The 137,171-nt window shown below is 38.1% G+C and overlaps 16 protein-coding genes and 1 long non-coding RNA gene across 54 annotated transcripts in view; 11 read left to right on the top strand and 6 right to left on the bottom strand.

The window, feature by feature from the left end:
• clip1a (CAP-GLY domain containing linker protein 1a) overlaps window positions 1-1,961 on the bottom strand; it is a 44,065-nt gene extending 42,104 nt beyond the window's left edge. For 8 of the 13 annotated variants that reach the window (XM_081713497.1, XM_081713512.1, XM_081713513.1 and 5 more), the window contains exon 1: window positions 1,706-1,855. The gene's annotated coding sequence lies outside the window, so the exon portion shown is untranslated. Of the gene's footprint in view, window positions 1-1,705 lie in introns of all 13 variants that reach the window. The other 5 variants (XR_014123421.1, XR_014123420.1, XM_081713499.1 and 2 more) reach the window with 3 other exon arrangements.
• A 1,925-nt stretch (window positions 1,962-3,886) lies between these two features.
• On the bottom strand, window positions 3,887-11,786 carry zcchc8 (zinc finger, CCHC domain containing 8). Of its 2 annotated transcripts, XM_081713522.1 has the most exons (14): window positions 11,604-11,786; window positions 10,409-10,449; window positions 10,227-10,301; window positions 10,017-10,122; window positions 9,183-9,260; window positions 8,960-9,063; window positions 8,765-8,830; window positions 8,476-8,536; window positions 8,231-8,358; window positions 7,777-7,919; window positions 7,505-7,620; window positions 6,023-6,109; window positions 5,813-5,927; window positions 3,887-5,323 (listed from the first exon to the last, which is right to left on the bottom strand). In XM_081713522.1, the coding sequence occupies exons 1-14, from the start codon at window positions 11,769-11,771 to the stop codon at window positions 4,452-4,454; spliced, it is 2,160 nt and encodes a 719-aa protein (XP_081569648.1). In that variant the 5' UTR covers window positions 11,772-11,786; the 3' UTR covers window positions 3,887-4,451. The 2 variants fall into 2 exon arrangements, with proteins under 2 accessions (XP_081569648.1, XP_081569650.1); XM_081713524.1 differs by lacking the exons at window positions 10,409-10,449; window positions 11,604-11,786 and adding an exon at window positions 11,101-11,587.
• Window positions 11,787-12,768: 982 nt separating this feature from the next.
• si:ch211-110p13.9 (uncharacterized) lies at window positions 12,769-17,402 on the top strand. Of its 2 annotated transcripts, none has more exons than XM_035525857.2 (5): window positions 12,769-12,857; window positions 13,284-13,486; window positions 13,585-13,714; window positions 13,840-13,973; window positions 15,104-17,402. In XM_035525857.2, exons 2-5 carry the CDS (start codon window positions 13,364-13,366, stop codon window positions 15,899-15,901), a joined length of 1,185 nt encoding a protein of 394 aa, XP_035381750.1. In that variant the 5' UTR covers window positions 12,769-12,857; window positions 13,284-13,363; the 3' UTR covers window positions 15,902-17,402. The 2 variants fall into 2 exon arrangements, with proteins under 2 accessions (XP_035381750.1, XP_081569680.1); XM_081713554.1 differs by lacking the exon at window positions 12,769-12,857 and adding an exon at window positions 12,864-13,145.
• Window positions 17,403-17,833: 431 nt separating this feature from the next.
• Window positions 17,834-26,362, bottom strand: rsrc2 (arginine/serine-rich coiled-coil 2). Of its 6 annotated transcripts, none has more exons than XM_035526535.2 (10): window positions 26,212-26,362; window positions 23,308-23,452; window positions 22,659-22,699; window positions 21,425-21,600; window positions 20,537-20,728; window positions 19,875-19,991; window positions 19,489-19,616; window positions 19,113-19,378; window positions 18,812-18,901; window positions 17,834-18,520 (listed from the first exon to the last, which is right to left on the bottom strand). In XM_035526535.2, the coding sequence occupies exons 2-10, from the start codon at window positions 23,390-23,392 to the stop codon at window positions 18,338-18,340; spliced, it is 1,278 nt and encodes a 425-aa protein (XP_035382428.1). In that variant the 5' UTR covers window positions 23,393-23,452; window positions 26,212-26,362; the 3' UTR covers window positions 17,834-18,337. The 6 variants fall into 6 exon arrangements, with proteins under 6 accessions (XP_035382428.1, XP_035382430.1, XP_035382431.1 ...); XM_035526537.2 differs by having other exon boundaries at window positions 20,537-20,725; window positions 26,212-26,361; XM_035526538.2 differs by lacking the exon at window positions 26,212-26,362 and adding an exon at window positions 22,224-22,302 and having other exon boundaries at window positions 23,308-23,422.
• A 3,661-nt stretch (window positions 26,363-30,023) lies between these two features.
• Window positions 30,024-48,217, bottom strand: LOC113576924 (leucine-rich repeat-containing protein 43). 6 transcript variants are annotated; one of them, XM_081713575.1, is made up of 13 exons: window positions 48,011-48,217; window positions 47,559-47,801; window positions 46,014-46,124; window positions 42,052-42,191; window positions 41,075-41,313; window positions 38,787-38,944; window positions 38,467-38,554; window positions 37,748-37,902; window positions 37,464-37,568; window positions 36,551-36,748; window positions 33,543-33,639; window positions 31,069-31,118; window positions 30,750-30,880 (listed from the first exon to the last, which is right to left on the bottom strand). In XM_081713575.1, exons 1-12 carry the CDS (start codon window positions 48,128-48,130, stop codon window positions 31,081-31,083), a joined length of 1,692 nt encoding a protein of 563 aa, XP_081569701.1. In that variant the 5' UTR covers window positions 48,131-48,217; the 3' UTR covers window positions 30,750-30,880; window positions 31,069-31,080. The 6 variants fall into 6 exon arrangements, with proteins under 6 accessions (XP_081569685.1, XP_081569710.1, XP_081569690.1 ...); XM_081713559.1 differs by lacking the exon at window positions 31,069-31,118 and having other exon boundaries at window positions 30,024-30,880; XM_081713564.1 differs by lacking the exon at window positions 31,069-31,118 and having other exon boundaries at window positions 30,025-30,880; window positions 47,559-47,798.
• Window positions 48,218-52,736: 4,519 nt separating this feature from the next.
• vps33a (VPS33A core subunit of CORVET and HOPS complexes) lies at window positions 52,737-61,610 on the top strand. Of its 2 annotated transcripts, XM_027009336.3 has the most exons (13): window positions 52,737-52,860; window positions 53,374-53,439; window positions 54,135-54,262; window positions 54,626-54,812; window positions 55,325-55,441; window positions 55,932-56,106; window positions 56,726-56,919; window positions 57,240-57,366; window positions 57,522-57,589; window positions 57,978-58,115; window positions 58,304-58,441; window positions 59,060-59,228; window positions 60,845-61,610. In XM_027009336.3, exons 1-13 carry the CDS (start codon window positions 52,759-52,761, stop codon window positions 61,036-61,038), a joined length of 1,803 nt encoding a protein of 600 aa, XP_026865137.1. In that variant the 5' UTR covers window positions 52,737-52,758; the 3' UTR covers window positions 61,039-61,610. The 2 variants fall into 2 exon arrangements, with proteins under 2 accessions (XP_026865137.1, XP_081569724.1); XM_081713598.1 differs by lacking the exons at window positions 52,737-52,860; window positions 53,374-53,439 and adding an exon at window positions 53,493-53,991.
• An 899-nt stretch (window positions 61,611-62,509) lies between these two features.
• Window positions 62,510-65,308, top strand: LOC145660314 (uncharacterized). The gene is made up of 2 exons (XR_014126572.1): window positions 62,510-62,597; window positions 63,277-65,308. It is a non-coding gene; the product is annotated as an uncharacterized LOC145660314 (long non-coding RNA).
• Window positions 65,309-69,919: 4,611 nt separating this feature from the next.
• Window positions 69,920-73,742, top strand: LOC113576919 (transmembrane emp24 domain-containing protein 2-like). 2 transcript variants are annotated; one of them, XM_027009281.3, is made up of 5 exons: window positions 69,920-70,237; window positions 70,910-71,102; window positions 71,465-71,485; window positions 72,130-72,237; window positions 72,442-73,742. In XM_027009281.3, exons 1-5 carry the CDS (start codon window positions 70,058-70,060, stop codon window positions 72,564-72,566), a joined length of 627 nt encoding a protein of 208 aa, XP_026865082.1. In that variant the 5' UTR covers window positions 69,920-70,057; the 3' UTR covers window positions 72,567-73,742. The 2 variants fall into 2 exon arrangements, with proteins under 2 accessions (XP_026865082.1, XP_026865083.1); XM_027009282.3 differs by lacking the exon at window positions 71,465-71,485 and having other exon boundaries at window positions 69,922-70,237.
• Window positions 73,743-74,045: 303 nt separating this feature from the next.
• eif2b1 (eukaryotic translation initiation factor 2B, subunit 1 alpha) lies at window positions 74,046-79,925 on the bottom strand. Of its 4 annotated transcripts, none has more exons than XM_081713649.1 (10): window positions 79,908-79,925; window positions 77,601-77,629; window positions 77,215-77,316; window positions 76,816-76,952; window positions 76,463-76,579; window positions 75,972-76,084; window positions 75,526-75,594; window positions 75,184-75,259; window positions 74,963-75,088; window positions 74,046-74,537 (listed from the first exon to the last, which is right to left on the bottom strand). In XM_081713649.1, exons 2-10 carry the CDS (start codon window positions 77,611-77,613, stop codon window positions 74,382-74,384), a joined length of 909 nt encoding a protein of 302 aa, XP_081569775.1. In that variant the 5' UTR covers window positions 77,614-77,629; window positions 79,908-79,925; the 3' UTR covers window positions 74,046-74,381. The 4 variants fall into 4 exon arrangements, with proteins under 4 accessions (XP_081569775.1, XP_026865080.2, XP_026865081.2 ...); XM_027009279.3 differs by lacking the exon at window positions 79,908-79,925 and adding an exon at window positions 77,874-77,982; XM_027009280.3 differs by lacking the exon at window positions 79,908-79,925 and adding an exon at window positions 77,874-77,959 and having other exon boundaries at window positions 77,601-77,794.
• Window positions 77,923-81,592, top strand: gtf2h3 (general transcription factor IIH, polypeptide 3). Of its 3 annotated transcripts, none has more exons than XM_027009276.3 (13): window positions 77,923-78,022; window positions 78,323-78,402; window positions 78,609-78,715; window positions 78,842-79,035; window positions 79,307-79,369; window positions 79,474-79,503; window positions 79,813-79,841; window positions 79,929-80,003; window positions 80,094-80,147; window positions 80,378-80,446; window positions 80,656-80,791; window positions 81,102-81,138; window positions 81,279-81,592. In XM_027009276.3, the coding sequence occupies exons 1-13, from the start codon at window positions 78,013-78,015 to the stop codon at window positions 81,346-81,348; spliced, it is 954 nt and encodes a 317-aa protein (XP_026865077.2). In that variant the 5' UTR covers window positions 77,923-78,012; the 3' UTR covers window positions 81,349-81,592. The 3 variants fall into 3 exon arrangements, with proteins under 3 accessions (XP_026865077.2, XP_026865078.2, XP_026865079.2); XM_027009277.3 differs by having other exon boundaries at window positions 78,890-79,035; XM_027009278.3 differs by lacking the exon at window positions 80,094-80,147.
• A 108-nt stretch (window positions 81,593-81,700) lies between these two features.
• Window positions 81,701-89,571, top strand: LOC113576939 (rab5 GDP/GTP exchange factor-like). Of its 2 annotated transcripts, none has more exons than XM_081713615.1 (9): window positions 81,701-82,059; window positions 84,845-85,034; window positions 85,334-85,422; window positions 85,751-85,902; window positions 86,050-86,119; window positions 86,300-86,435; window positions 86,763-86,854; window positions 87,018-87,274; window positions 87,693-89,571. In XM_081713615.1, the coding sequence occupies exons 1-9, from the start codon at window positions 81,912-81,914 to the stop codon at window positions 88,083-88,085; spliced, it is 1,527 nt and encodes a 508-aa protein (XP_081569741.1). In that variant the 5' UTR covers window positions 81,701-81,911; the 3' UTR covers window positions 88,086-89,571. The 2 variants fall into 2 exon arrangements, with proteins under 2 accessions (XP_081569741.1, XP_026865118.1); XM_027009317.3 differs by having other exon boundaries at window positions 81,947-82,063.
• A 1,426-nt stretch (window positions 89,572-90,997) lies between these two features.
• Window positions 90,998-97,197, top strand: psmd9 (proteasome 26S subunit, non-ATPase 9). The gene is made up of 6 exons (XM_027009322.3): window positions 90,998-91,269; window positions 91,887-91,989; window positions 93,253-93,446; window positions 95,175-95,276; window positions 95,413-95,501; window positions 95,988-97,197. Exons 1-6 carry the CDS (start codon window positions 91,144-91,146, stop codon window positions 96,013-96,015), a joined length of 642 nt encoding a protein of 213 aa, XP_026865123.1. The 5' UTR covers window positions 90,998-91,143; the 3' UTR covers window positions 96,016-97,197.
• A 321-nt stretch (window positions 97,198-97,518) lies between these two features.
• Window positions 97,519-108,089, top strand: cfap251 (cilia and flagella associated protein 251). Of its 3 annotated transcripts, none has more exons than XM_081713604.1 (20): window positions 97,519-98,078; window positions 98,345-98,485; window positions 98,769-98,878; window positions 99,011-99,119; window positions 99,212-99,292; window positions 99,426-99,503; window positions 99,629-99,673; window positions 100,232-100,434; window positions 100,720-100,908; window positions 101,310-101,560; window positions 102,097-102,248; window positions 102,714-102,887; window positions 103,569-103,753; window positions 104,339-104,453; window positions 104,622-104,785; window positions 105,180-105,270; window positions 105,579-105,722; window positions 106,080-106,308; window positions 107,055-107,156; window positions 107,545-108,089. In XM_081713604.1, the coding sequence occupies exons 1-20, from the start codon at window positions 97,818-97,820 to the stop codon at window positions 107,745-107,747; spliced, it is 3,027 nt and encodes a 1,008-aa protein (XP_081569730.1). In that variant the 5' UTR covers window positions 97,519-97,817; the 3' UTR covers window positions 107,748-108,089. The 3 variants fall into 3 exon arrangements, with proteins under 3 accessions (XP_081569730.1, XP_035382412.1, XP_081569740.1); XM_035526519.2 differs by having other exon boundaries at window positions 97,522-98,078; window positions 107,587-108,089; XM_081713614.1 differs by having other exon boundaries at window positions 97,938-98,078; window positions 98,804-98,878.
• A 62-nt stretch (window positions 108,090-108,151) lies between these two features.
• On the top strand, window positions 108,152-112,663 carry bcl7a (BAF chromatin remodeling complex subunit BCL7A). Of its 2 annotated transcripts, none has more exons than XM_035526476.2 (6): window positions 108,152-108,367; window positions 110,073-110,154; window positions 110,329-110,425; window positions 110,872-111,045; window positions 111,129-111,226; window positions 111,623-112,663. In XM_035526476.2, exons 1-6 carry the CDS (start codon window positions 108,276-108,278, stop codon window positions 111,686-111,688), a joined length of 609 nt encoding a protein of 202 aa, XP_035382369.2. In that variant the 5' UTR covers window positions 108,152-108,275; the 3' UTR covers window positions 111,689-112,663. The 2 variants fall into 2 exon arrangements, with proteins under 2 accessions (XP_035382369.2, XP_081569825.1); XM_081713699.1 differs by having other exon boundaries at window positions 108,174-108,356.
• Window positions 112,664-113,122: 459 nt separating this feature from the next.
• On the bottom strand, window positions 113,123-114,514 carry alkbh2 (alkB homolog 2, alpha-ketoglutarate dependent dioxygenase). The gene is made up of 4 exons (XM_081713674.1): window positions 114,493-114,514; window positions 114,126-114,389; window positions 113,787-113,985; window positions 113,123-113,675 (listed from the first exon to the last, which is right to left on the bottom strand). The coding sequence occupies exons 2-4, from the start codon at window positions 114,379-114,381 to the stop codon at window positions 113,351-113,353; spliced, it is 780 nt and encodes a 259-aa protein (XP_081569800.1). The 5' UTR covers window positions 114,382-114,389; window positions 114,493-114,514; the 3' UTR covers window positions 113,123-113,350.
• A 119-nt stretch (window positions 114,515-114,633) lies between these two features.
• unga (uracil DNA glycosylase a) lies at window positions 114,634-118,023 on the top strand. 2 transcript variants are annotated; one of them, XM_027009302.3, is made up of 7 exons: window positions 114,634-114,867; window positions 115,580-115,771; window positions 115,851-115,946; window positions 116,118-116,215; window positions 116,573-116,661; window positions 116,784-116,962; window positions 117,100-118,023. In XM_027009302.3, the coding sequence occupies exons 1-7, from the start codon at window positions 114,775-114,777 to the stop codon at window positions 117,238-117,240; spliced, it is 888 nt and encodes a 295-aa protein (XP_026865103.1). In that variant the 5' UTR covers window positions 114,634-114,774; the 3' UTR covers window positions 117,241-118,023. The 2 variants fall into 2 exon arrangements, with proteins under 2 accessions (XP_026865103.1, XP_026865102.2); XM_027009301.3 differs by lacking the exon at window positions 114,634-114,867 and having other exon boundaries at window positions 115,078-115,771.
• A 661-nt stretch (window positions 118,024-118,684) lies between these two features.
• The window catches only part of mlxip (MLX interacting protein), a 19,081-nt gene continuing 594 nt past the window's right edge, over window positions 118,685-137,171 (top strand). The window contains exons 1-17 of one of the 2 annotated variants that reach the window (XM_027009284.3): window positions 118,685-119,227; window positions 122,536-122,642; window positions 122,741-122,826; window positions 123,018-123,107; window positions 123,387-123,428; window positions 124,596-124,842; window positions 125,055-125,144; window positions 125,898-125,992; window positions 126,462-126,987; window positions 127,803-127,909; window positions 128,000-128,090; window positions 128,367-128,479; window positions 132,256-132,363; window positions 134,195-134,322; window positions 134,726-134,849; window positions 135,533-135,662; window positions 136,709-137,171. The exon at window positions 136,709-137,171 is cut by the window's right edge and continues 594 nt beyond it. In XM_027009284.3, coding sequence (XP_026865085.2) covers window positions 118,914-119,227; window positions 122,536-122,642; window positions 122,741-122,826; window positions 123,018-123,107; window positions 123,387-123,428; window positions 124,596-124,842; window positions 125,055-125,144; window positions 125,898-125,992; window positions 126,462-126,987; window positions 127,803-127,909; window positions 128,000-128,090; window positions 128,367-128,479; window positions 132,256-132,363; window positions 134,195-134,322; window positions 134,726-134,849; window positions 135,533-135,662; window positions 136,709-136,830 — 2,520 coding nt within the window. In that variant the 5' untranslated portion in view covers window positions 118,685-118,913 and the 3' untranslated portion in view covers window positions 136,831-137,171. The remainder of the gene's footprint in view (window positions 119,228-122,535; window positions 122,643-122,740; window positions 122,827-123,017; window positions 123,108-123,386; window positions 123,429-124,595; window positions 124,843-125,054; window positions 125,145-125,897; window positions 125,993-126,461; window positions 126,988-127,802; window positions 127,910-127,999; window positions 128,091-128,366; window positions 128,480-132,255; window positions 132,364-134,194; window positions 134,323-134,725; window positions 134,850-135,532; window positions 135,663-136,708) is intronic. The other variant, XM_027009285.3, reaches the window with a different exon arrangement.

A 137,171-nucleotide genomic window follows, 5' to 3' on the forward strand; every position in this document is an offset into this window, starting at 1 on the left:
AAATTATTTTTTTTTCCTTCAATGTTCATTCTGGTCCCCTGAAATAAATCCAATTAATAACCGATGGACTGGGTTGAAGAGAAACGCCCACAAATAAGGGCAAAAGACAAGGGATGCTTTCAGATACTGTAGGATTTCTCAGTTAGCTCAATAACCTAAAGTTTAAACTAATCCTTTACAAAAAGTAACAGACAGAAGACACCTACTGGGAAAAAGGTAAGTCTCTGTTTTAAATTCTGTTTTGTCTTAAATAATCCCACTTTCAGTAAAAGCATTTTAATTACTCCCTATATATAGGGATATATAGAGGGATAGTCCAAAACTCCTTGCTCTATTCTTCACCACCAAACACAGGAGATTACTCTGTGCAAATCTGTAGTCATTGCAGTCTGTACAATGGAAGTGCTAAGACTTTTTTTCCAAAGCATGATAGTGCAGTAATACTTAATCAGAGAAACTGATGAACCCAGAGATGAATAAAGGAAGCATTACTGTTTGTTTTACTTCATATTAGCTAAAGGTACAAATTATTTGAACAGAGTGGTAAAATTGTTTTCCCATTAAATTTTCATACAGCCAAATTCTTCATCTTATTACCAGGAAACCTCATTATTGAGACTGCTAGCTACCAGTCTCAATCCTCCTGCCAGTGGGGTGAGACTACAGTCCTGGAATCCATCACTACTGCAGAACCTTCAGTTTCCCTGAGTGATCTTGTCAGATAATTATCAAAAGCACTATGATTTTTACTCCAGGAAAAGCAGAAAATTGCGGCCCTCCAGGACTAGAGTTTAATATCCTCGCCTCTATGCTAACAAGCTAGTTATATAGCAGGGTTCTTATGCTGCGATCTTGGAGCGCTCTGTAGCCTCGTGTTTCCGCTGTTGTAATGGTACTGTTTCACCATCAACAGAATAAGTGTTAAAGTATGAAACTATCTAGTCAGCCAAATGCAAAAGTTTAGTGTGTAGCCGATTACCGACTGCACGCAGGTAATCTTTAAACGTAACCTACCAGCAAAGTATAGTTAGCCAGCCAGCTAGCTAGCAAAGTTAGTAGCAGCAGGTAAATGGCGAGAAGTAGCTAAGCTATGATTTACACTGTAAGCTACTCTGCATGGCTAGCTTGCTAGGATAGCTTGACTCTTACCTGACCTATGTTGTAGATACAATTGAACGGCCTATTGGACATAAAAGCGGCTATTTAAGTTAACTACAAACATAATATGGACCTCTATTTACGGATCGCTCAAAAGTTCAGAAGATAACAACAGTCCAACTCTAAACGTGCTGGCATGCCACAGGTCTCGGGAATGTCATCGCTGAGAAGCGTTAGATGGTTAGCTGTTAGCTAGCTATAGGGACAGCCATAAACCCGGAGTGCTAATAACCGTGGTATAAGCCTACTAACAATATTAGAATGTGTAAATTCGTTTTTCGAAACGGAGAAACACAACCAGATGTACTGTTAAAGCGCAGAATATAACTTGCAAGAGGAGACAGCAATATCAACTAGAAAACGTTTCCTTGCTACGTTATGCTATCTTAACTAGCAAAAATTCTCCAGGATATTTCTGTAACATTACTTTAGCTGCTACGTATCTGTTCCGCTTTCCTTTCGAGGGTAAAAAAAATAGTGTGTATCTTTCAACCGTCTTTAGAAATGTCAGACCTGACTATATACGGTGATGAGACTAGCTATTTACCTGCAGTATCCAGAAGTCCAGTAGATTTGCATAGAAGAACAGAAGTAATCCCACTTCTAAACCTTGCGAGGGTTTAACCGGGCAGATTCTTTTCCAGTCATAGGTGGCGTACTGACGTAGCTTGAAAGGCTTCAGGAATCGAATCACAAAACTAGTTCGTGCAACCTAGCACATTGATAAGGAGATTTCATTGTTGTTGACGTTTTTTTTTTTTAATGTTGCTTATTTTGGGCCATTTTAAGCTTTTGGAAATATAACAAGGAGACGTTCTTTTAACGCGAAGCAACACCATGACACCGCCACCTTGTGGAGAATTTCCTGCTTGCTAAACGCGAGTGAGTAACCAGTTGCATGAAGTGCATCGCATCTAAAAGATGTCATCCAAATGAGTAGACTCAAAAAGAGACCAACATCCCAAAACATGTAATGGTTCTGGAATTTTTACATTGCTTCCAAGTAATCTAGCATTATACTAACCTAAGACCTTTTTGTCTATAAATGTAGGTACACACAATATTCAGTTTGTGCATTTTAATCAAAATAGAAATGAACATCCATTATGGTGATGTGCAATCTTGAAAAAAATCAGAATAAAGAAAGATAAACAATTAAACATCTAAACACTATAGCATAGGTATACTGCATGGTATAGGTTGCATGTTTAACAACCCTAACCAGCTGATCTCTTAGTTGATCTTGAATTTGTTTATGAAGGTGGCAAGAGGAAATTATGTAAGTGTCTTTCAGTGGTACAGATCATAGGCATAGGTCTATAAAGATGTGAAAAAGTAATATGGTCAGATAAGTTATCCTTCACAATTTTCTTGACAAGTGGGCAAGGGGCATGTGTGGTGTACACCAAGAGAGCAGAACAGGTTTGACTGCTTGATCATTTAAAAATGAATGACTGCACAGGTTAGAATTGCAAGGCCTTTGAGTCTTTCCCTACTGCTTTGGAAGCAAACGTCTTGAGTGTATAACAAGTCGTGAATGGCTAAGATGTTAGTATTCTCCCTCCCATTTATTGTTGCAGCACCACTTATGACATTCTGTAGCCTTCAGTTCTAGCTGATGCACCATTCAGAACAAATGACTATGCATACGATCAGCACCCATTCAAACATACCAGCACGTGCTATATGTCGGCCTATTTATCTTGCTAAGGAACATTTTTCATATAATTGAGGTCAGTTTTTCTCCTGTTTACTCTCACTGGCACAAACACTCAAACACTGTACAAAGTACTGGCTGCTTTCTGATTATATGAAATTTTTATAAATTTATACAATTAAGTTTCTTTCTATATTTGATTTGATGTAATATACTCATGCTCACTAAAGCCATTCTTTTGGGTGACTGGTACTAATCTTATTAAATCGGATTGGTTGGTTGCATCATTCTACAGAATCTGCAGTTACAAACATGGCTGAACACTTGCTGATGAAACTTATGGTATCCAGACTACAAGCTGGTGGAAATGACCAACAGAATCCTATCAGACAACTTCCTTTTCTTGTGCACACAGGCTCAGTTAAAGTGGGGCTTCATGGATCTGGTTCAGACTGGCCAATTTAGAATCAAGCCCGATTGCATATCTAAAATCATTTCCACAAGGTGTGTCACACAGTGCACACAACCTGCCCAAACAGTAAAAGCTGTCTCAATACACTACACCTCTGGAGAGATCAGGTTTAAATGTCAGCTACCTGCTGCTTATGGCAGCAAAAACTGTGATGGCTTAGACTATTTGATTTTTAAAATGACAATTGATAACTTCATAACGAAAAGCTGGTGGAACTTCAGGGAGGAACTCTTAATTGCACAGCTTCCCGCAGCTTGAGACTAGAACGATATAAAACACATAACTAAGGGCTCCAGTGGAGGAGTGTCAGTGAACAGTTATGATTTTAGTAATGTCCATCCCATTTCATGACCATGTGTTATAACTGATACGCCAGTACAAAAAGTGTTTAGAAACACCTAGCAGGAAGCAACATACACCATTAACACCGTTGCTGCCATCAATGGGTAGAGCAATATATTTGTCATTTAAATAAATAATTATTTCCAGTAAAAGTTACTTAGAGGCTAGCCTACTACACAACTGCTATGTGATGAGGTCTTTAAAATGTGTAGTGCCTCAGTGTCCAAGGGAAGAGAGAAAACTGTTGAAATCGTTCATTCTGAAGGTCAAAAAGACATTTTATTTCCATAATTCTCTGGACATCTGGACTCTAAACATCCAGCCATTAAAACTAAAAGCCAGAACAGGATGGAAGCCATAAAATATCATCTTTAAAAAAATAATTTAGAGCTAAAAATAACTTCCAAGTTCATCAGCAAGGACAGGAAATGAACAGACAGGAAAACATTGGCTGTGCATTATAAGTGAAGACAGTACAACTGAAAACCAGAATGTTAGAGTCTTGAGTAAAAGAAACAAACAAAAAGATTGATTATAAAACTGTACATACATAAAATACTTAGTATAAAGTCTAAACCACTGATACAAAAATTGATGTCTGATTAATTATAAAAGCACAAACCAAATTAGCCAACCTGTGTTTGTTGGAGACCTTTGTAAAGGGGAACTAAAAATTCTTAGTCCTGTGTGAAAAAAGATGGGGAAAATTTGAACACCAAATTGTTCGGCTGTGGTTTCACGTTTTCTCTGGAGCACCCATAAAATAGAAAACAAGTGAATGCCCAGACATACAGACCCATTTCATCATAGAGAGATCACAATCTACTTCTTGTTTTTTAACTGATTTCGAGGGGATCCTTTTAGCAAGTCACGGATTCTAAGGTAAACCCCCGTTGCCTCAGCGACCTCTGTGAACTCTGGAGTATCTTCAAAAGGAATTATTCCTTCTGCGAACTTGCTTCGGTGGGGAACAGCCATTACTTTGGGTGTGGTGGGTTCTTCATTTTCCTCTTGGCTATCCCTCTCTAAAACCTGTGTACTCATTCCTTCAGTGACCTCACTTAATCCATGTTTTTCTGCATCATAATCATTTTTCTGAGAAATCTCATCCAGAACAATGAGCTCATCATAAGACTCTGCTCCCATATTGCTCAAGTCTTCAACAAGAGCATCCTTTACATTGTCATCACTGATTTCATCTTCGTAAACTTCAGTTACCTGTTCTTTAACAGGTGAGGTGGGCGTGCTAGGAACCTCACTATTAAGGCTCGAGATCTGCTCCATCTTCACCGCTTCCATGTCTTCGTCCATCTCGGTATCAGGCCTAGCTGATGGAGACATGGGGGGTGAGCCTCGACCAGGTGTACCTGAGGCGCCCGTCTCAGAGTCACTGTTGGCATTGTCAGCGCTCTCAAGAGCTGCCCAGAGCAGTCGCTGCTGTTCCTCCAGCTCCTCTAAGGTCAACCCATCTTCGGACTCCTCGCCCCCAGCCCCACATTTGCTTTGCGGGATTGGAGAGGAATTCGTGGGGGGTGTCAGAGGAGGAGTGCCTTTTGGAAGTGGAGGTGGGGTGGGTGTAACAGGAGGTGTTCCCAGGGGTAAAGGTGGGGGTGTACTAATGAGAGGAGAACCAGGGGGAAGAGGTGGCTGAAAGCGGAACCCTTCAGATCTTGCTCGCCCAGCAGCATCCTGATCTATTGATGCACACAAACACGAGTTACTTTTTAAGACAGAAATTTAATCTAAAGCAAGCCCCCCCACCCCACCCCCAAGTTGAATATACTATAGAGCTTAAATCTCCTATAAAATAAAATATAGCATTAAAATACCCATGCTAGATATTCAACATGAATATCTACATGAATTCTAGAAATTCACTATGAGAATGCAAATTCTAGAAAGCACAAACTACTTCCAACAGTGTGATAGGGTGATGGAAAGAAACTGTCACTAATGTTAGTAAGTTCTTAGTCAGAACAATGTCAGCTAGAGACACTGTAATTAGACCAGTAGTCAACTATGAAAAGGTTCTGCAGTATAAGAATAACCAAAACCTTAGCAAACAGCAGTAGTTACTCTGGGCAGTAACTAAAAAACAATAAAACAAGGTTGAAGATTGCTGTTTCTGGCTTAAAGGAATGTGTAAATGGCTTTTTAGTTTACAAAGGGACTAAGGCCTCTACCTGAATCTGTATCCATGTCTGAGCTTCCATAAACATCAGAATTAGGCCGCTGTTTCTTTGTCTGCTGTGGGGTCGATTCAGACTCATGACATCTTTTATTTATTTTGGACACGGGCTGTTGACAAATAGGGAGTCACGATTCACACATGGACGCATATAAAATTGCATGAGAAGGAAATGCAGAAAGTAAAAATGAGAGGATGCATTTACCGCCGGATACATGTTAGACAACTGAGTAGCGAATGTATGCTTCCAGTGCTGGGGTTGCATTGGGATGGAACCGAAAGCCCTGTAATCCTGTTACAGAATTTTTAAAAAAAAGAAAAGAAGAAAAGAATAGAAAAACAGGAGTAGAGTTTTTGAAGTTTCAGTGGCATGTGTGACTATATTATAATTCTGCTAAAACCATGTGTGTAGTCATGACTAAAAGGGCAGTTTTTTTAAATCAGAATGAGAAAGATTTAGATATTGACAATGGTTTACATGTATATAAGATGTGTTCTGATTGGCATAATGGCACCTTTTTAAGATGATTGAAAAAGCAGTAACAGATCCCTGCATAGAACATCTGGCATCGACTTGGAACAATATCAATAAGTAATCTAGTGCCATTGGTGATATCTACCAACATCTTAAATCAGTTCATGCTGTTTAACATGTAATGTAGAAACAGTTGTATCACATTTAGAGAAGAAAGCAGAAATGGGTCATTGTTTGATGCACTAACAACTCAAGAGAGATGGTTACTATGTAAAAGTTGATATTACACAGTATACAGTCATATGCAAAAGTTTAGGCCAGGAATGGAGAAGTCCTGTCTTAGAGTGCTAGAATCCAGCAGAATCTCACGAGTTTTCTGGTTTACTAGGAGCAGATGATCCTGGGAGTCCAGCCCTCCAGGGGCACTGTTCAGAGTCTGGCCCCTGCTTCAGTCAACTACAGTCCTTGTGTTTCAGCATTCTACAAACTCAAATGTGATGCATCTTAATGAATTTTAAAGCTCAGTTTGATGACCAATTACAATTGATTTACTTTTAAATATTGAAAATAATGAAGAGAATATATTGCATGTGCAAACAAGCTCGCAAAAGTTTCAAAACTAGAAAAATGTCATGTTTACACAGGTTGTGTCAAAGTGAATGTTCAATAAAACATATAGGTTAACTAAGTGCCAAACCTTTTGCTTAGGTCTGTATGCTGTGGGAAATTGTAGGGCATGTGTAGCTTCTACAACAGACTCATGCATTCTACTCATTTGCTGGTCAAAGATTGGAGCAAAAATGTCTCCAGGAAGTCTCCAACTCTGGAATTACTTGATACAAAACGGCTAAGGCGAGATTAGCGAGTGTTTCCTTGCCATTTGTTTAGGTAATGTTTTGAAGAAAAGTCAAGACTCAAAGCAATTTACCAGAAATTTAAAAGAAAAAAAAAAAAACTTAGCATTTACCACTGTAGCATGAAATGAGAAAGGTTTCAAACGCCTCCAAAGTTTCACCACTGTACCTCTGCTGTTTTGTGCCTAGAAAAAGCAGCACCGCTTCTGAGACTCTTGAAAGAGTTTTCACCTGTACCCTACGACAACACTCCAATATTGGCTAAACACATTAACTTAAGAAATGACGAAGGAAAAAAAACAAACAAACAAAAACAAACAAACAGACAATTTCTAGTCCAAAGCCACTATACACTTACATCCCTAATGTTGGAAGGTGCAGAAACATTGAAACCGGGGAAATCCACTAGCTTTGAGACATCATAGGATATATTTTGGTTACGGCCATTCATGTCTTCCTCGTCATCGCCTGATGCTTTGAAAAGAAAAGTTTTGCAAAGCTTTCATAATGCTCATTAGGTTGCATTCTGAACACTATAGTCAACAAAAATGCTCAGCATTTTAAGTAGATGAGGAAAAATGATACAGCTCTCTTTTAAAGCACTGCTCATTTTTAAACAGTAGAACTTACGTTTACCGTCGTAAAGCATCAGGCCTGAGTTCTCCATTTCTGCCTCCTTTAGCCAGCCAGGTGGATAGCCCAGTTCCCTCATGCGATAAATGAATGGTGGAAGTGTGTTAGCAACGACCCCAAGGGCATCCAGGAGTTCCTTACTGGAAAAAGCAACATGAAAATTAGGGAAGTGAGGGTATACATCATGAGTCATCACACTGGTGGTATACAAAACATACAAAAACACTTCTAAAAACAGATCGCTTTAAAATGTTGATTAAATTTAAATTTACTGTATTAACCAATTTACAACTGAATACAGATTTTCTGGTCTCAAAGATTTTCCTAAAAAATTTTTTTTCTGAATTTGTTAACAATTCTTACTCAGTCCTCTCAAAGAACACTGCCAACACTGGCACATCATGTACTGGCAAAGTGTATGAAGTAAGTGCTTATTAATAATACATCTGACCTCACAATTCCTGGCTTGTACTTAGCAAACCGCTCCTCTACCTCCTCGGCATGGTAGCGCTGGTTACACTGATTGCTGCCCTGTGTAAACTGTTTTCGCTTCTCACTAATGCGTGCCATGTCTTTAGGCTGTGGGGTGATTGCAAGATTAAATCATTACATCATTTAATAAGATATGTTATATCTGCTCATATTCAGTTAAATCAATTTTTGGTAAATGTGAGTTTTGCCTCAAAAAGAAATTACCTTTGGGCAGTCTCTCAATTGATGGTCCTCAGCCTCACAATTAAAACAGCATGGCTTAGGTCTGTAAGGGATATCACAAATAAAACACCTTATGTATGAGTTGAAGTAGACCTTGTTCTTTCAAAAACTGAACTTAAGGCATTACTGAAAAGAACACTGACAATTGAGCTGAAAAGTAATGAACGCAGCTAACATCATGAGCACAGGTCAGAGATCCATGGGAATTCAGTGTATTGCATCTAAATTAACTTGCCACAAACAAAGCTTCTTAGCAAACATCATTCCACACCTTTTCTCCTTGATCTGCATCTCTTGGCCCTCTAAAGCGATTACTTGCCCAAAAACTTGTGGATACCTTTACAGTCATGATTTAGGAAGTCTAAGTAACTTGGGAAATGCATATATGAACATCTGAAATGTATAAATAGTAAACTACAATATATACCACAGAACAAAAACAGAACAAATATGATCTTTAGGATACTTTGGGACCTCCCATCCCTCGGTCAGCTGGGGGTTGTCATTGAGAAGCGGCTGGCCAAGTTTATCGAGACAGAAGCTGGTGAAATACAACACACTTCCCACAATCTGCAAAATAAGAACATACATCTTAAGTCTGAGGACTGACAGTCAGCAATAGTGTTCATGTCTCTCTCGGGGGAACAGGAATACAAATGTGTGTGATGGAATTTGTAAGAAATACCTACACTAAATGCATCTTTGATCTGTTTTGCAGTTGAACAATCATTTGTTTTGTGGTTCTCCTCCATGACAAAACTTGAATTCTGTGATATGGCAATAGAAAGCATGAGGCACCTCAGTCTGTACACAGTCACAATTGGAGCATGTTCTATTCCATTGACTGTAAGGCACAAACTATATCAACTAAGATCAAAACTTCAAACCTATACACACACATATTTATATATATATATATACACACACACACACATATATACATACATACATACATACATACACACACACACACACACATACATAGTATGTTCACAAAGATTTGATCCTCGTTCAGGCTTGCTTACTTTCTATATGCAGATCTAGTGAGAAACACTTAGAAATCCAAAGAAAGCAAGGTACTAAAATGTTCAATTTATATGATGAAATTACATTATAATTTAGTCCAGGACTAGACTTAAACCATGTCCAGGAAACCACTCCGTGGAGCTCATCTCCGCTTACATAGCCGCTACTACAGCATTTGGCTCCATCCACTTACACTGGCCTGTTTCAGAGTGAGATTTGAATGAGGCACGATCAGAACAGATCTTATATAGGTCTTAAAGTTGCAATAACAAATTGCTTGTTGAATTTTAAGGGATAAAGAGAGGTTGGAAAATAATGAATTTTGACTATTTTTGGAACAAAGCCATATAGATCTAAGTGGACAAGGAAAAATTCAAAATAATAGAAAAATTTAGGAAATAAGCTCTTTAAATAAGTAAGTAGCTTTAAAATACAGGGCAAAGTGTATCTACAGGGCACAAGACACAAAATGAAGACGCGTCATGAAATTACTCTACCTGTGGGCTAACGTGTAAAGCAGAGCCTTCTTTGTCATTGTTTTGTTGATGCTGGTGTTTCTGAATGAGCCCATAGATGAAGTCTTCAATTTCTTGACGATACTCTCTGAATACATGTGAAAACAGAAATTTGGCTGCTGAATGATTTTTAAAACAAATAACCAGAAAACCAACACATTCAGATTAACAACTAAGACTACAGATACTTACTTTGAGATTCTGTTGTTTCCAAAAAGAATCTGACAGAGTGGTCCATCAATTTTTGAATTTACAACATTTACACCTCTGAAATAAAGTCAGCAAGGGTACTTTAAATCATATCACACATTCATGTTAGCAGACCACAAACCATTTTGCCTATTAAAACATTACTCCAAAGCATGCTAACTTACGTAGGTCGACTCAAGAAATTTAACTTTCTCCTCAGTTCCTCATGTGAATTATTTGTTAAGGGCCATAAAGAATCATTTGTGTACCACATGTACTGGAGTCAAAGGGACAGTTCTGAAATATTCTGATAATTAAGTTCTGATAATTCTGTAAAGAATTTTCATTTGCATCCCAAGTATTTACAAAGAAAAAAAATGTAAGTAATACAACAATATAATGAGAGAGGAGGTTAGTACATGTACTACATGTACTTTGTTAAGATTAAATCACATTGTGCATATAACGTATTGTAATTCATTTTCAATACCTCAATGATAAATATCATCATTAGTGAACCAATGAAATCATGTCAATAAAAGTATCGTTCGTCATAGTAACGTGGGACATGACTTATTTTTTCAAATCACACAGCAGTCCATAAACAGCATGTATAATCCGCTTTTAAACGTGTACCTCTCTAAACAGTCAACACAACTATGACTATGGCGCAAACGTAGATCATGTCTACCAAGACTTTGGTGTTGATTTGATTGGTTTTCGGTTTAGTTTTAAAGTTGGAAAAACAAACGGGTTCTATAAATAACGGATTAGGATGCGAAATATTTGCACTACTTCCAAAATTGACAAAACATTAGGCATCAATTTAATGTGTACATAAAGTGACGAAATGAACAAGGAAAAGAGCTATAGCTACCTTCAAGGTCTGAACGACAGTGAAAGTGAAAGAAAGCTAAGCTAATTCAAAAGTAATTTGGCTAGGTAGCTAGCAAGCAAGCACTGTTGGGCAGAACGAAATACGTTTCATTGTGCAACACATTAAATTCGGAAGATGTTGCAAACAAATAGAGATAACGACTAGAACTAGACTGAAGAGAATATTGTAATTTCAGCCTAGTAGCTAGCTAACGCTAGATAAACTGGCTGAGACTACTGCTGGGCTGTCTATGTAACATTAGCAAGCTAGCTAATGTTAGTTAAGATCATTCATGACCGAAAAGAAATCCAGCACATTGTGCTACGATGCAAGAAACCAGTAAACACATATTCCAAACATTAAACAGCGCAGTCCAGTTTGAGTTTCCTCCAAGCAAGAAACATCGAGCTCTGAACTGAAAGCTACCGAGGTTAGATACTACAGAGAGTACGCTAGCTAGCTAGTTAGCTTGCTAGGACATCTTAATGCAATGGATAAAGGATATTCTCTGCTTTCAGTTGGCCTATTGTCTCATCACACTCCTCTAATTTTTCCCGGAGCTCACGATCATCTGGAGCTTCTTCATCATCCGTAAACCTAATATGTTTTGCAACCGGAGTGTCTTCTTCGAGCTGTTCGAACAGTTCTCTGTCCCCGAACTCAACCTCCATGTTAGTTCGTGTTTGGTAACTATAGTTCAAAGGGGAATACGAAGGCACGCGAGGACGCTGATTGGCTGTGAGACTACGGACAGGAGCAGGCACGAGCCATACAACACCACGAGGGTGAAAAGGTACTTGGACACTGACACGTTAACATGCATATAGCGACTAAATAAAATGTTAAAGACTTTTACCTCAGAGTACTTGTTTAGTTGTATACAACAGGTCGAATTTCATACACATATTTGGGTTATACCATGTTTAACAATATATATAACTGAACTAATTGTTCAAATGTCTCACAGTAAGTTTACAATTGAACGCTTTCTCAGCACCAAACACTGCTATCTATTATGTCATTTTTGATTATGTTCGGCTTGACATATCTTTATTTTCAAGTAACGCTTGGCCCAATGCAAAGTACTTCTCCCCTCTGTAGAGCAAACAGAACATAATCCATAAAAACTATACTTCCTATAGCCCTACTGTTTACTACTATCATATTTTAGCATTCACTTTTTACTTGTTACATTTTTACTAACGGGTGGCAAAGATCTGTGACTAATACAAGTAACCTAGCTCACCAACAAAATAAATCTCTTGTCCATTGTCACAAGCATTTAGCTGATGCTATTATCCAAAGCGACTTACAATTCTGACTGAACACAGCCTTATACATGGGGATAGGTTACTCTCTTGCTGCAGTGTGCCCAAAACCTGAACGGCAGTGGAATTTAATCCAATTCCGGACTCCAAATCTAATTAGAAGTCCTGGATTTTGTAATCACTGGTAGCCTAGTTAAATTGGTCAGTTGATTTAACTGATTGCCTTCTTTCCTTTCCCTCTAGGAGAACCTAGCCTTTGAGTTGTGATTTGAATGTGCTATGATGTAAATTAATTAGTGATTCCAAAATCCAAGTTCAGATTTTGAAGCCCGAAGGTGAATACCCCTGCTCCAACTGCAACATTAGCTGTACAATGCTGCTTTCACCTGTGAATGGCAACACGCACCTTCCGCTTCTGCTCTGAGTTTAAAGCGGTCAAAGAAGAAGAATTTGCGCATGCGCCGTTTGAGTAGTCTGCATATCGGAGAGGTAACGTATGGAGTTTGGTTGTTTTAAGTTCTCTTAACGATGGTTTTTTTTTTTCTTTGAGTCACACGAAACGGTCTTTATTGCCCTTATTTTCTGTAATGAATAACAAAGGTGGCGTGTGCGACAGCATAAAGGCTCTTTGTTGTTTTGCTTGTTAGCCAGTTTGTTTAGCTTCGCTTAGCTTAACCTAAGATAGGTAAATTAATAAGAACCTGAAACAAAGTCTCACCCACAGGCAAATTCAAGAGTCGTTTTATGACTACCAGGTTCATGGAAACTTCATACATCGTAATTGGCCTTGCAATCAAATAGAATTAGACCTTTTAAATTCTAAATTCTATTTATCTTTGTTTCTTTAAAGAAAGGACGAGTTGTTTGCATATATAGAATAATCACACGAACTGTCACTTTATCCGAATCTTACAGGGTGTAAAAAGCCAAGATAAAAGGTTCACTAAATATCCAGGAAGTCCTGTAGACTTTAGAATAAACTGGAGAACTAAATCATGTCGACAGAGAGCATCTCCGTCATCAGTTTGCCATCCTGGGAAAGTGGTAAAAGGAGGATTCGATTCTTGTATCTAGCTGGCAAAAATTCATTTAAAGTTACCAGTCAAAGTACAGATGAGGTAAATGTATACCTTTTCATAAATGCCCAGCTACCTTGTAAATATCTGAAAAAAAGTAAAATGGATAAAATCAATGACTTGGTTCCTTAATTTTTAAGGGGCAGATGATTCCGCTCTTTCTTGGAGCTGATCTCTTTACTGACACAGATGTCCGCACTGAAAACCATCCCAGATATCATGCAAAATTTGCAAAAAGGGGACTGGCAACTAAACTAATTTTCTCCTCAGGTATTAAGCAAGATTTTCATCTCTGAACAATTTTTCTTTCTGTTGAATACATAAATTTTATGATACGGTTGGAAAAGTACATGGACACCACTCTACTGAATATTTTGTCTGTTTTATGATTACAGACATCAGGCTCCAAGGTATACGAGTTCCTTGTTCCAGAAATAGTTTGTGGTTCTACTGTATTCATGGAGTGTTTCGAGTGGCTTTTGAGCTTTACAGTAAACAAGATCAGCTTTCAGTATTGGAATCATTTCAGGTACTTTATAGTTTTAACTACCTTAAATTTGAATTATTCTCTCACTTAGTTATTTTACAGTAACACAACACTTGTAATGATAAGTGCCTAGTCTTGATCTCTGCTGTCATGAGCTCTGCACAGTTCTATGAAATTTGTACTGTGGAATTGAATGGTTCGAGTCTGTTTTACTTACATATTATGGCATATAATGTATGTGAAGGAAGAAGGCAGTTAATCGTGGCCCATCATATCTTGGGGGTTGTGCCTCACCAGTATATAACTGATTTATTTTAATAGCATGACACTTCCCCAGTTTCCATTGCAGGGCTGCTGTTTGTTTAGTGACCCTACAATCATCAGAAGATTCAGGGCACAAAGAAGGACATGGTATAAATACAAAAATAAGGTTACAAAAAATATTAGAATAATTTGGAATTGGGACAGGGTCAAAATGGGACCTGGTGCCTGTCAGTATTCCTCAACACAAAACTAAACAAAAATAAATTCTGTTTATTTTAACTACACTAGGACTGTTTAATGCCATGTCACTAAGGCAAGGGCAATTTTTATTTGCATGGCACATTTTCATACTTGAAGCTAATTCAAAATGCTTTGCATAGGAAAATGAAAAGATAATGAATTAATGATATGAACTAAGAGGTTAATAACACTAATAAAATAAAAACCAACTAAATGTGAAATACTAAGATAAAGTGCTGCAGAAATAAAGGCTTACAGTACCACACTATGTATAAGCAGCATACATTTTACAGGTCTGTAAGAGATCCCTGAAATATGGATATGCATAGTAGAACAAGGAAGAGTACAGCAAAAACAGAGCACACAGATCCTTAGTATGGCTAATAGGAAGACTGCTGTGTATCGCCATCCTCAATAGATGAAATCTGACCAATATAGCTAACCTAAGTTAATTAAAATTATTTTCAAATAATGACAGTAATGTGTTCCATTTTTATTCAAGATTTGTAACCCCAGAAACTTGGAACACCACAGTGACCAATCCAAAAAGTTCAGAAAAACACTTACCAATCCATAAAAGAAGACTAAAAACAGCCATGTCTCATAGCATACTGTAAGTATATTGTAACCTTTAATTAAAATGTTTGTATGAATGTGTTACTTTTCAGGAGCTCTGGAAGTCTCGGATCAATGATGACCTATTAGATATGGCCTATAATCTTGATATCCAGTTAGACTTGCAACTACCAAGAGATCTAAATCATGCAATAACAAGTAGTAATATTCCAAATAATATCTCTGCATGTAGTCATGCCTATTCAAAAGGTCAAGAAATACCAGAAGACTATGTGACCTCCCAGCCATTGCATGGTCTCCCAAATGATTCACTGTCTGCTGACCATGACTACTGCTCCATATCAGAACAAGGTGAGTCTCAGCAGTCAAATGTACTAACTGAGAGACTCAGTAGAATAGCAGACAAGGTTAAATTCATGACAGCCATGGAAGTGAACCAAAGGACCTTCTTGAAACTTCTGGATTATGCTGAATATTGGATTGGTGGACAACTAGATGAGGAAAGGCTAACAGAGACTGTAATGACATTACTTCAGACCCATTCGCAAGGCTTCTCCGTCTACTCCAGTCCCCTGCTACAGGCTCTCGGGGGTTGGCTGGGTCAGCAGTTTCATGCAGCCAACAGCAGCGTAAGCCACCAGGTTGAAGGTTTCAAGATGCGACACATCGAGCACATTAAGGACTTGCCACCTGCAGAGGAACTGGCAACTGAGCTTTTCCCTGAAGCGATGCGGAACCTGCTGATGCACTGGATGGGTCTCAGTGAAGAAGCAGCAACATGGAAAAGACTAAGTGAATATCCTATTGTACTGCTTGTCCTGGAATTTGTCAACCATAACCTCATCACCGGAGTGGCCCATGTACTGTATTCTAGTCTCATATGCCGATAGATTGATATATTACAAGTGGTAGTGTGCTTACAATGCTACTGTATTTTTGACACCAAATAAATCCCAGTTAATTTTATAACAGTCAGATGATGTAGTAAATTTAATTAGTAAATAGTAGTAGTAAATTAGTAGTAAGTTGTTGAAGTTGGCTTGTTTAAGGAACTATCTGGAAGATTTTAGAGATTAGGCAGGAATTTTTGCTGGCAGACAAGTGATTGGAACTGTTGCAGCTGTACAGTACATAGGCCCAGAATCTAGTGTTGGATCCAAGCTTGGTAGTTTATATCAAATCTAATGTAAAACATTACTCAGATGTATAATCAGGCTTGGATCTACTGTGCTAGAAACATCTTGCATATAGTTCAGTTTAAAATGTTATCAATGTCCCTAAAGGGTTTTTTTAAATGGAATTTCCAGTTATCGTGGGGATTTTTATGCACGGAACTGCCAACAGATCTCAACCACGTTGAAACAGTGCACTTCATCATAAAAAGATGCATTGACTTGTATTGTCTTGATGATGAATGAATAGACATTCTGATTTAATTGAAAATGTGGTTGTGAACTGTGCGTCTTCTCTGAAGTGCTCATCAGTACTGGTTTACAGATACAAATTCTACCCAAAGTGCATGACCGTCGTATGCCATTGGCAACCCAATGTACTCAAAAGAATGAAAGGATCCCCCCTGGGTTTCATTTTGACTTGCATTTAACAATAAATATAGACAGCATTATTATATACACAAATTATCATTTGTACTGTACATGATACAGTAGACTACTTACTGCAGAGGGGCAAAATATTGTGTTCATGATTATAAAATATGTTCCAACAAAGTTTTACTGCTACTGTGAGGCTAGGTTTGTGAACCCTTTAGAAGTTTCTATATATTTCTGCATGATGACCTAATTGGATTGTTTTATCATGTCTTAAGTAGATAAAGGACTAATATTATATAATTAATATATTTTTAATATAAATAATCCAATATGTGAGTGGCAAGTAAACATTTCTGTAATTGTTAATTAGTCTTGCTCATTGGCTTGGAGAAACTTTAACCCATTCTTCTATACACCACAGCTTCATCTGAAGTAGTTTCTTTCCTCTCATGCTTGCTTTAGGACCTTATACAACATTCTATTGGATTACGGTCCGTATTTTGATTATGAACAACTTGTGTGCTTAGGCTCGTTGTCTTGCTGAATGAACCACATTCTCTTGAGTGCACATACAGATGGCCTGAAATTTTCCTTTATAATTTGCTGGTATAATTTGGAATTCATTGTTCCATCACTGTCAGCAAGCCATCCTGAATACAGATGCTGCAAAACGGGCCTAAACCTTGATACTACCACCACATTTCACAGAAGGAATGAGGTTTTTATGCTGAACTGTAGCATTTTCCTTTCCCTAAATATAACACTTATCCCCTTGACATCTGACTACTACATACCTGGAAGTGGCAAAAGTATCATTTTCCTCAATAAATGAGTAATTTCTTATTTGGTTCTACTTTTTTTTAAATGTATGCATAAATCTAGAAATGTCTCTCGAGTTCACAAAGCTTCCAGCATCACTGTGTTTTTTGTCTTCTTTGAAAGTAAATAGCAGCATGGTGATCATAACCATTCCTCATGCTTACAAGAAAACTTCTCTCAGCCAGAGATGATTAGACTGAAATCCATCAACAAATTCATTGCTTAAAAAGTATCTATGTATTTAGTGAATTATTCAGTGTGCATATTGACCACTTTGTGATTTGTTGATTTACCAGTATATAACTATAGTACAATTTAAGTCTTAGAAATCACAACCAAATTGATTTAAAAGGACATGTACCATTTGAAAAAATTATTCTTCTGTTCTAGAATTTATTTAGGGTTATTTTTCAAAAACTGTTAGTTACTTAATAAAAACTGACCACAGCAACATTTTTCATGAGAACTAACAAAAATTTAATCAGGCTGTCATAAGCAGTTACAATAGCTTGGCACACCTGTTGTGGTACTATGCCAGTGTCTTACAATGCAGTCAGGTGTTACTCATAGCAAGATTCTAAGCAACAATGATGCTCTACTCACCTGGACAACCTTGAATTATAGTAAGAAAATAAAAACATAATAGGGGGGAAAAAAGGTTACAATACCATTAGCCTAATTCTAATATTCTGAATCCCTCTTAAAGCTCTGCAATACCATATTGCACCTTTGCATAATTTTCCAGAGAGATTCGCAGTACTAGCCTAACAAAGATGTAAGACCAATCACTTAGGTGTATTTACATGTGGATCCTTTCTAGACAAAACTGGTGATGTTTGAATAAATTACAGATCTGATGCAACCAACATCCATGCGATTTAAAGTTTCAGCTTTCTATACACACATAAAAACCCAGTTGAACTTCTGGAGACATTGATGGAAGAGTATAAACAGCACTCAGATGGCATCCATTCCTCGTGAAGAAAAAGACGAAGAGAAGCCAAGGCCCATTCCTCTCTGCGTGTGTGTCTGTGAGCGGGCCATCTCATACTGGACGTCCAAATTGCGAAACATTTCTTCCTGCTGCTGCAGTGTCTTTAGGCCTTCTTCATTGAGCATACCAGAAGCTCCATCATCAGCCTGTGAAGAAGATATGCCACAACCAATGGTTAAGACAGGGCAGTACTTATTCAGGCTTATGAATGCTGACCTGAGCAATTACTAAATCCATAAATGCTTTATGAGGAGCAGTCACAGTATAAACACAAAGTACATATTCAAGCATAAAAAGGACTACATTTATTATTTATCAGCTTGAAAATGAACTAAATACCCTCAGAAAGATTGTCTTTGTTAAAACAATTTTTTTTAACTTCTCTCCATTAAATATTGATACCCAACAATAGTTTGTTTGCTAAAATCTGAACTTACTTTGATGCCCATTAATTTGCGGAACTTGACGTTTTGGTCCTTATTGCCAAAATTTAGCTTCTCCCACAGTTCAGCTGTTTGTGACTTGTCCTTCAATACAAAAGCACATGTTTCTGAAATTAATTTCACATTACATAGAAATAAAATCATGTACACTTTCACTCAACATGCAACCAAATTCTCTGATAATTGGTATAAGAAACGCTTTAGTGATGGCTTGCCGTGGGGACCAGTTTTACATCAGTGGGTTAAAACTGTGCCTAACAGTAGTTATTAGTTTCACTGAACTGCAGTGTCTTACCCCATCCTTCTTTCCCTGCCACAACAACTTCCTTTTCTTCTCTTGCTCAGCAAACTTCATGGGGTTGACAGCTGAGGGATTATAGTAGCTTGGTACAGCAATGCCCGTCTCGGCTAACGTTTTGGCCTGTAGGGCAGCCATCTGTGCTGCCATAGCGATCTGTGGTGTGACCTGCGTTCCTGAAGCCAATAGTGCTGCCACATTGAGGACAGGGCTGGCTGCCGCAGCCGGGACATTTTCACAGAGCAGCGGCGTCGCTACGGCTGCTGCAGGAAGAAAGATCACCGACCCCATCAATCCAACGCCTTAAGAGCCTTTCCCACACTGAGGTGGATGAAGACAGTGACTGGCAGGTGCTGCCAGAGAAGACTCTTACCTGCTGCCATCTCCTGTTGCTGCTGCTGTTGTTGCTGCTCTTGTTGTTGCTGTTGCTGCTGCTGTTGTTGCTGTTGCTCCAGCATCTCTTTCTCTTTCTGTTCTTGGAGTTTTTTAGCTCTCTCCAACCTAGCAGTGTGGCATGGTAGAAGTAATGATGTAAAAGTACATTTTTTTAGCATAGAGAAACCCATTTCAGATATTTTACACATCAGATTTGAGCGGAATTGTATACAATCGTGATATACATTGTAAACCTTTGTAACTAAAAACTTTTCCTACATGGTTGAGGAATGCATAGTTTCGAAAAGAAAAATCCTAATTTATACATTTACCCTCAAATATACATTAAAATCTCCCAAGACAACACTTAAAGTACTATGCTACCTCCTGGCCAAAGCCTCTTGGGCATCCATGGCTGTGTTTCTGCCCCTGAAAGCCACAGGACTGGGTGACTGGCTATGAGTCTTCCTCTTCGGTTTTTCACTCCTCTTTTTCTTCTCCCTGATGCAACAGTAATAGATTCAACAAATAGTTGATGCCATCACAATTCTTAATGTGAAAAATTCAGAACATTTTCATATTTGAAGCACTGCTGCTTGAAGACAGTACCCTTTTAGCCATACTGCGGAGCAACACATGACTAACATTGAATGTAATTCTTAAAATGGCTATTTCTCTCTCAGTACTAGGCAGGGTGTTCAGAGTGATCCATGATTGCACAGTAATGATACAGCAGGAATATTTAACTTCATCACTACTATAATAGTATAACAGTATTAGCTATGTCAAGTGGAAACATTTTTTCATACCTAAGCTGTTAATGAAATTCTGTAAATTCATCAACATTCAAAATGCTAAATGAACTTACACCTCTGGCTAGCACCAATCACTCAACATTCTCCTCTCCAAATGTGTGTGCACTTGTCACATCTTCAGAGCAGATTAATAAATAAAAGTTATTGTTCTATATCCAGGTGTGACCAAGGTAGCCATACCACCTCAACGGCATTAAGGCCAGAATGTCCAAATTCCCCCAGGTGCCTCACCTGCTCTTACTGCGGCTTCTGCTGCGCTGTCGGTGTTTGCTTCTGCTGCGCTGTCGGTGTTTGCTTCTGGAGAGGGAACGGGACCGGGACCGGGACCTAGCCCGCCTCTTCCTGTCACGGCTTCTTGATCGTCTTTCACGGCTGCGGGACAGAGACCGTCGCTTGTCCCGACTTCGACTGTGATGTCGTCTGCTACCACACAAATACATGTACAAGCCACACAGCCACAGTGAGCTCCAAACATATATTTTAATACTTTCTTTTTTAAAATAATCAAAACTGGCACCTTGAATTTGGTGAAAGTGCAGGCATCTGCTTCAAATACATGCACACAAAGCTGCATAGACTCCTAAATATTCATGCTATCCGTTATGCTCCGTGTCATTCACAGTAGCAGACCAAGACATTTTTTGTTTCTGGAACCATTTGTAAAAAGTTAAGTTGTACCTCTCCTCATTCTGTTAGACGGTACATGTGTCTATAGACTAAACTAAAGGTGCTGGGCGGTCTACATCTAGGACATCTACGTTCAAGGTAAAAGAGCAGCACATAAATCATAAAATTATTTGAACTGTTTTCATCTAACTGAATATCCAATGAACGATATCTTGAGCAATTAGTCTGCCTAACCAAGTAAACGCTCATTAAAACCACAGAACAAGGGTGTAAAAAAGTATTTGCATAAAAATGATGGAAAAACAGCAGTGTATTCTCTCAATGCAGAATATAGACAGTGAATTATCAGAAATGTGTCCAAGAACAGTGTGTAATGAAATTAGATATACAATTTAACCATTAGGAAATGCAGAAACACTTGGGTAGAACATATTATTGAACTAGTTTTTGGGCATCATGTAGACAGACACGTTGGATTGTCCTATATCTCACCTTTCCCGTGAGCGTGATCTAGATTGACTTCTTCCTCTAGAGGATTTCCTCTCCTTTCTTCGATGTCGGTCCTCTGTGCTGTCTTCAGAAAGTCTCTCTCGGTCCTTATCGGAATTCTGCATGTCCTCTGATCGGCTGTGCGATTTCAGCGACTTCTCAGAGTCTCTCCGCCGCGCCTGTTTTAAGAAGAAGTGGTCTCTTTCAGGAAAATAGTGTGACAAAAAAAGTTAGTATTTTGGTCTGAGAACAAGTAATTCTGAAGAACCATAACATGTACAGTCCTGACTACCCCCTCCCCCAAACAGCTCGCCCTCATAACCTCCAGATTATCTACACTCAAATCTCTGGGCACACATGAATGACGCCTACAAAAAAAATATATATATATAAAAAAATAAATAAAACAGGGAGTGAAGTGCAAAGTTATTCTGTCCTACCCTAATGTGAAAAGATGCATGGCTTATGAAGTCATCAATACATTTTAAGCCTGGTTTATTCCGTTTCCCTTTTGATACATGCACTTTGTTTTGTTCGTGGGTTTTTTTGTTACTGTTGGGTTGTTGTTTTTTTTGCTTTAACACTTGCAGTTTTTGAGAAAGCGTTCTTAGGCTCTGAAGCATGATTGATAAAGTGACATGTATTTCCGATGTGCATGCACATAGGTAAAAAGACAAAGGTCGCTGAAGACTGCAAATCTTACTCTACAGCAACTCATGTTGGGGGGGAAAAAGGGGCATTGATTTAGGTTGCTAGACAAACAATTTTTAAGCAAGTGTAAGATTGAATGGCTGATAGTTACCTGTCCAGTTGTAGGCATATAATTTTGCTATCTGTCAGCAGCGTCTTCAGTTCAGAGTGTCTCTTCGTGCATTAGCACGCTGAGTGTAATTTATTATAGAAATGTTATCATGTGAACTAAATACAGGCTTTTACCATAAAAATCCCACACAATCTGTAAGCTATTTCAGTGGTCTCTAATTTCACACACTGACATGTGAGAGAGCGAGAACCGAAAATAATAAAAAAATAAAAAAATAAAAAACCAAAAACAATTACCCCTCAAGGTCTGAATCCATAACTAACTGACAAAAACTTAAAACTGGCATTTGTCATATGTAAACCTTCATACTTACCACTGGCCTAAAACTAGAAATGCCAGCTGATAAATTTACATTAATGATGCGACCAAATCAACTTACGTCTACGTGACTGAAATGGACTTTAATTTAGTTACCTCTTTGCTTCTGCTCCGGGATCTTCTGTGTTTCTTGTCACCTGAAATTGGGAAGAATACATTTAATTGCAGAGCAAACAATAGGCCCATTTGTTTGTGCCAATCTTATGCCACCTGAGACAGACACCATTTTGTTAAATGTGAAAATCTCCATAAAATAAACATCATTCTATTACAATGTTGCACATTATAAAGTGTTGTTAAACAAAATGCATTTTCCTATAACAGTAGTAGTTTTGCACTGAAAATGTAATGACAACAGAACAGGGCTGGGATGCATGAGGCTACAACTGCATCTTAAGATGCAGTTTCTGTTCCTGCACGTTTAATTGAATTTCCACATATACTAGTTGGCTCGGTTAAACCTTCTCATCACATACTTGTTTTGTCTTGTACTAAAAACCATAATTTCACTATAGAGCACTACACTAGAACTTCATCACAATCCTAATAATGAACTGCACTTTGAGGCTCTGATTTGCAGTGGTTCAAACACCTGTGCCCCAGAAAACAGTACTTTGCTGAATATGGTTAAGACAGGAACATCCAGTGTCTCTTATAGCTCTATTCATGAGCTTTATTTTTGACTAGTTTTAACATGAAATCCACTAAAAACTTGTCTTTCTTTGTATGCTAAAAAAAGGATTACCTGATTTGCGTTTTCGGTCTCTTGAACGTGATCTGGACCGTGAGTGATGTTTCGTACTCCTGGGAGATTTAGAAGAAGTTTCCATGCTGAATCTGTCTCTCCACGTCAAAGGCTGAGCTTCTAAATTGTTTAGGGCGTCATTTGCCTAAATGAGAATTAAAAAAGGGGTCTTTTTTGCATCTGTTGCTGTTTTTTTTTAATCATTCAAGGCAGCAAACTAGGGTACAATATCACCCTATATCACCCCTAAAAAAACAAACAAACAAAAACAACAACAACAACAAGATTTCCTTGGGGCTTCAAGTTCTGTCACTGAGTCAAAGTAAAGTCCCAAGTCTATGTTTTTGTGCATCAAGTGCTACAAGCAGGGGTAGTTAAATTTAACATTCTGCACAGGCCACTTGGGCCACCAAGTCAAAATTTAAGGATGTAGCCAGAATTTTAGAAATGTGTTTATCATACATGTTGTATTTACAATTTGATGCAAATATTGATTTGAAAACTTCACATTAAGAAAACTTAGTGTAAAACTAACAGATAGCCAAGCTTGTGAAGCCAAGCTTCTCTAGTTATTTTACCTTATCTCTAAACCACAGCAAAAGAATTACTTCTTCTGACTGCCTTTTAATTTACTCTTAAAAGGCCCAAAGAAACTAAATCTTTTAAAAAATTTATTTCTAATTAGATGAACCTTGCTTTTCTGGGCTTAAAATGTACATAAACAATGTGTGTCCTACGAATACCATTCCAAAATCCAGTTAAAAAAAATATATATTTCAGCAAATTTCTCCCTTTCCCATGTAAACTTGACACCATTATACTGTGTATAACATGTAATCTCCGTCAGAAAGCTGATTAATATTTCATTTATATTTCTGTCTGTTAATTTGATAATATATAAATTTAACAGTCCAATTTAGAACCATGCAATCATTTTAAGTGTTCCCTGGTTTCTTAAAGCTGCTGTAATTGATTTTGAAGTTCATGCTAACTTCCACCTGACTTGGCCACCCCTTTCGTTTAATGCCATGCTTTCCACCCAAACCTTTCTACAAAGCTTCTCCCTTCAAAGCCATGCACACCCATTACATAGACTAACCCTCAGAATAACCACTTTAGTGATACCAGTGACAATGTAACAGAGCTTAGCCAATAGGTTCTAAAAATAAATCCTTTATATCAGCTTTAAGTAATGCTAGTTGCACCTATTTAATGTAATGCAAGCATTTGTTCAGACTATCTGCAGCCTAGCAGACATGTCTGAGTCCATATAGAGATTTTAAGTAGACTTGTCAGTGTCCATGCATGGAAATGTAAGCATACCTTTTACTCTGTATACCACTCTGGGTTAGTCCATATTCAGACACAATCACTCCCATCTGTTACACTCATAGGGAGTGTTCATACTTGTAGTTTGGTTCCCTTGGTCCGGACCAAACAAGAAAATGACACACTGCTACATTTTAGCCTTGGTTTGCTTAGCGATCACACACAAATCTACAAGCAAACCAAATCAAGTTAAAAAGTGATGCATGATAAAGTCTATGAGCTTAATCTAGTTATCGAGGTTGTGTACATCTAGTGGTATTTTAGAGGTGGATAAAGGAGTCAGAACTGCGCCAGAAATTCCTCCGCTGCACATACCAAAGAAGGTACGCTGCAAAGAGAAGACGACGTACCTTTCCGATACCTGTACATTTTTGTGTTCAATGCACCCTGTTCTGTGGCGGCGCATTTAGTATCGCGTCCTGTGCTTGATTCGTTTAGATGCCTTTGCTTTCGTATTGAGTTCACACTTCATACGTTCACCCACCTGCTCAGGCGGTCTCCGTCCGCATGTTTGGTGCAGAATAGAATTCGAAAGGAAGCGTTCACACTAAAACTGCACCAACAGCAATCGCACCAGGGTTTAATTGAGCCAGTAGTCTGCAGAAAGACCCTGCTACGTTCAGGTAGCGCTGTCTTGTTTCCCTTTGAAACATTAGAAGCTTGACGGGTCTACCACTAGAGGGCCAGTCTAAACATGCTAACTGACACCCCGATTACTTCTCTCACTGAGAATAAGATATAAATTAACTTAAGAAAAACGTACTGATAAAAACGCTCTGGCACACAGATTTTAAAGTCAGTAATTATCAAGTCCAAATCGAGTCACAAGTATTTCTGATTTTGGACTAAAGTCCAAAAACCTGTTAGACATCATACTCAAATCTAACATTTATGGACATGACTGCATAAACACACGTAACAAATGGTTAGGGTTAACCTAGTCCTACGCAATACAATATATACATCGATTTAAGATCTTTGTTCTTACTCCGTTAACCAACGTAAACGCATCATTTGACATCCCTCTAAACTACTTCTGGCTTATTACACATCTTTGAAAACATTTGCCTTTTCGAAGCTATATTAAAAGTGTAATTTTCTTTTCTAATATTGTGCTGTTATTTTTTCCTTGTTAGGCTTAATGTAGAAATTTTCATTTTGTTTTTGTTAAATTTGCTTCCATTGTTCTACAAAGCTACGATAGTAGCGTTAGCCAACTAACCTAACGCTAGTATAACTAGCCAGCCAAGTGGCGTTGTTGCAAAGAATTACGCAACTTTAGGTATGGTTAACGCTATCTGAATCGCATTTTCAACTGTTGCAAATGTTTGCTAGATACTAAAGCGGACATTTCACGCGGTCAAAAAAAAATTGAGCTAGCCACCCAGCCAGACGGTCGTTTTGTTTCCTACGAGTTTGTAAGGCCGCATGGCTAGCGTTAGCTTGGCTAGCGTCACCATCCGGCTGGTTGAACTTAGCATGGTCGAAGATAAAAGACCAATCCCTGAAAATGTACCGTTTAAACATCCTCATTCAACCAATATAGTTCGTAAGCAACGTTAAGCCGACACTTACCACCTTTTGAAACTTCAGAGACCTCAAATCTGTTTATTTTAACCGTATTACTACCTTGGAAGCTCGGTTTCGAGTGTCACTGTGGTAGTTGGCTAAAACAATACCTGATAACCCGGATGTCTTCCGTTTTCCTCTTCCTCTAGTTTTTTAAGACTTCTTAAGCTTTTTCAATGTATACGTGACACGTGTAGATTTAATGATATCAATAAATACCGTATAGCAAATGTTAGAATATAAGACGACACCTTTTATTGGGGTATGTTAACAAGCCCTTATGTTATTTATCCACTGCGAGGATGTTAGCAGGCCTGCTAACTACATATAAGTCATACGTTGGCCATTCAACTATTTGCAGTATTTCATGATTAATGAGCTGTACATTTTCATTTTCCATGATGTGTGTGACTACAGTTAATTATATTTGTTAGAGTGTGAAACTGTGGTATGTCCCATGTTAATGCAATACATGTATAATATTTAATTTTTTTAATATAAATTATTATAATTTTAATTATAATTTAAATAACTCTGGATCATTTGAACTGAAACACATTTTAAGACAGTAATCCCCCAACAGTATACATACACAAAACTGGTGGGGAAAATGGGGCTACTCATGAATCAAAGAATACCACCTACATGATGGAGGTTGTCATAGCTTTAGCCATCTGTGAAGTTTTTGCTGCTGTTGATGTCACTGCCATCATTACAGCCATCATTTGAATTCAGGGAACAGAAACATATTAACTACATTAATATGTCCAAATGCCTCAATATTCACTAAGTGTAATGTAGAAACTGAAATTAGTTAAGGTCAAGGAGAACTGGGTTGAACAGCTCATAAAACTAAACAGAGATACAAACCTACTAAATGTAAGGTTAACTGCAAAGAAAATCAGTAGGAAAAGATTAATGGTTGCAGTCTGTGGTTTGATGAGTCACTCAGCCTTTTCCTTAAAGTGCAATATTATTAGGCAAGAGAGTATTTTGACAATATCATCATTTTATGCATATTTTCTAACTCCAGGCTGTATAAACTTGAATGCTTATTGGATTTAAGCATATCAGGTGAGGGAGGATGTGGCCTAAGGAGATCAACACGCTATATCAAGGTGTGCATAATTATGAGGCAGCTTCTTTTCTCAGGCAAAATGGGCCAAAAAAGAGATTTAACTGACTCTGATCCTGCACTCTTAAAATAACTAAGATATTGGGGTGTGACCACAGAACCATCAAATGCAAATAGTCAACAGGGTCACAAGAAACATGCTGAGCAAAAAAAAAAAAAAGATGCAAATTAACTGCCAAAGATCTGAGTAGAATCAAACGTGAAGTGACCAGGAGCCCGTTATCCTCCAGTGCTGTCATATTCCAGAACTGCAACCTACCTGGAACGCCCAGAAGTACTCAGAGGCATGGCCAAGGTAAGGTTGGCTGAAACCCGACCATCACTGAACAAGACACATAAGGTGAAATGTCAAGACTGGGCCAAGAAATATCTAAAGACAGATTTTTCAAAGATTTTATGGACTAATGAGACCAGAGTCACTTGATGGACCAGATGGATGGGCCCATGGCTGGGTCAGTATCAAGGAACAGAGCTCCATGTCGATTCAGACACCAGCAACGTGGAGGTGGGGTACGGCTATGGGCTGGAATTATTAAAGATGAGCTAGTTGGACCTTTTGGGGTTGAAGTTGGACTCAAAATCAACTCCCAAACCCATTGCTAGTTTTTAGACGACACTTTATTCAAGCAGTGTTACAGCAAAGTATGCATATTTCAAGAAGACCATGATCTTTATGCTCCATGGCATGCATTAAAGTAGTCCAATGTGTTGCTAGCCAGTAAAGGCCTTAAAGATGAAAGAATAATGACATGGTCTCCTTCCTCACCTGACCTAAACCATATTGAGAACTTGTGAGCACTTCTTAAACAGGAGATTTACAGTGAATGAAAATAGTACATGATCTCTGAACAGTGTATGGGAGGCTGTGGTTGCTGCTGCACAAAAAGCTGATTGGCAACAGATCAAGAAACTGAGAGACTCCATGAATGGAAGAAGAGGGGCCATATTGGTCACCTATAATGTGCTATATAATGTCAGAAATGTTTATTTGTAAATTTTGAGTTTGTTTATTATTCTCACTTTAACAGATGAAAATAAACAAATGAGATGGGAGAAAATTTAGATTTTCCATTTAGTTGCATAATAATTCTGCACACTAACGGTTGTTAAGTAATTATGCACACATATATATACTCCTAACAAAACCAAAATCTCACTTTTTCTTCTTGAGGTTTATTAACAGTTTGGATTGACAGAGAGCACTGTAGATGTTCAATAATAAAATGAATCCTCAAATACAACTTGCCTAAGACCTGTATGTGCTAATATTCCACACTGAAAATGATGTTCCTAACCTCGGCTTAGCTGTATTTGTACCCACTTTTTGACTCCAAAAAGTGTATCCAATTATTGTTTCACCTCATTTGAGTTGGCTTATCTTTTTTACACTTATTCTGATTGCCTTTGTTTTAAATGTTTCTCTTGTATATTTAAAAAATAAAATCATTTTATAAATCTAGCATCTTAATTTACACACAATTTCCTCATAACATTGTTTTGACAATAACAGAGCACTCCTTTTGTTAGTCTACTATAAGGCTAACCTGTAATCAAGTAGGCCTAAAATAATAAATTAAAAAATAATTAGAAAGAAAGCCAAAAATGTTATCACTCCCAAGAGCTGGTGCATTGACCTCTACTAAACAGAAGTTGGTGCTATTACAACTACCAGTCTTGTTGGAACCAGTGAACCTCACCCCTCTGTTCCAAAGTGTAGCTGCTCTCTTCCCATTCAAAAATAAATAAATAGAATTTTTTGAAATTATTATATAGCTCTTTTTACAACAGATGTTTTCACAAAGCAGCAATCAGTCATATTTATCATTCTGTAAATATGAGAACACAGAAAGGCACTGGCACAAATTTCAGCACAGAATTTGTTCTAAATGCGACTTTATGAGGCTTTTGTGCTTTCGATGAAAATTTGCCTATTTATGTATATGAATGAGAGGTTTAGATTATTTATGCTATGACTGCAAATATTAACCTTCAGGTTATTGACCTCTGGTCACATCTAACAAGTTTACTTCAAAAAATTGAATGTGACCTCACCAATGAGTTTTACAGACTGTTCACAGAGGTAAGGCAGAAAGAGGCGTAGTCTCAACAAAATAGATATATGTATCTGACATTTACACTATATCATATATCATACACTATATCAAATATCATACTGTCTGAAATTAGTGTTTAATTCTGTCATTTTTATATTTCATCTCTTTTCCCAATATTTAAAAGCATCTCCAACAGATACTGTCCCTTAAATGGATCAAGTGTTATCAAGCTTTTTATATAACTATCTTTTAATAATAAGCAGCCTTAAATAGGTTTGCAATATTTTTTTAGATATTTATATATTAAGTATTGTGATGCTAATGATACCAAGACATGCATAACGCATGCATCAGATTAACACACTGGGAAACTACCCATGAAGACAAACACAAGCTCATTTTCAAATTATGTGGCAGAAAACTGACTGATGGCCTTATCCATACAGCTCTAAATACTGCTGTAAGAAATGTATACAAAAAGAAAAAATGAAGCATTTTCTTGTGTTTCACCATAACTGTACAATTACAGACTGCAGCCCATATATTGTCATGCATTATTTGTAACACTCTCTATCACATTCCTCACTGGTCACTTTCTGACTACCAGGCTACTGCTGACAAGATTATTCTTAACACAGCATTAACACTGGCATAGCACCGGCATGGTTGGGGCTATTGAACTGGAACACTGGCACTGGCCGACGTAATCCTGTATGCACCATGCATACATTTTTATGGTCTTGTTCATTAACATTCTATGTTGAAAATAAGATTGTGACAACATCAGATAATGTCCTTGGAGTCTTTTAATTTAATAATGTGCTTGAGAATGAGATGCATTTTTTTTTGGCTCTGTCCACTATTTCTACTTACATATGAAATAAATATATTATGATGTAAATATATTCCAAGGCTGATGATTGGTGTTAACATCACTGACTACAGGTCATTCCACGATCAACATTTCTTGAGCTTAATCGCAACTGGCAATGTTGATGTTTATCTTACCTTGTGTTAACAAGCAAATACATAGCCTAAAAAATGAGCAAAAGAAAACAACTGAATATTTTTCAGGCTTTTGAAAATAGAGAGCAAACTACAATAAGTAGTGCAGATTCTGCCATGAGCAGCACAAGTATCATTTCACTTAAAGTTCCAACAGAAGCTAGCTACACATCCATGCTCTTACCCCAGCACAGGAACAGGGGCGAAGAGTTTTAACACATATTTAAGAGCTCTTGTTAACACCGAGGAAAAGCACTGTATTTAATTGTTTATAAAAGATAATTGAAACATCACTGCAGTGCCGAGTGGAAAAGGACATTAAGTACAGAGCTTGACTATTTCTTTGACTTCAGGTATTGGTCAACAGAGGACCATTTCTCCAGTTCAATGCTGAACTCCACGATTAGATGCTCCATTTTGGAAGGGATATTTTCATGATCTGGGCCCTCAGTTGCACTGTCCTTCTGCCCTTTGCCTTTTTCTGGTAAAAGAAGCAACAAAAGACTTGATTGTATAATTTAACAACAATAAAATGTTTCCAAATCCCCTATTAATTTCCAGAACAAATCTGTTGGGATTATTCAGATTTTTGAAAGATATTTGAAGATACAATTTGGCACAATAATCACAGGTTTCACTACACAGTAATGTAAAAATGGATGCAAGCACCTGTAATGTTCATTATCTCTGAGGTAGAGCATCCAAATGCCTGAATGTAGCTGTTTTAAAAGGGCAAATAGACCAGATTTTACTCAAAGGTTAAAAACAATTATAAGGTCCAAAGGGAGGAAATAAAACATTTGGGTCCAAATGTTCCAGACCCACTCAGGTGAGTGTCATCAGTGTAAAACAAAACCAAACACACACACATATATATATATATATATATATATATGTGTGTGTGTGTGTGTGTGTGTGTGTGTGTGTGTGTGTGTGTGTGTGTGTGTGTGTGTGTGTGTGTGTGTGTTATATTGAACTGCATAAAATTTCTGTGTTTTCACCAATGTTTCCATAACCCCTGTTAAAGACATCTCAGTCTATAACATCAAACAATCTCTGAGCTCCTTAACTGCAGATAGCTTTGATGACTGGGCAAGACAATGGAAATATTTGTTAATGATGTTTCTAACAAATACATTTATGCAAAAGACATGGAGGCACTGAATATGAAATATTTGCAATTTGTGAAATTGTGTATGTATGACAGTCTAAAACCTATCCCAGAATGTGATGTACATATTTTAGTTCGGCATTTAATACTATACAGATACATTTTACCGATTGTTGTATCAAATAATGGACCTTTTATGGATCAAAGATTTTCTCATAGATTGCATATAAAGTGAAAATATAAATAAAGCAATCTTCAATGGGCTAGTTTTAAGTATTGGCATAATCAAGATGGTGTATTTTTCCTATATTGCTTTCTATTTACAATAATAACACTGGACAACAATGATTTTTCTTTCTGCAAAAACACTTTATGTATTTTTGCATGACTAATCCAAATATATTTTCTAAATTTTTGTCATTCGTATTATTTTTTTTTTTGTTCTAGTATACTTGTATTTCATTATGTATAGTATGTAAATGTGCTCCCAAGGAAAGTGTATACCTCCTATGTTGGCAGACTACAGTTGGACACTGAAGGGGGATGTTCCTGAGGCCAAATAAGGGTAGAAATCATGCATTGTTCATTTTGAAAGTTTATTTGTACATATGGTAAGTGTAATAACAGCCTTATTTATGAATACATAATATAAATAACTTGAATGAGAGAAAAATTCTAAAAAAGACATTCTACTTCAGATTAAAAAGTACAGTAACAACTTTTCTTTGTGTTGATAGTGACAATATATAGTCACAAACTCACATTTGGCCCCTCTTAGCGTCCTTATTGCCATGGTTACCCTGTCTCATGTATTTGTTTTGGTTCCGTGTTTCATTTTCTCAGCCCTTCATTTGTAGCACCTGTGTCTTGTTAAATTCTTATTAGTATGTGTATTTAAACCCTGTCTTGGTCCCTGTTTGCTTTGCTGGTCATTGTGTTAAATCTTAGCCTCTACCTGTGATTCAGAACCTTCTTTTTATCGCCATTGTTAGTTATCTTTATTATCGATGCTTGTATCTTTGTTGTAGCCTGCTTCCTCTTTTTTCATTGTGCTTTTTGTTTCTTTTTGATTATCATGTATTCCCAGTCTCTCCACATTGGTTTGATGACCCTTGACTGTTCCAATGATTACAGTTCTGGATTTGCCCCTAATAAATCTCACTATTCTCTGTACATGCGTCCGTCTCCTAACTGTTCAATGTTACGCAAGCGACTTTTTTTTGTTTGTGAAACAAAAAAGTTACAATTTTGTTGCCTAATGTAATTTTATCAGAAACACATTTTTATCTATTAAAATATGCAGATGTCTCTGCCTTTGATGTTTAGTAAGCAGGAAACGCTTAATGACATTCAGTATTTGAAACATGTCACTACCCATTAGAATTGTCAGCTGAACACCCTGGACATGAATATAGGAAGGAAGATCTTTATAAATAGAAGACATATGGCTCATCACTCACCACTTGCAGTGATGGAGACTGATGAAATAATGACTAGGACCACATTGTCACATTTCTACAAAGGTTCTTGAGTGTTGAGGATCGTGATTTTTATATATAAAAGAAACCTGCATTGGGAACACGTTTTCAGAGAGCTAGATACATTTAAGTTGACCAAACAGAGCTGGCATATAAGATCCTCACTGAATGTATCTTGTGCTGTAACATTACTGTTTGGCTCAGAAACCTGAGCAGTAAAGGCAAAGGTGAATTAATGAGAATGATGGACATGGGGAGAAAACAGGAGAACCTGAAACAACCCCACAGAGTTGTACTGCTAGCTTCACTGTGCATGTTGTCTCTCAAACAGGGTAAAACATGTATCAAAATAAATGTGTGAATGATCTATATTCTACTTGTCATTTAACCTAAGCTATTTCAGTATGATTGTGTGTAGCTTTAATGCTTCTGATGTTTGCTAGTGAAATGAAAGTAACTGGGACTTTTACATGATTATATCATATATTTGCTATCGGAAATTTAAGATACTTTAAGATACTAAGAGACACATGGAATCTATGCCAAGTTATCACCTTTTGAAGAAGCTCTGTTCCTTTGACCGCTTGTATCTCCACTTGACTTTTCTTTCTTGTCCTCTTTCATATCTTCTTTGGGTTTATTGGTATATTCCTATAGAACAAATTGTTATAGACAAGGTAAGATGTGACATGAATGTGAGAAGCAGAGGCTGTCATGACTGTTCAGGTTGTTGCCTCCTCATGCTGGTATTCCTGGAATTCTGATTACTTGTCACACACCGCTGTGCATTACTAAGTGTGTTTAAATCCCTCTCATCTGTGTTTCTGCATGAAGGCTTGAAAGCATTAGTACTGTAATTCTGAGCAGTGGTTAAATTCTTATCTGTTTTCAGTTTCTCTCATCACTTGCTTATCAGATTTTGAATTTGGTTTCCATTGGTTTGCGATCTTCTCTGTCTTACGACCCAAGTGGTGGAACAAACGTTCACTGACTGTCTGTACAGCTGATACACTGGCTGTCTTCTAATGAAGACTGAAGATGTACTGCTTTATCGAATCTCTGAGCATTTAAATATGCACAAAAAAGCCAGATATTGATGCTAACCTAAATATGCTAACATGAGGGAATCCTTTTGATAGAGAATACAAAGCACATTTGCAAGTCATTGTGGTTAATCCAGAAAGATACTGGCAACCATCTCATGGGATTAGTTCTGATTATGATACAAGGTTATATAACAACCCAGGAATATTAGACTGCTCTTGAGAGCGTCCCATATTCCAAGAGCATCATGTAAGCACACTATATACACTGCTTACAAAAAGTCACCGGCCTTCATGAACACAAGGTTGAGGTGAAATTCACTTCCTGGTTTTCCCAGTCAACATATATAAACACCACCACAGCTTTATGTGACAATTCTGTCGTTTTTAGCAGGCATTTTTGAGCCAGTTCTTGGTGAAGCCCAGCTAGTCCACATTATAGCTGAGCTTAATTTCATGTACCTGAGCCAGATAACCAGGGTTCTATATCACTTGAGTACCTGGCTGAGATGCTAAAGCAGGGCTTCTATGCAGAGAAGCCTCCAGAAATCAGTGTTTGTAAACTTTAGTGTTTAGTAAATATTATACAGAATTTCTGGTCATTTTCGCACATTAAATGTACAAACAGCTGTGAACTTACTGCTTTCAAAGATTCTATCTCTCTGCTTAGGCTAAACATTTCCATGGAATCATGCAGCACATTTTCAAGAGTCTATCAGAAAGCGGCAACATTAAAGATGTCCAACTACTGTTTGTTATTGTATAAAATATGTAAACATATTTTGTTTGAAAATCTGTGATGACAACATGGAGGAAGTGGGATGGGAGTGTGTAAACTGGAGTTTCTTTATTCTCCATAAAGAACAAACATGAGCCAAACCAATAACCTGGGGCAATGCAAAACATAAAGAAAAGCACCATGCACCGAGAGTAAAGGTCAAGGCATGTAGACGCAACAGATTTTTGGAGCAAAGTGATTTAACACAGGGCACCAGTTACACAGAGAGCAATAAGTTTGAGCAGCATTAGACGAGGGCTCCTGTGGACTTAGATCAGAGGTAGAACCCAAAGAGGCAAACAAGGCACAGATGCAAGTGATCAGCAGTCAGGTGATTGGAAGTGGGGCTGGTTTGTGCGGGTGTGTAGAGAGATACCGCCTCAGGCCTACAACATTTATTAAGAACACCTGCAAGGAGCTGGAGGGATCTCTGAAAAATGTTAAAAAGATGGGCCTTCCAGTAAACTTCACTGCGTGGCTTTACAAGCACAGGATTTTTTTTCAAGGATACCGTGGCCAGTGCTCCTCTGTGAGTTCCTGATCGCCACCATCTCAGATCTGAAAATGAGAGCTGCCTTCTTGAGGAGAAGGCTTGGTCTGCCAAGGAGCTTGAGCAACATTGCCCTCTATGGAAGCACCAGAAAACTGGGGCTTCCATTGGCTGAAATCCATCGAGGAGTTTGAGGTCTTGCATGCAAAGGTCATAATCCTGATGTCAGAAGCAACAAAGAGTGTTATCAGGATGGAGCTTACCCTGCCTTTCCTTTGAGCAGAAAGGGAAAAATATATATCAAGGCGACGCACAGCTCATCTTGAACAAGCCTAAAGACATCTTAGTTTGTAAAACCATTTAGCCTTATTTCCACCATCCTCGCATCTTTTCCTTGTTTCCTTAGAGTGAGGACCTAAGAGGGGGGAGGACTAAGTTTTTTACAGAAGCTGACCTCTCGTGGCCAGAGGAGGTATGGCCCAGAGCCAATGTGCCAGAGATACTCTTTCTGTATATGCACACCAGCTGTGATTAAAATCACGCAGCATTGTTCACCAGGAGACATGAGTCTATGCAGGTCAGAGTAGTGGGTGCAAAGGAGAGTGGGTGTGTCAAAAGGTGGGCGTGTTGACAGGAAACGTGTCCTGAGAGAAGATGGAACCACTCACGTAACTTGTGATTTCTGGAAATATCCCATCTGACATCATTCTTACAAAAGAACCATTGAAGGCCCAGTCCTCTGCCCAGTGTTGTGCTAGTATGCAGCTAATGAACAGTTTACTCAAAGCAGCTTCTTACAATGACATATGTAATGCTGTATTTGATTTAAACATTAATATTATGAGACTGTCCTACAATTAGTACTGTACCAGTTCACTCAGGGAGTATCCATATGTGGCATATCATTTAAAAACACATAAACTACTAATTATACTTACCTGGTACTACTACAATTGCTGACATTTTAGTACATGCACTTTCTTTTTTTATTGTTATTATTGAGGTTCTGTTATTATTGAGGTACATAAAAAAGGATATATCAAATAACACTGAAACCATTTCATATACTCTTTATATAGTTGAAATGGTATAGAAACGGTATAGAAAATATACGTAGCTAACTAATCCAAATAGCTTACCAACAAAACTGTATCATGATAAATGTAGTAAGATTTCTGCAGATAAAGGATTATGTAAAGGGGCTTTCTGTTTGAACAACTTCCAGTAGTCCTTGGGACTGGGTTGTCCTACCTTTTCTGCGGTTACTGCAGTCTTGATGGTCTGTTCACTGAACAGCACCCCTAAGTCACATTCCACTTGAATTTTGTCCTTTCCTCCTACCAGATCTTTGAGTTCCACATGAATCACACCAAGGGTTCGTTTGACAGGTGCTTCTTGTATCAAGTTGAGGATGGATTCCCTTTTCTTCTTATCTTTTAATTTTTGACCCTGGTACAGAGTGTAGAGAAAATCATAAAGATGCACTTTTAAATATCAAACAAGCTACACATATTTTCTGAAAGTACATGACTTGCACTGAATTTGCAGAGAACTGCTCTTTATGGGTAAAATGTTGCTGGTTAGACACATACTTAGCAATACATTTGGTTGTAATGTGCATATCATGCATTTAAATATCATCAAATATCTTATAATGTTTTTACTGCTTAGTGTTATTAGTATAATCTGTCAGCAGTCTCTAAAAGCAAGATGCACATCAATTAATTGATATTCAGAAATTGTTTCCTAATAGCATTGCCCCTTATAAATTATTCAGAACTTTATTTTTTAAGGCAAAGTTGCCAAAGGGTTTCTCTAGTTCAAGACAATGGCTTCAGAGATTCTGAGTTCCAACTTTATACATTAAGCACCTCAAAATATTTAAGAGAAGCAACACCCTCTCCTGGACAAAAATACAGTTGGAACTTCAAGTCAAGACTATCTTATTCTGGCAAGAGCTTAGGGGCATATTTACTTTAAAAAGATTAAAATCATAAAACAATCATAATTAGTGAGGCTGTGTTTGTGTGTTGTTTTCTCTTAGAGGTTGATTTCATATATTACATAAAAAATAGCTTCAAGGTTTGCTTTTATCTGAAGAATTATCTACAAATATTTGATGTTAACATTAATGAGGGTGCCACTACTGTAATAAGTGTCCAACCTCAAGGCCTAATGTATAGAAACCGTCCTCTACCTCTGTTCTTTTCTTATCTGTTGATGTTTTGGCTCCAGTACCTTCTGCAGAAGGTGCAGGCCATGATAGAATCTGTAGACAAAATAAGATACCTGATGTTGCCAAATAAAAGACACATAAATATAACCTTAGTTAAAGCTTTTCATCCTATTCTGAACTTACAATTTGAGACCCATTCCTGGCTCACAAACTGTACAAGCCTAATTTGTAAAGTAAAAATTGTACAAGCCTAATTTGTGTTGATATTATACCTTTTCCTCTTCCACAGTTAGCCAAAGACCTCTGAGAAAGAAGTTCTTGAGAGTGACAAGGTTGCTGATACGATGTGTACTGGAATAGTTAAACTCAATAACCTCAGCCCATCCTTGCTTTGGAGTACTGTTCATCACTAATGGAATGCCAAGGTCTTAGGGACAGAAAGAGAGAGAGAGAAACTAAATAAGAGTTTCTGTGTAACATCATAAATGTCAGTCGGGTGGTGGCCAGTGGCCAGGTGATGTGCACTTTGGGCATTTCTCAAAATCAGCACACCTAAAGTAAATACATTTTAATAAAAAATAAAAGAAAAAGAAAAAAACAAAGAGAGAAGGAAAACACTCAAAAGCTTTAGACCAAGTTATACAATTCTGCTGGTGTGTGCAAGGACACTCCATTTCTTTGCATGAATCAAGTATTTTCAATGCTTGATTCATGTCTGATTCATGTTCTAATTTTGATTCATACCCTCTTCTCCAACACATTTTGTTAAATATGTATTATAACATTAAAAGAATGGTGCTATATGTTTGTCATACTAGCGTGTTTTGACAAATATTAATGAAAGCTTAAGAAACAAACAGTAGTAAGCTGAGCTAATCATGCTTAATACTTGTGATGTATATTCATGTTATGCACAGACACCTGTTTTCCATATAACAAAGTGTGAGTTAAAAATGAGGGTGACATAAAGGTTTCCCATTCAGTAGTGAACCTTGATTTTGGTCTTCTCCACTTGTTTTGAAGAGATCCAGTTTTGGATTCTGAGGGATATTGGCCAAAGTATGACCCTCCATTTTAATCTGTAAGAAATGTGAGATGTGAAAAATGTGAGAAACACAATATACTTGTATGTGTAGTTATTTAGGCACACATTACCAGTTACTTGAATTTATAGTCAAGTCTCTGTAACTGAGTTAAGTTAAATGTGTCTGTTTGACTTGACAGCAAGTGTACTGAAGCTCACAAGCTTACAGCTGGTCAAAATAAGATGCCATTCTGACTGAAAACAATGTGAAAATACGTGTGACATACATTTTTTTGGTATTGAAGTCGATCAAGAAATTCATAGGAGACAGAATAGCTGTGACTGATGAGGGGGAATTCAGGTATGCCATCATTTAGCAGCAGAGCAGGAATGCCACGTATCTTTTTAACACTCACGATGACATCAGCGTCTGTACAAACCTTGCCTTCAAATGCAACAGAGTTTATTCAGCGGTAGTGCAGAAAACTAGTAAACAAACTTGTTGTACACAAAGTGTTCCAATAATAATTTGCACTAAATTTAACCATTATTTATTACAACTCTGTTAACAAGATACCTTTACTTATTTTTTTCGTTGGTTTTGTTTTCCAGATTTCTCCACAGCTTAAAGAGACAAAGACTAGCTTATTACAAGAGATAATGGGGAAAAACTACAATGACCAGAGTTGTCAGTAACAATATAGACAAGGGTTACAGTTGCGGTAATTATGAGCGACACTGAAAACTTTTGTGTTAGATTTTGTTTGAAAATATTTTAATGTCATTTGTGCTACGCTGCGATGATTACTAAACTTGTGATAACATTCGGGGATCACCCGACATCCATGATTCTGACTTTATTACTCACATTCCATACTTCTGGTAATTTTGACTTTTTTCTTAATCACTGCATAACGGAGATTTCTTTTTTCAGTTTTACAATTATTGGATGGTGTGGTTCCCAAGTAGCATAACCGATGTGAACGGAAGTGTTAGTGTAGTGTTTATTCATTTTAAAAATTATGAAAATAATAATTAAGAAAACACAAGGAACAATTTTTTTTGGAGAAACATGTCAGCATATAAATGTGCATAAGCATGCCTTTGAGTGTGCATAGTTAGATCCAAGTGTTTTATTTGTTTTGTTGTCTCTTTTACTTTGTGCTTGTATTAATGCCCTCATCACACTCTGTCTCAGTTACCTATATTTTTAAGTAGCTGTTTGTTGTTGTTGTTGTTGTTGTTGTTGTTGTTACTGCTGTTGTTTGTTACTGAAAGAGACAAGTGTTTGTCGTTTGGCCAGCGATTAATTAGTTCCAGAATCTTTAACAAAGATAGGCACAGAATGCAGAGCCTTCTGGTAAGGATGCACCGTCATCCAAGGAGATTGTGGATAAAGGCAGCTCTTTGACTGAGCCATCTTTTGAATTTGGGGAATTCACTGACCGAGAGTAAGGCACAGCTTTCCTCATAGCTGTAATTCTTGTAGATTATAATTATTTTAGGGAATTGTAGCCTGCCTTTGTTTTGTGGCGTAATCAGTCCCCATGAATTCCCTTCCTCTGTTGTTTTAATAATTGATTTAAAATTTGTGAGGGTTGGCACCAGGCCGAGGCCCCTCCGGCCACCAGAGGGAGGCCTCGAGTCAACCACGCCACTAATCAGGCTTAACAACCAACAGACCTTATATAAGCCCAGTGAACCAGCCAGTCAATGCTGGGTCTTTGCCAAAGTTATGAGCCAAGCGGCTAGCTGGTAGTTCAAGGTATCGAGGTCTGTGAGCTATCGTGCTACACCTCACTTCTGTGCTGTGAGGGTGTTCATGTTTTCACACGTCCCCTCCTCTCGAGTCTGTCTCTCTCCGGAGGCCTCCCTTAGCCATTCAAGTTCCTCCCTGTTTTCTGGTTTTGTTTGGGAAGTTTTAGTTTGAGTTTTCCCCAGTACATCGGGGTTGCCATTTCTTTCCCTGGCGTCGTTTGTTCTCCCTTTTTTCCACGCTCGGCGTGGTGTTTAGTTTTTCCTTTTTGTTTTACCTGACCCAAGCTCTAACTGTTCGGCACACGGGCCCACCATTGTTAGAGCGTGGTTGCTCACCCAGCTGACCTGGGTTTGAGACCACCTTACAAAATTTATTTTCTTAATCCTGCTCAGTTCACCAAAGCCTTGTTTGGTTTGTTTTTGTTAAAGCTCTGTCTTAGAAAATTACATATCTATGGTCCTTATTCACCTTTCCCTCCTTCATTCTACTATTTAATGCATTTCTTACTGTTAATCAATCAATAAACATTATTTTACTTGTAAAGGTTGTGCTTCATGGGTGGTGTTCCAATTTTTGTAGATGATTAATAACTGTATTGCACAGGCTGTACATTTGAGCTGTGATTATGGCTGTGACTGTGTTGTGGCTTTTAGTGAAACTTGAATTAAATTAAAATGTAATTAAAATTTGACCAGACCCAGGGAGGTGTCCTGATGATTCTAACATAGTTTAGCAAGTGCAAATTCATATCAAATGATTCATACTGCTCCAGTGGCACAACCCCCCCCCCCCACACACACACAACTCAAGTGTTACCTTTGAGTTGTGCAAGGCCATTGACACGATGGCGGGTCTCTGGTGTCACTTGAGTTCCATCCAGATAGAGCAAGCGGAACAGGCTGTCCAGTGCAAAGCCCGGGTACAGTGGTGTTAGTGTCAGAGGGTTGCCCTCTAGAATTAAACTTCGTAGACAGGGCAATGTTGACAGAGTCTCCACCAGCGCATACAGCTCTGTAAAGCCAGACCAACTCAGATCTAGAGACACCAGCTTGGGCCTTTAGGGAGCAAAAGAACATAATTTAATTGTGCAAACTGGGTTACTGCAGTGAATGTGGTGTATCATTTTAGATTAATGTGACACAATAAAACAGGGAATCTGACAGTTTACAAAACAGAAGAAAAAATTAGTGATAAGTTACAGGTGCAAGGAGAACAAAAAAAAAAAGTTGTGTATTTTATTTAAGCGGACCCAGGGGTAGAATTTGAAATACCAAACAAACAAACAAACAAATAAACAAACAGTAACAATAATGCAGTTGTGTAATAATCATGATTCATTGATTTATATTAAATAATATGAACATATGGATAATATCTTGGACATATAAAATGATTGCATGATCAAATTGGATAAAAGGAAGAAGGAACACTCTTGAGCCAGCTTCTTATCTAATCACTGATCCCTGCACGAGTTGGATCAGGTGTGATGGGGCAAGTGATATTTGAAGCTGTGTCAGACAGTGGGGACTCCCAATAGTTTAGAATTCACCTGTTCACTCACTTTACAATGGTACAAATCCTCTAATTTGTTTTAATTTTCCTCCAAGTTCTTTCTCCTAATTTCTCTTTGTGTCCTTCAGTTTTGCTCTGTATGTTGCAAGTTGGTTTTGATGCAAATTGGATTTTCTAATAATGAAATAAAGCAGCCTCAAATGCATGTGTGATGCATCCATTTAATGTGCATCTATTATAGGTTCCTTAAAAAAGGTCTCTTGTGAAAACTGTGCTTTTACCAAAGATTAGCAGTAAAGTACTGGATGTCTTCTGGAGAGCCGAGGCAGTTGTGTCCTAGGCCTAGATGCTGGAGAGGAGGAGGAGGATGGGTGTTCACACTCTTGAGACAGGAAATCTGATTGCCATAAAGTTCCAGAACCTTTTAATGTATCAGAAAGGAAAGATCATCAAATGATCGTTTGTCAGCCAACCCAAGCCATATAAAAGATTGTGATTACATTCAAGTGTGTGATTTCATTCAAATATGTTTTCAAGTATTTCTGTGCTATTCTGTACTTATTAATGCATGCTGCAAAAAAGATGTGAATAATGCCCCAGTTTCTCACAAACCTAAAGCATACACCTAATGCACTAAGTAATCACATCCATGACAAGGTCAAAAAGAATACTATTCCATTTAACTGAAATAGTTTTAAACTCAGAATAAGTTCTAAGACATTTCTCCTGTACAGTTTGTTGTACTAAACAGGTTAAACTGTGAGGATAGCAGGAAGGGTTGCAGGTACTCAGAACAACTTTTAAAGGTCAAAAGTGATGGTCCTTTTCTCTTGGAAAGAAGATGGTTTCTCCATTTCTCTTAATAGCGGAGACGCACCTGTGCACTCATGCTTGGATTCTCTTCCCTCTCAGTTCATCTGACTGTCCCTAGACGTTAGAAGGCAAGCATATTTCTTCTTTGTGTAACACTAGTGTTTTCTTTAAGTGGCTTCATTTAATGCTGGATTGTTAATTTCTCTCACTCTCGTGGTGAACATCTCTGTGTGTGTCTGTATCATCAGCACAAGGTGCATGTGGTGGTGGCCTTGTGCCTTTCAGAAAACTACAGACTAGTCAGGGCACATTGAGAGACGAGATGCCCACTGCCGCATGCAGAAATTGAATCCATCTAGACTTTAACTGTGGATGGTGATCTACCTTCATCAAGAAGGCTTTGGAGAAACCATAATACCACATGGTGAAAATCATGGTGTCTTAGTGACACCTCTGAAATCTCTCACCAGGTAGAGAACAGTTTCCATTGGTTAGCATACAGATGACTTTTAGATGGAGTTCTTGCATTCTCCAAGGTATTTCTTAGTGTAATATCATAATATGCTAAAATGTCACTGTGCACAGAGGCTACACCCACAAATGAAGGTGCTCTGGATGAGTGTGCCACACCCCCATTTGAAATAATAGATCTGATCTCTGTGGCAAAGGCCAAAAAGTAGCAGTGAAGCAGAGAGAAAAATGGTCTGGCTGGCTATTATGGAGCCACAAAGAGAACTTCATGGGTGCGCTAGTAAATTTGGAGTACAGCTTCCAACAAAGGAGGATTTGGGAGAAAATCATAGAACAGGTAATTGGGCCAATCTTGCGCCAGTGCATCCAGACCCACTACCCCTTCTTCATCTGTGGGAATCGACTACTGTAACAGTGTGTGGTGTCTTTGCTGGCAATTCCGCATAGTGACACTATATCTGGGTTCGACTGCCTCTTCACAAAATTTTAAGACAGCATTCTAAGTATATTCAAGGGCTGCCACCAGGGATTTAGTGCTCCATGAAAAGATATCATATTGGGCCCAATTAAAAAATGTATCTAATGGAATAATCTTTTTATGGGGCCCCTGTTTGTTACAGGCCCTTACAATTGACCTATTTTCCCCATAACAGCACGCTTGTGTATATCTTTGATCAGTAAATCAGTCCCATAAAGGAATGCAACAATAAGCTTATTCTTAAAGTATTATTCTATATGAGGGGATTGGTTATGATGGTCATGTATACAAAATTTGTTTTTAATCATTTTAATTATGTCAAAGGACAACATAAAGTTTTCGGTACATCCATTGTCTGTTTGCAAAATTTGCATTAAAGTTAGCCCAGTCACACGGCCAGCAAGTAAACTAATTTTGTTTTGTCAAGCAGAGTATATGTGTGCCAGCCATGTGAAGTTGTTTTTAATAATTTATGTCATTTAGAATGCTTAATCAGTCTTATCTGTCTACCTAGCTATCTGTATACTTAGCAGTCTTTACAAATGTGAATGATTTCCATTCTTTCAGGAACCAAATTTGCAATGATAAACTTCATATAGGGCAGGAATGATTGATGACTTTTGATTACTTGCTTTGTAGCTACAGTGTCTATAAGGTTTCACCAACATTACAACATACCAACCAACATTAATGCTAAGGAAATAGCATCGACAACAATGTAATTTAACTAAATCATAACTGCAGGGGTGCATGTCAACCTGGAAAACCTAGCCATGCACCTAGCCACACTCTCTCGCTCTCTTTCTATGGCCAGTGGCAGTCACACCACCCTTCAGTATGCTCTTCATTCTTTTGGATATAGGTTAGGGTTAGGGTTCGACAAGAGGCATGAAACTCAATTGAGGCATTGAAAGCTGACACCAGAACAGAGACACCTGGGGGTTTGCAACAATTATGAAGGTTCACAACTGCATAGCACTGTATACTACACTCCATTCATATTCATTAATGATGTATAGTCATTAAAGTGCTGTAATAATTCTTTTTTTTGTTTGTTTCCTTTTTTTGTGTGTGAAAATGCAGTAGAGTAAAATATTGCAAACTAATAAAACACTACTGGAAGGCAACATGTTCTGAAATGTTTGAACATTTCTTTCATATTATTGCTTCCATATTTTACACATTTTCAATTTTCCATTACAACACTGTGTGGGGATTTGACACCCTCTTATAGCTTGCAAGATTGAGGTCAGTGGAAATCTTCCAAAACAATTTAATCACCATCCAGCATTTCAATTATGTAAGAAGCTTTGGATATCACTAGTCATATCTGAATAGTAAATTTGATATAAGCTTCAATACACTGTGTTGAAACAGTGTGCTTCACTATAATAAAATGAGCTGTGATACCTTGGTAACAGACATTCAACTGGAATACTCATCCACAATCAAATTTTGTCAACATTCCCTTGGATTACCATGGAAATCCATAGTGATACTGCTATATCTATGAATGGTGCATAGGTGTACCACACCAGCTAAAACCTGAGATGCAGACTGTGCAACGGAATCCTGAGAATAGCAGTCTGCTGTTTAGCCTGTCACTTGGTCCCCTGTTGGTACCCATTCCCCAGTGCCTGGTCCAATGCCCGGTTTTGTCTGTTTTCTAGTCCCCTGTTTTCTCCTCTGCCTAGGGTCCTGTCACAGCTTTGTCAGGGCCTTCCTTTTCACACCTTGGGAGCTGTGCATTGGGGGGGGGGGGTTCTTTATAATTTCTTTTCCACGTTGTCTGCCCCTCTCTAATCGTTCACCTCAACCATGTGCTTTTGTTTTGTTTCCTTGCTCTTGCGTATCTCAATCTTATTTCATCCCACACCACTGCAACGTTCTTTTCTGTTTTTGTTTCTGTACTGCTCTATATCTCCGCCCAATTGTCCTGCCCCACACTTGTGACTTGTTCTCTTCCCCTCAATGATCCCCTCAAAGGGGATGGGTAGAATGAGGATTTTGAGGCATGCATTTGAAGCCAAAATCACTTTTGTAGGCTACTTTGTGTTTTTAGTGAAGGTCAGGGGAAATGTACTGGATTAAAAGCATCCACTGGTTTTTCAAAGGGTGTTGAGCTGAAAATGAAAGTCCCTAAAAACATTACTTGCACAAAATCTATTTCAACAAGGACAGATAGTATTATCAATGCAAAGCACAACTGTGACACCATCATCTTGTGAAGAATTTATTGCTTTCTAACCATGAGTGAGTATGTGAGTGAGTTAAAACCCAGTTTCATGAGGTGCTTTGCATCTAAAAAGTACTCATTTGTTACTACACAACTCACTGTACAAAGAAAGATACAATATGCACAGGGAACTCACCCATTTAACAATGGAAGAATATAATTGAGGATATTAAAGGTGCTGTGGTGTAAGGTGGGAGCAAGAACTAATACATTGGCACTGTTACTGTAAGAGTACAAGCCCTTACCCGTAGTTTCTTCGGGAGGTTCTCTGAAGGAAGTTCAGTAATGTTGTTAGCACTCAGCACCAGCTCTTCCAGACTGTCAAACAGCAACATTCTCTTATCAATGATTGTAACCTAAAACACATCAGTGAGTAGCTTCATGAATGACACAATTAAAACAATCACAGCCACAGCCATTTTTAGATTGCATTTGCAGCATAACTAACAGTTGAAACTGGAGTGAATAAAATTCGAATGCACATAGTTAGCAACAGCATGCACTCACATGCATGTACACACATATTTTATCAGGATTGAACACACACAAATACATTAAGTGAAAACTGATGAAAGCAAAACTGTATGCTTATCTCAACTTCAAATTTGAGGGCATAGAGCACGTAGCAGAGGTGACAAATGTAACTGGCAATAAAGGAAATATTCTATAGAAAGCAAACAAAAGGAGATGGAAAGTACTCCTTCACCCTCTGTGGGTGTGAAGTTTCCCCTTTAATCTTTGGCTTCAATCTTTAATCTACCTACTTCAGCAGCAAGATGAAAGATATGCTTTTAAGTTCCACCTCTGCTCCTTCACTTATCTTCTCTATACGCATGCAGCAAAAACACAGGTGGATCTCAGTTTTGTCTCTTCAGTTACCTCAGAACCCATGGCAAAGACCTACCAAGACACATTTGACTGCTTGTCATCACCGTGATAAATTCTTCAGTTATAATATATTTAGTTATATTTGTTTAGATAAGTATATCTTTATGCAATTAAAAAAATCCTGGTTAAAGTCTAACTAACCATTTCCTGTTGATCTGTTTTTAAAGTACCCCAAGTAAAAGCTCCAAAATCCCCATGCTCCAAAAATCATCATTTAATGTAACAGATTATCTAGACTCAAGGGTCTGTATCCTAGACCATTTCCTGTATAAGGGCAATCAGTAAGACGCCAATGTTCTCTATGGACCACACTGGTAGATGCTGGGTGCATCTTCAAATAGAGAAACCTTCAATCCATGTTTACAGTCACACTTGATGTCAAAATGCACAGGAAACTACAAGTATAAATCAAAGGCCTGGCAGCAACTGACATGACAGGGACAGTAACATAACAGTATACCATCAGGCCCACAACTATGACCTATTCCAGAAGATGACACAGACAGCAGACCCCATTCACCATCCACCACATCCATGTCCATCTGTATGTCTGCACCTTCTTAATAAATCTGGACACAATAAAATTGCCCCAAAAAGTGATTTAATTCTAAATGTCACCTGTGTTCTATTATTGGAATATGACATGTTGCCAAGGGACAAAATTAAATCATGCCAATAAAGTAACATTTTACATTGTTAAAAATTATTTTGCATTAAAGAATTTAATGTGATGCCCTGCTCATGAGATGCTCAGCACATCTGACAAATTCTAAAGTCATTTCCGTCAACCATTTTCAGTAAAGTTAGCCTGTCTGCTTCAGTGCACGTAACTTATATTTTCTTATCTTTGATATGCCACTATGAAGTAGCTTTTGGTACAAAAAAGTAAAATTACAATATACCTTTTTGTCCACAACACGTAGAGTTGTGAAGAATGAATATATGAAGTTACTGTTCAGGTAGTTTTGTGTCTTCACTGCCAATTCTTTCAGCACTGACACCTGAGGACTCCAGCTGCCTTCTTCTCGCCATGGTGACAGTGGGGTTTGTAGGAGCTCTAGCCGATTACTTATCTCCTCCTCGGGAACAAGTCCTCCAATCTCACTACTGAGGTCATCAGATTCTCCAAAATGTGGTTTATACTGCTAAATCAAAATTTGGTTTTCCTGTTTTCAGGCTTGTCTTACCAATTTTACAATTGGTGGTATCCTGTATTGGCTACATTGACTGAAATAAAGCATCTAGGCTACTTCAAAGCCAAAGAAATAAAACCTATAAATACTGACTGTTTCTTTGACTACAGCACAATGCAAATCTAAATCTATATTCTGTTATTAGGGATTCCTGCACTCACCCAGCCTCCTTGGCCACAGGGATAATTTTCCAAACACAGGCTGTGAACAAGCTTGGCAATAGCCGATGTGAGTGTTTGATGGGCCATTAGGATAGGGACAGAAAATGCTCCCAAACCCATTAAAGGGATTTGTTTATTAAACGATCATGTCTTTTCTTCTTTACAGTATAAAACTTTACAGTATACAGTCTAGATTTTCTCTCTGTTGTGTTTTGTATGGTTGCCTGGCAACAAAAAACAGAGCAGTCATTGGCACTGTTGTGGCATGAACAAATGATTAATGCAGCAGGTATTAAAGTCATACTAGTTATTTCTCTTTACTTTGAAAATATGTTGGAAATTCTTTAAACTTTAACAGACATAATTAGCATGGAGAAGTAAAAAGACACAGGAACTAAAAAAAATCTTACCCCCCCCCCCCCAAAAAAAAGAAAAAAAAACTAACAAACAAAAAAACAAAGGAATTTAAAAACCATTATAATGTGTTATTTTGGAACTGTCACACAGTTCCATGCAAAATTAAGGACATCATAATTTATCCATGAATATATCAGTTAAACTACCCTATATATTTCTGAAAAACCTTACATGACTACAATTTCATTTTTGGAACCTTTAAGATTATCTTGTTAATCTGCTGTCTTCCTAAATGTGATTCAAAATAATTTCTGAGTCAGTAAATTCAAAGCATTTCCTTCCATGACAGTACTCTCATAAATCATCCAGAGGAATAGCATAATCTCTGATACTGATGACACAATTCCCCCAGCCCAGGTTATGTGAATATAAATAAGAAGGATGCTTAAAAGGATGCTTATATTACAAGAGGACACATCAAAGACAATTCTGCAATATGGTTCACACACAAGGTAGTTAAATACTATATATATATATATATATATATATATATATATATATATATATATATATATATATATATATATATATATATATATATATATAGATATATATATATAAATCTATATATATATATATATATATATATATAGATATATATATATAAATCGTGAATGCTTAACTAAATTGAAATATTTATAAATTGTTTATATTTCCTTTTTATATACCCATTTCATTTAATAATATTGCAGGTAATACTGTCATACAATTAAACAGTTATTAGCTACTTTATGTTGTTCTCATAATATTACTCCATATTGATTTCTAAATATAAGAGGGAACAAAACTATGGTTACACTTTCCATTAACTAAGTTTTGTATTAATTGTAACCTCAATCGGCCACATCATATATATATATATATATATATATATATATATATATATATATATATATATATATATATATATATATATATATATATATATATATATATATATATAAAATTTAAAATGTCTTGCTGTGATGTGTATAAGCATGCTATAACACAAGAATTTCCTTCGTAGGAAATACTTTCCAGACACTTATAATGGTCCTTCTCACCTGTAGTGCACTGCAAGTTTATTCTGCACCAAATCACCAAATAGTTTTTCTCCAGACAGTGTCATCAGCACTCTGTGAGAGCTATGTAAGTTTCTATGAAATCTTGTACTTTGTGGCAAAAAACTCAGGGTTTATAATAAGAATAAATATACATATGCACTGGATGATTGTGAAATATACTATTTTGTTTGTATCTTTTTCAGAGAAGCATCGTCAGTAACTGTGCACCTGTGACAAGCATGGCTGGAATATCAAATGATACTACCAATTCTGCTTGTGCTTTCACAAAATATCTCAGTGTGTTAGAACAAAGAATTTCTGATAATGCCATTAAGAGCAGGACCAAAAACCTGGAATACCAGTTTGGCAGCTATTTCTCAGTAAAAGACTGCAATTATACATCAAACCTGGATATGAGAATTACAAGCAAGGAGGATTATGACATAAAATGTCTGGGCTTAAATGTACTCGAAAGCCTATGTTCATGGTTAGAGGGGTAAAAACCTTTGTTTTCTAAGTTGTGATATGCCTATATAAAGGTCCAAGCTTTTTATTATTATTTATTATCATTATTTATACTACTTTGAATAAACTTTTGGACTGTAATATATTATTTTTGGAATGTAATAATCTCTTTGATGGAGAAAGAAATCTTGCAACAAAATCTGCATTACCACATCTTTGAGAATAGTATATTTAATATAGAAACAACTGTAGAATAAATTATAAACAAATTTTTTATATCTTTGTATTCAGTGGCCTCTTTTTCACGAGCAAGCATTAAGGTGTTGGCATATTCCTTTTGGATTTTTGTCCATACTGTCTCAATCACATAATTTTTTGGGTGCACATTTATACTGCAGACTCTCAGTTCCTCAAGGTTTTCAATCTTTCCAAACTTCAGTTGTCCAGGTCTGATTATAACATTGCTTTTTTATCACAATTTTCACATAGACCATCCATTCAGTGATTCTACACACCACTCCTGAGCTGGTATTTGAGTATTTGTTGCCTGTTTATTAGCTTTAACAAATTTGACCTCTCTACATCTGTCCTATTCACAGAGTGCCTTTGCCCACAACTGCCACTCAGTTGTTACAAAATCACTTAGATTACACATCTTATCCAGCAAAATATTAGAGCGGCTAAAGCTCCACACTGTATGCTTGCTTTATATATTGAATTGCAGAAGCATTACATGATGTTTTAAAGGAGCAGATTGTTACTAATTGTTACTTATTATATTGCATGCATTTCACTCTACATCACTAGGGGTAGGATAAGCAGGACATGCACTTCAGCGGTCTTGAGATGATGGCGTGGTCTCCACGAGGGTCCCCAGGATGGTGTGGTCCCCAAATAAAAAATGTACAAAAATAAACATTGAAAAGGGCTCCGACCTTGCAGTGGGGCCCCAGAATATTGCGCTACACCACTGCTATACACCTTAATGTAATTTGCAACTGGAGTGACAGAGTATTATTGTTAGGTTAAAATTGTTATGAACAATCATGTCTGTCGTTCAGATGTCCATTACAAATACTCGGAGAGCCATATGCCTAATCAAAACACAGGGGTGAAGTTCTCAGCAAGAAGCTCTAAGTATACTGAGGAGTGTCAGAGAATATATGTATATGTGTGTATTTGTGTGTGTGTGTGTGTGTGTATATGTGCGTGTGTGTGTGTGCATGTGTGTGTGTTTGTGTGCATGTGTGTGTGTGTGCATGTGTGCGTGTGTGTGCATGTGTATGTGTGCGTGTGTATGTGTGTGTGTGTATATGTGTGCGTGTGTGTGTGTGTGTGTGTGTGCGTTTGTGTGTGTGTGTATGTGTGCGCGTGTGTGTGTATACTGAGGAGTATTCTGAGGAGTGTCAGAGAATATATGTATGTGTGTGTGTTTGTTTGTGTGTGTGTGTGTGTGTGTGTGTGTGTATGTGCGTGTGTGTGTGCGTGTGTGTGCATGTGTGTGCGTGTGTGTGTGCGTGTGTGCATGTGTGCGTGTATGTGTGCATGTGTCTGTGTGCGTGCGTGTGTGCACGCGTGTGTGTGTGCGTGCGTGTGTGCGTACGTGTGTGTGCGCGTGTGTGTGCATGTGTGTGTGTGCGTGTGCGTGTGTGTGTGCGTGTGTGTCTGCATGTGTGCGTGTGTGTGTGGGTGTGTGTGTGCGTGCCTGTGTGCATGTGTGTGTGTGTGTGTGTGTGTGTGTGTAATAAAACAGGAAAGTAGTGTAGAGAGTAGAACAAAGATAAGTAAAGGGGTCAACATGTTATATATAATGTATAAATTAAAAGAACATAAACTGATCATTAAAAAAGGTTAACAAACATCGCGATAGGCATGGAAGTGAGTGGGGTAGCAGTTTCCCCCCAAGGACAGTGAGTACATAATGCTTCACTCAGTGGTTCACAGTACACAGATTACGAAAACTAGGCATAGAAACAAATGTTTAAGTGGTTATGTGGTTCTGTTTCAGTGAACTGAGTGATATACTCTATGATGTTGTCTGTTTCGATGATATCATCACAGAATAATGATGTTCTATATAATTCTTCAGAAATACCACATAAGGCTAACCCATGCTTAGTAAGATTTAACTATGTGATTCACTATAGTATCGTTTCCGCTTACCCCAAAAAAAAAAAAAAAAAAAAAAGTGATGCTTTGATGCATGGAAACTTTTGGTAAAAACAGGTTCATGTAAAATGGCAGTATGTTTCTGATCATTTTTATGTATGCTTTCTCAATCTTGGCCAGGACGTTCTCATATTAATGAATTTTTGGTCATGTTCTGTTTGTTCTTTAAACAACTCTTTACTCTTTTTATAGCCTTGGTTCATAGTGGTACAAAAATCTATATTTTTCTTAAAGATTAGTGGGGTTTTTAGTACAAATGTAAATTTGCAGAGGTATATGGCACTGGTGTTGAAAATATTACAAATCCTATTTTTCAACTGGCTCTAACTTTTATTTTTCTTCAGAATGCCATTTTTTTAAGTTTATAAGACATGATTGCAATGTGCAGTTCAAAACGTTTGGTAACATAATTGCTTCTTTCACTTTGTAGATTGAAAGTTGTAGCCATTTTATGATGTTTAATTTAATTTAAAATAAGTATTTACCCCTATTATGCTTTTTTAAAAATCTGATTATGTACGTAAATAGTTGGTGCGAAGAAACTTTTATTTTGACATCATTCGATTTGCTATTGGTATTATTCACATGACGCTGAAGGGAACTCAGAATCATGTGACATTTCACATGATTCTGATAGTTCCCTTCCGTCGAAAGATGGCTGCGCACTTATCTTATGGCAGAGTCAATTTAAACATTTTGAGAGAAGCCGCACGGAAAGAGCTTCGTGAATTTCTCGACAAATGTGCTGGGAGCAAGGTAATCTTTTTAAGGAATGTTACTGTGGATGCATTTTTACGTTCATATTTTGCTAATATTAACCAGCTAACTTAACATCGGCCGTCGGTAGTGTCATTTAAGTAAGGTTTATGACTGGTTTTCAGTGGGACATTTAAGTGGTCGCACTCTTTGAGGCATTGGCTTTAGATTACACAGCCGTTTGTTTGTTTCTTTGCTTTTTTGTTTGGTTTTTTGCTTTATGAAGTGGATCAATGTTAATGTATATGTTTGGATTATTATTATTATACTGTCTACAATGTCCGGGTCACAAACACCCCCCCCACCCCGCCCCTACCGTTAATCAGTGTGCTCTCTGCACATACACAATCTTTACATGAACATCTTACCAGGGCAATCCAGCTGATCTGGGAAAAAATAAGATGACAAATGGCACCCTTAAACAACTTATCCGGGATGCCATCCTGTCTTGTGATGTTACAGATGGTGGTTGTTCTTGTTGCTCTGGCTTCAGTTTTCTCTTTTTGTCTGTAGGCTATTGTCTGGGATGAGTACCTTACTGGCCCATTTGGGTTAATAGCGCAGTATTCATTGTTAAAGGTGAGAAAGTTAAGTTCAACTAGTGAACAAATATAATGCATGATTCTCTGCATGTATGTTCAGAAGGTATACACAATGACTTTTCAATTTGCCTGCTTCCAAGCAGTATTATTAATTCTTTTAACACTGAGATTTACATTGCCTTGAAAAATGCTGGTGAATGAGAGCCTTTTCTGCCTTTAACACTTCCTAATTTCAAGTGAAAAAATGTCTGAGGACATGTTGATGAAGTAAAGCCTACATGCATCGCATTAAATGCATATTATAATCAAGATCATTTAAAAACATACTAAACTGTTGTTCATAGAATGTTACATCGCCTATTACCACTCTCTACTTCATCCAACAATATCTGCATGGCAGGTGTGGCAGCATCTGACCCATGCAGAACTATTCTGCAAGCCTCTATGTTAAAAATAATCTGTTTCTTATTGCATATAATTTGGCTTATTGATGATTTTTATTGAACACAGTCTGTAGTGATAACAGAGCACTGGAGGTGTGTATGCCTCTTGTTGGGAATTGGTGAGAAGAGGTGAAAGGCAGTAATAGGTATTACTCCTCATTATCCTCTGAGTAAATTGTGAAGAATGTGTTGTGTAGAACTCTATGTAAAATAACGGTCTAGAAAATCATGTTCAACTGTGTATTGGACTAAGTGGTGTGCATGCTGAGTTCATTGCTTTCTTTCCAAGGAACATGAAGTGGAAAAAATGTTCACACTCAAAGGAGGACGGGTGCCCCCTGCTGACGTCAAAAACATTATCTTCTTTGTCCGACCGAGACTGGAGTTAATGGACATCATTGCAGAGAATGTAATAAGGTTAGTCTCTCTCTCTCTCTTTCTCACTCTCTCTCGCTCTCTCTCTCTCTCTCTCTCTCTCTCTCTCTTTCTCTCATTCTCTTGTTCTCTCTGTTTTATTATTATTATTTTTTTAAATGTTGTTCTTCTCAGGCTCATTGCAGTTCTCTGATTGCTTAATAATTGAGTAATTTGACGCTTATGTGTTCCAAAAGATTAATCATCGTAATATGTATGAGGTCCCCAGAATGTGCACTGAACCTCACCACCTTTGTGCTATTTTAATGAATATATATACACAATTGTTTTTATGTTGCCGTGATCCGTCACTCCTACAGGCTGTATAACGGCTCCTCTCCCCCTTGACCTGTGTTCTCCTCCCAGTGAGGAGAAGTTGCCTGCACCACGGGAGGCCCACATCCTGTTTGTGCCTCGCCGGAGTCTGCTGTGTGAGCAGAGGCTGAAGGAGCAGGGAGTTCTGAACTCCTTCACCAACATTGACGAGTACATCCTGGACCTCATCCCTTATGATGGAGACCTGCTTTCCATGGAGTCTGAGAGCGCCTTCAGGGTATGGGGGTGACTGTTTTTCTACATTGGTGATTGCTTTTGGAACCAGTACGTTCAGAGGCTGCTGTTTGAAAACTGACTTCTATGTGAAAGTTCAAGGTTATGTTGATGCCCAGATTTTCCACTAAATAAATTCATTAAATATGAAATGACCATCATTTTGTTCTTTCTGCAGGGTAGCTTGAGTTTTGCTAATGGTTGAAAAGGCAATCTGTGAAGTCTGTGGGCTCTTGAATGTGTAATCATATCAGTATTAAACACTGACAAACCCTAATATTGCATATGAGCCAAGTGCTTTGATGTTTAGACGATAGAGCACAGTACTCATAGACATAGACATAGCACTCCTTTTCTCCAGGAGCAGGGTTTGGGGAAGGTGACCTTGATTAAATGTGGAGTATAAGCAGTCTGCCATATTTTGTTTTCTTATTTTGACAAGCAGTTGCATGTAATAGTAATTTTCTCTGACATCACATCAAGAATTTCTCCCTTGTCTTGTTTTGGTTTCTGTAGGAGTGTTACCTTGAGAATGACCAGACAAGCCTGTTTCACACTGCAAAGGGTCTGATGACACTGCAGGCTCTGTATGGAACCATACCGCAGATCTTTGGCAAAGGAGAGTGTGCAAGGGTGAGTGTGAAAGCAGCTAGCCCTTGTAGACACTTATTTCTCTCTCCCCTTCATTTAGGTGCACTTCTAATTCACCATTAGTTTTTCCAAGTTTTCTTTTTATTATTATTTTTTTTTAGAGATTTTCCAACATATTCAGCATGTACAGCGGAATTCAGTCATGTACAGCTATATTTTTTTCAAGTGTTTTTTGGCAGACATTCATATACCAGTGCAGCCATTTCAGCAAATGTTTATAGATTAATAGGCTGTTTTAGAAATCTTTAAATAGAGTGTAATTATGATCTACATTTTTATTCGCATTTTATTACTTTTAGTTTTAATTGCAGCATTGTTGTGCTGTTGCTATAGCAATATTCTCCTCATATATTATGTGAAAAATGCGAAGCCACATATTGCTTCCCTGAATCAGAGAGTATTCGCTTCCTCACTGTCTGTTTCTGTGGTTATTTGGCTTGCACTATGTCTAAAACTGTCTCCTTCTGTGTAGCACGTGGCTAACATGATGTTGCGGATGAAGAGGGAGTTTGCTGGCAGTCAGAATCAGATCCTGCCCGTGTTCGACACGCTGCTGCTGCTGGACCGTAACGTGGACCTTCTCACACCACTGGCCACACAACTCACCTACGAGGGTCTCATCGATGAGATCTATGGCATCACCAATGGTCTGTGTTCATAAGATGTTCGTCTTAGCTTTGTATATTAGCTGTCATTTGTAAGATGCAATAAGCAGTTCTTGAAAATATCAGGACCTGATACATACATTGTATTGGCAACAGTATGTGGACACTTGGCCATCACACACACATCTTTGCACAATATTTTGGAGATCTAGGAAGGCAGAAATTTCACAAACCATCTTGTGGACATTCCATGGTAGTGCTATGTTGAATGTCATCTAGCTCTTTGCTACAGCTCATTCTGTTGCCAGTGTTTGTCTATGGAGATTGCATGGCTATGTGCTTCAGAAACCTGTTAGTATTGGTCTTGATTGAAACATCTGAACTCAATAATTAGAAAGGGTGTCCACGTAATTTTGGCCAGGCCATTTTGTGTATATTAAATTTTGGCTAGGCAATGTAGTGTATATTTTTGACAAAATCAAAGTGAAGAAATGCCACAACACTGTACATTTTACTGCCATACCTTCTGTAGAGCTTAATTAACTAGCCAATAAGTTGAATCAGGGCTGGTAAAGCGAGATCTGCTGTAGCCATTCATGTACAGTCCAAGTTCTCAGTTGTGATTCTGATCAATGTGTCCAAAATGGCTTTGCTACATAAGGTTATGTGAAGCTCCCTCCTGAGAAGTTTGCCCAGAAGAAGCCAGGAGAAGGAGGTAAAGATCTACCCACAGAGCCCAAGAAGCTGCAGCTGAACTCGGCTGAGGAGCTTTATGCAGAAATCCGAGACAAGAACTTCAATGCTGTAGGGGCAGCCCTGAGCAAAAAAGCCAAGATAATCTCTGCAGCGTTTGAGGTGAGTACTGAAGCACAGGTCTAATACTTCGGTTTTGGAAAAGTTCGGTAATGGAAAAGTTGACCGAATGCAGTGTGAAATATGGCCAATTTTACAGTCTCACTTGGTTGGGCAGACATCAAAAAAAGATTTTAAAAAATATATTGAATACAAATCTGTTTGCAAAACTGCAACACACCCAAATTCAGCCTTTTGAATTTTTATGCAAAGAAACTAACAAAGCACCTTTTAGAAATCTAGAAAACCTAGAAAAAAAAGATTGCTTTCCAATAGGCTGTGTCTTAAATCAGTCACTGGTTGGTGTTGGTGACCTTTCCTAGGAACGACATAATGCAAAGACCGTCGGGGAGATTAAGAACTTTGTATCCCAGCTTCCACACATGCAGGCTGCTCGGAGCTCGCTGGCCAATCATACCTCCGTGGCTGAGCTCATCAAGGACATTACCAGTGCGTTTGAGCCTTTTTCATTGCCATTATTCCACACTTCTTCTTATAAGAATTTTAAACCTATTTCTGGAGATAATTTATGCTTGGTCGTAATAGGGATCTGAAAAACTGGCATTCAGAGTTTAATATTTAAGTTTACTGATTTTTCTGTTCAGCCTCAGAATCTTTTTTTGACAATTTGACGGTTGAGCAAGAGTTTATGACCGGAGTGGACACAGACAAGGTACCTATTTTTTGTGTAAATAAATAATTTTATTTTGATTTATAGTTGAATAAAATAAGGATTAAATAAGTGTAGGCTTTCAATTAATCTTGCACAGCATGTGTAGACCCATAGTCAATTATTTGAGTCAGTGCATGTTTGAAGGTAATGATGATGGGCAGTGGTTAAGGTATGTGATTGTAATCAGAAGATTGCCAGTTAAAGCCCCACCACTGCCAAGTTGCGAATGTTGGGCCCCTGAGCAAGGCCCTTAACCCTCAGTCGCTCAAGTTGAATTCAGTCATTTGCTGAAATCAGTTTGAAATCAGTGAGTTGCTTTGGATAGTGTCAGCTAAATGCCATAAATGTAAATGTAGTGATAGATGAACATGAACCTGTCTTCATGCAGATCAACACGTACATAGAGGACTGTATCGCACAGAAGGATCCACTTATCAAGATCCTCCGGCTAGTCTGCATGCAGTCTGTCTGCAACAATGGCCTGAAACAGAAAGTGCTTGACTACTACAAGAGGGAGATTCTGCAGGTGCATTTGAATTTCCAGAGCAGATGATAACCGGTTCTGTACTGACATGTCTCACCTCTACCCAAAAAGACTTGCTACTAGTCTTCAATTTGCAGTTTCCTTTGTTGTAAACGCAGGACTTGTGGATGGTTATTGCTATATCTGTATCTTTAACAGGCCCTCAATGGGACCCTTTTTGTTTTATGCAGACGTATGGATACGAACACATCCTAACCCTCAACAACCTGGAGAAGGTTGGCTTGCTTAAACCACAGACCACAACAAGGAACAACTATCCCACCATCAGAAAAACCCTCAAGCTTTGGATGGAGGATGCGAATGAGCAGGTTAGTCCGAAAAGACTGGTGAGGGGAACTGATCACCACAGCGATTGCTGTGAGTTTGGTTTTCATTTGATTGCAACTTGAATTGTCTGCATCTTGAGTGGGACAAACCTTGCATATGGCCAAAATGATTTTACCCTGGTCTAGTTATGAGGTGACAAAAATACTGTAAGCAGTACTTGTCTTCAAACCAAACAAAATATTCCAAAAATCTTTAAGTGTTTCAGGTAATGGGTAAGTTTGAACTTTGTGATGTGGTGATATTGAACAATAACAGTAACAATTGAACCATAGTAACAGTTCCACACTGTTTCTACTTCATAAGAAGCATGCATTAAAGTTATTTGATGTAAAGTATAACTAGTTGTTGATGGATATTAGATTTTATAGCAATATTTAAAGATTGAGTCGCATTAACGATGCTGTACCCTCTTTTCGTTTACACATATGCTTGCAAATTGAATGACAATAAAATTGAACTGAATTGAATTGAATCTGAATGTGTTAAGCTCAGATGTACACACCCTAAGGGGTAGCATTTTAAATATTTTATGTCACTAATTTTATTGCCCTTAACATGTGGTCCTCGTGCTAACAATTGATGCAACGTCTCTACACTAGAACCCCAATGACATCTCGTACGTGTACAGCGGCTATGCGCCGCTGAGTGTGCGGCTCACCCAGGTGCTGGCCCGGCCGGGCTGGCGGAGCATCGAGGAGGTGCTGAAGATGCTGCCTGGCCCACACTTCGAGGAGAGGCAACAGCTTCCGTCTGGGCTCCATAAAAAACGTAAGGGGCCAGTTTGTGAGTATGTAGTTCAGTGCTGATTTATTTGTTTGTGACATTGCAGGAAGGAGCGAGGCATGGCAAGTAAAAAACAAAACAAATCAAGAACACTAACAAAGAGACAGTAAGATGCTCAGAGAATGTTTGAAGACGGCTTGGCGTACTACCCAGTGCAAGGCTTATGTGAAGCACTGGACTTCAGCACTTGCGGGGTTTAAATAGGGTGAATACAATGACAATAACAGGTGTGTGTAATGATAAGTAACCTGGTGATTGAGAGCAAGTAAGTTATCAGGGTGTGTGATTGGTGATAGGTGTAGTGTTTTAACTGGGTATCAGCAATATTGTGACAATATTAAAAGGTGTGTTATAAGAACATAAAGAATATTATTAATATGTGAAGTGGGCTGTTACCAGCTCTGACAAATATGTGGCAACCTATATACTATGTTTTGTACATGCTTTATATCGATGCTAAAGAAATATAATAAGGAAAGTATATTGGAGTTTTCTGTCTATATGTTGATGAAAATCGCTGCAATTGGCAGCAAAATTGAATGTAATTTGATAGTCAAGTTTTACAACTTTGATAAGAAAATGCTAAAAGGTTATGTCTGATTTTAGACCAACAAAATGGATGCCAACATCAGGAATCCCAAGGAAATCTGTTCCACTTAACCACCAATTTGCCGTGATCAAACCTATTTTATTTGGACTAACAAAGGTTTACCTACAATTACTCTGACAAAATATCTTTATATAAGCTGCAGGGGTTGGGATATATGTTTTATACTTTTGTGTGTGCCAGTTTTGTGGTCAGATGCTCAGAGGGCATTTTGTCACAATTTACAACAAAGACAGCAGATAATTCCACTGAGGAAACACAAGCACTAGCATGTGGTTGCTGTAGATAAGAGAAGCTTTTGTCTCTCACATGTTTTATTAAACCTCTGTGTTATGCATTGGTGAGGCTGGACTTCTGGATTAATTATGGGGATGAACATGTGTCACAAGAATAACAAATGCAAATTGTGTTTACAGAATATTTTAAAATAGTTATACAAATAGTTATATTTCTAAACATCAAAATTTTGTTTTTAAACAGTGTATTGAATTATAAGTATTGTGTTAAATGTGTTATTGTTTTTTGATAAAAGTTAATAATAGATTTTGTTAGTGATGTTGAGATGCTACTTTAAGTCTGGGTTATTAATAGTGCTGTTATTGCATGTTGGTACCTGCCATGTTCTGTTGACAGTGAGGTGATAATTGATGATAATTGCAGCTGGCATGTGTATGTGCATTTCTCTGTTTGTCTTTGGTAGTGGGGGAGGATGTTTGCAAGAGTTAGGGTCTTTAATCATTTCAGTGCAAGGTGATTTGATTTATATCTCACATCCAAACTACCATTAAACATATAGAAACATGAAACAGCAAATATGTATTCATCCTGTTTAGTCTCGTTGTTTTATTGTTGATATCTGGTATATTACTGGAAGGTTCCAGAAATATTTATATAATGGGGAAATCATGAAGTGCAAAAAAATTGTCATGATTTTTTTTTTTTTTAAATCATGTTTTTATGTCAGCAGCAAACATGTACCACTTTGAATTTGCAGGCCAGCAGGGAGAGAACAGGACCACACTAGTCTTCTTTCTTGGTGGTGTAACATATGCAGAGATCGCTGCTCTCCGCTTCTTGTCTCAAATGGAGGACGGAGGGACGGAGTACATCATCGCCACCACCAAACTCATCAACGGCACCAGCTGGGTCAAGTCTCTTATGGACCGACCTGAGGCCCAAATCCTCTAAAGCTGCCTCACCAGCCATTTCCGGAGTGGTCCAGTTTAATTCCTGTCTGTCTGCAGCTTCTAATGGACTTTATGATGGATCTCTTCAGATGCTGAAGCGGCCTGCCTTTCATTCTTTCTTTACAGATTCTTCAGCAATTAATCATTGTAAATTCGCAGTGTAGGCACTGTTAACAGCTTGTTTAGTTATCTGTTGCCACGATGACTGCTTTATAGACATCCTCACATGTAACTACACAGTATCTTACCATCAGCTTTCAGTTACATTGACCATTTCATTGTCAGTCAAGGACATTTTGTTGGTCACGGTTATTGTTATGTTTGAGCTGTTATGCTGTAGAGCAAATGAACAGTTTACAGTTCCACATATTAAAAAAGAACTGAGAATTGAATTTAGTTGCTGAGGAGATATATATGTAATAACTATATAGTTATTACATATGCTATTACTTTAGTCACTTATTGTATCGAGGTTGTCCTCTTTAAGATGGCTTTTTTTTTGTATAGAATGCCTATGTGTGTATAGATTGTTATGGTTACTTCCCATGTAAATAAAAAGGCACTAACAAATAAGTCTGTCCACCGTTTAAGTGACAAAAGGTAACCTGCGTATATAGCGTGTCTGTTAACGAGAGTTGTAATAACCTCCAGTAAAACTAACAGCTCATCAGTAGCTCATACATCTCCCCAGCACATACTGCACGTATGTCATAACTGTCGGCCCGAGAAGCACGACAGCATGGCTAACTGGAAAAGGGAGCGTAAAGTGAAACGTCAGCGGTCTTCTTCCTATAGTGGCAATTAGTGCTATAACAGGCCTCCCGATCAGCCGATAATGGGCCTCTGTCTGGAGGTCTGGCCCTGGATGGAGCATGATTTGACAGCGGATGATGCTGATTGAATCAAGGGGCCATTTGCTCTCTCTTCCGGACAAACCCTTCTGTGCTAGAGATGAGAGGCTGATCTCAGTACTGATCGATAGCAGCATCGCGCAGAAACCAGCGGGGATGGGAAAGAATCGACAATGTAAAAACCTAGCAGCTGTATCATTAAAGCATTTGCACTCTCCTTATTAGCCGAATAGGAAACATTAGGTAATTCACGTCAGAAATAAAATATATCCAAAGGAAAAGAACAATAGAAGCAACCTTAACTCAAGGCTATTTTAACCACTTCGAATTCTAAATTATTTTAGGACTTTTGGCCATTTTATATAGCATATATAAACCTTATAAATTATAAGTTTATTCCCTGTCAAGTCGATTTAACATTGCATAACGTGTGAACTGACATAATTTCTTCTTCGTTGGTGAACTGGGAATGAGATGGGCCGAGACTCGCCCAAGGAGCAGGTGCTAGATGCTCTGTTTGTACCATTAGGAGGACCCAAGGGTTTCGTGGATCTTGTAATCAATTTAATTGCCTCCTTTTGGCCACTCCTATGGCATAAGGACTTGCAGCACGACTTTTTCGGCTTTATCAGAGGCAGGTCACAGACAAGCGAGAGGGAGACGATCATCATTTTTTGTGCTATTTGAAGACAATTTTAAGCGTTGTCAGGTAAGTAATCGATTTACTCCTTAAAGCCCAAACAGTCCCGATAAAACTCAAGTGAAACATAGCTTATATATGATAATGTTTTCTGATTTCTTTTCTTTTTTTTTTTTTAACTTTAAGAACTTTTAAACAGAACCATACGTTACCGCTGAAACGGACAGCAAAGATTATTTTGTGATATGGGTTCTCTGGAAATCTTTCGGTGCACGGAAATACTTCACAGAACTTCACCTTACTATATATCTTCGTAGTAAAGCTAAAAGAGTGATAGAAGTTTCTTTTTATTTATTTCTTGTTTTATTTTGGACTATTTATTGTTTTTACCTTTCACAAGTTTAAATAACGAAATCCAGACACGAAAAACTTAGGTTTTCCTATGAAAATTACAGGCTTCCAGGTATTTGACATTATATGCTATTTCAGTTCATAATTTAAAAAAAAATAACTCATTAATGTAATTACATTGGGAAATTGTTATAAATAAAAAACGAATGTCATGAATATCTTTCAGCATCCTAAAGCTGTAGATTAGTTAAGCAGACAGATAAATGAATATAGAAAATTTCAACAATTTAAATACTTCGTCTATTAGAATACCAATCAATGAAATGCATCTCTTGTTAATATTTTACTGTGAAAATTTGATTTTAACAATCAAACAAGGAAATATTTATGTCAACAGGTTTCTGAGCCTTCTTGTCTCTTTGAAGAAGCTTGAAAGCTTAACAAGTTTGAAGATGGAAGTGCATTTTGAATCAGAACCTTTGTCCCTTCGCTTTCTTCGGACTTTGCGAGAACTCTTGAGATTTGTCCTCTTTACATACACCGTGTTATTTGGTGCCTTGATCCTTGCCGGATGGACTACCTACTTCATTGTTGCTAAATAAACAAAGACACAATCTTCCAATTAATCAAAGGCTTGTGATTACCTTTCTTACCTACTTACTGTCCATGTGAAGTGACTGGACATTTTTTGCATGTAGTTGTTGCTACACATGGCAATTACACACCTGAAAAAATTGGTTGCCACACTGTAAGAAAAATACCCTGTCTTAGGCTTCTGTGGTATTCTGTTAAGTTCAATAAAATTGCAGGGTTTTTTTTTTCAGCCATAAAACATTGTCAGAGATCATGATGCAGATAGGCTCCAGTTAGTATTATACTAACAAGATCATACAAACATGACACACTATCTTCATTTTGTTCTTAATTGTTTTATGTGTTTCAGTAAACTGTTCCCATAACTGGAAGAGGTCATTCACAAACTATATAGTCTTATCTTAACAGTTAAGACTTGGCTAACTCTGAGTAGCATCATTTATCATCCTTCCAGAGAACTGGCCCAGCAGCATTATAACACGTCTAAACCTTTCCATTAGTCAGCTCTAGATTTTAAACATCAATTTGTTTACATGAGTGATTCATTTATGCTAAACAGCCTATTTTGCAAAAGTGATCAGAACATGTTTGCTAGAAGTAATATTAATAATAAGGCATCCTGCAACACAATAATTTAAAAACTGATGATGGTCGTAAAAAAAAAAAAAAGTTGTTTTATTGATTTACATTTACATTTACAGCATTTGGCAGATTTGGTTAGTGTGAATAATGCAATATGCACAGCTTGACTGACTTTTGATATGAATGTAGCTTTTAATTGTTAATTTCTACATAGTGCCACATTAAAAGAAACTGTGTATCCTGATCATATATGTCAGCATATGTCAGTGGCACCCTGGGTGAACAGAAACAGCCTTTGTTTGTTGGCTGTTTTTTAGTCTTAGTACTGGTGTGTTCTTGATTTAGTCAGCTCTCAACTACTCGTAAAAGTGTACTTGACTAGAGAAGCATAAGTAACAGGCCAGCAGATGTAATGTGAGAACACTTTGAACTGACTAATGAGTCAAAAATTCCTTAGAGCAGAATTTTAAGAGGTCCCGTATTAACGTTTCCAGACCCCAAATAAATTATTTATGTACATTCAAATAAACAAATCAGTGCAATAAAGAAATAATCACTCCATTCTCATAGGTACCAGGGTGATTATTTCATGTCCTCTGTTCTTATGCGAAGTGGCAGTCATACTATGGACACATACTATTTGTACACTGCTGATCGTTTTTTAAATCACCATTAAGTGAAAATGATGTATCCTGCATGTGGTCAGGGGCTTTCTTAATTGTTAATTGGAATGTTAGACAGGTTCCAGCTCAAGCAGTAACTACAATGATATGTACTGAGACAAGATATGGCTTTACATGAGCTTGTTGGTATGTGTAGTTTAAAAAAAAAGTTTTCATAATTTTCTTTAATTTTTAAAGAAGAAAATGCTTTGGAGTGATCATGTTGCTGTTGAAGAATGGATTGGATGTTAGCGTGTTCAGATCAAATTACTTTATTGGTTACAGTAGTCAGTCATACCTGTGAATGAAAATGGATTAAGGGTGCACTGTTCAGGCACTGACAGCCAACTGACAGAATAAATCTTAATTATACAACACCAACTATGTAAAGAAACTGGGTTCAAATTTCATGTAGGTGTGTTCTGTATAATAAAAGAGAAGTGAATGTGCGAATTTAATTTTATTTTTAAGAAAGGAAATGTTTTAGTGTGATATTTTACCTTGGGTATCATTAACCACTTATATTGTAGCAGCATGTTCATTGAAGGGCCTTAAAAGAAGTTTGAAAATTGAAGTTTGAGCCTGCTCCAGGACAGTATTAATACATGGAAGGTATTCTGTCATTCTGCATGTAGACATACATATACATCGTACATATCTGTATACATATTGAAGGTATTCTGTCATTAAATACAGATAAATGACAAGTGCATTTTACTCAACTTTCCATTGCTGCACACATTTACCCATGATAGGCACAGATGTGTGTGGTTATCTTTAATTCTCTGTAGATCAGACATATGGATTATGTATATATGGAGCTCTTATCATTTATTATCACTTGTGTTGTCCTGCCCAAGGTGTTTACATTAGGCTAATTGTAGGAGATGTTTGTGCAAGACCTTGGCCTGCTAATGGTTACAAGTAAAAATTTGCCATGTTTATTTTAGACCTCATTAGAAACATTTGTTAGAAACCTTGTTTGCATATGGATATTTCATAGTAGATACCTTTAGTTAGGATTTCTTTTTTGAATGATTATGCTGACGTCTAACAGATGCTGCCAATTACCTAGCTAGCTTGTTTCCATGCTAACGCAGGTTTCTAAAGTGTGGAGCAAAGCTTTTTTTTGTAGCAAATTTGTAAGGCCAGAAAGAAAGAAAAAAGGTAGTGTAGTTACCTCATAACTGGAGTGTTCCTATTAGGAGTCCCTTACCAAAACATTTTTTTAATTGCAAAATGGCAAAATTTGTATTATTCTTAGGTAATGACTCATTGTCAGCTTCAGTGTTTGGTCTTTTTTCTATGACACATGATCTACATAATGACAGAAGATGAAGATAAAGATAAAGTTTGCAAAAAAAGTGGCTTAGCATCAAGCCTGCTTAGCATCAAGCCTGCTCAGCATCAAGCCAGCATCAAATGTTAAGATCAAATATACTGATCAAGTACAGGGCTTCAAGCAGAACATTTCTGAAATGAAGGTTGTACCCGTTAACCTAATTGCTAACCCAGTTGCACTGCCCATGTAAAAATGACTACTTTTCATCACAATAATTTTAATGTTTTAATTAATGTCTGTGTGGAGCTCTCTGTTTAGACTAGGTTTTTGTCCAAATCACAGTTTCAAATGGGAAGGTAGAAGGTAGAGCTCAGGAGGATATACTCAGATGTTGCACAGATGGATTGAACATACTCATTCAGCTTTAGCAATAAGTTATTTCATGTATTTTTCATGTAACATTAACTATACAGGTTGGAATGGAATGGTACATTATTTGATCATCAAGGACACTAGCGCACACATGGCCACATGTCTGCTGTCTGTTCTGGACAAGTTGAGAGTTAATCCCAGCATTGACTGAGTTTGGCCTTAATGTGCTTTTGCCTGGAATAGGGTCGGACTGACAGAGCAAATCCAAGAAGCACTCATAAAATACTGCATGTTTCATCACTCCACCCAAATCCTGCTGATGGAACACAATTTATTGTGTGCCCTGTTTTAATGAATGTAATTTAACACATGAAAGACAGAATATCTGGATTATGAAATTAATTAGGAGGGTTAGAGGAAAGGTAATACAAATATCAGACAGCAAGTTAACATACGTTATTTTTCAGAAAAATATCAAGTTAATCACTTTAGCATACTGTGATGTCTTGATGAAATAATTTTAAATGGACCTCTCACAGCTATTTTTATTGTCATAATAAATATAATCCAATCAAGTTGAGGAAGAGACTAATGCACAGATCAATGACCATAACTGCTTAAAAGCTACAGGCTGCAAATTATTCATGAAGTACCAAAGTTTAAAACCAAGGTACATCAACAGCACTTTATCAGCACTTTGTTTTGTGTTCCATGAAAACTATAACTCTTATTATGAGGAAATATAACAAAGAGAAAATAGATTTAATTGGATTTTTTTAAGTGAATAGTTGCATCAGTATTCTGCCTTTGATGGACTCTGAAGATAGAACATTATTGGCTATTATCAGCATTTACTCTGTTTTATCCACTTGGGATAAACTTAGTGACAGTATTAATAGAGTATTAATATGGTGTTATGTATTTATTAATATGGCGTTATGTATTTTTTTATGTAACTGTATTTTTTATGTTAAGAATATTTTATGTAAATACAAAGGCAAAGTATATGTTAAAATGTTTTACCTGTGTTTTAGGTTAGATACCACATTCAAAACAGTAGTAACAGAATCTGTTAACTAGCCTATATTTAAAAAGATATATAAATAAAAATTTAAAAGTTGAGAGATGCTAAAAGTGGAATATCACTTTTTAATCTGCATTTTAATCTGCATATATGTTGAGACGTATGGTTGTAGCAGATATGTAGCAGACATGTGAAATGCAAACTGATCCAACACAAGTGATGTATTATTTACATTATTATTTAAATAATACTATTTAAACAATTATATAAATTATGGATTTAAATATGCATTACAGTGCCAAAACATATCCTCCTGACTACCAGCAGTTCAATTTTGTCCTCTCTAGAGTACATATTTAGACTTAAATATCTCCCACACCAAACATACTACTGAGCTAACTCCTTTTGTTCTTTAAAGAGGACATTTAGAACTTTTAAATTATACCAATGTTATGGGGGTGGGCTTTTGGTACACAAACTTCCTCTTCATAGAAAATGGCGTCCATCAGCACAAAATGCTTTAATGGAAAGAAGAAAAGTAAGTGCTTATTAATTATCATTGTGCAAATTTTGGCTTGAAATGTTGTTGTCATGTTTTATATGAATCTCCTAAGAACACTTTAAACCATGTTCTAAAGTAATATAACAATGTATTACGATGATAGGCGAGTGTTTAAAAAATGTCCTCCACAGTGGACATTTGTACTTATTACCTACATTTTGTTCTCCGTATTTTCAACTGAGAATGAAGGGATTGTCAATGACCTTGATATTTCAGATGATGACAAAAACAAAGACCTCTTGTGGAAAGTCAGGACCTTTCTGGACAAAGTGAGGCAAGGATGTCTAAATAAGGTTAGAACAGGAAAATTGTCCATTGATGAGCAAATGATTCCATTTACTGATCGCTGCCCAATTCACCAGTATGTACCGGACAAACCATACCCGACTGGATTGAAGGTGTTTGTCTTGGCCACAGCAAGTGGTATGGTCTTAGATTTTGTGGTGTACCAAGGTAAGACCACCTTTAGAGTCACAGAGGGATTGGGCATTGAAGAACAAGCTGTCCTTCATTTGGCAGAGACTGTTCCCAGAGGAACCCAATTGTTTTTTGACAGGTTCTTTACAACTGTCAATCTCCTGGACACCATGATGGAGAAAGGCTTGGGAGGTACAGGAACTCTCATGAAGAACAGAATCCAAAGGAGTGCAACATTATAGGGGATCAGACCATCAAAAAGAAAAGAAGAGGGACATCTGAGATGGTGGTCAGGCGAGATCCTGAACTTGCTGTCATCAAGTGGTTTGACAATAAACCAGTGGTCATGGCATCCTCTGCCTATGGCATTGAGCCACAGGACACATGCAATAGATGGTCTAAGAAAGAGAAAAGGTGTGTCGAGGTGTCAAGACCAGTGGCAATTGCTGAGTACAACAAAAACATGGGTGGTGTGGACATGGCCAACAGGATGCTAAGTTTCTATAGGATGGCCACTCGGAAATGGACAGTACATACAGTTTTCCACTTTTTTGATTTGGGATTCACCAATGCATGGCTTCAGTATAAGACTGACTGTTACGTTCTGTGAAAGAAACCACTGAAGTTCCTTGAATTCAAATTGCTCCTTGGTGAGCAGATGATTACTCAGGTCCAAGTAGGAATTTCCAGTGAGAGTGAAGATGACTACACTCACCAACATCAAAAGTGGAAACCTCAGCCAAATGCAGCTCTGAGACACTATGGGGCCATCCATGTCCCAAAGATGGTGGATGAAACACATGCATCAAGGTACTGCAGGTCTGGTTGCAACAGCAAAATGTATGTGATGTGTACAAAGTGCAAGATCTTCCTCTGCGTTTCAAAGAAAGGGAATTGCTTTTGAAATATCATATTCCATGTCATAAATGTAACTCCATAACATCAAAATACAAACACTAGACATACACTAGAAAAGAGTTACATATAGATTATCTTAGCTGTTGGTAGTTTTCATCATAAATCTTATGACAACTTGGTATTTTCTTTGGGATTGATTTACTGTGATTATGATTCAGTTTCATAGGTAGTATATTCAGATGTCCACTGTAGTAGACACATTATATATTTAAAATAAAATAAAAACATTAAAAAAAACCCAAAAATGCTCATTGCCTTCTAAACAATTGGGGAAGTTTAAAAAATGAATTGGGAAATGAAAATGAAAAAAATATATTTATATATAAGGTTATCATGATAATGTGCTATTTTGAGAGCATGAAAAATACACTCAGCTCTGTACTGTTGTCCACTATGATGTCCCAACAGTGTTCATCATGTTTGGTAGTACTACACTTTTGAAAATTATGGTTACATTCTGATAACAGGAATTAGCGTCAGGTACAGATGACCGGGTCTGATTTGTTTTACACAATCTGAATGATTTCTGATGGTTTCTCGTCCGGTAAATAATCTCAGTCCGGTGTGTTATGTCCCTCAGCGGCTCTCGTGTTTTACTTTTACGTGGCAGTAACGAAGCCGCCCGTTCCAGTTCAGTCCTGGCAGTGACTCCTCCTCTGCAAGTCCGGGGCTTGGCGAGTGATAGGCTTCTATCGAGTGGAGTAAAGCGGATCTCTTTTTAAGTTGTTGCTGTTCATGTAGATGTGTTAGCTCTCAGTTTTCGTCATGTTTACCTTTTCAGAACTTATGGTCCTTTTGGCAGCGTTGTGTGCCACTGCGTCTGGCTATTTTGTCAGCGTGGATGCCCATGCTGAAGAGTGCTTTTATGAGCGAGTCAACTCGGGCACCAAGATGGGCCTCATGTTTGAGGTTGCAGAGGGTGGCTTCTTGGACATTGATGTGGAGGTAGCTAGCTAGCTAGCTTAATTAGTTAGCTAGTAAACTACGTTAAGGTCTAATAGATGTGGCACTATGTTCGGTTACTGCGAAGCAAACGAGTATTCGATTATTTATTTGGTCGGCAGGTACCCAGCGCATAGCGAGGTAGTCAGCTAACCTAGCTAGGTTAATGTCTCGATACACAACCTAGCTAGCTACCTTATTGGCTGTTTGCCTTTCTAGCTAGCTAACACAGGATGACAGTTTTTAAACATATAAGTAAACATTTGCAAATTGTAAAAGTTATTAAACAACTTTAGATGAGAATATAGTGATTGTTAGGGCGATCTTGCTACATATCTCTAGCTAACCCGCTGCATTTCTTAGCTGACGTAACTAGCTAGCTAAGCTAACCTAGCTGGTTATTTGAATTAAACAGCTGTGTCAGGATCAGCCTACGTTAGTCAGTTAATACGACAAACTCGCCCAGTCTCGTGTTTATACAATTGTTTTTTTCAAATTGTATATGATTATTCCATAAACCGATTGCTTCGAAGATCTTTCCATAATTCTTAAACTTCGAAGATCTTTCCATAATTCTTAAATTAATAAATATAATGTATATGTATGGTAAATTTTATTAGGGACTTTAACTGCTAACGAGCATGTGTCAGCTTAGCCTGTGTTGTTGTATGCAAGATCACAGGTCCAGATGGGAAACAAATCTATAAGGGAGACAGAGAGTCCAGTGGGAAGTATTCAGTGGCAGCACATATGGATGGCACTTACAAGTTCTGCTTCAGCAACAAGATGTCTACTATGACTCCGAAAATTGTCATGTTTACCATTGACATCGGAGAGGCACCTAAGGGTGACGGCATGGAGACAGAGGGTATGCACTTGCGTACTATCTAATGTGATGTTTTCTTCACTATAACATTCTATACTTTTATCAGATGTTTGTGTTTATTACTTGTATTATTTGTTCTGTCAATTACAATTCCTCTTTTCTATTTAGATGTTTTGTGTGGAATGTCTTTTAAGAAAGCTCACAAGAAACTTATTTTCCTACATTCTGACCATGCAGACCAAGTAGATTAATGCATGATTTCAAACTTTTACACTTTAACCTGTGTCCGTATTGTTGGACGTCGCATCCAGCTGCCTCTGTTGTCATTTTTCCTTATTTCCATCCTCTCATTCCTTTCATTTCATCTTTCTTCCTCTCTTTCCTGCTTTCTTCCTTCCCCTCAGTTGGTGGTGGCACCTGGGATGGTAGGTTAATTAGGCTGCATGAAAAGCTCACATGGCTTTGTAACCGTGCAGTAGTCTTCTGTTGCTCTGTTTACACAAAACATTAGACAGAGTAATACATGTCACAGTTGCACAGTGTGGGCTTGGTTGTGTCACATATGTTTAAAGCTAACATGAATGAAAAAATGGATTGCTTTAAGAGTAAAAAACAGCTGCAGCTTTTTTCCTTGAATGTAAGAGCCGTTTTAAAGTTAATTAAAAAAAATGCAAAAATGCATGCAACATAATAGAAATTCATATATCTATACTTCACATGCAAAACTAGAAGTTAGTTTGGCTCTTGTCATAAGTGTGACAAGTGTGTGTGTTTTTCCCTTCACACCTGTTCACCTGTTTGTTTTAAAACATGTTCTTTCAATATTTATTGGACATGTGCATTTGCACTCTAGTTTTGGACTAATTGGTAAATTCTGAATTTGTTTTGAATTTTCCCCTCAGTTATGGCCAAACTGAAGGGATTATGGGAACCCCTTTTCATTTAATACCTTGTTCTGAAGGCAAAGAAAAATTGAGGCCTAATCCAGTCTGTCTGAATCTCGTTTCCACAATGTGCATGTTCCTGTTGCATTAAGCAGATACTTATTAGGTCAACCTATCCATTACAGCCCATCAAAACAAACTGGAGGAGATGATCAATGAGCTGGCCGTTGCCATGACTGCAGTCAAACATGAGCAGGAGTACATGGAGGTCCGTGAGAGGATACACAGAGCGAGTAAGTCCCTGCTGCAGACACCTCATCAAAATGATGATGCAAACCAACAGTAACAATTCCTTGTAGTGAGATGTAGAAATCGCGTGTTACATCTGATTTTCTCATGTTGAGGCTGTCGCAATCTGTCACTCATTTTAATCTAGCATGTGGTTCACAAAGGGATGCGAGTTGACATTTCATTTCATCCGTTTTGTCTCCTTGCAGTTAACGACAACACAAACAGTCGAGTAGTGCTCTGGTCTTTCTTTGAGGCCTTGGTGCTGGTGGCCATGACCCTGGGACAGATTTACTACCTGAAGAGGTTTTTTGAAGTGCGGAGAGTGGTTTAAAGTTGTGATTTGTACTGTTTTGTATTCCAATGTCATTTTATTTTGGACTTGTTTGGAGAATAAACAAGTAAACTGTTGAAAATGGGAAGATCACCACCTCCTAGTCTATGCCTCTGAGGCTAGAAATTGCCACACCTGTCAAGTCTGAGGGCACTCTACTTTTCCTTTGATGGTCCAGTGTTTAATATGTACTATTTTGTATTTGCTTAAAGGTGCATTAATTTAAGATTTTCCAATGCAATACAATGATATAAGTTTAAAACTTTGTGTCAGTTTAGGAGGTTTATTCACAGTTCACTGACTTATTGTCTGACTAGCATTTTGAACAATATTGACATGTTCTCGGCTCTTTTCCATTTTGATAAAACATGGAAAGGTCTGCTGAAAGAGTCCTGTAGGACACTCAGTTAGTGACTTTACAAGGTTCCTCAAAGTAATTTAAAAAACATAGGAAAATCTAAATTAGTGTACCATTATTACAGTTTACATTCTGAAGACTACATTATCATTACTTAGGATGGATTTACCAGGTCCCACCAAATAACTGAGTACTTTCAGAAACTATATTCCTTTGCTGGGTTCTAGCACAGATAGGCAAATGAGATACATTCCTTGGTTCCTGCAATGAGTACCCTGCATAAGCTCTCTTGCTATGCAATTCACATGTTACATGTGCACAAAGGTAACAAGTGGCTTACAAACAGAACTGGCAGTTGATAAGTCACCAGTTAGTTTCATTGTAAAATGGTGGTGGTGGTGGTAGTTTCGGCTTTTATATTGTTTTGTATGTCTTCTCGATGGCTTCTGTACCAAGCATCTACAGATCTGGCTTTGGCGTATTGGGTCTGTCAAATACAGAGCTGTGCAGTACCAACATTGCTTCTGTTTTTGCTGCCTCTGGTTATTACCACTTTGCTGCTCTCCTCCCCATCCATTTCAAAAAGCTGAGTTCAACATAATGCTGTTCAGGTAGGTCTCTGTACATTTCTGTTACAAAAAAAAAGATATTTTTGGATTCCTGAAATAGAATAATTGCATATCTTTGTAAACATCCAGTCAACCACAATTTTTGGTTGAAACTGATTTGAAACATGTTGGGTATTTTGATGCAGTCCCTCTGCAAATATTTTGGTCTAGAATTTGATTGATGAAAATAAACTATTCAAGTTTATTCAAGCATGGATTTCAGCAGGCCTCTCTATTGGCACTTCTGATATCAAAATTCTTTGAGTTTAAGATCTATTGAGAGAGAATATATGTATATAACATTTTACCAAAAGGTACAATTATTGTAGGAATAGAATGAATGAGCTGCAGTAGGCAGCTGCATGAACCAGGTTCATGTAATATGTATTATATACAATTTACATATACATAATACAACTTACCATTTATGTGTTAAGTGTGAAATGATGTAGTTGTTCAGCGTATGCTGTATTTCATGTTTCCAATGCAATCAAAACACATAAGAAGCAGCACTTGGGGTATAACATTTTACATGGTTGACAGTTTCCCTAATTTGATCATTTTAAATCCATGGCCAGTCAGAAATTGTAGATTACCATTAGTTTGTTTTTCACCCTTTTTGGTCAGTTAAATGACTGCTATTTGACCATAGACATTCATGCCTTTATAACAGATCAGTTGCATACATATCAGTAAAAATCATCTGAATATTTAAATCAAACTGAATGTTGAAATCAGATTATTTAATGGATATCAAGAAGACTGTAATGACCTATTGGTAAACCAAGATAACTGACATGACGCCATAAGGGTCAGGTGGGTCATTTGATTGTATGACTAAGCCAAGTATTACAAATAGAGTTTGATGAGCTCATCGCTAACAGCGGACGGCGTCAGCACCCCTAGGTCAGTAAAGAGCAGTGTGATGAGGGAGGGAGGGGTGTAGTCAATCATTGGGTGCTCGTGGTTGAGGTCCTCAGCAGTTTTCAGGGTATCTGCTTTATACTGAACAAAAATTGAATGCAAGTATAATTTTCTATATAAAAAATAGCAAGTAAAAATTATTTAAAAGTGAAAGAATCAAAATTAAATTAGATGTAGCTCTAAGTGGGTTTCGATTATGCCAGAAATGATTCCCAAAGAATGGTGAGTAGCGACTGATACTGTCAAATTCTTTAATTGCTCACGGAGCATTCAAATTCTTTAGGAAATGCTCTGCTCTTTTACTTGCTTCAGGTAGCATGCTGCATTTATATCATTTAGTAACTTCAAGGATATTCGACACATGTCTATGAAAACCAGACATCAATATACCGATATAGCCATAAGTAGTTTTGTAAATGAATAAGAAAAAGCACAGTGATTATCAAATACAGAAGTCTAATAATAAACAAAATGATCAGTGTTAAAAAGAATCTGAAAGTACTTACTTTAAATCTGTGAGGTACATCTTCCTGATTTAGAGGGTAGAGACGCACAAACTTGAAACTTTCTGCCACCACATAAAAAGGCTTGTTGTGGGCTTTGGAGCACACTGCCATCTGATAGGTACCAATCTATAAGATGAAATAAATGGTTTAATATCCAGTGACATTAGGTGCAGTAATCCAGGGGTATGTGTATGTGTTTATGGGTGTGTGTATCTGTGCACCTTGTTAAAAATGCCCCCACTTTCCACAACCCCCTCAGCACCAACAATTACCAGGTCTACCTTCTCCATGATGTACCTGAGACCATTCACAAGCATTAGTAGTCATGTTTAGTTTAACAAGGCAAATACAAACATTTTCATTTATGGCTGACAGAGATATTTGGAAAAATCCCCAATGTGGTATTAACACCTGTTCATCCAGCTGGACACAAATTAACGCTTTAAGAGTTAGTTCAACTTTGAGGAATTTGCTGTGTGTGACATACCTGCTGTAATCATTCACAGACATTATTTAACAAGGGTACTGACTGGGAAATTAGAATACAAAACCGGAAATCTTACCCAACAGCAGCATCAAGCACTACTATGACTGGAATATTGAGTCTTCGTAATTTGTCTGCCATTTGTTGCCTAAAGACACAAAAAAAGAGTCAAACATAATAGATGTTCAAATTAACATTGTGCTGAAAATTGGTTGCAGTCTGTTGGGCTATTGTATGAACTTGACCTCGATTAATCCACCAGCGGATCAATCAAAGAACATGGATCTTTGATAAATGTCTTTAAAATACTATGACAGACACTGGTTGAAAATTGTAGGATTGTGGGACTGGTTTATTTAAGAATTGCTGTAAAAATATTACCCAAGTACACATACCACATACTACCAGAATCTTCCATAAACTGTAATTCTTGGATGGATGACCCTAAATTTGTTTTGGCTTTGATGACATGGCTCACCTTTTTAATGCTGCATACTTATGAGGTTTGTGCAGATGTGAGCTTACCCAGCAGAATCCGGTTGGGATTCTGTGACATAGACAGTAAAACGTTTCTTGTCAGCTGCTGCATTTTCCAGGACCTTCAGTACAACTCTGGATGAGGAGTGAGTGAGGATTTTCTGCACAATGACAGCAAAGTTGGTGAGACAATTGAATTTAGTAAATGAACAGTAAAAACAATATCACAACGTAAACATAATACTGAATATTGAACATTGCTAAGGTCGAATATAATTAAATGTATAATGTATACATATGTAATGTATAATTAAATGTATAATGTATACTGTCATGCATATATTAGTGCTGTACAACACATCATTTGGTAATAGATGGTAATAGAACTATAATACTGGCCTCCACAATCCTAATACATCACAATCGCACTATATAGCAATATAATTGCAACTTTCAATACTGTGCAAACCTAGTATACATATATCTCAAGACATTTCTAAGTTTAAAAAAGAGCAAAGAAAATTAAAAATGGTACTTACAGCCCCATCCTTAATAAAGGTGTGGCAGAGTTTGGCCACTTTGCCTCTGGACAAGGAAATTTTCTTTAGAAAGAGTTCCCCTCTCTCCACCATCACATTCTTGCACTGCGAGAGATCCTGTGCAGAAGAAGGTAATGTTTAATATGAGCAACTTTAAAACAGAAGAAAAAGGGATTGTATTTATTTAGAACTGTATTTCACTACGTTGGGAAGAAAAGCAGAGTCTGAAGGAGCTAAGGAGAATATGGAAGTGCCTTATGAAGGCATACAAGACTCTGCACCCACTGTCTATGGCTCGAGCCTGTGCATGTGCAACATGCATCAAACTTAGTGTATTCATGCGTCCACCTAACCGAATGCTCCAGTGAGGTGAGGCTGATGAAACGTAGGAAGAGTTCCCCTCCAGAGGACACCGCCACAGAGGAATCTGTCTCCTCTAGCCTCTCTATGGCATGGGTCAGGTTCTCTCTCAGTCCCTGGAGAGTCTCACCTGGAGAAGACACAAACAATTAAGATCCAATGGGCTGAATAATGTAACGTTATAGAGTAACTTTCTGATAAAAGGTGGTCTTGGCCAGGTCAACATTTTTTAAATCATAATTAATCCCCAAAGAGTCATCAAATGCATTCTGTGTGTGTGTGTGTGTGTGTGTGTGTGTGTGTGTGTGTGTGTGTGTGTTGGGGGAATTTCCTTGAACTGACCAAATAGTAGCCTTACCCCTGAGCTCTAATAAAGAACAGTGAAATCTTACTCTGATCTCTCTTCAAGAACTCCAGGAGTGAACGTATAGCTGCCACTGCAGAGGCCATGTCAGGATCCTGACTCATCTGCCTCCTGAAATACTCCACCAACTCTGGGGTGCGTTGAAATGACATGAAGAGTTTAGCATCAATTATTATGTTTGCATTAAGTTTAGTCACTTTTTAAGTGATCCCATCAGCTAGTTTATCAGTTTCAAGCCATTTTATTCAAATGTCATTGATAAAATGCTAGAAATTAGAAGGAGATAGGACTGCTATCATCATCATATGATATGGCTGGGGAAGGATTTGGTGCCTTGGTTCTAGCTAAGCAAAAGAAACCCCAATATGACAACCAATAGATACAAAATCCAAATAGATTTGTGCCATAGCCTACCTCCTTCATCCATACTGCAAAATTATCGTCTTGAGTGACGTCACGTAGAGTATGTGGTGAAAAAGTAGAGTTATTCCAATCAACCTTTCAGTCTGTCCAAAACTCCTAAATGATCGTTCTATGACTTATATTTCGCCAGCACGTTGTTTCTGATGTAATGAAGGATGCTAATCGCGCTGAGAGCAACTGGTAAACTATAACAGACAGAAATCGCAATATGATAAAATGTACAGTGCTTATTCCTGACACCATTGAGTTATTTTAAATGCCCACCTTTTCACGAACAGACTTTTTATCGTGCTTTTTGAATCAGTCTTGAGAGCTGTCCAGGATGAACCATGTAGTCGCTTAGTGATTGCGTCATATATGACAACAATCCCTTGATTTGTTCGAGCGGAGGAATTGGTCAGCAATGGCATCAGGTAGCTAACCTAGCTAGGTTGTCTATGACAATACTTTTGTGCAAATATATGAGTCGTGTTTCAATTTTGTAAATGCTATTTGAAATATTTTCTCTATGGTGTTCCGGTATTACTTGAAAAAACGAATTGGATCTCGCCCTATCTCAGCCTACTAGCTAGTTACATAGCTAGCTTAGCATAACTGGATAACGTTAAACTAGCTAATTAAAATGTGACTGTAGCTAGTTAGCTGGCTTTGGTAGGGTTCTAGCTGGTAATCGCTATTAACACTAAACTAACATTCCATCTTTTGGTTCACAGAAGACGAAATAAGTCTTCTAGTCATTGTAGTAGATGTAAATCCAATCTGGTGGGGTCAGCAAGGGCAGCGACAACCCGAGGTATGTTAATTGTGTTTGTTTTTTCGGGGGGGCGGCGGCAAGCTAGATGTTTTTGCTTGCAGTAAGATATCAACTGATTTTTGAAAATTATAACTTTGCAGTTAAATTGAGAAATTGCCTTAGACCACACCATTTGCGAATAAGAATAATCATGCTGGCAGCTAATAGTTCTGTAATACAGAACTATTACCTTCTGTCCCTCTCAGTTCACCCTCTCAAAATGTCTGGACGCTGTGATGGTCATGGCAAACTCTCACTTGGTTATGACCAGAACCAACAAGCTGGCCATCATTGCTAGCCACTGTCAGGAGAGGTAATTGACCTGATCTGGACTTCATTACCTCAAAGTTGAAACTAATCTTTGAACATTAAGCTGTCGTTACTACTGACAAGTCTTCATAATTTGGTCATTCATTTTTTTCTCTCACTTTTTTGACAGTCGGGGTCAGACTGATTGCCCTTCTTTCTCTCTATTTTCCCATTTAAGTCACTTCCTGTACCCAAGCAAGCATTGGAAAACAGGGGACACTGCTGGAGATGAACCATCATTGGGCAGTAGTGATGGCAAATATGAGCTCCTGTCTGTAGCAAATGACCTCATTGCGGAGGAGATCAAGAATCTCATGGCCCGAAGTAAGTTACTCAACCTAACTGCCTTTGCTACTGTTGGATTTTCACAGACTTCTAGAGGGTCCTTTCAATTTAAAATATTTAATTCACTTAGCAACAGTGTTTATGAAGTGCAGTATCAATGTTATCAGCCCCTTTTCACACTTATTAAATACACCTCTGTCAATGCTTTAGAAACTAAAAAGTCTTTTACTGCCATTTAAAGCTCAAATGTATAGCTGACTTCAAATTTTGCAATGGCTCTTATTTCTGTAATTGTTTTTCCTTATTAAAGCACAGGTGAAAGGTCACCAGACAGATACCTTATTGGCTGGATCCCTTGCCAAATCTCTGTGCTGTATCCTTAAAAAATGTTTAGGTTTGCACAATGTATTCTTTTACTTGATTAACGTGTTTGTGTCATCTGGTTCAGATTAATGACCTTTAATGAGTGACTCTTAGACATTCATCGAGTCTCTAAGGACCTGGAAGGTAAGGATGTTTGTCCTGGATGTAAAAATATAACAATGTAATATTTACACTGTATAGTTTATGAATCTTATGAAAGAATTTTATGTAGGGATATGTTGTTTATTAAGGGTAAATTTTTCAAAGTGGTGATGGTAAAAAAAAAAAGTAAACTGCACTGTATACTAATAAATTAATAGGTCACCTTCATTAATTATTATGGTCAGTTATCATTTGCAATTTGTTCAAGACATGCTTCTGCAATAACATTTCTATCTTTCTAAGCAAATTGAACAACTAGGAAGAATTGTTTCTCTTTTTTTTTGCTTTTAGCTGGGCAAGACATGAAGTCGAGAATATTGGTAAGCAACTGGTTTAATTTTGCTCCTGCAGATGTATGACTACCAATTAATCCAAATATCACTTACTTAATATGCTGTACTTTGCAGGTGATAAAAGCTGCCGAAGATTGTGCTCTGCAGTACATGAACTTCATGAACGTGATTTTTGCTGCACAAAAACAGGTATTAATGAGAATTGTTTTGATGTTTATAGTAGATAGGAGAGAATATTTTGAAAGTCATGACTTTGACCCCTTTCCACACTCTCACTAGAATGTCCTGATCGATGCATGTGTGCTAGACTCTGATTCAGGCCTTTTGCAGCAGGTATGCTTGCACAGGAATTTTCTTATCATGTTTCTAACTTGAAATCACTAATCAAGCAAGATTAGGTTAGATCAGACCTTTTCCATTACTAGGTACAGATTATGCCCAGTCTTGTTCTAGTTTACACAAAGATAGTTGCCTACAAAAACTTTTTTAGTCTGTAATTAGGATTTTAATGTTTATTAATATATAATTTTGATAACGAAGATGAATACCTTCCATTTCCACAGGCGTGTGATATAACTGGGGGCTTGTACCTGAAGATTCCACAGAAGATTGCTCTAGCACAGTATTTACTGGTGAGATGATCATACATAATTTGTGTGGACAGCAGAATTTTCCAACCTCATGTCATGTCTTTACTTAAGTTTTGTTATTCTAGCAAGTCGTTGTGTTTATGCTGAATCCAGCTTAGTTATCTGATGACCTAAGTGTTTATCTACTCTGCCTGTCATATGTCAGTTTAGCAAGTCGGTGACTGTGGCTTGTTGGTCATGTGTTTTGGCAGTGGGTGTTCCTGCCAGATGCGGACCAGCGCTCACAGTTAGTACTTCCTCCACCAGTACACGTAGACTACAGAGCAGCCTGCTTTTGTCATCGCAACCTCATTGAGATTGGCTACGTCTGCTCGGTGTGCCTGTCGAGTAGGTCTCAGGCTGTTTTCTTATTTATGTAATTGTTAAAACTTCCAGACCTTATTGTTGTCTATTTAATAGTATAAAAGGACAAACATTTAAAAATAATATATCTGAACAAGATTCAGTTTAAATTTCGTTTAAAACAGCCGTTCACTTGCACTTTGTTTTCCTTCATTAGTTCATTAGTCCTTCATTATACTGTGGCTGCCATTTCTAAGTCTCCATTTGAAGCTTTAATTTAGGATGACGGTGTAAAATAATACTTAATGTCGTCCTGTGGATTTATTTTCTTGTCATTTCTCTTGTCATTATACAGTATTTTGCAACTTTAGTCCTATCTGCACAACATGCGAGTGAGTACTTAAAACAGTACAATATAAAGTTGTTTTTCTTTAATATTTTACTGTGAAATATTGACTGTGGTTTTCTTTGAGGTGGGTGGTTGACTTGCCAAATCTTTTGATTTACATTTTAAATTTTTTTTTCTTTGTAGGACTGCCTTTAAGATTCCATTGCCACAGATGATAAAACCAAAGAAGAAGAAACTTAAAGCTGCAAACTAACCTAACTTAATACTCAGTTAGTGTGGAATGCTGTTTTCCTTTTCATCCTTTGTGTGTGTGAGTGTGTGAAACTTAAAAAAACGGCATTAGAGATTTTTGTAAGTCCTAGATGAAAGCAAGTTTTAAGTATTACATTTGGACATGAAAATAATTGAAAATGTGCAAATTGTTGCTGGCTCACTCTTTTGTACTGTAAATAGGGAACAAAAGTTTTTTATTATTATTAAAGAATTATTGTAAGTTATATTTTCCTTGGTTTTCTTTTGCAATGATTTTTCTTGTAGTAAAGTCAAAATAATGGGGTTTTAGAAGAATAAAGTAGGCATGATGTGCTTTCCTGAAACAGAAAAAAGGCTGATACATAGAAAATGTAAATTTAAAAACAAATGCTTTAGGTTATGTTTAAGCCATGTGTGACAACAGATACAACAAATAATATTATGACTCACAAAAAAACGTGAAAGGGGAATGGTGTAAAAGGACTAGAGAGTTTAAAATTTAGACTATAATGTAAAAACAAAACTAGTTTTTAAAAGCCTTACACCTTTTTTCTTACTCCCAATATGTGCTGTGACAAATCGCACAGAAGTTGCATTAACCCATTTTGTACTGGTTACTCCAATTCAACAGGTGGCGACGGGCTGCTTTTACTCAAAAAAAGTTTCACCTGTTCGGAAGTTGATGTTGGCTATGGACGAAGGTGGCGTCGAGGCAGGTAGCGTTAGCCAACCTTACATCTTCTACAAATGTTTAATATAACAAGATATATTCGCACGTACTGAATATTAACTGTTAGGTCACCGTACTTGCTAGATTAGTGTAAACTATCTTAGCTACCTGGCTAGCCAGCTAACCCAGTTACTACAGCTTCATACTTCGTTAGCGTTACTTAAGTAGCTAGTTAGCTGACCTTAGTTTCTTGGCAAACCTCAAATAAATGGGTAAACTAAAGTAGTTACTAGCTAACTACTTCACATTTGGACGTTGAATCTGTACTAAATTAGAATCTCTAGCTAGCGATAATATAGCTATCTAGCGAGCTAGTTGGAAATAATTTAGGCAACTGTTGAAGATAAGTATGTTAGCTAGCTAAGTAGAAGCCCATGTTATCTAAAATTTTGCTAGCAATTTTGCTAAGGTTACATTTGCAGATAAACTATCCAATTTTATCGAAACTTGTAAAGCCTTGTCTTGAAAAGAACCGTCCAGCCATTTTGTTCATTCGTTCATGTGATTCGAATGTTACGTTCCTAGGTAGTGATGGTCACGAGCTTGTCTTGCATTGCATTCCTAAAAGACTGGGTGGTGCCCTTTGTAGGTTTATGTTTCTGTTGTAAGATAAAAGGTAACTAGACACATGACCAAATAATTAAATGCATTTAAGCATAATCCTTTATCTAAATTTATTTCCAGGCCAAATATTAAGTGTTTAGGTAAGTGTGTGTGTATATATGTATGTGTGTATGTATATGTGTATATATATATAAAAAAATTCCCACTCACCCACGGGGAAGTCTGTTTTCTTTCAAAGTCGGATCCTCTACCAGAGGCCTGGGAGCTTGAGAGTCCTGTGTAGTATTTTAGCTGTTCCCAGGACTGCATTTGTTTGGATGAAGATCTCAGCTGTTGTTCCTGGGATCTGCTGGTGCCATTCTCTCAGTTTAGGGTTCACAGCCCCAAGTGCTCTAATTACCATGGGAACCACAGTTGTGTTGACCCTCCAGATCATTTCTAGCTCTTATTTCAGCCCTTGATATTTTTTAAGCTTTTTGTGTTTCTTGTTCCTGAAGTTGCTGTGACTTAAGATTGCTGTTTATCCACCACTACTATGTCTTGTTGGTTAGTCATTACCACCTGTCTGCATCTGGAAGTCCCACAGGATCTTAGCATGGTAATTTTGCACCACCATTGGTGGTGTTATGTGCTGGATTGTGTTTTATCTACTGGTAGCTGGTGCATAGCTCCTCTGTTGTTCTTGCCAATACCTTTCTGGGCCCCACCCATGTATTCAGTCATGTACCTACTCATCTTGGATGCAGTGATGCCTGACAGGAGCTTGCATGTTGTGCAGAGGCAGGTTATCGGCCGGTAGTTGGATGTACTACCTCCCTTTCTGAGGGTCCTTCAGGATCAGGACTATCTAGCATTCAGTTAACAATTCAGGATGGGTTCCATCCATTAGCATCTGGTTCATTTGTACTGCCACGTGCTCATGGAGTGTAGTCAGCTTCTTCAGCCTGTAGGCATGGACCATGTCAGGGTCTGGAGCTGTCTAGGTTTTCATACTTGAGACCCTTTCTTGGTTATCAGCTAGTGTGATGAATACTGGCTCCTGTTCGAGTTGCTGTGGTCAGCTTTCAGGTTCCTTAACCAATGGGTGGTGTTGTGATGCTTCCTTCTCCCAAATGCCTTTCCAGTATTGCTCAGTCTCCAGCTTTGGTGTGTTTGTTCTTATGCTATTATCTGCTACCGAGAGTACATTTTCGATGGCTCATGGGAGAACATCCTGTTTATTCTTCTGACTTCTACTGCTTGTGGGTACCTCTTAAGGCAGGCAGCCAGAGCTGTTAATCTTTGCTTGTCAGACTCCAAGGATTCAGGTATGGACAGTTTATTGTACTTCTCAGGTATCTTCAACTGCCTTATTCCTTTCTGCATTTCTGATAGCTAGCTCACGTCTCTCCGTGTGGCCCTTATTTTGGTCTCCGACCTCTAGCAGTATTCTCCATGGAGGATTGCTGTGACATATAAATCATCTTGTTTGTCTCAATGATGGTCACAGTATAGTTTGTAGTCTGCTACGGCTTGGTAGTCAATCCATCTTGGCCACAATTTTCAATCTCAGGTCAGCAGCTCTGGTAGTTATTTATTTATTTTTAATCAGATTTCACCATCCCCAAAATGCCCCAAATAGTTTATTGTGATTTTACTGCTTTACTCTTCAATTTATGTGGGGGCATAGTGCTTGGTATAAAAGCATTCCAGGTGGCTACTCTGAAGAATTTAAAATATCAGTTTAATTTTGGCACTTTTTTGGTAACTGTAATTTTTTGTAGTTTTGGTGTCTTCATTGTTATTAAAATACGAGAACTAGTAAACATGGAGATTGTGTGTATGAAATTGCTCTGTTGATTGTTAAATATCTAATAAAGTCAGATTTTTCTCATGTGACTACCAAATAACAGGGTTTATCAGGTCAATTCTGGGTCAATGTTTTGGAATTTTTTTAATCTATGTTTATGGAATAATGCCATGTTAAGGTTGTTAACTTGTCTTTTTCATCTTCTATATCCATTTTTACAGATTAAGAATGCAGAGATGTTTGAACTTGTTAGAATTAGGTAGAGTAGGTAGGATCAGCATAGTATGTCCCTTCTACTTGTGTGGACAATATAATGTACAAGAGCAGACGTGGTAGTATGTTATGCCACTTTGTAAACGCAACTATCTGACAACAAATGTAGAGCATGGTAATAACATCATCTCCCACCATCAGGTCTGCTGTGTGGAGAAGTGGAGGTGAGAGGAATGTTGGCCGAGCAGAAGAGAGGGATTCACGTCAGCCAAGTTGAGCTCCTCTGTAAAGATGGCTGCGGCTATTATGGCAACCCAACCTGGCAAGGTTACTGCTCAAAGTGCTGGAGAAAGAGGACCCATAAGACTGAAACCAACAGACAGGAGAATGAGTAAGCGTTTATAAACCCAGTGTTGTGTTGTAACCAGCAATAATCCCTTCAGACAGAATTTCTGTGGTCAGGAATGGTGGTGTGTGTCTGGTAGTACATGTTTTGCATTCATGTACAGAGCAGTCTTCGTTTCCACGCATTTGCCGGGACATTTGAGGGGGGGGGGGGGTGGAGTAACACATTTGGGTTACATTCAGTGAAGCTACATAGATGAAGCATTCCAGCAGTTTCCAGTATAAGTTTTATTTTGGTTTGTGACTACCATAAGGCTCAGTGGTGATGGGGGTTATCCTCAACAGGTTTGAGGAGAAGAAAAATGTAGAGAAGGGTAGACGTTCCAGCAGTGTGATGCGGCTCTTCTGGGGAAGTCCTTCACCACCAAGACAAGGTATTTATACTAGGATGTACAGCATAAATGCCCATCCTCGGTCCTGGAGAGTTAAAGTAATAACTGTAGTAAATGTAAAGGTTTAATGTTTTAAGCATTTATTCTTTGAAATTTTTTTTGTAGATTTGATTGCTTTTACATTTATTGCTATTGTTGTTTTTATCTAGAGACTGACAGACCAGTTTTTCAAAGGAAAAAACTATTTTGCAATCTTTTGAGATCCTCAATTGGATTTTACAGTTTTTTCTTTCAAGTCTGTATGAGACACACACAAAACATAGTAAATTATAACCTTAATGAACAGATGAAACTTGTTTTTTGTTGGCAGAGTCCCCAGAAACCCCAGTAGCAGCGCTGAAGGCTTTTCAGAGCTTGGAGCCTGGAGACTTCCCCGGCTTCCTTAAAGTGCTGCACAGTTCATCCTCCCAGCGCCTGCAGTCTCAGTGCACAGCTTTCCTCAACACCATTGAGGCCTACCATGTAATCCTCATGCTTGACTCCTTTTTTTTCCCTCTACCATTCCCCTTCAGAATTGTCATGCACTCTCTGCATCCATTGCCCTCTTCTGGAAAATTCAGTCCCTTAAACAAGTTAGTCTCTTTTAAAAAATTTTTTTTTTAATTTCAGGACCTACCCATTCAGAAGCAATCAGACCTGGTGCAAGATTTCTACCAGAATATTGCTGATCACTTCAGCAGTGAGTTGATAAAGCTATTTACCTCAATTTTTGTGCTGAAAGGACTCGCACCCATTTGACTTCTGCGTATTTGTATGATTGTTGCAGACAAACCTTTAACAGAACTACCTGTTCGGTGTGTTTTCAATGTGATGGCTGGGGGAGAAGATGCTGTTTCAAGTTTTTTGGCCTCACTTTTAGGTCTGCCAGAGGAACAAGTTTCTCAAATGATGGAGCACATTGAGAAGTTGATCATGACCCATTTGCACAAGTGGGTCTTTTGTCATGATAGTTGTGATGACGAGCAGAAGGACCTGACACTCCAAAGGAGGATCAAGTGAGAACTAAAAGCCTAATACAGCTAATGAATGAAAGTTTGAAATTGTATGATTCTTAAATTTTTCTTAGGAACTTCAATTTGCTTCATATATTTTAATTGTGAACAGAAAGCAGTTCTTTGCCATTTGTAACCAGTTTACCAAAAGAAGCCCTTAAATGGTTGATAATTGCGTTATGGATGTTTTTATTTATATATATATATATATATATATATATATATATATATATATATATATATATATATATATATTAGATGGCAGTTAAAGATTGGTGGATGTTGCACTGAAAATGTTTACTGTGTTTAATCAGCTTTGTAATCTGACAGGTCATTAAACTGGGTCAGCCCTCAGATGCTTTGTGTGCCTTACCCTAATGGTGGATCAGATATCAGTGATCCATATTTGCCAGCAATTACAGGTGAAGAATTGTTAGTCATATTTTAACATGCCAAAAACCTTTACTTGATTTAGGCCTTAAAAGTATTATTCTCCTAAAAGGTTTATACTGTCATTTTATCCATTAAATTTAATGGTTACTCCATTCTGCATGAAAGCATTAAAAAACAAAATGTGTCCTTCAGCCATCATTGAGATGGATGCCAAACGCGCGCCACAGGACAAACTGGCTTGTTTGTCCAGGTGTAGTCAGAACGTGTTCCAGGCCCTCGCCTTGACCAATAACCAGCCGGCAAATGCAGATGACTTCCTGTCAGCTCTGGTTTATGTCGTGCTGAGGGCAAATCCACCCCGCCTTCACTCCAATGTGAACTACATCATTCGCTTTGGCTTGCCTCAAAGTCTGATGGCGGGGGAGAGCGGCTACTACTTCACCAACCTGGTACGTTTGTGTTCAGCACACACAAGAGTTTGTATCTGCATGAAATGGAAAAAGTTCAAACATTTAATCTCCAAAAAAACATGGGTGGTATAGAAACAAAAAACAGATAGATTGTGTAAACCATTTAAGACTGAGCTTTTGGCCTAGAGGTCATTGAATTAAACACTGAATGAAAATGGCTTTCTACATAACAGAAACTGCCCAGTCGGTCATGACTGCCCCAGGAATCACTAACGCCATGGCAGTACTGCACACTGTACTGTCTAATCCATGGTTGCTGCTGGGCTTTAAAGCAAAGGAATTTTGCAAAGGAGTAGTGTTAATATGCTACTGATGTCTGCTTAAGCATGAGATTCACTTTGGTCTCATTCCTATGCATATTAACATTTAACATTAACACTACTTCTGTTCTCTGTAGTCATGCACAGTGGCCTTTATTGAGAAGCTGGATGGCCCATCCCTAAACCTCACTCCAGAGGAATTCAACAGCTATATGCAGGGACGAAGAGTACCTCCTCAGCCTTTGGAGGGCGACGGCAAGAAGAGGGCCCGTGAAAACCGCGAGCAGCTGGAAGAGCTGAAGAAGCGGCAGGAGAGCGTAGAGCAGGGGGTACGAGCTCTTCAGGAGCAGCTGGAGCAGTGGGTGCATTGCGTGCAGGAGCAGGTGGACGAGGTCAGGGGTCAGTCCACGCTGGTGCACCGCTGCCTGGCTGAGGCCCTGGAGAAGCCCACCGGCAATGTCAGAGATCACTCTCTGTCAGCCCTCAAAGATGGTGTTGACCAGAGGATTAAGTATAAAGAGTCAAGCTAGCTACATGTTGTTCATGCTGCATCTACACCGACAGGTGAAGCCCAGTCATTTTCTAGATAATGAGCATGTATATTAAAAAGCCAGACACATTTAGATGGTACTAATATAAATCCTAAATCCTTTATCGGCCAAAGCAAATAGCAAATGCTGTAAATACTTGCATTAGTACTGACACTAAAATACAAATTTTACCAGTTTAAAATAGTCTTGGTACTGTATTTGGAAATGGCCTTTTATCTACAAAACAGTAGATGTAAATGTCAAAATTTGCAAAAAGACCAAATAGTATTGATGACATAAGACACATGGCTGGTGTAAGACTGGTGTAAGTATTTAAGCTGAACACATCTTTGGGCTGTGCTATATGTTGAGCTAGCAGTGTCAGGGGACCATTCTGCTGGCACCTTAAATCTGGCATTTGAAATTGAAGTAAACCTTGAAATATTTAGTCAATGGCCAATAAATCTCTGAAAAGATATACTAATTCAAATCTGTAGAAGAGATTAATAAAAATAGTAAAGTGCAGATGTTTACAAAATAGTTTATTGTGGCAGGACTGCACTGTGTATGCCATACCTTTTCATTAACTGTGTTGCATAAAGAACAAGGTATTCAATTTCAAAGTATAGTCTGACAAAATCCAGTCTTGTAAAGATGTATATTCACTTTAAGTTTTAGACCCCCACACCTGTCGTGTAAATGCAGCCTACATTACTGTGACAACTTGTGTTAGTTCTAATCTCAAATACCCTCAACCCTCTTCTTGCCAATTCAAACTCTGTGTGGTAGTTATTCCTAGTTTCTCAGACCTAGACTAAGCCTTTATTTTGGTCTAACAGTAGGCTTAATCGATGTCTGGCCAACTGGTACGTTATTTATTATAATTTACCTTTGTGTACTATAGAACATGGTGTACTTTGTACTTTGCTTATAGGAGTTATTTTTTCCTTTTTTCCTTTAATGTCATATTTTGCCACACACCAAGCACGAGCTGCCAGTCACTTAATGTTCAGAGCGATAGACGATGCATGCTGTTCTGTTTACATGTTTTATTACCATTAATGTCCCTGTAAGAAGTGATTAGATTTGAATGAGGTTGCACAGTGAACTTGTACAGAGACTTATTGCACTTTCACGGGTTCCAGCTCACCAAATTGGGCTGAGCTGCTTTTACGGTACGTGCACTATAAACATCCTATAGCCTCTGAGGGTGACAGATGGAGGTTCGTTCTGTTAACTGGGACCAGTCTGAGAAGGATGGTTTATGCAGGTGGAGCAAAAACTTTATTCATTAACCTAAAGGACTACCAGTTCTACTGTTACTTTTGTTTACATGTTTTAAGTGAAGGCCAGCAGGATGTGAAAGAAAAATGTGAAAAATGAAATTGTTCTCAGTTATTAATAATGTACATACAAATGAAATAGCATCTTGTATAACCATATAGAGTTTTATATGTTAAAATCTATTAAAAGTGATCAAACCCTGCAGGGAGCCTTCTTGCTTTCTTATACTGTTCTTCGTTCTAAAAATTCTGTTAGTTTTAAAAATGGCAACAAAAATAAGGAGGTCTTCGTTTTCATAGATTTTTGAGCAAAGATGAGAACCGTTTAGGACTACACTTGGTCAGTTTAATTTCCAATCATTTTATTGGGCTACAATGGGACTAACTCATTCAAACTAAATAAATAAAAATGATAAATACTAGAATTAATACAAGACAATAAAATGGATTTTTATATTGACTTTTTTTTATTTTATATTGACTTTTTTTTATTTTTCACAAATAACCGTAGAAAAAACTATTCAATGACTCTTACCTTGTTTATGAATCAGGTTAGCGCCTTGTCTTTGAGTTTTTACTCTACAAGAGGTGCGGCGACAGACCTTGACGCTGGCCAATTCACGCCGTACGTCACAGCGGTAATTCGAGTGTATCGACAAATATTCCCGCAGTGGCAATGGAAATACGTTTTATGGTAGTTTGCTCCCGTGGTAACGACAATAGAATATTTAATTCAGTATCGGTTTCCTGCGCTTTCTTGCGTGGTTTAATCTAAAATAGCTTCAGCTTTGAGGAGTTTTGTCAAAGTTTTCCTTCAAATATTTCAAACAGCCTACTTGTGAATAAGATTTAAAAAAAGGAAACTATACTTTTGTCGAGGTTTGTATTTATAACAGATTGCACAATATAGCAAGAATACTTAATTTTTAGTGTTTTATGGATTTTTGGACCCGTTTTTCGTTTGGCGCGAGCATTACAACAGCGGATCTGTGAAGCCCGTCTTGTGTAAAAGTTTATATTGAGTAATGTAGCACGTAGTAACGTATAGTATTACTACAGCAAGAAGACATCCTAATAGCCTAGCATACGTATACCTAGCTAACTACTTCTGGGATGGCAGAGGCTCCGAGTGGAGTGTCTATACAAGTTACATTTGACGTTGATGAGTTAAGACTGGACAACAGTCATGTCCTAATTCGGGCTGAGAGACTGATTTTAGACTTTGAAGAACTGAGCTGAAAAAATAGATGCCAACCCGACATCTCAGAATCTGAGAGAGTCTAATTTGCCATGTCGGCTGGAACTGCTGTCTGTTCACATTCATTCTATCGACGTACAGTTTAGTTGTGTCTGGTCCGCCATGCTGCTCACCTTCCTGCCCAACTTTGACCGCTGGCTCATTAGAATTGCATTAATGTGGCCCACCTCATTGCATAGACTGGACAAAGAAATCTGTAAATAAATCTAGAAATAAATAAAAGTAGAAAAAATACAAATTTATTTATGCTCATAACTACATATTTATGAATATATCTGCATTTCTACGACACATGAATGTATTTATGGTTGTATGATACCTTTATTTTAAACCACAAATTTAAATTTTCATGTTTGCGTTGCACATTTATGTTTTAAATTCATTTATTCATGGGAAATCAAATTTCACTGTCTCGAGAAGCTCAGGACAGGCACTGGGCGGATTTTGACGTCGCCTTTCCGAAAGTGTGTTTGTCCCTTTTTGCGAGCCGTATATGTAGTTTTAGGAGAGGTCAGCCATGAGAATGACGGAGGAAAATAACAACGACAAACCACAGATTACAGTAGAGGATGTACAACGTCTAATTAAGAAAAAAGATGAAATTGAGGAACAGATCAAAGCATACTACGATGTGCTAGAAGATGTAAGTTTGTGTTATAATAAGTAAAATGAAACTTTGATTTTCAGTGTGCTAGTAGCTCATAGCTAACCCATCTAGCTTGTAAATGCAAACTTGTGTTATGTTTGATAGTGATATTTTTCCGTGATTTAATGCTCTGTAGGGTCATGTTCTAACGCTAGTATCTAGTAACTAGTAGGTAATAGCTAGTTTTTCTAATCAACCCCAGACATTGGTGAAATGCTACCCAACAGCTATGTAGTGGACAATTAGCACATGTGGCTAATGCTAGTTAGCTAGCTGTCGTATGTCGGCTGATATACTAGAATTGACAGCTGACATAGCTCTACAAAGATTGACCAATGTGCGACATTTAGCTAGCTTGCTTAACCTAGAAAGCCTGTTTTTTATTGTGTGTAAGAAGGATATTAATATAGCTAGCTACACATCTAACACTGGTTCAAAATGAGTTGTGGTAGTTTAGTTAGTAAATGCCTCATTTGAAAATGTTGCCTATTAAAACTGGAGTCTATGAAGTACCTGTACCAGTTTCCTTAGTAATTATTACAGTAAACCAGTAAAGTGAACTCCATTCCTGAATTGACTGTATTTTTAAAATTTTGTATTTGTGCACATTTCAGCAAGGTGATGTGGGAATGCATGCTCCTCTAGTTGATGTAGAGGGCTATCCTCGTTCAGATGTGGATTTGTTCCAGATCAGAACAGCAAGACACAGTATCTCATGTAGGTAATTATACAATGGCAATGCAGTAAATATATACACACTTCAATACATGTTGCTGGCAATAGTATATCTGCACTCGACTTAAATCTATTTCACCTATGCTATATGGCCAAAAGAATGTGGACATCTGACCTTCATATATGAATTACCATATAACCTTTTGGGAGGGCTTTTCACAAAACTTTGGGGTGTGTTTGGGCGAATTTATGCCATTCAGTCAAAAGAGTATTTGTGAGGTCAGGCACTTATGTTGGCTGAGAGGTCCTGGCTCACAATCGACAGTCAGTTAATCACAGAGGTTTTTAAAGAGGCTTCCAACTTTGTGTAGGCAACTGGAGTTCCTCCACACCAAACTTGTCAGTTCCTCCACACCAAACTTGTCAGACAATGTACTTATGAGCCTCCCTTTGTGCACAGGGGCACAGTTGTGCTGCAACAGGAAACATCCTTCTGTAAACTGTTGCCACAAGGTTTATCCATATAATTATCCAAAATGTCTTTGTAATTTAGTTATTAACATTACCCTTCTCTGGAACTAATGGCCCAGTCCAAAACCTGAAAACAGCCCCACAATATTATCCTTTCTCAACCAAACCTTGGCACTTTGTATTCCAGTGGGTTGTGTATTCCTGACATTTGCCAAACCCAGATTCATCCATCAGCCAGATGGTGCAACATGACTCATCACTCCAGCAAACACCTTTCCACTGCACCAGAGTCCATTGGCAGCATGCCTTACACCATTTTGTACAATGCATAGCATTGTCCATAGTGATCCTAGGCTTGTGTGCAGCTTCCCAGCCATGGAAACCAGTTTCATGACTCTCAAAATACACAGTTCTTGTGGTAATATTGATTTCAGAGGCAGTCTGGAACTGTGTGGTGAGTGATGCAGTAGAGGATATTTGATTATTACCTGCACTCAGCGGGTCTGCTTTGTGAGTTTGCATGTCTACTGCTTCGTGGCTGAGCTGTTTTTGCTGCTAGAGGCACCATTTTGCAATAATACCACTTACATTTAACCAGGGCAGATCTAGTAGGGCACAAGCTTCACAACCTCTTAGCAAAGATGATATTCCGTGATAGTGCTATGTTTAGTCACTGAGCACTTCCATGTAACCCATTCGACTGGAAACGTGTATTTACAGAGATCTCATGGCTGTGTGCTTGATTTTATACACTCAAACATGTTAATTAGGAGGGCTGTCCACATATGTTTGGCGATGCAGTGTATTAATATTCAGTTTTACTGCATCTGTAAGGTTTGCAGAATGACCACAAAGCTGTCATGGTAGAGATTGAGGAGGCCCTTCACATGCTGCATGCCAGAGAGAGGGCTAAACGAGAGCAGGACCAAGCAGAAGCTCAAGTGGAGAGCATGGAACAAGAGTCATCCTTGCCATCTCCATTTGCCCGAGTGGACGCTGTGACACAGGGTTCCCCTGCTCATCAGGCGGTGAGGTTAAACTCCCTGTCTAACTGGTCATGAAAGTCATAAGCGGAGTCGATATTCAGCATAATAACGGAGTCAATATTCAGCATTTTCCCAATTATCATAATTGGCACTTGAATTCATTTCCTTGCCGATAAAAGTTTTTTTTTGTTTTGTTTTGTTTGTTTGCTTTTTTATGTATGTGCATATCTGATATTATTTGAAATGTGAATGATGGATCAAATACATCACAAACACTTCTGTAGTTTGTCTCTATGCCCCGACTGCATCATTATTGGATTGGTAGAAATGTGTAGTGAACATATGTCGAGTGAACCCAATCAGACTTAGTTTTCAATGTTATAAATGCGGGAATGAAGCAGCACCTACATTTATGTCAGTGACAAAGGGAGTTAGGGTGAGTTTTACAGAAGTCTAATCCATGGAAACGGTAATAAAATATCTGTTAACAACTCAGTAGCGGTGACTGCGTTTTCTGTGCATGGTTTAATCTAAAACAATTTATTTTTGTTATTGTTTTATCCATTAGTTTAAATACTAATGAATAGTAAAAAAGGAAGAATAGTTAGCGTTTAAGTCTAGACCTTTCTTGAGGTTTGTATTAATGCTGCTGAGTAAAATATAGTCTAGTCTGGCTATTTTGTTTTTTATTATAGACCTAGATTGCATGATATATCAAGAATACTTAATTTTGTACCATTTTTGGGCAGAAACTGTTGGATCCAAAATTTATGATTGAGCTTTCCGCATACATTACTGCTTCAGTGCTATGTGCCTCACATGGCTGGTGTAAAAGATTACATTGATGGGAGTGAGTGCCTTACTTATGATGTGGATCATCTGGTTTAAAATGGTTCGTGCACTTTCGACGGACTAGTCAGACAAGCCTCCAGAGATTAGTAGCCTAAATTATTTGTAAAAACAACTTATTTATTAAGTTGTACATATTTTCTTGTCTTTTTCATTTCTGCTTTTGTTCACTTTCATTCACACTCTGCTGCTAACATACTATACATCCAAAGATTCCCCTTCTTTTCTTAGGCTAGCTAGCCCATTTTCATGGAATCATACAGCATATTTTCAAGAGCCTGTCAGTCTGATACATTCAACACATCTAACTACTCTTTATCATGTGAAATATGTTTGTGGTTCAAATACAGAATTAAATAAAATTTGTTAACATTCATTTACCCTTTTTGCTTTTCACAAAGTTCTGTTTTGTTTTTTTTTTACTGGGATTACATTAGTGGTTTTGTGTATTTGGTTAGTGTAGGCTTTGTAAATTTTTGCAGCTTGTATCTGATCTTTCATGTTTAGCACTTGTGCTCTGCCCTTGATAGGTTCCCTTATAACACTATTTGAGTTACTCATTCTATGTTTTTGTTTTATACAAAAATGGAGTAAATATATTTGTACATTTTTTTATTAAATAAAAACATGCTGGAAGGCTTTCTACACCACACCTTGGTGTTACTCAATCGAGACTACTGTGGAGATACTGGACATTGGGATTCTCATTTTACTAGATTTTTCATTTTACTAAATTTAAGGAAATGGTATTGATGGTCTTAATGGTCTTTTGGTTTTGACCACATGATTATTTCACCATGCAGCAGTATATAAATTTGCATTTGTTGTTATCATTAGCATTATTAGCCTAAAAATTACTTCCACATGTTGAAATTAGTTGTTTAATTATATTATTTTATTATATTATTTTATTATTCTCAGGGCTTACTCACTGGTGATGAGATCATTGAGTTTGGTTCCGTCAACACGAGCAACTTCCAGAACCTACAAAACATCGCATCTGTGGTGCAACATAGTGAGGGGGTATGTGGAAGGAAAAGAGTCCTAAACCTAATAGAAATATTTCAGAATTCTTTCCTTTTCATTCCATGTAACAGTGAAGTTCCATATCATGTACATAACAAGATTTGTGACTTAGAATCTTCTATCCATTCTTCAGAAATCCCTGAGTGTTGCTGTGATTCGGAAAGGACAGAAAGTTCATCTTGGCTTGACGCCACAGCGCTGGTCTGGCAGAGGTCTACTCGGGTAATTACTTCCATTTTTGTTCTACATGATTCAGGGTCCAGACTTGTACTGCCTTCAATCAGTGTTCTCTCTGCCTTTTTCCTCACTTTAACACATGCTGTGTTAGCGTTCATTTAACTGTCATGTAGTTTAATATAAAATTTGAACTATATGCTCAAAGTAGAACAAAATATATTCTCATCTTATTTAATTCTTTATTTTAAATAAAGTGTTTGTGTTTCAGTAGTGATTTAAGATGAAGAATGATATTGCCAAGCCTAAATGTTTCTGAAAGAAGTAAATATCATTTTATATTTGTGGACTTTAGCACTCAAGACACCTAAAAACATTGCAAATATAGCAATAATTGGACATTTTGCTTGGACATGTTTCCTAGAATGCATTTTGTTTAAATCTAATGTTTCTTGGAACAGGACCTGTCTGGATAAAACTCAGTCTGAGCTCTGCTCATTAGGCTCATTTAAAATTTTGTTTTTCTGTCAACAGATGCAACATAGTACCTCTCCCCAGATGACTGTGATCAAGGAAGTTCAAGAACTGCTCAGACATAAACATTAGCCACAGGTCATCTTCAGGCCAGCCATTACACGTTTTTGTCACTAAGTGACTTAAAACATTCTACATTGTACAAAACAATTTATTTGTATGGGTTTATTTTCAAATTTATGACTACTTTGACCATACATTTGTGCATTTGAACCACACACAGACATTTGTATTTGATGAACTGTATGGCATGTGTGGGGGAAAAAATAGCTGGTGTTTTCAAAAGGATTTCTTTCACAGCACTGGAATATTGATAAAATTTCAAAATGCATTCCTGTTTTGTTTCTTTTGCATCATTACATTTGAAAGAATGTGTAAAACGTATTGAAATTTTAGTTGAGTAACAGAAGGTAATCTTTGTTCTTTTAAAGTCCTGTCTCAAATATTAAGGAAAGATAGTAGCTGTCCCCAGTGTCTGTCCACCTTCATGCTTAACCTTTGGGCCACTGCTGGTTTCCATTCTGACATTTAATGCCATGTTTGTTAGCTTCCACAGCTGTTAGGTCTGCCTGTTAGTGCTTAGCACGCCTCACTTTACTGCATAATGGAAATGGTCCCAGCTGTAAGAAACAGGAGGTAAGAATCTAACATAATAGTATACTCTAGTACCAGGGCCAGGCCTGCTTAGTATTTCGTCAGTCTGGAGATGGCATCTGTCATTTGTAATTTTAAATTTAGATTTTTAATTTTCTACATATAATTTCATACATACGCTACGTCTTCACGGTGCTGAGGATAACGCCATGGGGAACCACAGAAAACATCAGTGTATGGGAGAATGAAAGGCAAGCTCATTGTAAGATTGCACATCAAAGTAGCAATTCTATGTATGCTCACTTTAAAAATAAATTGTGTTCAATCACATGTACACCTGTAAAACAAGAGGCTGTATAAGTACTGGTGTGAAAGGCAGACAGGATTCAAGCGGGCCGCTCTTCTAATCAATATAGGGTTAAGCTTCAGACATTTTATTTCACTTTTAATTCCCCATGCTTTCATTTTAGCTAGTAATAAAGCAATCCAGAATGTGTGTTTATGGATCTGTTTTCCACATATATTGAAAATCATTCTTGTATAGATGTTGAAAGAATACCACTGTAGATCCATATAAGCTGAAAATGGCTTAAAAGCATTAAAATGTGTGTGCGTGCGTTGGGGTGGGATGTCTCATTTTTCCATATTGAATGTGGCAACCCTAAACAAATATTTCTTATACTTATGACTTCCTTGCCTTTCATTAAGCCTATATGAAAATGCATACAATCCATAGTGATACACTGGATCCACACATTCTTCAAACGCAAGAATATACGGGGATGGCTGCATTTGTATGGTTAATATCAAGTCATGAAATACCATTTGCTTAACTCGAGACACAATTCCCACTAATTACCAAGGCGCCTTTGGGGATACTGACGATGCGCGCCCCCTAGTTGCTCAATTGTAAGTGAAGTTCCCCGGGTATAAGCCGTTTCTTAGCAACAATACGCTTTGGCAACGAAGTGTGTCGCTGGGTGTTTGTAGTTGTTACCATATTTCCGTTGTGGAACAGTCCAGAATTGTTTTAAAACGGTTAGTCAACTGAAGAAATTTTTTTTTTTTTTGGAAATTATATTTTGTTTATTATTTTCTTTGGTAAACTGTTCAAGGACTGGCTGTAGATGTCAGGCTAAATTAGCTTCGTCTGCTAACCAACCAAACACGAAATTGTGGAGAGCCTTTTTTTTCTCTCCTAAAAAGGTGTTTAGCTGGCTACTAATCCTGTGAAAAATGTCAGTTGCGGATAGAGTGCACACCGGAACTGTCTCTGATGAAAGTGAGGAAACCACTCAGCATGCGGACGAGCAGAGCTCCATGGACGAGCAAGGAGACAGCCAACTGCCAATGCTGAACGAGGGGAAAGAAATAATGCACCATGAACATAAAATATCTAGTCCTAAAACTAAAGATGAACATGCAAACTCAGAAGTCTACACAGCAACCTCGTTGTCACTAAAGACCAAGGACAAAAGTGTAAAAAGTCAGCCCCTGGTAATTAATTTATATATATATATATATATATATATATATATATATATATATATATATATATATATATATATATATATATTTCAGAAGTTGAGGAAGCTATCAGATACAGTGCTTAAATGCTCACAGAAAAACAGATCTGATGTGACTTCTGCATGTCACTATGGATTAAAGTAAATCTTATGGTTATTAACAGTATCATTCTGCATATTCAGTCTTTATGTACACTTAAATAAAGTAAACCTTTGATGTGTTGTTTTTTGTTGCAGATTCTAGACTGGGCTTTTGGGATCAACCAGGCTCTACCTGTATTCAGCCTTCTGGACCAAGACAGACTTGTCATGCTGTATGGTTGTGCCAATGTAGCTGTCATACATGACCACGCCTCCAATTCTCAGCGTCTTCTGCAAGTGAGTTTTTACAATATTTTAAGCTTTGTCTATGCTTAAAAAGTATTTATAGTTGAATGTGACAGAGGTTCCATTCAAAAGCAAACCTAGCCCACATATGCCAATAATAAATAAAAAGTAATGGCAGAATGCTAACTGATTCCAACTAGCCCATATTTGTTAGCAATTATACCTTACCTTTTTAAAAACTGTGTGAATAGTAGAATTTGGTTGGCATCAGTGCAAGCTAATCCTGTAGCCTATACTTTTCACAATCAAGATCAGGTTCTTGTGTGTTGCACAGGGTCACTGCAGCCCTATTTCCTCCCTGTGTGTCAGTGAGGACCGACGCTGGCTGGTGACCGCTGACAAGGGCCAGGAGAGCCTTGTTATCGTGTGGGACTCATTCACAGGGTATAATCCACCAATCAGAATGTGTTCATCTGAGATTCTTCGGTCCCATTCTGGAAAGAAGGAGATTATAATCAATGTGTTGATAAATGTTTGTGCATTGAGCCATTATGTGGGGAATTATTTGTGTTGTAGGATCCCTGTACTCACTTTGTTTGATTGTCATCCTGAGGGAGGTGTAGTTGCACTTGCACTGTCAAAGGACTCAAAATATCTTGCGACTGTTGGAGCCGGAAGAGTGCAGGTTAGACATTGGATTTGATGTAATGCTATTGCATCAGTTGTATTGTTTTTTATTGCTTTGATGGACACAGTAGATTTTAATGTTGATCATAGAGAGTTTGTATCTGGGATTGGACTAACGAAGGTGAAGGTCCCACATGCCAGACTGACATCAGCCCAGAGCATGGTTGCCAGGTATGTAAAGATGTTGTGCATTTGGATTGTATGAGTTTAATAAAGTATTCAATCCTGGGTCGACAGTGTTTGCATGTGAAGATTATTTTTAAGACTTAGTTTTTGATTAATTCATAAAACCTTAATTTTTTAGAATCACATCTTATTCAACCCTACTGACAGCTCTCAACTTCTGAGCAACAGTAAAAGTCATGTCCTCTTTTATACCTGGGTATGTAATATGTGTTGCATTTTGTATACTTATTCAATTAAAATATTTTGAACAATATATTATTAAAAATATGTTAGTTGTGCAAGATAAATAGATTTCCTGTTTTAATAATAAACTCCACTCAGGATAAGAAAATTATGGAATATACAGCCCCAGAACTATCAGATAAGGTAAGCCGCAGGCTCTGTTATCATTGCTGTTCATCTATTTCATAATTATTAATATCTATTTTACAAAGTCCCTATGGTGTTCATTATGTGAGTTCATTAATCAAACATGAGTTAATAGGTTTTCTCTAGTTTCCATGTGTGTTAATGCAGACTGACACCAGAGGCAGATGCCAGAGACGAGTAAAGGTTAAAAACAGAAATACAGTCTGTTCACTCTTGTCTCTGACTCAAAGCATGCTCAGCAACTGCAAATGGAAGCATCGAATCCAGTCTAGACCATTATATACTTCAGATATCTGTCCCAATACTTTCAAACTGCAAACAGTGAATTAATTTTAAGTTTACACAGAAAACTAAAATAAAAGCACCCATAAAGAAAGAGTTAACGTTGTACAAATTGTTAGCCACCCTCCCACCCAAAAAAAACCTCCTAAATGAAAGTGCCATTTTTTACTTTTTACCAATATATGTCTTTTTATTGTTAGTCACAAAGATTGAGAATGAATAGAAGGTACAGATATGGCATCGCATTTTGGTATTTGTTTTTCCATGTCATAGACATTCAGCAAGGTAGTGGGTTCCCTGAGCCAGTCAGCCTTCCATTTTGCGGGTCTTCAGGCTTTCTCAGTTACCTTGGCAGGGAACCTGGTGCTGTGGGAGTCTCTGAGAGACACTTCCACATGCCAGCCCAACGCAATGAAAGCTACCAAACTCATTCCACTGCAGAAGGATGGAATTACTACACTAACTATGTGTGACAGGTACACTCCTTACCCCTTTGAGTGAACATCCATCATATTCACAAACATTGTGATATAATGAGACATGAATTACACTTTTTTAAGCCTGTGTAAAGCTTACAAAGTTAACTTTTGGAAACGGTCTCCAGAAGTGTTTTCCTGTCGACTTTTTTATTCAATGAAAAAAACAAAATGCGTTATCTGAGGCTTTAATGGAATTTATTACCATTTTAAGTCATACAGAAAAACACATCGAATGTATGTGATTTTTATCTTCTCCATCCATTTTTCAATTTTTTTTTCCAGTTTAATTGTAACAGGAGACATGAGAGGCCGCGTCAAATTTTATGACGGGAACTTCAAGCTCATTACCTGGTGCAGCGAGTTCAATTTGGACCCCATTGCTTCCATTTCCTTTTCAAAGGACATACCTTTCAATAACAGCCTGGAACAGCAAGAAGACTGCACTGTAAATGCCAAGCAGTTTGTCATTAGGTAAGAGCCATGTTATCAGTAAACCAACAAACCAGGTTGAACTGAGTTAATTATATACATGCCATATACTGCTTGTTGTGTTAATTTGGTCAGTGGGTGAACGACACATTTAATGTTAACCAGTGTTTTGAAGACAGCTGAGGTTAAAGGTTCAAACTGAGAATGACTATGGGACAGGTCAAATTTATGTTTTTTTTTTGGTTTAGAGTTAGATAGTAAATTTAGGGTCAGTGACTATATATAAACAGATTATTAGTCCGTGACTAAATTAACTATATAAATCACTGAACAAATATACCAATTTTCACATGTGCTGCATCACCTAAATTTAATTTAGTGAGTAATTTCTTTATAATATCAAGTATAAGCAGCTCCTAAATGTCTCTCTTTTCACTTTATAGGAACTTTGTCATATCTACGGTTAGTGCAACTGTGGTCCATGTGACAAGACGGGGCAGTGTGGCACAGACTTTACTGAGGGAGCATGAAGGTCCACTACACACAGTGGCCTGCCACCCCAAACAGCCGCTGGTGGCTATGGGCAGTCACAGTGGCATCTTGAAGGTCTGGGACTATGAGCAAAAAGTGGTCATATCCAGCAGAGACTTCCATCCGGACAAGCAGATCCAGTGCATCACATATGATCCTCAAGGTAATTCATATGTATTACTAGACAGTGGAGTGGCTGAAAAAAATAGACATAATTGGCAAATGCCAAGATCAAACTTAATTTGCCACAGTGGTTCAGGTCAAGAACTTAGGTTATTATATTTCTAAGCTTTCTGACTTAGAATGGAATTGAACTGCAAGTGAATTAAACTACAATTACAGACATGGTAAAACATTGTCAGACGTTCTATGTCTTATGTAACTCTCAGGTTTATCAACATGTCGTCATTTGTCTAGTCCACTAGGTTTTTTGTAAAGGACATAAAGACACATATCAAATGATGCTCTGGTTATGTCTTTGTTTTAAAAAATCCTGAACTATTGTCATTTTGGAAACAACTTACAGATTTGTTCCTCCGTTTCCCCTCAGAAAAGCCTCAAAGTTTTTGTCGAGCTCTTAGTATTTTTTTTTGACAGCAGAAAATCTCTGTGGAAATACAGCAACTGAGTGACAGGATATTCTGAGGATATTTGCAGGGTAGTTTAGGAATCACTCGAATTTGTTGATGTATTTGGCAGGATTTTACCTGGCTGTGGGCTTTGTCAGTGGGGCAGTGAAGATTCTAGATACCTATACACTGCAGCAAGAAGAACAGGAGAGTATTCAGTACAGTCAGGACTGCATTACCCATCTCACCTTCTCCCATGACTCCACCCTTCTGGCCACTGCGGTTAGTGTACCCTGCAGTTACTGGTTAAACCTACTGATTTCTTATTCAACCCGTTGCAATCCATTCTTTTATTTTTATTGTTTTCATAGCAAAACTATATATAAATATATATATAAATATAAATTATATGAAAAAAATATATAAATGTAAATTATATGAGACTTTAATAAGCAATTAGTAATTCAATTTATGCTGTTTATTTTTCCCTTGGTGTCTGGTTTGGTAGAATATTATTAAAAGTGTTGCTTCCAGAGGCTGAGTATGATTTATTTATGCTACTACCCATAGTACTAATTTATTTATTTTACACTTATACAGTATATTAACCAGGAAACTAAACAAGGATGGTTAAATTAATTCATTAAAATAGGATGTGGAAAGGCTATTAGGAAGGGAGGAACAAGAAGTACAGTCATGGAACTGTAAAGCAGGTTTAATTCCTGTGCTTTTGTGTTTTTCCTCCAGGATACTGGAAAGGCCGTGATGGTGTTTCACCTGTGTAAGGAAGGTGGTGGGCTCAGTTGGAAGTACCTGGGGAAGCACCGCTCTCACTACAAGCCCATCCAGGACCTGCTGTTTGGGGTGGATCTGGACAGCAGGCAGCCGCGTCTGCTCTCTCTTGGCATAGACCGCAGACTGGTGAGAATCCTGTGTTCATTGGACTTTTGCTTGTTATACTGAGAATACCTAAGAATCTTATACTAAGAGTCATACTCAGAATGGGAATGGACTCCAAACAAATGTAAGATTTCGTGGGCTATAAGTTCATATCTTGTAGTGCAATATTTTGACATAAAAATATTTAAACAAAATCAGAAATTCATGTTGGCATTTTGAATATATTAATGTTGCTTTATAGTATTGTACTGCTTTTCCTTAGCCACTAACCCCTTCTGAACATAAAGCCATATTTTTGATTGTGCATCTCTGATATAATAAGAAAAAAGCTGTTGCTTGCTGTCGTGTATACAGAACAGCTCTGCTGCCTTCTGACTATCAGGACAATCAAGTTAAGAAGTAAAAGTTTTTCCTTATATCCTTGTTTTCTTAATTAACATTTCTCTGTGCATGAACACAGACCTTTGCAAACCAGCATTGCAAATAGTTCATATCATCACCTAATTATTGAATACTGTCCACAGGAGTGAAACTGTCCTTTTCCACTTTAATTACTTCCAAACCTGCTTTAGCCGCTTCAGACAGTGACGTGGTGATCTCAGTGCTTCAATGACGTAGTGACGCATTTTACTACTCGGTCACTCTGTGTTCCCTGTTGTCACATACTGAAGTAAAAAGACTGGTATTTCTCTTACTCATTAGGTGGAGTATGATCTGCAGAAGAGCAAGAAGGATGAGCTGTTGATCCTGAGCTCAGAGCGCATTGAACAAAGTGCCGTGCCAATGTGCATGGCCTGGTATCCGCCTCTAAGCACTGAACACTTCTTACTGACCGCGTCTAACCACTACAAGATGAAACTATTCAATGTCACCACAAAGATGTGCAGGTCAATATTCTTAAAGTTTTCAACTAGTTTTCTTCACTGAAAATGATCTCAGTAAGGATTAAGAATTTTTTGGGATATTTGTTAACAATTGTGTGAGTTCATTCAGAAGTGACCATCATCAACTCAGCAGCCACAGTAATGTGATAGTGGCATGTATTTGGGTGTTTAGCTGGCACTATGTTTATCAGAAACACCACAGTTTTTAAGCCATGTCAGTGTCACTGCTTAGTTGAGGATTGGCCCCACAGAATATCAAACCATCAGCAGTTATGTGGTCATAAAACCGGCAGATTAAGGACTAGAGGAGGGCTAACGCAAATTATGCAAAGCAGTAGGAGAGCTGGTTACCCTGTAAGGTTTGGATAAAAAGGAGAGCTGGTGAGAGTAGTTACCCCATAAGGGTTGGATAAACAGGAGAGCTGGTGAGAGTTGTTACCCTGTATGGTTTGGATAAACTGGCCAAAGAAATATTTGTATTTGTGGATGTATTAAAATTTCAACTTTGTCACTTGTACTTTATAAATGGTTTTGTTTTGCAGGAATGTGTGTTTGGAAACCCATTCATTAATTTTTGTGTGTATGCAGAAAAACAGTCCTTGGACCCACATATGGTTCTCCTATGAAGAGAATGCTGATTTTACCACCTTCTAAAGATGGGGATCTGAATTCTTACTACATGGCTTATATAACACAGGACAAGGTTTGGGCTGGTCTGACCTATATCCAAAATAGTTAAATTAAGATAGATATCTGGATCCCTTCTGATATGTATGAACATTGTTGCTGGACTGTGTCTATGAATTACAGTTGCTATTTTCAAAATTGTATACACTATTTGGTATGTGTGTCTGTCCTCTTCTTGATCTAGGTTGGGCTTCAAATTTTGCCCCTAGATGGGAACCCATATAAGTCCTCAGCGATGATATGCCACTCCATGGGTGTCTCCAGTCTGGCTTGTTCCTATGATGGCAGATATGTTTTCACTGCTGGTGGAGTGGATAAGACAGTCTTCTCATGGGAGATCAGCCTTTCGTAAGTCTCTAGGATAACAGTGTGGAGATAGCATACATACATCACATACCATACTTAGTCTTTTGGTAAAAGTGTCTATACTACATAAGGTTGTGATTTAATCAATGTCATTTTTTTCTATAAACTCATATTTTCACTCAGGCACCTCTAGAATAGGCAGAGCAAGGGGCTAGTAATGCCAAGGTCATGGGTTCAGCTCCCACAGAGCAAATGTACTGTCATACTCATGCATTGCTCTGGATAGGAGTGTTGACAAGTGCTGTAAATGTAATGTCTAAATTTTGTTTGAGATGAATGGTCTTTTATGATGACCTATAGAATGTACTGTAAACCCGTCTCTCAGTTGTGGTCACCTATTGTTCAACCAATAAGAGTTCACTATCGGCCTTTGTAGTGCATTAGAGGCTGCTGCTGCTTTGGGAGGAAAAGACCTGGTTCCTTTTTACTCACTTTTAGAAGGAGGTAGAGATGGAGAGCTTGTTAGGGTAAGGCCTTAAATTGTCTTAATACTTGCAATCACAAAAAAATCCTTTGAATATAAATATAAAGTGTATTTTCTCTACAGTGTATTTTCATTTCAATGTTAATGGAAGCAATGATAAAACCTATTATTCCGTTAAGAATTATTCGATTACAAATGGCCTGCTTGTCCCATTAGCTAATAGAGCTGTTTTTATGTGTCCCCTCAATTTTTTTTTACTAAACAACACTCAGTTTAACATAATAATTTTTGTATGCTCCTGTTAGGAATACTACGTTTTCTTGTTGCCAAAGTCTGTGATTTTCCCATTAGGCCATGGAAGATTTCTTTTACTACTGTCAGCTGCGAAATCAGGGCATCGATTCCATGGAAACCAGACGTGTGTCCACTCAGATCCCTCTTACTGAAGTGCCCTTTGTCATGAGGGCGCTGGGCTTCTATCCGACTGAGCAAGAGGTAATAGGTGTTTACAGACACTAGTTGACTAGGCCAATGAACTAAGACATGCATCAGTTGTGTCATATACATTTCTCAAAAAACACCATTTTAAGCATGGCACTGTGTTGACTCTACCCAGCATGGGTGACACAGTTATATATGGAGCTGGTTGTTTTCCTGTGCAAATGAGTAGAGTTTATCTGTGGTGTAACAAGTTCAGACAATAATATTGCATGGGAATTAAGGCCAGGCACAAAGACTGAATGCAGAGAGGCTTTTTTTGCAATTGTTTATTTTTGGCAAAAGTAAAGAGCATAATATTCTGTTACATTCTTTATTATTATAGTCCTGTTTTTATTGCTTTTTGTGTCCTAGCTGGAGGACATGCAAAACGAGGTCAAATTCAGCCGTTATGCTGAGACTGGAAATCATGTCACTGATGTTGACCTGGAAGAATTTATTAAACTGTTTGTCAACCACCGGCCAGCCTTTGGCACCTCCAGTGAAGAGCTGTGCAGTGCCTTCCAGGTTCTGGGGGCAGTGGTTGAGAACGGCAGGCCAGTTATCACCCGAGAAGAGTTGCTGGAATTGCTACAGGCCAGGGGTAACTTTATAGGTTGCATTACTACTACCATATGCTGAATTAAGTGCATCTAAGGGGTATTAAGAGAGTGTTATGGGATCATTAAATGAGGCTTATTTAAGGGTACCTTTACTGTTATTTAACCCAGATCTTTTCAAAATTGTTTGCCATCATCATCCTTGCCAATAAATTTTGTATTGAGAGACTTACAGTTTCTCATTGTGCTTAAATATGGTCCAGTGGAGAAATCAGCTAAGCTTTGCAAAACCCTGTTAAATCCCCTTTAGTAGCATATATATAAATGTATATGTAGGAGTGTTGTTTTTCAGCACTAAAGCTATTGGCAAGGTTGTGTTATGCATGCATATGAAGGACACATCTTAATAACGAACATACCTCTATGTTTTATTCACAAATATGCCACTTTAAATTAAAGAGATAATAATTCATGAGCTATTGAAAGCATAGCTACAAATATACAAATGTTCATTCGTTGTCTAATCACTACCTAAATGAGACAACCAATATACCAGAGGTTAGTTCTTAAAACCATAATTTAAGAAAAACAGCTGGAGTTCGGTCAAAAAAACACAATCAAAAAATAAGTCACAAATGTCACATTTTAAGACTATATATTTGTTTTTGTCACCCACCTTTGCAAGGTATAATAACTCTAGATATAGCATCTAACATGAGTTTCTGTACAGAAGTGGTGGGCATTAAATAAATGCAATGTGTCACTGAAGCTTATTTTCTTTTGCTTTTAGGTGAGCACATGACCGAGGAGGAGCTGGGAGAATGCTTCATGACATTGTTAGGCTTTAATGTGGAAGGAGGGCGATCTGAAGCAAGGATATCTCAGTGTAAAGGTATGTTTTACAGATAGTTTAAGAATATATTGTCCTCTAACTTTAGCTTCACAGCTGCTTTCCTGGGATGGTGTAACATTCATTGTTTAGGTTTAACTATTCATTCTGTATTTTTCATTAGTAATTGAGTGTTGGTAGTCAGTGTGTTTTTGGAAATGGTTACCAGCATGTAGGAGTAATAGATCTCTCCTGCTAGTTAACTTGTTTTAGATCTCCTGATCTCTTTGCATTTTTTTGCAAACCCACATTCAGAAATTTATTTTTGTCATTCATCACTAAATAAACAAAAACTATAAGACTAATGAAGCCAGAAAAGTTACGTATACTTTTATACACTTTTTTTTTTTTTTTTATGTGTGTTTGTGTGTGTGTGTGTGGGGGGGGTTAGTTTCGAACATTACCAGTGCATTTTCTATGCCAATGTGTCTAGAAACAGACAAGTTACTCCTGGAAAGTGAATTGCCCCCAGACATCACTGCGGACACATTTGCCACAGACATTTTAGGATTCCACGTTGCCACTCAGGAGCTCCCCCCTGAGCAGGACTCTTCATCCTCCATCACTTGTAAGGACTCTTTTGAGCAGATGTGAGCCGCTAGCTGTGTGCACAAACAACATGCTCTTTTTTATCTGGAGTACTTGAATAGCTTCAGGAAAAAAATAACCAAAAATATTTAGGTATATTCTTAAAATGTCATGTCTTAATATGTTTGATTGATTTTGTTTTTAGTTGTCTTTCACTATTAACATAAGCTTTCATTTATATTCACATACAATTTTCAAAAGGGAATTTAGGGGAAATAAACATCTTCACTGAGCTATGCTATTGACGGGATTTTTCTTTTTTTTTTCCATAGTGAAGACTGAGTGTAATTTAATGTTGTTTAGGCTACACAGTCGTTTACGCTCAAAGTTTTAAAGTTCTGGATTAAAAACACTGAGTGGAAAAATCGCTTCTTTTCGTGCGGCAACAGTGCATTTATTTGACCGTCTCATGCTTGGAGGGCACGCTGCTCTGTGGTTAGCGCAGGCGCACAACCCCACCTCAGTCCTCCGCTGTGCATTCGCATTGTGTCTAAACAGCCGGCGAGCTAAAAAGATTTTTTACCAACAGCCGTAATGTCGGGCAGGTCGGTACGCGCGGAGACCCGGAGCAGGGCGAAAGATGACATCAAGCGGGTTATGGCCGCAATTGAAAAAGTACGAAAATGGTAAGAGCAAGAGGACATACCCATTAACGAACAGAAAGCCCAGCTTGTGGGGGGAGGAGAAACGACAAGAAACAATGAAATGAAACGAAAGCGGGGCTTTTATCGAGTTCAATTTCAGTCCGATTACTCCGTCCGCTCAGGTGTGCTGCGCTTCTCCGCACAGTTAACGATGTTGTCGTCCGTTTAAAATCGATTACTTGTGAGAGTGCATTTTCTTTCCATTAAATTTTAATGTGGGTTGAACCTAGAAGCCATTTCGTTGCAGTCACATGAAGCCGTTTCTGTTTGAGCCTGTAATGCCGGCTGGATTGAGCTCTGAAGAGCACTTCGGCGATGCGGGTACGGTGGAAACGGTATTAGTCTCATCTCGGTGACTGACTTGCTGCTCAGCGACGGCGCTCTTGAGTGAGAATAGTTTTTATACGTTCCCGGGGTTTTAAATTCAGCGCTCGGAGTTCAACTGTAGGCTAAAGAAAAAGCGTGCGGTGGGGGCTGGGAACATAGACACGCAACCAAGCTTTGCCTGTACGCGGTAGATTGCGGCTAAACCTTTACAATCACGAAGATCTGTTTAATTTTAGAAATGTTTAATTAGGAGACTTTAAATGTAGTATGAACAATTATGTCCATAGTATATATTTTGCATTTGTTTAAATATAGTATGTATTCAAATGAATTTTATTGTAGGATCGCAAATTAAAGTCTTAGCATATACCATGTATACTTTTTTATTTTTAGAGGGCTTTGTAAACTGAAAAGTATTCTGCGTGGAATATGTAGCAGCCGTAATATATACCCCCTGTTTTACCCTCAAGAATTGACCTCAAATATAATAATTAAAAAGTACCTCAGAATATTTTCACGTTTAGCCTATTTGGATCAATTTCCAACTAAATGTGGAAAATGCAGTACCTTTCAAATTTCGCTCAGACTGAAAGGTTTGTTGATCAAAATGTAAACACGTAAAAAAATATTGCTGTATTTGAACAATTCTGTAGATCATGCATCTTGCGCTTTATATGACACGTTTGTCACTGCTTATTTCTTCCATGCGACTTGGTTAAAGATGGGGTTACTTCATTTTGATTTGTCAGAGTGAGTGAGTTTGTGAAAATACCCACTGTTTGCATCTTAATATTCCATTGCAGGGCCAAATAACAATAATAAACAGGTGGGAGAGTTTGGCTAATGAGCCTTTTAATGGGAGATTTTAGATTAATTTAGTATGTTAATGGTCATTTTTTAAAGCCTATACATAACACCGCAGACAGTTATAAAAAAAAGACATTTGAAACAACTTGGTTCTGTTGGACTACAATAAACAGTGTCAGGAAGCCCACTGTTGATGAAATGGTGGAGGGATGTGCTACAATATTGCAATATTTTACCTTATTGATCCCCCTAGAAATCGCTTAAGACATCTACATCAGTTTGATATGTTTTCTCTGACATTTAGTTATGTGATATATTTAATGACTTCTGTTCAACCCCTGGACACATTAAATTTGTTATCTATATTTATTCATAATTGTATTAAATACAGAATGCTTTTAGATTGCAGGCAGACATGGAGATGTAAGTTAATATTTTGAATGTAGGTGCCTCTCTAAGTGCGGATATTTTCTGAGGGGTCTAGATATAGTTGGCCAATATCACATGAGACATATTCCAACCTGGGTTAAAATAAAGCTGATTTGTTCCTCAGGGAGAAGAAATGGGTGACAGTTGGGGACACGTCCTTGCGAATTTACAAGTGGGTGCCAGTGATGGAACCCAAGTCTGATGATGTAAGTATGTTGATAAACACACATCTACTTTCCCACAACTTGATCTTTCTGTGGCTGATGCTGTGAAATATTGTTTATTAAATATTCTTAAGGTTTTTGGTTTATCTAAAGTAGGTTTGCAGTTCATACAGAGGAAAACATCAATGATTGCAGTCAAATAATTTTCCTTGGCAGAAAAACAAGAACAAGAAGAAGGGCAAGGATGATAAGTACGGCTCTGAAGTTACTACACCAGAGAATAGTTCTTCTCCTGGAATGATGGACATGCATGGTAGTCACATGACTTGTCGTATGTTTACTGTACAGAGCTATATAGGAAACTCACATCTATGGCATTTTTTTATGCCCTTTATCAGTAGCTGCTGTTTTTGTTGAATTGAATCTCTTTGCGTTTCATTTAATTTGCATTTCACTTAGTGAATCACTTGGTTGATTTTATTAGCATTCAACATCTACTTACATTTTGAGTTGTTAAGATAAACATATTGAACATCATTCTTTGACTACTGGCATATCTGTATAATTCACTTTTTAATTATTGGACCTTTTAATCTTCGTTACCACTTGAGGGCGCTATCAGACAATAAACAAGCAGACTTTAAATCGACTTGAGTTCTACAGTGTTTGGAATTATGCCTTTTCCGGTATGAGCTCAAACAAAAGTAGCATCATCATTGATTTGTGTCTGTCCTTTTAATTGCATTTTCTCTTCCACAGATGACAACAGTAATCAGAGCTCCATCGCTGACTCCTCCCCCTTAAAGCAAGAGACCAGTAACAACACTAGCCCCACCCCTGAACCTATGGCAACATCACAGAGTGACAGCAATGAGGCCAAGAGTGAACAGTTTCCTAATAAACAGTCTTTGTCTGGTCAGGACAGCAAGTCTGGTTAGTTAATTTAACTAACTAGACATTTATCTATGGTTGTGTGGTTTCAAGTAATGTTTTACTGAATTTAACTCTCTTATTAGGACAAAATCATTCCTCGTCAGATTCAACAACATCCAAGCGGGATGGCAAGTCACAGGGAGACCACGAACACTTTACAGATTCCTCCAAAGCTGCTCAGGTTACACTAAAGTTTAAGATACACAAAGTAGTCAGTTGTGTTACATAATGATTGAAATTAGGATCAAATTAATTGCTTTACCTATTGAAAGTTATTTACCATTTCTCTGAGACTAACTTGGACATGATGCTACAATGTATTTTTTTTTTAATGATTTTTTTTTTTTAACACTCATCAGTTGTTTTCACTTTTCATATAATGGATTGCATACCAATTTTGATGTTTGGTCCACATTTACAAATGGCCAGTATTTACTGTGGGATTATTTGTTGTCCACTGGCAGATACATGGCTATAGTGGTCAGTTTTTTGACCCCTCTATTTATTTTATTGACATTTATCTGAAATGGTCATAATGACATTTTTTCCTGGGAATTGTTTGCTCTCTTTCTGGCAGGATTTGGAAGATGGTGCTCCTCCAAGCAAGAAAGGCAAAATAGACTCTTCCTCTGAAGAAAACTAACTGTCTTTTACCAACTGTTACACTCTAGTGATCTCCCTTTCCTCTCCCTGTGTACATCGACTGGTTTTCCTTTAAACTGTACATCTCTCTGCTCATCTACCCCCCTCTCCCTGAGAAACACACTCGTCCCTTGCAGTCACCCTTCAGAATGGACAGGGTGAAAATCTGGAGTTTTGTGGTCTCATTATAGTTGGTTAATAGGATAAAGTAAAGTACCAAGTTATGAGACGTCAGGGTGGGGGGTTTTACATTGCACTGATCCTAGAACAGCTTGCTCTGTCATAACATCACCGCCTGCTACTTCCTCTGTGCTTAGATCGGTCATGTCTGTGTCCCTTCCAAAATGGCAAAGCGACTGCCATAGATGGACTTCTCATTTAGTCATCACTATCAACTGCCACTTGCTGTTTGGAAGCAAACAATATTTCTCACGTTTTTTTTCTTTGCTCAGGAGGGTCAACACACTGTTAGTCATGTTGAAATTGATGGGTTCTGCTGCTGTAGCTGAAATGTTTCTTTTACTTTCTTTTTTGTTAATCCACAGATAGGTAGTCAAACAAATAAGGTCATGTGAGTGGTACTAGTCACAGGTTAAGACATTGGAGAGCTCTGTTCGGACACGTTCTGCTGTGAAGACTGTAGCTTGTAGCATACGTCCTGCTAGGTTGTGTGCCTTGTGTTACTGAAATAAGCTTGTTTTGTCTTTTAGTCTTTGTTCTCTCACACACACACACACACACACACACACACACCTCCTAAGTGCCCGCGTTGGTGTTTCACAATCTTATGTCCCAGCAAAACCCTTTCCATTAATGTATAGACTAAACTGTGACAGTTTATGGAGTACAAAGCTTTGAAATGCAGGTCACCATTTCAATAGCACTACAAACTTAGAAAGTCTACATTGCACAAGTACATCATTTTGACCACGTACCCATCAGATTCATTAAGTATTTTGTCTTTCTCTGGCAAGCGTCTGCCGTTATCTTGTGTAGCTGTCCAAGGGGAAAAAAAAGTGATTTTCATTAGACTTTAACAGGCAGGTTATGGACAGACAGCTGTGCAAATACCTCATACGCGGTCCAGCAGTGCTGGCATATGAACACTAAGTATGACTTTTAGAAAAATCACTCGGATGTGTCTGCTTGCAAAAATATGTATATATTTATACAATAACATTTTCGTTATTACCCTTTTGATTTTGCCACAATATTTCGCCAAAATATTGCCTTCTGTAGTTCAATCTTTGAACCTTTTAGCAAAAACGTACTCATTGGGACCATGTTTTTTTTTTCCTTTGGTTTTTTTTTTTGTGTTTTTTTCACTCTGCATTAGAAATGTCTTGTACAGAAGTATGGTTGTGTTTCATTTATTTATTCCACATGTAGTTTTTGGTTTTATATGAAAAATACATTTCCTTTGAGTAATCCTGAATTTGTTTCTTTGTTTACCAGACCTTCACAATAACTTTTGGAGTTATAGAATACAAAGGTAATAGTACTGTACATCAGTCATTATCAACACTCAAGACAAAAACAAAACGTGACAAGACAGTGACTCAGCATTGTGCCACCTTCTGTTAAGTGCTTAAACTCAAAGACTTGAATGAAAATGATAAAGTTCCTAACACTCCACTCTGGTGTCAGACACGATCACAAACAATCATTCCCTTTTAATCGTACTTTTGTGCCCCTGAACAATGTGTCTGAAGGTGAGGTTGATCCGTGGAATCTTCACCTTCTTCCGGACGGGGAGGCTATGGTACCAGTATGTGTTGGTGGGAGGGTTCATGAGCAGAAGACTTCCATGTGCCAGCTCCAACTTCACAGGCTTGATCTTGCGTTTCTTTTGCCCACCCCGCACATCACTATGCCTGAAGATGAAGTCACGGGCAGCCCCAAAAGACACAGAAGCAATGGGGCATGTGGTGTCCAACTCCCGCTCATCATCCCTGTGCTCACCTATATGATCCAGGCCATCTTTATACCTGAGGAACAAGAACACTAGCAACTGGTTTCAAGAAAAGAATCCAAATTCGTAGCAATATATGTGCAAACTAACTGTGTCTATGAATTATTTAGTGTTGGTGGATATGCACCTGTTTATCAAGACAAAGTTAAAGGTTTGCCCTGTCACGTTGGTGACAGCATCACGGACATACTCCAACGTAGGTGTCCATGGTCGGGCTAGAAGATGCACTCCAGAGAAAGAATACATCAGCCCTTCATCTCCATAAGTAGCCTGCTGTCTGGGAACACTGTGCAATTTCCCAAACACCTGCACCTTCGCCTTGTCACCTAGAAGGGTGGGAAACAAAATACCCCCCCAAAAAAAAACCCCACCAAACTTTGTATGCATCATTTGATAAACACTCAAAATGACAAAAACAGTGAAGTTTATCATTATATTTAAAATGCTAGTATTGTGCCATCAATACCTGTGAAATACTCCACCTCATCCTCCAGTTGGTAGAAAATCCGGTCAGCTTCCACTTTGGAGAACAGTAAGCTATAGTCACAGTCCAACCCTTCTGCCTCGATCTTTTGCCAAGGGATAGGCTGAGGGAATTCCTCCTCAGCATCTTCATCGGTATCCTTAATTATGTCTTCACACATTTCTTTAGTACACTGGTGAGGTAGGGCCTCCATCTCCACTCTGTTTTTTCGCACAGATACAGCTGCTCTCTTGCTCATTCTGGCACCTGTTCAAATCAGGGAAATATACAGAAAAGCCCAGGTGAGACCCAAGGGATTGTATAAATTGGCACAATCACTTCTGTTAATGTAATGACCTGGAAAATATACCTTTATGTGTAAAAATGAAGAGACTGGACTGTCATTATACATATTATTAATTATACCTAATACATAACTACTAATTTTCAGTGAGCGGTGCCTAGAGCATTAAATATGCATCATACTGACCCCAGCCTAACCCCGACACGGTATCCTGTCATTTTGCATTTCCATTGGTTGTTCAAAAATTTGGCGGGACGTGAGAAACCAAGAACCGAGTCTCGAGTCATACTTCTTTTGTTACCAGTCAGTTTTCTTTAATAGACGTTTAGATACATTCACTGTAGAAAAATGATTGGGCAGAAAAGCATCAAGTCATTTTTCTCCCCAACGAGCAAAAAAAGAGATACTGACGAGCAAACTAGAAGTGAGGACATATGCAACGTGAGTATGACTTATAGCTTATCAAACTTGAGAGCCAGCTAGCTGTGGAAAGGTCAACTTGGGCTACTGTTAACTAGTCTGCTGAATTGGGAAACGCGTGTTTCGGAAGCATAGTGAAATGTCATTAGCCATGTATAAGTATTTTGGTTCGTGACTTCATAATGTTCATTACTATGTGGTAATCTTGTTTAGATAGCCTACCTGTATCTAAATATGTTCCCACATCATTCAACAATTAATGAAAAGAAGCACTGTACCCGCGAAAACCAGCTGCCCTGGAAGTAAACCTTACGTCACGCTGAGAGAGTAAAAGCAAAGTCCTTATAGGCTTATTATAATGTATCTGGTAAAAGATGAACAGAATAAAGGCCAGTTATAAGATAAATATATATTTAGAAAAGAACTTACAAGCGACGCAAGAAAGCAAGTTATACGCGATTTATAACTTTCGGTCAATGCGGTCGCTGACTCCTACAATAAAAGTCTTCACATGGTGGAATACAAAATTGATACACAGCTATCAGCAATGGTAGCTAGGTTAGCTATAAGAACTTCATGTTATTGTTAACTATTTCTGAGAAAACGGATAAGTTTTTTTTTAATGGCTGTGGTATTTCCAAATATTCAGCTTCGAATTTTGAGCGTACCGATAACAAGCCTTCATCTGAAACGATTTTGGAATTCTACTAAGTATACTAAGGTTTCATCCAAGGTGAAGAAATTTAAAACAAACACCAGTGCCGTTCTGCCCTCGCCATCCCTGAGTCCCGAACTTCTTGAGAAGATCGCTAAGAACAAGAAGGCGGCACAGGAGAGGCTAGCTGCTCGCTCAGCTCCGGAGGGTATCGGGAAAAGTTGGCAGCGAGCACTTGGCGCTGAATTTGGAAAAACTTATTTCAAATCAGTAAGACACTACACTTAATTCTTATGTGTTTCTTCTGGTATTGCTCGGACATGAATGAAGTAGGACCTTCTTTCAACAGTTAATGTCATTTGTTGCGGAGGAGAGGCAAAAACAAACCATCTATCCACCCCCTCACCAAGTGTTTACATGGACACGGATGTGTGAGATTGAAGATGTGAGTTTTATTACACTCATTATCTGTATGTTGTACTGAAGGACAGTCACAAATGATTCATCCCATCAATATACATTAAGAAAACGTCTCTTGTCTTTTTATAATTTACAAAAATCTATTTCAGAACCATGTATAGGCACCTACAAGTGAGAAATTTGCTTGTTTTGGCAGGTGAAGGTAGTGGTGCTTGGCCAGGATCCCTATCATGGGCCTAACCAGGCTCATGGTCTGTGCTTCAGTGTGCAGAGGCCTGTTCCCCCTCCTCCAAGGTACCAATGATTTTCTAACCACTTATTTGTTTTCGTTTGAGTTTAGACAACATGCTGTTTATAGCAAACACTGACTAGGGCTCAGTGAGGAAAAGTTTTTTTGATGAAGATTATCAATGGAATAATTTTATTTCAGTATTAGATATTTTTTATTTAATGATTATTTTGTATAGTGATTTTCAAATAAATATTTTGGATATTCCCACAAAATGACTACATATATACATGTATAGGGAGTTCTAAATTGGTATCAGTGTTACATACTTTGACTATATTTTGCTTATACATTTTTGCTGTATGGGGCTCATGTATATGAGATGCGAACATGAGCATAATGTATTCATGCTTTGTTTGCAGCTTGGTAAACATGTATAAAGAACTGGAGGCAGACATTGAGGGCTTTCGGCATCCCGGTCATGGTGATCTGACCGGATGGGCAAAGCAAGGTGACCACTTTTTCTTACAAGTTTGCTGCCTATTGCTTCATGTTAATATATAAAGTGTTTAAAGAGCATGTAATGTTAAGCTTAATAATAATGTTGATATAATACCCAGCATGACTTTGCAGGTGTTCTTTTGCTGAATGCTGTTCTAACTGTCCGAGCACATCAGGCCAACTCTCACAAAGATAAAGGATGGGAGATCTTGACAGATGCTGTGGTGAATTGGCTTAGCGCTAACCTAGAAGGTCTGGTCTTCATGCTGTGGGGCGCCTATGCTCAGAAGAAGGGGGCTGCAATTGACAGAGTATGTCCTGAAATAGTGTTTTTGTTTACACTTCAAACAAATGATTGGACTGAATAGTGGAGGTGCAAATGCCCATGAAATGACTCTGTCATCGTTTGTGATTTGGAGTGTTCAGGTTTCTTTTTGTTGTCTTGCAGAAACGACACCATGTACTCCAGGCTGTTCATCCCTCCCCACTGTCTGCACATCGTGGCTTCTTTGGGTGCAAGCATTTCTCAAAGACCAATGAACTACTGAAAAAATCAGGAAAGAAACCCATAGACTGGAAAGCACTGTGAGTCAGTGGAACATGAATGCCTAGATTTGTTTCATTTGAATAATACCTCTCACAATAAGCTTTTTTGAGCTGGCCAGCGCGGTCATTTTCACTAGTTTTACACTATTTGCATAAAAGACAAATTACACTGGACATTTTTCTCCAGGTCATGTTTTGTTGTTGCTTTTTTCAGTTTTCTAGTGTAACCATAGAATTATAATGAGTAAAGTTCTGTTTCTGTGTGTGTGCCTTTTCCTTTCTTTAGTGGGGTTTGCTTGTGCAGACTGATTTGATCTATAAGCTAGTTTGCTCTTTGCAAAAGGTTTGTGATTGTGTGTGTGTGTGTGTTTTGAATTCCTTGTACTTTGTAAACCTCTGATGAGGAGTGGAAGCTTCATTGCTTCTGCCTTCTGCCAGAAAACAATTTATGCATGTGCACTATTTTATAACTTTGTCCATGTTAAAAAGGGCCTTTTGTATTAATAAACATGTTCTTATTTACACTTTGAGAGCCCACGTTGATTGTTCTTGACTTTTTTCTTGTTCTTGACTTCCAATCTATCTAATTATTAACTAACATAATTTGCTACATGTTAATGACATTATTTCGAATGGCTGTAGTTCCAGTTAATGAAAACCTTTCTGTTACTGGTCTTGTCATTATTTACCAGTGGAGCAAATTACGTATCCTCCATTTTCTGTTGATTACATTTTTATGGTGAGGATAACATGCAATTGTATGTTTAATCTGACTAATTACTGCAAATGGATATAATTACTTTGTTTTTGTATGTTTAATAAATAATGACAGTATATTTATGTGCCAAATATAATTTTGTTTATTTATTACATTTATAACTTGAGTCTTATTTTTGACTCATGACAATTTAAAATATGACAAAATTGACATGATCTACATGATCTATATAGATGCTTTGCAAGATTTGATTAGACAGTACACTTTGTATTTGAAGCAATGTCTTTTTTATGATATTTTACTGTTGCCTTGTCTTTACTACACTGGAATTGTCCTTGCGGTTGCTGTTATTTTATATAAACTGACAGACCATGGTCTTGCTCTGGGCAAGCAAGAAAGTAGTCTAAACTACTCAGTGGACATATATTCAAAAACGTATTTTGGTTGGTTGTCAGTTTGTGGAAAAACATCCACAGAGCTAGAAGGCTTGTAATGCAGAGTGACATGCTAGGATTCATGTCTCACTGGAAACTACTTCACTACAATTTTGAATATTTCTATATCTCTTACAGTGCATTTGCTCACAGGTAAACTGGACATTTCAAATAGAGATAATCGGAAGGACTATCATATATCTAGCCAAATCCGATTTATAAAGCATTTTGCCAGAGGAGTATATTTGTATACCAGTGTGAGAACCTTTAAATTACTTTCAGCCCTGCTGGTTTGTCCGTCCACGCCCCGGTCAGTGGGCGGGTGAAACTCCGTCGTTAACCAATCACGAGTAACCTGGTCGTCGAAACGCCAGAGTTTTGAGTCCTTTATCACAAAATTCCCTGTGTGTAGAATCAACTAAAGAACGGAGTGTTAAACTAAAAATGAGTTTTAAGTATTTTTCGCTTCATGTAAACCTCGCGGGGGAAAGACACATAATGGTTAATGGTATTAACAACAATTGAACAACTTGAAGTACAGTTGAACAAAGAAGCAATACAAGTATGGCTACCCGAGAGATCCGACTGTACAGAGGAACCGTGGGCAATGTTAAGCAGGAGCAGGACGATGACTCTGATGCGGAGGAATCGCATTTTGGATTAAAGAAATCTGATGGCCGCGAATCACAGATCATCCACAGTGGTCATTTTATGGTGTCTACTCCTCATATTGAACATCCACCAAAGAAAGGTTACGACTTCGACACTGTTAATAAACAAACTTGTCAGACGTACCATTTTGGGAAGACGAGTACATCGCATCTCTCGATCGACGCGTCCCTAACAAAACTGTTTGAATGTATGACTCTTGCATACAGGTGAGTTCATTATTCACGTAAGAAAAAAAACTGAATTTCTCGAATAGCCCATCTGATATGGAAAACGACCGCCGTAATGGACAAAAGAGGATATTTGTATGACCATATTAAATTTCACTCCACAGATGGTCACAGCTAGCTAGCTAGCTAGCCAGCCAGAGCATTGATCCTCTTTGTTAGCGTTAGACATCGCTCGACATAGTTAGCTAGCCCGCAGTCTTCTGTGAGAAATAATAATCGGCGGTGTCGGATTAACATCACAGTCGTTAATCTACCCACACAAAGACAAATGTTTTGCATGATAACCTAGCTAGGTTAGCTAACTAGCTATCCTGGTGTTAACTTTATCGTTAACTAAACGGAGAGGGAATCGGATTTTATCTTGGCTGGCAGTGTTGGACATAGCTAACGCTAGCTAGCGTTACGTCGGTTTTCTAATTATAAACCAGAGCTAATTAAAGTAACCGTTATGGCATGTTAATATGAAAATACTGTTGCTTATGCATTCTTTGTCTGTCTTAATCCTAAATTCGCTGGTTGGCTATCAAGCAAGGTTGCTACCTACTAAGTTAGCTTGCTAGATAAATTAACTCTTTTGGCTTTTCAAGAATTCCATCTTGGTATCTTAAGTTAGTCATATATTGAGTAGATAGATGCAGTTCTGGTCAGTGAGACAGCTACACTCGGGATTTACTAGCTAGCGGTTAAATGCTTATGTTTAGTACCTTATACCCACACTCCCCTTTACTATGTAGTGCAGTGATATCGTCTGACTTGTATTGGTCTTGGCTTGCAGCTTATTAACTTGTTGGTAATTGTCCTCTCAAAGAGATGCTGAATTCATTTAAGTTGCAGTCACCGCGCTACACTGCAAAGTAATACTTTATATGTAGTTAGCTACCATACACTTTAGCTAAAGTTACCGAAAGAGTAACACCTCTCTCTGGTCACGAGTGACTGGTCACGAGTAAGCAATTTCTGTAGTTTCCTTTTCTGGAGCCTTAATTGGGAACGTGGTGGTAGAATAATGAACTAGCTGGTATCATTAGGATCTCCTGCCTGCCCGACTGTTAATTATGCAGCTGAACAAACGTGCAAGCGCTGAAAACCAGCTATATAGTGGAACACGCACCAACCCACGCTCATACTTCATGTAATGCCATATTCTTATCTCAGTGATATGATGAGGTACTGTACTTAAAATTTAAGGGGAGCACTCTTGATCAGTAGCCTATGGATGAGAGAACCACAGGTTTTAATTGGGTGAATTTTATAATCTTTATGTACATTTAAATAGTTAACCCATAAGTAGAAACGTTAATCAGTAGTCCAATTCTGCATCAGACCCAAGACCAAAAAGATTTTGACTGAGCTGACTTTTTATTCTTTGGTGATATTAGCTTTTCCCAAAATGTTAGTGTGTAATGTTTGTGTTGGTCAGTATATTTTATTCTTTACACCTAGTAAAAAACAAACAAACAAACCCCAAGACTGATTGTTTTGTATGTTAATACCGTGGTGATTTGCTGAAATCCTGCTGGAGGAAAATACTGAGTTTTGGGATTATTTAATTTCTTAGTATATTGCTAATAAGATTGCTTATATCTGTGAGTGCCGTCTCCTGTAGTTTTCAGCCCAAGACTGTTGTATGTTGAACCCACCCACCCCTCCATCCGCCCACATTGGCAGTTTGACATGTATGTGGAAGTATCTAGTTGCTGCCTACCCATTCCTTCCCAGTGATGAAGTGAACTAGTTGGGTTTGTTAATGCACATTTTGCAGTTAGGAAAGCTTTTGTTTTCAGTTGTTCAGTTTTATGGACCATATGTTGCTGATGTGTTGCAGCTCAATATCTTTGTACTGTGGCTTAATGTGTTAAAGACTATGTTTATAGAACTGTAAATATAGTTAAAATGTATTTATTTATATATATATATATATATATATATATATATATATATATATATATATATATATATATAAAATAAAAATTTGTGATTTACCAGTTTTATCGTTTAAAGCTCAGTTCACTTTTGTTGTGAGACATGGGAGTGACATTCTCACACAGGATTACAGAAAACCCCTGAAACCTTCCTTGCCTGATTCTATAAAGAATCAGCAAGAATGCAGCATTCAAATCAACTGTCTTTGTTTCCTTCAATAGTTTGGATATTTTATGTGTTTCTTGACCTTTCACCTGATTATGAAAAGGAGCTTTCACAACCTGCAGTTTCAGTAGCGTTAGTTGTTTTAATTCAGAAAACTATAGTTTTACATTTGTTTCTCAGGTGTTGGTTTCTCATATTCTGTATTCCTCTTGGCCTTTAAAGGATAGGATGAGGCCAAAAGTTCAGGTGGCTATGCTTTGTGCTCTTGGTTCAGGACTTGGTCTGTAGGTTTTTACAGACAGTCCCTTCCTCAGATTATTTCCTGACACATTTTAGAAAATTTACTGATATCTTACTGCATTCTCAGTTCACTTCCTAGTGATGCCAGTGCTGCAGTTCATGTATGTTTTTTTCCCTAGCCAGTGTCTTTGCCTACGAAGGATTGTGTTGATTCTCTCTTGTATGTCAGCAATGCTAGGTAATCAGGAGTGGCCTGTCAGATCACATAGCTAGCCAGAAGTGCCAGTGAACTTTAACATTGTGCTAGAGGCACTTTGAAAATATTGAAGGTCAGCCTCCCATGTTGTGCAGGGAAGGGAAGAAGAATTGGATCAAAAATTCAAAGTAAAAGTGAATATATAGTATAAAATAATAACATAAAGAAAGGTCAACCAATGTTCCAAACCTTTGTTGATTTTTATAAAGGAACAACAAATGATCTGCTGTATGCTGAACTGCATCTAGGATGTAGTCTATAAAATAGTGCTAGACGTTCATGTGTGGTTTCAAATAGAGTGGAAACATGGGCTGTGGGTGTCCATGCTGCCCTTTAGCAACAGTAAACAGATTAGATTTCTTTGGAACTGCCTTTCACTGGAACCTTTCCACTGCTGTGGCTATGCACTGTCTGTGAGCTCCCGTATGAACCATAAATTCAGACTGTGTTCTTCAGTAACAAATTCTTTGTCTTCCAAGGGTTATTACTGTAGTTAAGGCAGGAAAAAAGTTTCTTGACCCCAGAGAAAGCTAACACCCTACATTCCAGGATATGGAGGAGGAAAGAGATTATGAGAAGGGTGGAAATGATGGCCCTTTAGTCTAGGACAGATCTGAAAATCTTACAGCCCCTGGTATTCCCTCATAGTTCCCATCTAAGTACTTACTATAGTTTTGCCAATTGTCATTTGTTTTGTAATCAGTGGGAGGCTTGTGTCCCCAAAATGGAAGAACTTCAAGGGTCTCAAGCTTCTTTGGAGGGACAAAATACGCCTCAACAATGCCATCTGGAGAGCCTGGTACATACAATGTAAGGGCCAGTGAGCAGACATGAATACTGCTAAAATGATAATTGCAGAGTTTTTGGACATATTTCTGTATTGCTTCTTAAACCTCTTCCTGCTGCAGATGTGGAGAAGAGAGAGAACCCTGTCTGCCATTTTGTTACACCTTTAGACGGGACCATGGACTCCGGAGTACACCGGCCAGCAGAGGTGAGACGGGAAATATTAACACCGTCTTTTAGTTTTTCTTCGTACTTGATGGTTGAAACCTAATTTTATGTCTTAAATGTGGCTATTCTTCTTCTCAGTAATCCAAGCTGTATTTATTTTTCTGATATGACGCAGGAATGTTACAGATGTAATTTGTTCTGGTGGTTTGTCACCCTTTTGATATCTCTAAGGCAATAGCTACTGAAGGAAAGTACTGGAAGAGACGAATCGAGATTGTTCTCAGAGAGTACCATAAATGGAGAACATACTTCAAGAAAAGGGTATACCGCATGTATAGATAGGCTTCACTTAGTTACATAGTCTAAATGGAATAATTTAGTTGTCATGTAGTCTGCATAATTAATGGAGAGGTTTAGTCATTTTCTTACTGTATGCAGAATATCATATGCATGTGGAAGTTATGGTGATTTAAACAATATTACATTAATTTGTGTCTCCAAGGCTAGCTTCTTTGCATTAATATGCAGAATGTTACATTGATGTATTGGTTCTGATGCTCACAAGTAGTTTTTCAGTAACAAACGTTTTGCTTTTCACAGTTACAGAAGCACAAAGATGATGACCTTTCCAGCCTTCTCAAGGTAACAGGATCACTTGTAAAATTCTAAAAAAAACCATAAATATGGAAATAGATTGCATTTTGTGGATGCATGGTTCACTGTGCACTGCTCTGCAGAAAACACCAACACTCTTACTAGTTTCATATTAATATTTTAATTTGCTGATGAATCATACACATCAGCCAATATACTTCTGAGCAATTCATATTGTTAGTAGGAGAAAGGACCACATCTCACATACACATGCCAGAATAAACACAATGCGTCAGGAGAGACATCCCTACCTTAAGAAAATCCGAAAGGCTGATGTTCTGTCTCCACAGTACCCTATCAAGTTATAAAACTTAATTACACACAAATTACAACAAGTTATTGCACTTGCTGATAATGCACAAGCGACATTATCAACTCCTATTTATGACAGATTTACTTCTCTAAATGGTTGTAGCAACAGCGCTAATCAGTTGGTTGTAACAGCAGTAACGCTTTGCTGTTTAATATGACATGGTGTATGTGGTGCTGGACTAATGGTGTGCTCGAGATCAATCTGGAGACCAGAAAAGCTTTTGTCTCCTTTTATAACTTCTGGGCATAAAATTGGTGTTTAGTGAAATGCTTCTTGATGAAAGCAGATAATCACTGTGTGTGTCTATTAAGTGCACTTTCTGATCACTGTGCGCTTCTATTAAGTCTACTTTCTGAGGCCAAAAATGTGAACGATTTTAAGGGCCATATACAGCATGCTTTGCTGCGGCCACTTACATTTCACAACTTGAATATAAAATATCAGGAAGAAGGGGGGGGGGGGGAGACAAAAACTTGCAAGTTTGAATGTGTGTACTTTGTGCCTCAATTTATGTTCTGAATGTCTAACAGCATTATGCTACTGCAGTGCATATGAGTTGAACACTACCAATTTGGTAGCAAAAGCTTAACAGGTCTTATATGAACTATTTTCATAAAGGAGCCAAAGCTCGCTGCCTTAGTTTTTTTTATTTAGACATTTTAAAACATGTCTGCTGGTTTCATTTGAGTTGGTCTGTGTTCCTGTCAGTGACTATAATGACCCTAACATAGACAACTCTCCTGTTTACAAAGACCTTTGGTGTCAACTCTATGCATTTGGCTTTGCATGAGCTTGTCCAATGAACCCATGTGCCTGTTGCGTTTTTCTTGCCCTCCCAAAAGGGGGCAGAGGAGCAGTTCTCGCTATTCGGGGAAGTGCATCCCGACATCGTCCGTCTCCCCTTCTGCCAGGACGAGGAGGTGGGGTTTGGCATGCGCCGTGCCTCTCGGAAGAGCCGTGACTCTCCCATTCCCATGGAGATGGACTTCCTCTTCGACATGGACGTGCTTATGTCTGAATTCTCTGACACGCTCTTCTCCACGTTGGCCTCTCACCAGCCCCTGGCTTGGCCTAACCCCAGGGAGATTGGTAAGAAAGCACCTGATGTATTCCTAGCAATATTGTGTTTGTTTATGTACTGTGCTTTTGGCCTCAGTACCCACTTAGAGGTTTGTCAGCATTGCATAAGTAATGCTAGCTTGTGGAATAAATAAATAAATAAATAAATAAATCAGAAGTAATGGGTTTGTAATATTTATGACTTTATGGCTTGTGCACTAATGCTTTCTCTGTCTTCTCAGCACATGCAGGTAATGCAGACATGATCCAGCCAGGCCTGATACCACTGCAGCCCAACCTCGACTTCATGGACACGTTTGAGCCTCTGCAAGGTTAAAGCACATCAAAGCCATCTTGCTTATTGCTTCGCTTTATTATTTGTTGATTACTGGTTAAAGGATTGATCAGTGGAGGGTCAATGGATTGTCTTCGATCAGTCTCAGGTTAGCTGTTTAAAAGGGCTCTCTTTGGTCTCTTGTGGAAAGGCACAATGCATAGATTGCGAAACCCAAATGTCAGTTTTGCACTCTAGGAAGTAGTTGTAGCTGATCCACAGAATGTGATGTGCTCAGAATGCACTGCCCTTGATTTGCTGTGGGCACTTTTTTTCCACATTAGCGGCCCTATTGGAGGTCATGGGTTAAACAGAAAGCAGAAAAGCTTCTTGTTTTTAAAATGCACATGTGATGATGGGTCTCATGTCATTGCTTACAATATATAATGATATTAGTATCAGTATTTCTCCATAAGCTTATACACTTTATATATCAATGCTTTTGACTTTTTATGTATTGACCTTCTTGCATTTATTTTAATATTAAATGTCCTAATATTAATGTCTTGGTGTTATTTACAATTCTCTTTTTGTAGTATTGTATTAGTATGTTAATTTCAGAACTCAGTACTCACTTGTTTGTCACACTAATCTTTTTTTGGCCACCTATTCTGCAACCCGCTTCAGTATTATCACCCAGTTCTAAGGAGATCTCAGTGAGTGTGTAGCCAGCACTGTCTATGGGTCTAGGTGTACAGGCATCACGTTATCACCACTGAAACGTTCCTCCTTGTCTCCTCTTAACTGCCAGATCTATTTCACCCCCTGCGTCAGCCAGTATACCCCTCCACCTCCCCCACAGCCCCATCCACCACTCCCTTACCCAGTAGCAGCACTACAACGCAGGTAACCCCACCGCTCCTGGGTCCACACATCTTCACGACCTTTGCCCCCCTGGGTCTTTTAGGGTAGGGGTGGCATTTCAAGCTGCAGCAGCAGTCCTGTGAGAAGTTTGTGTTACTTGTGTAATACCAGCTTAACACTTAACAAACATGTAGCAGTGTTTAATCAAATGAGTCAGAAGTGAATTGGAATGCTTGCTTCATATTGGTGTTGGAATAGATGAAACCTTTGAGACAGGATAAGTATTTTATGGTAAAATTTTCAGGTGGTTTTGCATACTGCCATCTGATTTCTCAAATACCATGTTCTGGACAAACAGCCAGTTTCTTATTTTATAATTAGAATGCTACCCTAGCCTGCTTTAGATGGCCTTTGAGAAATCATTGTGAAACCATTGTGAAATCGGAGAACAATTGTACATCAACATGCAAAATGTTTTTTTTTTTCTCCCACCTAACTTTCCTCTTTCCAGACTACGCTGCTGTCGTCCATGTCACTCCCCCCAGAACTGAGCTCCATCCCATTGTCTCCACTCTCCAGCTCTCCCTCCATGTCCAATCAAGGCAGCATCGACTCTGTCAGCTCCTACCAGCAGAGCTACTTGCCTCTTTTCTCAGGACAGTTGTCGCCCCCCGTCTTGGCTCCGTCAGCCCCCCTGGCACCGGGGTCCCCTCACCTGCACTGTCAGCCCATCACCACCCTCCCCCAGCCTGTCCTCGCTGGGCCTGCTCCCACCGTGGTCACGCATGCCGCCCCTTCCCCAGTGACCCCCAGTGCGGCCGCCACCAGCGCCAGCCAGTCGAACTTTGCCCTTTCTCCGGCGCCCTCCTGTCATGATGCTCCTGTGGTGGGGCAGGTGCCCCCAGCCTGTGCCACATTACCACCACAGCCTCAGAGCTTCGCCCAGCCCCGACCCATCCAGCCGTCAAGCTCTAAGAAGACCCGACGACCCATTGTCCCTGCCAACTCGGTTCCATCACCTCGCTTCATACTGGCAGGTGAGCGCCCTTCCCCACAGCAAAAATACACTACACACCTGCAACAGCTATATTCAGACCAGCTTTACTTGTTGCATGCTTTATTGCGTTGTGAATTTGATTCTGAATGTATATAATTGCCATTTTTACCCATTATGTTTTTAGAACATTTTGAAAATTAGTTGAAAATCAAAGTCTATGTCTGTGCCATTGAGATGCACCATAGAATGATGCTCCCACCACTGTTTTTCAACATAGAGGTGGTATTAGCTCGGTTATGTGTAGTGCTTGATATAGAGCTTGCTGTTTTGCCCGCAGAGTTCAGTTTTCTAGACTGATGCGTAGAAATGGCAGTTATATGCATTCAAAGGCAAAGCCACACCACAAAGTGTGCAACATGTAAAGGGGTCTAAATACTTTCTGAATCCACTGTGTATGTAGGTTTATATGTATGCATGGTGTGGGTATGTTTGCGTTATACTGTGCATAATGATTATATCTAAAATGTCATTTTATCCCACATTCTTATCTGGATATCTAATTTTTAAAGCTACAGTAAGAGTGTCCCTTTGAGCAAAGTTGCATGTAATGGGCTGTAGATCAACACCACACAGATATGTAATCCTGGGTTGTAATTTTTGGATGAATAGTGATTGTGATGGAAGTTTTGTTGCGTCTGACAGCGTGCTGCTGTGAGAGAAATGAGAAGTGTCTTCAAAACCCTGAAGACAGAATTTATGTTTCAGTTATAAGGTTTTAACTTGACTTGAATTTCTGCATTGATTTAATGTTTTTGTTTTTTTTCTCCTTTTTTGGGGGGGGCGGGGGTTCTCTAGCTCCCTTTCCTGTTCTCGTCACTCAATCTGACGTTGTCCCGACTACCAGCGTGGTCATCACTTCTCATACCACCTCTACAAATGTTCTTTTAGGACAACTATTACAGGTATTTTTTTTTTTTACTATTACTGTTTTTTTGTGTTTTGTTTTTTTTTGCTCCTTTTCACAGGGGTCTGGCTTTCAAATTGTCCCACAGAAACAGAAATTTCCCCAGATCATTGTTCCCAAGGAGGAAACGGCCCCATCTGCATCCAATAACAAGAGCCCAGCTCCATCGCCCTGCTCAGGTGAGATGCATTCTTCTTTCAGGTTCGTCCTCATTTACCAAACATTGAAAGAACCGAAAGCTTTAAAATGTCCCACCCAAACCTGACTTTGGAAACTACTTCTTGTAAGCGTAATAATTGATTTAAGGCCATCATTAAACTTGAAAGCTTTATATTGTCAACCATTTCACTGCGAGTTATACTGTGTATGACTATGTATGTGACAAATAAACCAAACTTGAACTTTTCTCCTTTTATAAAGATTGCATGTCTATGTTGTTTCTTCATACTTTTTAGCACGAGATGGGCGAAACTCAGGTCAAGGGTCACCTTTAGGGGCAGAGCAGGTGCCTAGCCCTCAATCTCCGCTTAGCAGCACCACGGGTCTGGCCAAAAATGAGGCCAACCAGGTAAATGAACATCCTGTTCTTACATAAACATTCCTGCCGATTTTTACAGGGTGCATCATACTACTCTGTGTAAGAGTCTTCTGTTTCCTTGACAATTTCTATTTGCAATTCTGCATATAGTGCATAGAACAAGTCTATTCTAACAAACAACCAGAAATGTAAGTGTTTTTTATTTTTTTCCCCTACAACAATACCCAGCTTGCATGAGTGTGCACCCCTTTTGCATAATTAGGAATGTGTTTAGAATCAACCACTCACATTCAAACTCATGTTAAATCCTATAAAGTGACTAAATAATCCCAAGTAAAGTTCAGCTGTTTCTGTAGGATTTTCCTGACATCATCTTGATAACATCCGGCTGGATAAGCTATGGGCTGCAAACAGTTTACATTGTTGATGATCTCAGGAGAGGGTTACCAAAAAAGTTCCAAGGCATTGGATATACCATGGACCAATGTAAAGACGATAATCAACAAGTGAAGAAAATGTGGCAAAATTGTGACAACTAGGACCTCACAGTAAAACTGATGAGAAAACCAGGGTAAAAATCAAAATTATATCAAAATCAACATTTATTTAAATAGCGCTTTTTACAAAGTCACAAAGCCGCTTTACAAAATGTCCAAGTCAAAGCCCCCAGTGAGCAATGCAAGAGTGACTAACGCGGGAGGGGTCGTGAGCGAGGGCGAATACACGTGCGAAGTGCATTTAATAACCAACGAGCAAACACAATAACTGAACAGAACCAAGGACAGACAGCAATAACGGGTTAACAGGTGTGCGGGAGATTTATGCAACTAAGGAAATGGATACTAACAAAGAAGGCAGCGTAGACAACAAACACAGAGCGTTTGAATAGACGAGCGAACAGCAGAAGACTAAACACGGAGAGCAACAGAGACAGCAAGGGTAACTACACAGGGAGTGCAGGGAAAAAGTAGATAGGAGTGAGGGGCGAGCTCAAACGGGAAGCGAGATTAAACGGGCATATACCGAATACATCTAACGATAATACATCAAACAAGATCTAATGAGAGACGAAACAGGATCGAGGACAAATGAGATCTAACTAACCATGAACGAGGAGCGAGGACACACGAGATATAACTTAAAAACAGAGGACAAACGAGATCTAACGAGAAACACAGTGAGCATGGAGAAACGTGAACTACCCAGGAAGGACATATTACCAAAACGCATATAAGGGAAGGAGCAAGGACAAACGAGCTAACCAGAACTGATGAGAAACAATGAATGACAAAGAATGACCAACAGACAGACGGGGTTTACATAGAAATGCAGTTGGGGACAAACTCAGAACAGCTGAACACAATGGGGAGGAGACATGGAACCATGGAGACGAAAACAGGGAAACCCGGAAGTGACTATGTTGCCATGGAAACGGGGAACGCTTTGGTCTGCAGACGTGACGGTGGCAAGGAAAATTTCCCTAGAGCATGATGAAGAAACCTTGAGGAACCAAGACTCGACAGGACGTGCCCATCCTCCTTTGGCTGACAACGGTCACCACAATAATAATAATAATAATAATTTTAAGAAAAAATAAGATATTAACATATAATGCAATTTTCTAGAGGTCATAGTCTTGTCCCAAAGGTGTGTATTTGTCTGAAACCCATCCCGCAGGATGGGTCCATTAAGGGCAACAGAGAAGTAGTTGGCTAGGGTGGAAGTGTGTTGGGCAACACCAGGGGGGAACTTTTGGGGTAGTGGGAGTAGCCATGGCAGCTGAGACCGGTTGAGGCTCAATAACATCATGACATCAGGGGTAGGTAAACCTCATCAGAAAGAGAGACTAGATTATTAGGCCTGTCCCGGTACGAGGTTGTGTAAATGAGGGAACTATAATGTGCAAAGATGAACTCTGGCAGATCTAGGTATGGCAGGACAGCTAAAAGAATAGAGCCAGAAGGAAGCACAGGCATGAGGGCACCCTGGAACATCAGCACTCCTCTGCTCTCAGTCAACAAACTTGAGCGACAAAAGAGAGGTGAAGGGACAGCATCATGACATCCCAGTTTACCATAACTCTCAATGCTCATGCACCCACAAATCTACACCTTTATCTAAGATGGGAAGTAGTTAATAAAATGCCTGACTGTACAAATAGGTTTTCAGCCTAGCCATAAATATTGAGACTGTGTCTGAGTCTTGAACATTTACAGTAAAGTTGTTCTATAGTGTGGGAGCTTTATAGGAAAAGGCTGTGGCCTCTGCAGTAGATATTCTTATTCTTGGTACTAGCAAAGAGCCTGCACCTTTAGGTTTAAGCAGACATGGATTGTAATGCACCAAGGTACTGTGGGGCAAGACCATTCAGTGCTTTCTAGGTTATTAGTTTTTTATAATCAATACGAAGTTTTACTGGGATCCAATGTAAAGTAGCTAAGATATGAGTGATGTGATCAAATTCTCTAGTTCTAGTAAGAACTCTGGCTGCTGCATTTTGAAAACTGGTCGTGGAGGTTGATGAGGCCTAAAGCAAATCTGCAGTAATTTCTGGCAAATACTGGTTTCTCACTACATTTGATAACAATCCTCTTAAATCCTTTCTATGTCTGGGTTGTGGGGAAGGGTAGCAAAAGGGAAGCTGTTTATTACACCACCACCACAAAAACAATATCCAAGTCTGACTAAAGTTTGCCAAAAAACATAAAATCTCCCAAAACCAATTAAAAATTGTTTGAATTGAACTTTTTGGCTATAATACCAACATACATGCACAAAAAAACCCAAAACAAAAATCCATAGAGGTGGCAGCATCATGCTTCTGCAGTTGAACTTGTGCTTTAATCAGGGTGAAGGGAATCATTAATGGGTTTAAATACCAGTCAGTTCTGGTGCGAAACTTCATGGCTACTGCAAAAACATTTAAAATGAAGAGGAATTTCACCTTTCAGCCTGATTGCAACTTGAAAACTGATTTCCATATCAAGAAAAGAATGGCTTCACCAAAACAAGCTTTTGGAACAGCCTTGGCAGAAACCAAATCTAAATCCAGTTGAAAATCTGTGAGGTGACGTGAAAAGCACCTTCAACTAAGTATTAGCTTAGGGGTGTGCACTCCTATGTAGCTGGGTTATTGCATATATTATTTTTGTTTTTCATTTTTATATTCATTCCTATAGAGGCTTATGATCTTAGACTGTAATGTGGGGGTTTTTGTTAATTGATTTTTTTAAAAAAGGGTCTAGCTTTTATTGAAATGATGTGTAAAAAAAAAAAAAAAAAAAAAAAAGTTACAAGGATACCAGTAAAATTAATTGAAAATGTGTGATTCAATAAGTTTGTTAAAGAATGTATGTGAAGATGTCTGATAAATACCTCGAGGAAGTTGAAGTAAAGCCTGCTTGTCTATTTTTCTTTTGTAGGAACTTTATCCTTGCAAATCACAAAACATTAAAATATAGTTAGTTACAATATAATTGCATTTAATTAGAAGTAATTGTGTAGGGACCCAGTAAAATTACATTTAATTTGAATTTAATTTTCATTTGATACTTTGGCTGCTTCATTTTGAAAAGGTTTGACATGGTAGTTTGACAAGTTGAAATACTGTTGAACACTTCGTGCATGTTTGTACTCTTGCTGTGGTTGAGAAGAAAGAATTGGTGGTCTTATCCTAGTCTTATCTAGGTTGTTCTAACTAAAATTCTTCCATCTCGTGGTAATTCTGCTTCTTGTCTTTCTGGTTTGTCATTTTGTCCCTGTCATTCAATTTTCCTCCTGTTTTTTTCTGGATCTTTCTTGCTCAGAGTCGGCGTGTGAACCACATATCAGCTGAGCAGAAAAGACGATTCAACATCAACGTGGGCTTCAAGACGCTCTGCAGCCTAGTTCCTACTCTCAAATCACAGTCAAACGTAAACTCCTCTATTAGCTACTTTAACTGTTTAACTTGCATCTGCTTTTTGCATCAGTACCCAGTTTATGATGAAACAGTCTTTGTTTAGCGTGCAGGATAAAAAATATTGGTATTATTTTGATACTTGAAAGCAATTACAGCAATAGCTCAGTCATTTTGCTGATGACTAATATGTTGGTCTTGTGAATTAAATTGAGAGACTGATATTTATTGACACTTTGGTTTGGCACTTAAAAGTTAGGTTTGTAGAATGAGTATAGCCATTTCTGTTAGAGGGTTGAGTCACTGAGTTAAAGTTCCTAGAAAAAACAGGGCTTTCGGTGGTGGTGGTGTTTTGTTTTTTGATGGTTTATTTCACAAAAGTCTTTCATTAGGATGATGTGGTGTTTGCCTGATTTTTAGATATTATTTTTTATGTATATTGGCATGCAAGGGAGGCACTCCAACTACCAACTGGGACTACAGGAAAACACTACTCAGCAAATCCCAAGGGTGCCTTTGTTGTTGAGAGGTTGAACCAAACTAACCTCACATGTGTGCTGCTTAACTAAACCTTGTTTACACCAGGTGTCTTTACAGAGCCCTGACCCATTGAAACTTGGTAGCAGTGCTTGAAACGTGGGAGCAGGGATGCTCTGTTCCCATCCACACTGTTTTCTGTTTAGGACCTGAACTATGTTTGCAGTCATGCCTTATCTACAGTAGATGCAATTGGGCCTGTTTTAGAGAGACTTCTAACTAATGCTAGTCTTTAGTTTACTGCTACATTCAGCCTGTGGTTTATTTGCTGGGTTGTTCAGTGTCAACGTCCTGGTGTGCTCTTCTTTCTCAGATGTACCTGCTGCTGATATAGTAGTGTGATGTCTTCCTTAGCCCACAATGCTCTGTATTGTCTTGAATTTAATCTGTTAACTGCTTCTTCTTACACCTTCTTACTTCCTTTCACACCTGGGTGTGTAGTTATCGAGCATCTCAGAATGACTCCTGGGAGTCGTACTGAAAGTTTGACCATGGCAAACAGTGTTTCTTGTTGGACATAAGTTGTTTTAAAGTTTTATTTTTACTTTTGGTGGAGTTGGACCTTCTCCTTTGTGAATTAATGATGTCCCATTTTTATGACGCTCAAATCGTGATCGGCATCTTTTAAGATAATTAGACCATGGGTTTGTGCAAGTTTGTAAAGGTGGATTAACATAATATTTTGGTATACATGTTTTTGTAAAGTTTTTGTTTAGTAGGTTTTTTTAGTTGATGCTGTGGTAGTGTCACTTTCAGTTCACATATTGGCCCAAGTCAATGCTTGTGGCTAGGATATTAATATGCATCTCTGTTTTTACCCCTTGGAAGAAAATAGACTAAAATTCAAAGTGGTGTCATTATATTGCCAAATCAGTGCGTGCATCCTTAATTTTTGCCATCATGTTATACCTAAAACGTTCGCTAGGGGGCAACACCTGTGAAGTATCTGCCTGCTTTGATAATTTCATCTTTAAGATGGAGAAAAATTGTGAAATAAATAAGCTTGTGTGGCATCTAAGCAAAGCACTTTTTTGGAGTTGTGCAGAATTATGTACGATTACTAGTATAGTAGTTGTCCCATAAGTTTTATTAGTACAGTAATTGTCCTGATAGGTTTTATTTTTACTTTATTTTATTGTAATTCTACCTTTTATTGATTCTGTGCTGGAGTTGCTGTATTGCCTGAATTTCCCATGGGAAAGGAAAATTAAAGAGAATCTTATCTTGTTTGAATCGTTACACTACCAGCTTGTTAGATCCTTAAAGAGGCTGTTGAGACTGAATGGCCACATCTCCCTTTGGGTTGCCAGATCAGTAACGCTGTAACCCTTCAGAAGACAGTGGAGTACATTGGAAAGCTGCAGCAGGAGAGACAACAGATGCAGGAGGAAACAAGGCGGCTGCGTGAAGAAATTGAGGAACTCAACGCATCCATAAAGTTAGTGTCTCATTGTTATATTTGAAACAGTTATTTTTACTATAGTTTGTGGCTTGTTTTGTGTAATGTAAGCAATAACCAAGACATTTTGAATTCTTTTTTAAAAATTTGTTTTTAAGTCATTTGAAGGTGATCACTCAATAGTGTCAAAGATCAATTTCAATAACCTGGGTTTCTAATGCAGCTTTTAGCACATACAAATTGATGACATAGTAAAGCACTATGAAGAGTGAAGAGTTCTGCTTGTACTCTCGTCTGCCAGTGTGAATGGTAATATAGCATAAGCTATTGCTCCCCAGTCTTGGAGAATTGGCACACAGCTATGGGCTGTGTAGATGTTACTGCTTTTTGTCATTTATTGAAATTAAACTGTAAACTGTTTGCTGTTTGGTTTCTATTGCAGTTCATGCCAGGAACAGCTGCCACCAACAGGTGTACCCATTACACGCCATCGCTTCGATCATATGAAGGAGAAATATGATGAATATGTGAAAAACCGAACTCTGCAAAACTGGAAGTTCTGGATTGTATCCTTTTCAAACCTAGTGAACATTTAAGATGAAGAGATATGAATCACATGGTCAAATCCTGATGCATCTTGAAAGCTGCAATAACAGGCATTTAAACATTTTAGGAAAAAGGTTTTGAGTGAGGCTCAGATCACAGAGGCTATTTAAACAGTGATAAGTGAGTTAAGAGCAGGATTTGACGATATTTTTGTGCATGTGTATGGTTTGTATAAATAGCATAGTAGATCCTTAGTGAAATCTCAGTCTAACCACATTCTTATCTAGATATGCCAGTGATGGAAGAAGCAGCAGCATTTAAGCCAGTAAGAGAATTTTTATATGAAGAAGGATTGTCTTTTTGCAGAAATGCAGAACTATAGTAGAAGAAGCAACCCTACAGTGGTGGAGCTTGAGGATGGAGCACTCTAAATATTCACCTTATGGTTCATCTGCCCTTTTACTTTCTGCTGTAGTGCATGTCGTAGTTTTACAGTGAGTCGATAAGGATTTGAAGCTATTTAGTATTTCTTTACTGCCATCACAAAGATTATATATCAAAAAGCTTCGAACACTGTTTAATGCGTCCAAGTTGCACTATAGGACATAACATGGTTTTTACGATTTGGTCCACAACTATTTATTTGGTATTTGCTGACTTGGTTCATTAAATAGCTCCGTTTTCCTTAAAAGGTTTCTTCCAGTTTAGCATCATCATTAAGCCTCTGTTTGAGTCCTTCAACGGGACCGTGTCAACCAGCAGCAAGAGTGAGCTGCGTGAGAGCACCATGCAGTGGCTGGACCGCGACTGTGCCTTGCCTGTCCTCAGACCCAGTATGCTTCCCAATGCGCTCCCACACAGCAGAGGCAGCCGCTTACTAATTCTTAGCTTGGTATGGTGCTATAGTACCGATGTTACAGACGCAGTTGTGGAGAACTTGCTGTCAGTCCATGTTTTAGTTTTATACAAGCCCCTAAACTCACACACCAGTTAAGGATTGTTGAACATCATGAGTCTCTCAGTTGAGGCTCTATTAATACAGTCTTACAGGCTTGGCTCCATTATAATTCTTTCTGCAAACATTAAATAATTGTCTTACAAAATCATTACACATAGAGCATGATGTATAGACTTGCAAATATCCACCAGCTTGTTAGTGCCTGCATGAAAGAAGGACGATACACCAAAGTTTGTTACCAGTTGCATTAATGTCATTTAAATATCTGTAATGTCTCTTCACACAGATGTTGTCAGCTCAGTGGAGAGGGCAGCCATCTATTAGCTGTTTTCCTGTCTTTTTTATTCTTATTCATCAAAGCCTGTCTAGAGGCCTGTTTTTAAAGTGACTGTGTCTTATTTGTTTAATTTGTTTTTGATTTTTACAAATGAAATCATTTAATAAAAAAGACTGGAATACGTGCTATGAAACATCCAGCATTAAGCGAGTACTATATTCTTGTTATTAAAACAGGACAACAGAATAAAATAAGGTGGAATGAGAGGTAATGAAATAGAAATTGGAGGCCTCACATTGACACCTAAATCCATTTACAGCCAAGCCATTAGCAGCATCATTTAAAAGCAAAAGCACTTAAGTATTTTGTTCATGGCAATCCTTGTATCGAAACCCTTCTTAATATGCAAAATGAAACATAGCTTAGGGATAGGAATCATAGCTTAGGATCCACTTAGTCTATTTCATGAAAAGCATCCCTAATTATATGCATTTAGTGAATTTAAGTTCACTAAAGTAATAATATTAATACTAAAGTGATAAGTAAGTAGTTTTCCTTACTTGAAATTTCATAGAGTCAGCCTCTTGCTCTCTCTTTCTGTTATTCACTTGTCCGTCTTCTCCGTCTCTCTCTCACACTCACAGTGGTTTTACGGACGCTACGGCAGCTAAGCACCACGACTTCCATCTTGACTGATCCTGCACTTCTTCCGGAAGAATCCAGGCAGGCCGTTATTAGTTCCAAACTGCACTCTGCCGAGTCCTAGCCCTCGATGTAACGCGGGACAGCTCTCTCAGGCCTAGTAGTTATGGGGACGTTCTCAGGAGGCTGGGGATGAACATGGCAATAACTTCACGTGCCTTGCTTAGGGGCTTTACTTGAACGTACTCCACAGTTAGCTTTTGATTTTTAAGATCTTAAGGGAAGTACTCTCCTTTGCTGCATTCAGTGCTTTTATTGCAAACCATATTTTTGGTTTAAACAGTGTTAACAGAACTGCAGTGGATGTCAAGAATTATCTGGGGCTACCTGGAATTTCTTTTAACGGGACAGTCAGTATGTTTGGGATGCTCAAGATATAGCTCAAAAGCTACATGGAAGCAGCTG

This window comes from Electrophorus electricus, chromosome 1, assembly GCF_041902795.1.
Source record: "Electrophorus electricus isolate QZ-2024a chromosome 1, ASM4190279v1, whole genome shotgun sequence".
NCBI lineage: Eukaryota > Metazoa > Chordata > Actinopteri > Gymnotiformes > Gymnotidae > Electrophorus > Electrophorus electricus.

Coding starts and splice junctions, on each gene's coding strand:
- cfap251 (XM_081713604.1), top strand. CDS start 97,818: ATGTCAGTTGCGGATAGAGTGCACACCGGAACTGTCTCTGATGAAAGT. Junction 105,271..105,578: donor GAGATGGAGAGCTTGTTAGG/GTAAGGCCTTAA, acceptor TTTTCCCATTAG/GCCATGGAAGATTTCTTTTA. Junction 107,157..107,544: donor AAGGATATCTCAGTGTAAAG/GTATGTTTTACA, acceptor GGGGGGGGTTAG/TTTCGAACATTACCAGTGCA.
- rsrc2 (XM_035526535.2), bottom strand. CDS start 23,392: ATGGAAACTTCTTCTAAATCTCCCAGGAGTACGAAACATCACTCACGG. Junction 19,992..20,536: donor AGAAGCCGCAGTAAGAGCAG/GTGAGGCACCTG, acceptor CTGTTGCATCAG/GGAGAAGAAAAAGAGGAGTG. Junction 19,379..19,488: donor GCAACAGGAGATGGCAGCAG/GTAAGAGTCTTC, acceptor TTCTTCCTGCAG/CAGCCGTAGCGACGCCGCTG.
- si:ch211-110p13.9 (XM_035525857.2), top strand. CDS start 13,364: ATGTCGACAGAGAGCATCTCCGTCATCAGTTTGCCATCCTGGGAAAGT. Junction 13,487..13,584: donor CCAGTCAAAGTACAGATGAG/GTAAATGTATAC, acceptor TTAATTTTTAAG/GGGCAGATGATTCCGCTCTT. Junction 13,715..13,839: donor TAAACTAATTTTCTCCTCAG/GTATTAAGCAAG, acceptor TTATGATTACAG/ACATCAGGCTCCAAGGTATA.
- unga (XM_027009301.3), top strand. CDS start 115,469: ATGGCTGTGGTATTTCCAAATATTCAGCTTCGAATTTTGAGCGTACCG. Junction 116,216..116,572: donor CCTGTTCCCCCTCCTCCAAG/GTACCAATGATT, acceptor CTTTGTTTGCAG/CTTGGTAAACATGTATAAAG. Junction 116,963..117,099: donor AGGGGGCTGCAATTGACAGA/GTATGTCCTGAA, acceptor GTTGTCTTGCAG/AAACGACACCATGTACTCCA.
- LOC113576939 (XM_081713615.1), top strand. CDS start 81,912: ATGTGCTGTGACAAATCGCACAGAAGTTGCATTAACCCATTTTGTACT. Junction 86,436..86,762: donor ACACTCCAAAGGAGGATCAA/GTGAGAACTAAA, acceptor GTAATCTGACAG/GTCATTAAACTGGGTCAGCC. Junction 86,855..87,017: donor ATATTTGCCAGCAATTACAG/GTGAAGAATTGT, acceptor TGTGTCCTTCAG/CCATCATTGAGATGGATGCC.
- vps33a (XM_027009336.3), top strand. CDS start 52,759: ATGGCTGCGCACTTATCTTATGGCAGAGTCAATTTAAACATTTTGAGA. Junction 54,813..55,324: donor AGTCTGAGAGCGCCTTCAGG/GTATGGGGGTGA, acceptor TGGTTTCTGTAG/GAGTGTTACCTTGAGAATGA. Junction 55,442..55,931: donor GCAAAGGAGAGTGTGCAAGG/GTGAGTGTGAAA, acceptor CCTTCTGTGTAG/CACGTGGCTAACATGATGTT.
- bcl7a (XM_035526476.2), top strand. CDS start 108,276: ATGTCGGGCAGGTCGGTACGCGCGGAGACCCGGAGCAGGGCGAAAGAT. Junction 108,368..110,072: donor ATTGAAAAAGTACGAAAATG/GTAAGAGCAAGA, acceptor TTTGTTCCTCAG/GGAGAAGAAATGGGTGACAG. Junction 111,046..111,128: donor TGGTCAGGACAGCAAGTCTG/GTTAGTTAATTT, acceptor CTCTCTTATTAG/GACAAAATCATTCCTCGTCA.
- psmd9 (XM_027009322.3), top strand. CDS start 91,144: ATGAGAATGACGGAGGAAAATAACAACGACAAACCACAGATTACAGTA. Junction 91,990..93,252: donor AGCAAGACACAGTATCTCAT/GTAGGTAATTAT, acceptor TGCATCTGTAAG/GTTTGCAGAATGACCACAAA. Junction 95,502..95,987: donor TCTGGCAGAGGTCTACTCGG/GTAATTACTTCC, acceptor TTCTGTCAACAG/ATGCAACATAGTACCTCTCC.
- zcchc8 (XM_081713522.1), bottom strand. CDS start 11,771: ATGGAGGTTGAGTTCGGGGACAGAGAACTGTTCGAACAGCTCGAAGAA. Junction 6,110..7,504: donor CACCTTCCAACATTAGGGAT/GTAAGTGTATAG, acceptor ATTCTGTAACAG/GATTACAGGGCTTTCGGTTC. Junction 5,928..6,022: donor TGTCTAACATGTATCCGGCG/GTAAATGCATCC, acceptor ATTTGTCAACAG/CCCGTGTCCAAAATAAATAA.
- eif2b1 (XM_081713649.1), bottom strand. Junction 75,260..75,525: donor GTGCTTGATGCTGCTGTTGG/GTAAGATTTCCG, acceptor GAATGGTCTCAG/GTACATCATGGAGAAGGTAG. Junction 75,089..75,183: donor GTGGGGGCATTTTTAACAAG/GTGCACAGATAC, acceptor TTCATCTTATAG/ATTGGTACCTATCAGATGGC.
- alkbh2 (XM_081713674.1), bottom strand. CDS start 114,381: ATGAGCAAGAGAGCAGCTGTATCTGTGCGAAAAAACAGAGTGGAGATG. Junction 113,986..114,125: donor TGAGGTGGAGTATTTCACAG/GTATTGATGGCA, acceptor CCACCCTTCTAG/GTGACAAGGCGAAGGTGCAG. Junction 113,676..113,786: donor AACTTTGTCTTGATAAACAG/GTGCATATCCAC, acceptor CTTGTTCCTCAG/GTATAAAGATGGCCTGGATC.
- LOC113576924 (XM_081713559.1), bottom strand. CDS start 48,130: ATGGGTTTGGGAGCATTTTCTGTCCCTATCCTAATGGCCCATCAAACA. Junction 36,749..37,463: donor TCTATACATTAGGCCTTGAG/GTTGGACACTTA, acceptor ACTCTGTACCAG/GGTCAAAAATTAAAAGATAA. Junction 30,881..33,542: donor GAACAGAGCTTCTTCAAAAG/GTGATAACTTGG, acceptor TTCTTTTACCAG/AAAAAGGCAAAGGGCAGAAG.
- gtf2h3 (XM_027009276.3), top strand. Junction 79,370..79,473: donor CCTTGCCAAATCTCTGTGCT/GTATCCTTAAAA, acceptor AGTGACTCTTAG/ACATTCATCGAGTCTCTAAG. Junction 80,004..80,093: donor TTTTTGCTGCACAAAAACAG/GTATTAATGAGA, acceptor CACTCTCACTAG/AATGTCCTGATCGATGCATG.
- LOC113576919 (XM_027009281.3), top strand. CDS start 70,058: ATGTTTACCTTTTCAGAACTTATGGTCCTTTTGGCAGCGTTGTGTGCC. Junction 71,103..71,464: donor TGACGGCATGGAGACAGAGG/GTATGCACTTGC, acceptor CCTTCCCCTCAG/TTGGTGGTGGCACCTGGGAT. Junction 71,486..72,129: donor TGGTGGTGGCACCTGGGATG/GTAGGTTAATTA, acceptor TATCCATTACAG/CCCATCAAAACAAACTGGAG.